We start from the raw sequence: 134,834 nt of genomic DNA, 5'->3' as shown, positions 1-134,834 counted from the left end.
CTGGAATTGAGGGAAAACCCTGGAGTTCTGAGTGGTTCTTAAATCAAGGAGTGGGGGCCTCCAACAACAGCACTGTATTTATTTTTCTCAGGCATCATAACAAAGTACCACAGACTGAGGGTTTAAACTATTTATTTAAAATACATTTATTTAGGGGCACCTGGGTGGCTCAGTCTGTTAAGCGTCTGACTTTGGCTCAGGTCATGATCTCATGGTTTGTGAGTTTGAACCCTGCTTTGGGCTCTGTGCTAACAGCTCAGAGCCTGGAGCCTGCTTCACATTCTGTCTCTGTCTCTCTCTCTGCCCCTCCCCTGCTTGCACCCTGTGTCTCTTTCTCTCCCTCAAATATAAATAAACATTAAAATAAAGAAAATAAATTTATTTATTTTCTAACAGTTCTGGAAGCCAGAAATTCAAGATCAAGTTGTCACCAGGGTTGGTTTCTTCTGAGGCCTCTCTCCTTGTCTTGCAGATGGCTGGCTGCCTTATTCCTCTGTTTCACATGATGTTAACTGTGTGTGAAGATGTCTGTGTCTAAATGCTCTCTTCTTATACGGACACCAGTCATATTGGATTAGAGCCCACCCTAAAGACCTCAATTTAACTTGATTACCTCTTTAATGACCTTATCTCCAAATAAGATTATATCCCGAGGTACTGGGGGTTAGGACATCAGAGTATGAATTTTGGGGGGACAAAATTCACCACATGACAAGCATAAATTACCATATGGCTAAAGCATCTGTAAACAAAGTTAAAAGACAGAGGACAAAGTGACAGAGGAAGAGAAAGAAATATTTGTAACATTTACAACACAAAAAAAATTCTTATTCAGAATATACAAACAGAGTTTATGTGAATCAATTAAAAAGTGTAAGCACTCCAATGGACAAATGGACAAAGAACACGAATAGGAAATTCACAGGAAAGGAATGCAAAATCATCAACATACAGGAAGATTTTCAACTTCACTTATCAGTTTTATGCAAACTAAAACAAAGTGAAGTTTTTTTCAACTATCAGATTGGCACAAATTAAATTAAAAACACTGATAATAAGAAGTCTTGGCAACATGTAAGGAAGTAGGAACTCTCAAATGCTAATGGGAAACATAAATAGGCATGGTGTTACAGAAGGCAGTACCTATTAAAGTGTAGAACATGCATATCTTTTAGCCCAGTGTTAAAACTTCTAGGAATCAATGTTACCAAAAAAGATGCACACATGCTCAGGGATTTATGTAAGAGGGCTTTTATTTCTGTGAGTGTCAAAAACAATGTAAATGTCCATTCAATGGGAGAGAAGTTAAATACAATCATTATACATCCCCTTCAATGAACACAATATACCCATTAAAGTGAATGAGATGGTCTTACACATCCTGAGATTAAAACAAAGATCATCAAGACAAGGGGAAAAAAAGGAGTAAATTGCAGAACTATATTCTCATGGATCCATTTAATGTTTTTGTAAGTGTGTATTTTTAAAGTAGAAGTAGTACACAGGCAATTTTGTAAAAATGTTTACCAAAATGTGGCCATGCATCAAAGCTTCTCAGTCTTCTGAGACTGGCAGCTATCCTCACGGGAGCCTTGATTGCCCCCAAATGTTTGCTTTAATCAGTGTAATTAGCAGAACATCAATTAGGCTGGAAGACCTAGCAGCCCTGACTTCTTCCACAGCAGTGCCTTCTGTTCTGGCTGCACTGCTCAGCCCCTTTGGTGACTTAGCTTCCCTCCATAGTGTGGTTCTCTCTCCCTCCATTGCTGTCTGTTTTCCTCATGAACTCTCAAGACCACTATGGACAAATGGGAGGCTCTGGAGCCCTTTGATTTGCTAGGGCTTTGCTCCTGACTGTTGTTCCAAGTCACACTCCTCTTTTTTAAATGGCTCATTGGTGGCTCCAGCTTGTAAACTTTTCTGTTATGCTCCCCAAACTGTATCTCTTCCTGTTTCTCAGTTTACTGAGAATTTCCATTCCCCCCACCAACTCATTAAAGCCAGAAACCTGTGAGTTATCATTGTCCCCATCACTCATGCTTCGTTAACCCTTAGATCCTACAGAGCTGATTCCTAAATGTCTCTCAAATCTGTATCCCTTTCTCTATTTCTACTGCCCGTGCTTCTCACCTGGATATATTTTCACTCCGACCTTTTACCACTCTATCCTCCCTCCATTTGGTAGAGAAAGCTCTGTAAAAATCAAATCTGACCATCTCCTTCACAGCTTAAAATGTTGCTTGTGTCCCATGGCCTACTGGATAGAATCCAAACCCCTTGAAATGGTGTTCAAGGTCCAGTCCTATTCGCCTAGGCCACCAGTCCCTGCCTACATGTAGGCACTTCCCATTCCCCTAGCCCTTCATACAACTCTGCATTTTAATAAGTACTTTTCTGTTAAAGGTCATAAGTACACATGTGTTGTTTTTTTCCTCCACAGCACTCACTCCTACTTCTTGTTGTACCAGCATCCCAAGAACTATCTGCTTTGCTTCTCAACCCACGTGTGTTTCAGATGAGTGAGTCCAGGCCTCCATCCCCCACTTCAGGACAAGCCAGATCTTTTAGCTTCCCTGTTCCTGGAATTTGAGTTTTGAACATCATAACAGGCTTGATGAGATAGTCCATTTCTGGCTCAGCCCTACTTCCAGAGACTAATTCCTCAGTTTCCCTTTGAATCTATGAGTTGACAGTCTTCCTATCAACTCCTTTTTGACATAACCCCCCCAAGTAATTTTCTAATGCTTTTAATCAAAGAAATTTCAGTGAACCCTGCCTTTCTGCAGCAAACTTCCTTATCCTTAAGGATCCAAATTAAGTGTCCATTTACTCATTCATTTATTCACCCAACAAATATTTACTCAAAGCATACTATAAGTTGGGCATTATGCTAAATGCTGGGGATATAATCGTAAATTGAACATGTATGGTCTTTGACCATACGGACCTTAAAATATCTCCAAATAAGGGTGCTTGGGTAGCTCAGTCAGTTAAACATCTGACTCTTGGTTTCAGCTCAGGTCATGATCTCATGGATTGTGAGTTTGAGCCGCACATTGGGCTCTGTGCTGACAGCAGGGAGCCTGCTTGGGATTCCTCTCTGTCCCTCCCCAGCTCTCTCTCTCTCTCTTTCTCAAAAATGAAATAAATAAACATAATAAAAATATTTCCAAATAAACAACTTTTGGGGGATTTCAGGTATAGACTGTAGAGTTAATCATATTCCTCCATTTATGGCATCTTATCAGGGTTGTCATGGGCAATCAGTTAATTACCTCAGATCTACATCCCACAACAGGAAATTATATTCATTTATTAATAAGTATTTGTGTTCTTGTGAAAAGTATAGCATAGTTTTGTGAGTGTGTGCTTTTAATTAACACAGAGTATTACATCACATATTTTTGTAATTTTCCAATTTTCTTCATTAAGCATGATGGCATGCCTATATAATTGAGGTGACATAATGGGCCTTAGAAGCAAATGTAAGAATTTTTACTTTTCCTTCTAGTAAAATGGGAGGTCATTGAAGGTTTTGAGCAGAGAGCAACATGATTTTAACTGATGTTTTACAAGAAAATCCTGCTGTGTTGAGACTGAAATTCAGGAATGCAAGTGTGGAAGCAAGGAGGCCAGTTCAGGGGCTTTGGCAATAATCTATGGGAGATTTGATGGTGGTGTGCACCACCTACATGACAAACTCCTGTGTATAAACAAGAACAAAACCCAAGAGAAATACAACAGGAAACCCTCAAAACTAACAGACAATGTGAAATGCAAATCATTGATAATCAGAGAAATGCAGATGAAAACAACTATATGACATTGAATCTGTTATTCCAGAAAAAATTGTAAAGCTGCGTGTTGCCAAGTGTTGGCTGGGACAGAGGACTTAAAAGTCCTCTTGCACTGTTAATGAGAATATAGAATTGAACACCAATGTGACACTGCTGAGTTGTTAAGTATACACATACCCATGACCAAGCAATTAAACTTCTGACAGAAACTTTCATACAGGTTTCAAACAGGTTCAAAAGAGAATATGTAGGAAGATGTTCATTGCAGCATTGTTTGTGGCAACAGGGAGTTGAAGGCCATCTAGGTCTCTATCACTGGGTCAATGAAAGGGTAAAATGTGTATCAGGTTTTGTGATAACCACTTTATATGCATTATCTCATCTTTTCTTCAAAACAACCCTAAGACAGTGGTACTTTTTATTTTAAAGTTTTATTTATTTTGAGAGAGAGAGAGAGAGAGAGAGCGCTTGTGAGCACAAGCATGAGTGGGGAGGGGCAGAGAGAGAGGGAGAGAGAATCCCAAGCAGGCTTCTCGCTGTCAGCACAGAGCTCTACTGGGGACTCCATCTCACAAACCGTGAGGTCATGACCTGAGTGGAAACCAAGAGGTGGAGGCTCAACTGACTGAGCTCCCCAAGCTCCCCAAGACAATGTTATATATTTTTTAATTTTTTAAATGTTTATTTATTTTTGGGAGAGAGAGAGTGAGCGAGCTGGGAAGGGGCAGAGAGGGAGACATAGAATCCGAAGTAGGCTCCAGGCTCGGAGCTGCCAGTACAGAGCCGGACATGGGGCTCGAACTCAGAAACTGCGAGATCATGACCTGAGCCAAAGTCGGACACTTAACCGAGAGCATGCAGCTTTACAGGAGATAAAAGGGAAACTATCCTCCCATGCACACAAACGGCTGCCTATTTTCTGGTACATTTTCCTTAGTGTTCATTCAAGGCCACTGGGATTCAGGGACTCAACAGCGTACCAGGTACCCCAGCCATCCGGAGTCGTCTGACCCCCGTGGTCTTCCGGATCTTCGCTTTTCCGGGCCCCGGAGGCTTTGGGTTGGCCTGGGCCGTCAGCACCGCGGACAGCGCCACGGGTGCAGGGGCGGGGCGTACACAGTGACGCCACGACGCGCGGAGTCTCGGGGCGCGCGCTCCCGAGCGGCAGGCGCCACAGCGTCACGTGACCCAGGTAATTGGCTGGGCTCGCTGCTCACCCCCTGCGCGCAGCCCCTGACTTGCAGCTTCCAGGACTGCGCTGCCGCGCGGACCCGACGGCCCGGTGAGCGCGGCTGCCTCGCCACTCCGGGTCCCTGCGCCTCCTCTTCTCCTGCCGTCTTGGGGGGCGGCCCCTCTGCTCCCCTGTCCCGGGGCGCCGCTGCACTGGGTCCTGAGCCAGGCCCCGTCGGGGGTGGTGGGAGAAGGAGTGAGCGTGACCTTGGCTCCGCCCTTATCTGGCCAAGGTCTCTCCAAGGACCCCCAGCCCTTCGCGCACGTTCGACCCTGTGAATGCAGTGTTTTGCGTGAAGGAGCGACTTGCTAACGGTGGGGTTTCAGGCATCAGCGTGGGTTCTTCAGCTCAAAGACTGCATACTGTCCATGCTGCCTTTCGTGGCCTTGTGGGGGGAGGGAGGCGGTGTGAGCTGCTGCTCGTCACCCTCAACAGGCCAGGCTTTGGAGGGCTGTCGAGCTGGGGATGGGGAGGGTCCAGCGTTAGGTGCCTGGCGGGACACACCAGGCAGTTTCCAAGTCTGAGGACCTCGTGGGGGCAGGGCCCTTACAGAAAGCTTTAACCAGGGTCTCTGCTTACAGATGAGGAAACGGAGACCGTGAGAGAGGCCGGGAGGGGAGTGAGGTCGCAGTCAGCCTGGGAAGTGCTTCTCCCGTACCCCGAGAGATGTTGGGGGAGACGGGAAGGTGCAGCGGGGTACAATGGGCATAAACCGGACCTTAAGGGCCCCATTCTGACCCCCTTCCACCATGGGCCCAAGCCCGCCCTTGCGTCCCCTTCCCTGTGACTCCTCCCCACACATACCACAGCCTCTTGGAACAGGTCCTGACTACCTTTGTACTTTTATAACCTCTGGGCTTTAGCTCAGGCCCTTTGTCTCTGCCAGTGAAATAAGCACACCCCTCCCTGCCCTGCTTCCTACCTTGGAGTCTGCCTTCTCTTGGGTTCAGCAAACTAGGGAAAAGCCCACCCAGTTCTTAGAATGTGGGGCCAGAGTAGGCCTGCAGCATTGCCAGTCCAGCCTCCATTGCTGCCTGGCTTCAAGGTCTTGGGGAGGGCCCTTCCCCTCTTTGGATCTCTGTTAACTCATCTTAACAATGGACATACTGCAGGAGGAGTCCTCACCAGCACAGCCCAGACAGGGCCTTGCATGTGGGAGGCTTCCTGGACAGCATGTGTGCAGTTGTTATGGTTGTGGGGTTGGGGGTGGGGATGGTACTGACCTTGTCCCAAGAGTTGCCCCAAGCAACCTACCTGTTATTAGTCCACTGGGGACTGGGCTGGGCAGAGCGTCCACAGCATGCCTGACTGACTCCTTGCTGTCGCCTTCGCCTGGGTAGACAGGACCTGGTAGGGTTGGCTGGGGCTCTGGCTCCAGATACTGAGGTTGGTTCTGTCTCTAGCCCTCCAGGGTTCCTGGGTCCTCAAGCCCTGCTGGGATGGGGGCAGGGGTAGCCAGCTGGCTGCCTTCCTACCAGGCCAGGTGAAGGTCATAGCAGTGTCTAGCAGCCACTCCAGACCATTCAGTGTTTGTGACACAGTATTCCTGTACTAGGCCACGCTGGACACAGCCAGTCTTTGTCACTGCCACCCTGAGCCATCCCATTCCCCCGTGAGGGTGGGGGTGGGTGCTGGCAGAGAGAGCACTTCTGGCTGTTGCTATTGGAAAGGGCATGTCATTCTGAGAAATCTGGGTTTACATCCTGACTCTCTAGTGAGGAGGGTACAAGTTCTGGAACCATACTGAGCCCCATCACTCACCAGTTTCCCTTTTATAACGTGGGGCTAATCTAAGTGCCCACCACATGAGATTGCTGAGAGGGTTAAATAAGCACAGTGCCTACCCCAGAGTCAGTGCTCACAGTCTGTGTGCTTTTATTTTTATTCCCACAATGGATGGTCTTGGTGTCTGGTTTCCTTTGCCTTAGAATGGGGATGATAGAGCTTCTTGGCTTGTTTAGATTCTTCTGATGTTCTAGGCCAGTATGTCCTATGTCTCTCCATCATCGCCCAGAGCCATATGGGCAGGGTCAGCCCTGTATTTGCCTAGGGACAGTCAGTGGCAGAGCAGGGGTTGGGACCCTGGCACTCTGATCCCAGAGCCCATGCCTTGAACCCCAACCCAGCACCTGGAGAGGTGCTGTTCTAGGGAGATCTAGCCCCTAATGGCCCTTGCTCTGGAACCTGGACTCATCAGCTGGTGGGGGTGGGCATGTGGGAAGCTTGGGGCACTTGGGGCTCAGGTTCCAGCTGAACCCACCCCCTTCCTCCCTTCACTGGACTATGTTTTTGCTTTTTAATTTTACTCTGTTTAGAGTTCCTGCTGGTTGCCCTGAGGAGCCTACTTTCCCTCGCTTGAGAAGACCACCCTCTTCTCTTTACCGCAAGTGAGTTTGGAGGGAGAGGGAGGAAGCAGGATGGAAGGGCTTGTAGAAGGGCCAGCCAGATAGTTCTGGAGACTTGCTTGAGCTGATGGGTGGGGGTAGGGTGGGGGAATCCTGTCTAGGGGCATTGGCTCAGGACCAGATAGGACCTGGGAGTCAGTTTTTCCCCAGAAGGCATGTTTTCTGGGACTGAGCTGTGCAAGGGGAAGCAGGCTCCTGCTTGTGTGGCCTCTGGTGGGGTGGCTCTGGTGTTGCACCCCACTTACAGGCTGGGATTCTCTGGGCAGAAGCGTGTTGGTGAGGATTCAGGGGAAGCTGTTCTGTGTCCAGGCAGTACTAGGCTGGAGCAGAGGAGGGGCCTCTGCTCACACTGGTGGAGATGGGGGTAGGGGAATGGAGGTCCTACTTTACAAATCCTGTGTATGGGGAGGTGGCCTTAGTGGACCCTGCCAAGCTCCCATATTGCCTGGAGAGGGAGCCCCAGGGCTTGCCACTGTGACCGCTTCTGGTCACAGGGACCAGAGACCCAGCAGTGCCATGGGCCCCCTGAGATGGTGTAGCTCAGTCAGCCCCCCTTTCTTCAGGCTTTTTCCCGAGCAGCCATGGTACACCCAGCCCATGAAGGACACTCCTGCTCGAGTTCCAGGGTGGCCAACTGCGTGGCTCGCTCCTTCTTGGGTGTACTGCCTGCACATGCCCTGTGACCCACACAGTGGGCTCTAGGACCTTGGCTGAGTGCTCCCTGAGGTAGGACCCTGGTGATAGTTGCTACATCAGGCTTAGGGAGATAGCAGAGAGGGAATGTGGGCTGGGTGGGTGGGCTCAGCAAGACAGGAGCTCAGAATGCTGAATAGCTGTTGGTGAAGTTAATTGAGCTGTGACCTACCACTAGGCAGTGAATCCGGGACTCCTGGCAGACTGTTCCATTTTCTCCTCTGTCTCATCAATGCCTAGCTCAGGGCCCCCTGCCCAGTAGAACCAAAAATACCAGATGAGTGAATGGTGGCTGCCAGAGCCTTTGTTCTGGTCCTGTGGTTTTTACCTCTCCCTCATTGCCTGTGTCCAGAATGAGTCAGCTGAGGCTGCTGCCGTCCCGGCTTGGGGCACAGGCCTCGAGGCTCCTGGCCCCACATGATATCCAGATGTTCAGCCGGCGCAGCAGGTCGTCTGGGCCACCGGCCCCCTTCCCAAGCAGCAAACGTGGAGGCAGCTCCAGTTACATGGAGGAGATGTACTTCGCCTGGTTGGAAAACCCCCAGAGTGTCCACAAGGTCAGCACCCCCTCTCCGCCCGCTGTGGAGGGGGGAAGCTCCTGGAGCTGGGCTGTGGAGGGAGCGGTGACGAGAAGCAGCTTGCATGCTGTCTGATCTTGGACAGGTTTCTTTGCCTCCATCGTCCCGGTTTATAAAAGCCTTGCCCTTGGTGTTGGGTGAGGAGGGTCTGTTGCTTTCCTGTTTCGGAACCAGCCAGTAGGTGGTAGTCTGGCCTGAGAAGCCCTGAGCCTGTCCTGCTCAGCTGTACCTGGTCTGAGATCTGCCCCTGCCCCCTGGTCATGCTGTGCTGTTTCCAGGTGGTTCTTTGTTATGTAGTTAGGGGCCTAAGTGTTTATATATGCACTGAGCTGACAAAATAAATACCTGCTGATGATAAGAAAAAATAAATAAATAAAAAATCAGATGACAGGGCAAAAAGGGAGAAGTGAAGCTGCTCTTCTCTTGACTCATTTTCCTCAGAGGAAAGTGATCACATGATTCAAAAACCAAAAGTGTGAAGTTACGCAGTAAAAAGGCTCCCTCCCCACCCATCCTCTGTCTGCTCAGCTCCCATCTGTCTGTCCCCCAGTTTATTCTTAGTTTCTTCTGTATCCTTTCAGAGAGTTTCTTTAGGTAATTTTTTTGCGAGTATAACTCAATTTCCCTCCCTTCACACAAAAGCAACATGTAACATCCGTGGCTTTGCTCCAGCCTTCTTCTCTTAGCACACAACTCCAAGATTTTCCATGTCACTGCATCAAGAGCCTCATTGTTCTTTTTCCCAGCTGTGTAGTATTCCATTGTATGGATGTGCCACACCTGTCCCCACTGACAGTATCTGGCTCATTTCCACTCCCTGGCTGTCACGACCAGTGCTCCCGCGCATCATTTCATACATTTGTCATCTTGTACATTGCAGCTCTCTGTAGGATAAATTCCCCCAAGTGGAATCATTGGGTCACAGAGGATCTGTGTATATAATTCTGTTGGGCCTTGCCAAATTGCTTTCCAGAGGGCTTGTGCCACTTGTTCTTTTGAAGAAGGGTGTGAAGAAAACACTTGTGTTCTAGAACATGGAGGTGCTTAGGCATATGCATATCTACTTTTGGCTTCTACATGAATAGTACACTTTTTTAAAAATATATACATTTTTTAAGTTTATTTATTTAGAGAGAGTACAAGTGCTAGCAAGAGGGGCAGAGAAAGAGAGAGAGAGAGAGAGAGAGAGAGAGAGAGAGAGAGAATCCCAAATAGGCTCTGCTCTGTCAACACAGAGCCCAATATGGGGCTCAAACTCATGAGCCACCATGAGATCATGACCTGAGCCAAAATCAAGAGCCGGATACTTAACTGACTGAGCCACCCAGGTGGCCTCGGCTTGGTTCACTTTATAGTTACATATCTTGGTGATAGCATGTGACTCTTGATCTTGGGGTTGTAAGTCTGAGCCCCACGTTGGGTATAGAGATTACTTAAAAATGAAAATAAATAAAAATAAAACCTTAAAAAAATCTAAGTGGTGACCAATAGGACACAGGTTAGATAGATGATGGTACATTTAGATTCTGGAAGATAATGCAGTCTTAAAAAAAATAAGGTGCATTTATTATTGTGGAACAGGTAGAATATCACACCTGAAGCCCCTGAGTCACAAGTTAGAGCCTTCCCCCAACAGCCTTCCAAACTGGGGACTGAAGAGATCCAGGCTTTAGGTTGGAGGGTCCTGGGCTGGTTGCAAGGGGTTTTCTCGGCAGGGTTCTGGGAAGGCCCAAAGAGCTATGGTGGTGAGAGAACACCCAGCACCCGCTGAGGACCCCAACCAGGACCACCCCCACTCCTCCCGGACCCTGACATGGCTGTTTTCTTGCCTCTTCCCAGTCCTGGGACAGCTTCTTCCGGAAAGCCAGTGAGGAAGCCGCCTGTGACCCAGCTCAGTCACGGTTCCCTGAGAGCAGGCCATCAGTCTCGAGCCGGACCAAGACCAGCAAGCTGGTGGAGGACCACCTAGCTGTGCAGTCCCTGATCCGGGCCTACCAGGTAAGTGACTGGGAGGACCCAGGTTTCGAGGCTGGATTGGCTTCTGGGATATGGCCAGGTGCTGATGGAAAGGGGACTGGCTCAGCTCCAGAGTCACCTTCCCCAGAGATTCCTTCTCTGAGTCCTCTGTTGGGTGGCTCTCACTCCTCTGGTTACTCGCTGTCCGTTACTGTTTATGTCATTAACCACCCCCTGGTATTTTTTGTGCATACTGGTATTTTGTTTGTTGGTGGTCTTTCTTAATGGAGTGCGGTCTCAGAAACCACTATGCCCCAGGCTTCCAGAGGAGTACTTAGTAAGTAATCAGTTTCAGTAAATGTTGAATGAAAGTTGAGTAGATTGACCCTTGTTAATAATGTCTGTTTTCTCTTCTTTAAAAAAATTTTTTTAAATGTTTACTTACATAAATAAACATTATGTATGAGAGAGAGCAAGAGTGCATAAGCGGGGGAGGGACAGAGAGAGAGAGGGAGACACAGAATCTGAAGCAGGCTCTGACCTGTCAGTGCAAAGCCCGACGAGGGACTCAAACTCAAGAACTGTGAGATCATGACCTGAGCCAAAGTTGGATGCTTAACCGACTGAGCCACCCAGGTGCCCCTTCTGTTTTCTCTTCTTGACTGAGCATTCCAACAGGACTGAGACTGATATACAGCAGGTACCTAATTAGGGTTTACGGAATGAATGGATGGATAGTTCAGTAAACAGCACTTCCTCTATCAGCTGCTCTGTTCTGGAGACTTAGGCTCTTCCCTGCTGGGTCCCCAGCACCCCAGCTCTGACAAAGCATCTTGATGACGTTCCATATTCTTGGTCTTGACTGAACAGGACTAATTGGAGGGCTGCTCTGGGTGTTCCTTCCATAACAAGTGTAATCATTTGGGATCTCTCTGGGAATCTGGCTGAAAGTGTTTCATGAGAGAAACATGTCAGGCAGACATGCTGAAGGAAGGGCAAGGGCGTCCCGGGGCCCTTGGCAGAGACTCCGTGGGAAGGAGCAGCAAGCCACCACAGGAGCCGGGGGAGGAGGAGGCCTTAGCAAATGGAAAAGGTGCCTTGCCTCTGAATGAGGTGCTCTGTGGGGTGGCAGCTGCACTTCCTGTGCACCAGTTATGCTGGGAGGGAAGCGGGAGGTGAGCAGGCCTGAGGACCCATGGATTGTGGGCCACTTGCAAGCAAACAGTAATAATTGTTCTTCTTGACTGGCTGAAAGAGCCAGAAAATGATCTAGCCGTTGACTTTGAAAACCAAGAGGAAAGAATGTAAAACTCCACATAACATACAAGACAGCATTGGTGCTGCTCAAGGGCCTTATTCTCCAACCACCGTTTCCAGCTCTTCAGCTGCTCTGTGTTCTTCAGCCGAGACTAAGCACTGGAGTCCCTCCAGCGGAGTAGTGTCTGGATTCAGGCATGTTACTGTGTATTTGTAGGGTAAAAATCTGCCAAAGGTTATGCCTGATGTGAGCAAGTCCCCACTGGGTGGGCTGCAGCTCCTCACAGCCCTGGAGGAGGCAGAGTTATTGTTTGGCTCATCTACACACAGTACTGAAAAATCCTCAGACTTATTATTAAGGACATTTTCGAACATATAAGAGGTAGAAGAATTGTGTCGCAAACCCCACACCCATAAATACAGGGCCAGTCTTGATTCCTCTGTTAACCACCTCTGGCCCTCACCTGTTGGCCCTTGAGGATTTTGAAGCAAATCCTGGACATACCATTTCATTCACCAGACATTTTAGGATGGATTTCTGTAGGTAAGGCTCTTGAAAAATGTACCATGATAGCACCGTCACACCTAAAAATGTTAACAATCACCCTTAATGTCATCAGATATGCAGTTGGTATTCATGTTTGCCTGTTTGTCTACAGATTCCTCTCTGTTTTTGTGTTTGCCATTTTATTTATTTATTTATTTATTTATTTATTTATTTATTTATTATGTGGAACAAACCAGGTTGTTTGTGCTGTAGAGTTTTCCTGAGTCTGGATTGTGCTGATTGCATCCCCATGGTGTCACTTCATCTGTCCCTTTGTCCCGTGTAATTTCTATAAATTGGTAATTAGATCTAGAAGCTTTATCCAATATAGATTTAATTTTTTTGTTTCAAAATCAGCTTCCTGGTGGTGATGGGTACTTCATCAGTCAGCAGCTTTGGATGATTACTTCCTGGACACATTAATTCATTAGGAGTGGTAAAAATGGTGATGATATTCTAATTCTACTTTTGTTTCTTTGTTTATTACCTGAAGTACTTCTGTCAGGAGAAACTTACCTTTGTCAGCTCCACTTCTCCTGAGGTGCAAATTGTATAGGAAAGGCAAGATCAATGCTTGATTTTCAAAAGTATGACATGGTTCCTTAGTGTACTCCAAAGGTGGCCAATGAAGGTTTTTCTTATTATTTAGTATGATATGAATGCGTGAATTTAAACCTATTTGATGAATTATTTATTTAATTTTAATGTTCATTTATTTCTGAGAGAGAGACAGCATGAGTGAGGGAAGGGCAGAGAGAGAGGGAGACACAGCATCTGAAGTAGTCTCCAGCCTCTGAGCTGTCAGCACAGAGCCCAATGCAGGGCTTGAACCCATGAACCATGAGATAATGACCTGAGCTGAGGTTGGATGCTTAACTGACTGAGCCACCCAGGTGCCCCTATTTGATGAGTTTTAATCTGTTATAGATATCATCCTTCTCATTGTCAAAATGTGTCCTTATTCCCTGCCCCAGCAGTGTTTGAGGACCCCTTTCTTATCTGGTATGACAAGACGCTCTGAGCTTATCTTGTACATTTCTGTCTGGCTCTGGACCAGCCAGTTCTTCAGGGAGTGCTGGGAGGGTCACTGCTATGGTCTGGTCATGACTTCTGGGCCTTTTCAGCGGTTAGAGCCAGGAAATATGTGTTGTTTTTTTTAGATTTTTTTTAAAGTTTATTTATCTATTTTGAGAGAGAAAGAGAGGAGAGAGAAAATCCCAAACAGGCTTTGCACTGTCAGCATGGTGTCCAACAAGGCTCGAATCCACAAACTGTGAGATCATGACCTGAGCTGGAGTCAAGAGTCGGATGCTTAACAGATTGAATCACCCAGGTGCCCCTAACAGACAGCACATTTATGGGTTTATACTGATGTTTCCAGATACTCCAAATGCAGGACTTAAGGTTTGTTCTTGACCTCATCAATCTTAAGTCAGTGTCTTCTTTTAAAGATGCCAGAAATAGGGGCGCCTGGGTGGCTCAATCGGTTAAGCGGCCGACTTTGGCTCAGGTCATGATCTCATGGTCCATGAGTTTGAGCCCCGCGTCGGGCTCTGTGCTGACAGCTCAGAGCCTGGAGCCTGTTTCAGATTCTGTGTTTCCCTCTCTCTGACCCTCCCCCATTCATGCTCTGTCTTTCTCTGTCTCAAAAATAAATAAACGTGGTGGGCCTGGGTGGCTCTGTCGGTTAAGCGTCTGACTTCGGCTCAGGTCATGATCTTACGGTTCGTGAGTTCAGGCCCCGCGTCGGGCTCTGTGCTGATGGCTCGGAGCCTGGAGCCTGTTTCGGATTCTGTGTCTTCCTCTCTCTCTGACCCTCTCCCATTCATGCTCTGTCTCTCTCTGTCTCAAAAATAAATAAACGTTAAAAAAAATAAATAAAAATAAATAAACGTTAAAAAAAATTAAAAAAAAAAAATAAAGATGCCAGAAATAGAGGTCTGAAAGACAACGACTATTTGATTTTCCCACAGCCTGCACACTGTGGTTTTAAAATATAATTCTACTGCTGCCACTATTGATTGGTACTAGAAATGAATTTATAATATTTTTTTCCTGGAGTTCTGTTTGTCTGTTGGGGACATTCTGTTAGTCAGTTGTGTAGTTATGCCACCAATGGATGCATGAATCCATTGGTTTTGTTTTACTTTAATTTTTAAAACTTCATTTTGTTTTATAGCGATATAAACTATTTACAAGATTCCAAAATCAAATTTTCAAAGCCAAATGTATCCTTAAAAGTCTAGTTTCCATCCCTGGCATTCTACTCTATTCCTTTTACCAGAGATCATGGTCCTTCTTACTTTATGGTTTTCTTGTTTTATGATGTATTTTTCTAATACCTATGTTCATTTGTATGTATACAAATACATGCAAATGCATATATTTACTTGAATCTTCTCTTTCTTAGATAACGGGTAGTTTGCCACACATACTTTTCTATAATTTTTTTTTTTTTTGCTTAACAGTATTTTGGGGAGGCTACTTCCTAGTAGCAGATAGGGATTTTTTTTTATTACTCTTAACAGCTCTGTAGTACTCCCCGTGGGGATTTCCCATATCCACACGCCAGTCTTCTATTGATGGACATTTGGAAGCTTCTAGAATTTTGCAATTACTAATAGTACTGTAGTGAACACTTTTGTGTATGCATGCTTTCTTATTTTTGAAAGTGGCATGATGTACTTTTAAGCCGAGTGGAGCTCCTGCCCACCTTAGTGATCATGGTGAAGGCAGCGTGCAGTGGATGGGTGCTGGAGACATGTGGAAAGTTGAAATTCTGAAGTGGGAAATGAGGGGCCAGGGCCCAGAACTTTGCTTTTGGTGAGGGTGTGTCCATCTGGGTCCCAGCCTGGCCCTGACCTTTTTCCCCTTCTCCCAGATTCGAGGCCACCATGTGGCCCAGCTGGACCCCCTGGGCATTCTGGATGCAGACCTGGACTCCTTTGTGCCCTCGGACTTAATCACAACCATCGATAAACTGGGTGAGAGTTCGTATTGCTCTGGCAGTGCCGAGGCCGGCTGGTGGTGCCTGTGGCCCTGTGAGGGGCTCTGAGATAGCTTGCCTCCAGGGCCTGGGGTCCAGCAATCAGCCCCAGAAGCTTTCTTCTGACCTTTGCCCAGCTACCTCATATGATCTTCCCTCATCCCTAGCCCGTGCACTATGTGCAGCAAGCTTGTGTCCCAGCTTACCCTTGTGGTACAGGCTGGGTTCTTTTACCCCTTGGCACCCTGCAGACAGAGTCCTTGAGCTTTAGGCTGGAACTGGTGGGAGAGTGCCGGGGGCACCGTTGGAAGGTCTGGGGATATGGCTGGGCCCCACCTGGCCTGATCTCTCTCTCCTCCCCTCTGCTGCCTGGGCTGTGTGTATCTCCTCAGCGTTCTATGACCTGCGGGAGGCTGACCTAGATAAGGAGTTCCAGCTGCCCACGACCACCTTCATCGGGGGATCTGAGCATACCCTGTCTCTGCGGGAGATCATTCGGCGCCTGGAGGTGAGCACATACAAGTGTGTCAGGCACACCTGCCGGCTGTCTCTGGAGTGTGCTAGAGGGAGGGAGGATGCTGCCTTTTGTATTGCAGATGCTGGGACCGTTGCCCCTCTTCCTGGCTCCTTGTGGAGTCCCCACCTATTCCCCCAGAGCACCTACTGCCAGCACATTGGCCTGGAATTCATGTTCATCAATGACGTGGAGCAGTGCCAGTGGATCCGGCAGAAGTTTGAGACCCCTGGTGTGATGCAGTTCTCCAGTGAGGAGAAGCGGACCCTGCTGGCCCGGCTGGTGCGCTCCATGAGGTCAGGCCCCCGGCACCATGCAGGGTGGCTGCAGTGGTTGGTGGGTCTGCTGCAGGGCCATATGAGATGTCCCGGGCCCTGGCTGAGAAACTAGGATGACTGGTAGGGGAAGTCAGGACTGGATGGGCCTCACCCCTGGCCCAGGGGAGGTCCATAGGAGCATCAGGGGCCAGGTGGCAGGGATGGGCTCCAGGAGAACATGACAGCAGGGACAGAAGTGGCAGAAAGTGGCTGTGGGAGTTCGGGCAGAAAGGTGTCCCTACATGGAGTGAGTGTAGCAGTGCTTCCTTGCAGGTGGGGCACCACCTGGCTGTGCCCACTGGCTGTCCGAAGCTGGGTCCAGGGCTGGCAGGGGCCTAGAAGAGAGCGGGGCTCAGCTGCTGGGTGCAGAGTGGATCTGTGGTGGTGAGGTACAGGATGGAATTTGAGCTGAGTGCTGAGGAGGTCTTTGTGTCATAGAAAGGGCGGAGTGTGTGTGTGTGTGTGTGTGCGTGTGTGTGCGTGTGCGTGCATGTGTGCATGCACAGGACTATGGGCTGGGAGCAGGGGGAGATGGGTTATTGGAACAGCCTGACTGGAAGGGGGAGGGGGGTAACAGCTAGGGATGCGTGCAAGCAGAGGTCTTTATTTAGGCTGGGGGGATGCCCAGTCTCCTTCTGGCCTATGCTCCTGGTTGGTGGATTTTTTTTTTTTAATTTTTTTTTCAACGTTTTTTATTTTTTATTTTTGGGACAGAGAGAGACAGAGCATGAACGGGGGAGGGGCAGAGAGAGAGGGAGACACAGAATCGGAAACAGGCTCCAGGCTCTGAGCCATCAGCCCAGAGCCTGACGCGGGGCTCGAACTCACGGACCGCTAGATCGTGACCTGGCTGAAGTCGGACGCTTAACCGACTGCGCCACCCAGGCGCCCCATGGTTGGTGGGTTTTGATGGCAGGTCCTGACTGCAGAGGAAGGTGATGTTGCTGCTCCCTCTGCCTCGGGCATCCAGCTGTGGCCCTCATCAACAGCCTCTGTGACCCCCAGCCTCTCCATCCTTTCCCTTCTCTCCCCAAGCAGGTTTGAAGACTTCCTGGCCCGGAAATGGTCCTCGGAGAAGCGATTTGGCCTGGAGGGCTGTGAGGTCATGATTCCTGCCCTCAAGACCATCATAGACAAATCCAGTGAGATGGGGATCGAGAATGTCATCCTGGGGATGCCACACAGGTGGGCCCCCTTCCTGCTCCTACACAGCCCATCTCTTCTCCAGGCCCAGCAGAATGAGATGGAAGGGAGGGGATGAAAATCAGAGCAGGGGTTTTGGGGGAACCTGAGGCAGGATGGCCTAGAAAGTTCTCAGAGTCGCTGGGCCCCAGGGCCTGCTCAGCACAGAGTCAGGCCCTTGGCCAAAGCCACATGGAGGCAGGGACTAACCAGGTTTTCTCAGACTCAGTTTTTCTCTCCCCATGTTGCCGCTGTCCCCAGGAGGGTCAGGATTTCAGAAAAGGGGTGTCATACCTCTGGAGGTTCCTGTGGACAAGGAGATGTGGAGGGTTATGTCCCAGGGAAGTGAGGGCAGGGCCTGGGCAGGTGGCCGTGGGTTGGCACCCTCTGGAGGGGGATCTCTGGAGGTGAGCTGAGGGCTTTTTCCCCTGGCTGCAAGCTGACTGCATGTTTCCCTGAGACCTTGATAGACTTGGAAGGCTGGCCTGGCAGCTGGGAGGTTACCTCTGAGCTAGAGCCTATGGACTAGTGAGGAATACAGCCTGGGGACAGAGACCAAGGTGACCAGGGGTCCTGTGGAATGTGGCATAAGAGGACATGCAGAGCAGTCTCAGGGGCAAAGCCCCAGCATTTCCTGCGACTGTCTCCACCTGCTTGTGGGTGGGCCAGTCCTGGGCCGCACTAGCACGAGGGGTGGCTAGGTGTCCAGATGTGGTGTGAGAGGGTCTCCCTCTTGTGGGCTGGCTGCCAGGAGCCTGGGGTTTGTCTGTGATGGCTCCTTGCTCTGAGGGGCCCAGAAATGCCCAGTGTCTCATCAGAGGGTCAGGAAGAGCTGGCTCAGTGGTCTGAGGTCCCCCACACATGGCTTCAGTGGAACTCTTGGGGAGGATGGCACTGAGCAGCCAAGGGCAGATGTGGGACTGTAGAGTGGTGCTGGGGGAGACTCCTGGCCTGAGGAGCGCCCTGGGAGCCAAAGGACTGTTCTACGCCAAGCTTCCATAGTGGGAGTTAAGGGGACTCTGAGGCTACAGGGCTTGTCCGAGAGGGGCTGAGGGTTGTTCATTCAGCTCCTGTGGCCTCATAGCCCTGACCCACAGAACAGGAGAGAGGCCCACCTGGATGATGGCCCTTCTGTGAGGCCAGAGGTCTGTCCAGGGTGTGTGCAGGCCTGAGGCTGATGTCTGCTGGTGGGCTATGGGGGGTGAGTTCTGAGGCCTCCCCAATGTCCCGATCAACCTGGTGCCCACCCCTGAATTAAACCGCTGCCTGATGGGAAGTCCAGGCTGCACTAGAGAGTCCCTGGTCTCTGGCTGCTTTCCTGTCCCCACCACCCTTAGACCTCAGCTTTCCCAAACAGGTCCCCTGATAACTCCTGCCCTTAGGATCAGTCCAGTCCCCTCATCCCCGTCCTGCATCAAGACACTGCTGGCTGGGCTGGGAGTCATGTACGAGCAGCTGTGGGTAGCAGATTGGGGCTGAGGTGCTGGGTTAGGCTCAGCTTTTGGCTGGAGGACAGCAGGGTGGAGGTGCCGGGGGATGGTGCATGTGCATCCTGCCATGAGGCTGAGTAGCTCCTGCTTGAGGACCTCCAGAGTCTTGAGTTGTACAGGGGTGTCTAGGGGAGCTGGCCCACCAGAGCCACTCATGTGCCCTTGTAGATTGAGACAGGACGAGAGGGCCGGGCCTCCCTTGGGCTATACTGGGAGGGCTCCCCTGACCGCCATGCTGGGCTCTGGTAGGCCCAGGTGGGGGGATGCTGGGGCCTGTCGCAGGAGGTGGGCTCTGCAAGATGAAAGTCCTACCACTTCTGGCTGCAGGGGCAGGCTGAATGTGCTGGCCAATGTGATCCGCAAGGACCTGGAGCAGATTTTCTGCCAGTTTGACCCCAAGCTGGAGGCAGCAGATGAGGTAGGTGTCAAGCCCTGGTCCCAGATATCTGGGAGGTAGATTCGGGAGGGGCTGGACCAGAAGCATCCAGGCTCAAACAGATCTGTAGATGGATGGATATGTGGAAGAATGGGGAGAGAATGGGTATGTTGTGAGGCCACCCAGGTGAGTGCTATGATCTCTGAAACTTGGGAGAGTCCTCAGGTAATCTGGACCAACCTCCTTGTTTTTCAGCCAGGGAAACTGAGGCCCAGACACAGAGAGTACACATGGGGGAAAGGCATAGGGAGGGAGAGAGATAGGATCCTAAGGAGGCCCCACATCATCAGTGCAGAGCCTGGACTCGGGGCTCAAACTCATGAACCGTGAGATCATGACCTGAGTTGAAACCAAGAGTTGGATGCTTGGCCAACTAAGCTAACCAGGTGCCCCTGCTCATTTTTCTGTGGGATTTTGGGCTTTGTCTTACTGGTTTGTAAAAGTGCTTTATATATTGAGGGTGTTAGCCTTTGCCTGCATTTGTCTTATAGTTACTTTTCTCAGCTTGATTTTTTTCCCCCTAATACTGCATGGATTTGCTTCCTTCATGGCAGATTTATTAAATTTTAGCCGCCTTATTTTTTATGGCTTCTGAGGTTTGTACGTTGTTTTTGAAGGGTCTTGAAACATATATAATGTTTTTCTCTGCTGTACTGTAGGCTCATCTGTCGTGTGTACATTGTTGGTTGCTTTGGTGCAAGGAGTTAGGTAGGGGTCCAGCTCCAGTATTTGCCACCGGTCTCAACACCCCCTTTATTTCTCTGCTTGCACCGTCATTAATGCTGAGGACAGTAGTTGATCATGTGAAGGGCTTCTGATGAGGGCTGGCCTCTGAGGCCTGGGGGAACCTGCCTGCCTTTCACAAAGAGGGGCAGTATGTGGGGTGGGAGGGCAGGACGAGGGTGTAGGTCGGGAATAGCAGTCTTCCCAGGGAGCAAAATCCAGGGAGCGTCCCACCCCCGCTGTGGGCTTGCATGTCCACGTGTCTGCCTGTGCGGCTGAGAGGGGTGGGTTCATCACGGCCCACCTCAACTTTCAGGGCTCCGGAGACGTCAAGTATCACCTCGGCATGTACCATGAGAGAATCAACCGGGTCACCAACAGAAATATCACTTTGTCCCTTGTGGCCAACCCCTCCCACCTGGAAGCTGTGGACCCTGTGGTGCAGGGAAAAACGAAGGCAGAACAGTTCTACCGAGGGGATGCCCAGGGCAAGAAGGTGAACTCGCCTGGGTCCTAAGGGGTGGGCTCTGAGGGCTGGGCTCAGGAATGGGCTCCGGGGGGCCGGGCTCTGAGGAGTGGCCTTTGAGGGCTGGGCTCTGAGTGAGTAATGGTCCCTGAGGAACAGGCCCTGGATCTTTGCAGTATAGTGCACAGAGATGGGCCGCACAGGCTTGGGCTCCTCTTGGCTCACATCCTGCCCTGCAGGTCATGTCCATCCTGGTTCACGGGGACGCTGCCTTCGCCGGCCAAGGCGTGGTGTATGAGACCTTCCACCTGAGTGACCTGCCCTCTTACACCACCAATGGTACTGTGCACATCGTCGTCAACAACCAGGTGAGTGCCTGGGCTGCTTGCCAGGCCTCGTCAGTGTCCCCCATTCCTGAAATTCAGGTAGCACTTTGGGGGAAGTGTGTGGTGATCCTGGTTTTAATCCCACTGCTCTGCCACTCCCCAGTGTATGACTTCAGGCAGACCAGCCTGGTCTGTGAAATTGTTGTGTGTCTGTATGTATACATATACGTATACGTGTACGTGTACGCGTACACATACACATACACACACATGCATATATACATACACACATACATGTACGTGCACATATACATATGCACATGTGTACACATACACACATACATACACATATACATACATATATACATATACATACACATATACACATACACATATACATATGCATATGTATACGAATCACATATACATATATACATACACATATACATGTATGTGCACATATACATATGCACGTGTGTACACATACACATATACATACACATATACATACACATATACATATATATACACATACACATACACATATACATATGCACATATATACAATACACATACACACATATACATACACATACACATATACATATACATATACATAAATACACACGCACCATGGAGAACGTTGTAAGGACAGGTATACAGGTGTAACTGGCACAGAGGCTGGACATGAAACTAGATGCTGCTTTTAGCTCTATAGGAACCAGTCTCAGAACACAGCTGTCACAGGCCTTTGCTCTTCAGGCAGCTGTGCTTACTAATAGCTCTTCTGAGCCTATAAAGCCCTGAGTTAATTGCCTTATTTGCATTAAGTCATTTAATCTTCACAGAATAACCCTGTGAGGTGGTAGTTAATGAGCCCTTTTCATAGATGAGGAGACTGAGGCTTTGGGAATTTAAGTACCTTGCTCAGAATTGCACACATAGCAACTGATGGGACTGGCAGTTACCCACGCCTGCATTCTTACTACCTCTGTGTAAAATGCAGGAAAAAAAAAGGCATGATTTCCCTGGTGTTGCTGCCATCCCTGTTGGGCCTGCTGCTACTCCTGATTTAGGGGCCATTTACTCTTTAAAAAAATTTTTTTTAATGTTTATTTTTGAGAGAGAGAGAGAGAGAGACAGAGAGAGAGAGACAGAGAGAGACAGCATGAGCGGGGAAGGGGCAGAGAGAGAGGGCGACACAGAATCCGAAGCAGGCTCCAGGCTCTGAGCTGTCAGCACAGAGCCCGATGCAGGGCCTGAACCCACCAACCATGATATCATGACCTGAGCTGAAGTCAGACGCTTAACTGATTGAACCACCCAGGTGCCCCAGGGCCATTGACTCTCAGCCCTTCATGTGCCATGTATCTCCTGGTCACACCTAATGGACCTCAAGGCAAAGACAACTCCTGTTTCCTTGACCCACTGGTCTCCCAGGCAGTTTCCTTGACCCACTGCCTGTCTAGCTCTAAGAATTCAGAGGTGCTGTCATTTCCTCCTGCTTCTGCAGATCGGCTTCACCACAGACCCCCGCATGGCCCGCTCATCACCATACCCCACCGATGTGGCTCGTGTGGTTAACGCGCCTATCTTCCACGTGAACGCAGATGACCCAGAGGCCGTGATATATGTGTGCAGTGTGGCAGCTGAGTGGAGGAACACCTTCAATAAAGATGTTGTGGTGGACTTGGTGGGTTTGGGGCTGTGAGCATGGTGGGCAGTATATAACCTGTCCCTGCTGTGCCACGTGGGCCACGTCTGCCATATCTTTGGCAGTGGGGGCTGGGAGTGCTTCTCGGGTGGAAGGTTTGGTGCCCCCAAGAACAGTCTGTACAAAGGCCAGGAGGTGGGGCATTCGGTGATAGGTGGTAGTGGGGGGCTTTCAGGGGCCTCGAAGGGTGTACCCTGCCAGCTGTGCCCCAGTTGTGCAGTGACTAGGCCTGCACTGCCTGGGGACACGGACTGAGCCCCTCCCCATGCTGTCCTTGCAGGTCTGTTACCGCCGGCGTGGCCACAATGAGATGGATGAGCCCATGTTCACGCAGCCGCTCATGTACAAGCAGATCCACAGACAGGTGCCTGTGCTGAAGAAGTACGCGGACAAGCTCATTGCTGAGGGCACCGTCACCCTGCAAGAGTTCGAGGTGGGCAGGCTAGCATCATGGACACCTGGGATAAGCCTCCAGTAGAGCCGGGACCCAGTTGGTGATGTTGGCAATGATTTAAAGAAGTAGCCAATATAGCTTTTGTCCCTAACATCCCCTAGCTGTCAAGGACAGAGAACCAAAGACATTTACAGCCTGGTGGGGCATAGGGAATGCTGCCATGTGGGGGAAGCTCATCCTCAGGCAGGAGTCCAGAAGACTTCCTACAGGAGGCAGGCCTGAACTGTTTGTCCTCACAGTTATCTGTGGATGCATTGGTCCTCGTGCCTTGAGGGAGCTCTGAGAGGAAGCACTGTGACTCTTTTCTGAGCCGCCTCCAAGTCCCTTGCTAAGCAGGGGGGATCCCCCTTAATTCTGAGACTTTGGCCTCTGGCCACAGGGTCCCTGCAGGCCAGCAGACAAACAGTTCTAGAATGTAGTGAGGAGGACCAGGGTTTACGAGTCTGGGTTGATCCAGCGTCTGGCTGTCTGGGCCATCAATACCTCAATCCCCACATTCCCCCTGATTTCAGGAAGAAATTGCCAAATATGACCGGATCTGTGAGGAGGCATATGGCAGGTCCAAGGATAAAAAGATTCTGCATATAAAGCACTGGCTGGACTCCCCCTGGCCCGGTGAGCGAGTGGTGTGTGGCTGAGAGTGATTCGCCAGGGCCTGGGACCAAGGTTGCAGTGGGTCCTGGTAAGGGCAGTCACTGCCCAGCCCAGAGGCTGCGGGCTCCATCCATGAGACTCCTGAGGCTGTTGGGGGGCTGATTCCTGCAGGTGGGGATGGGCCTGGATATAGGAGAGATGGCATGTGTAACCAGCTATTCTCTGGAAAGGGAGGGCTGAACCAAAGCTGGTGGACGCCAGAGTGGAAAGAGCCTGGGGGAGGGGTGCTCAGAGGGCCTCCGTGGGATAGAACTGGATGGCTGTGACCCTGGGCCCAGGGAGTGGTCCCCACAGGGGCCCAGGGGAAGATAGGAACTGAGCTGCGGCTGTGAGCTGTTGCAGGTCCCGAGGGTGGGTCAGGGTTTGAGTGCAAGTGGGGTTAAGGAAGATGTGGGTCCCTGCGTCCTGGGGAGGCACAATGACCAGGGGGTCTGAGGCCCGATCACCACCCAGAAGCACTCAGACTCTGCTCTCTCAGGCTTCTTCAATGTGGACGGGGAGCCCAAGAGCATGACGTGCCCGGCCACAGGCATTCCCGAGGACGTGCTGACCCACATTGGTGAAGTGGCCAGCTCCGTGCCCCTGAAGGACTTTAAGATCCACACAGGTGAGGTTGCTGTGCAGGATGGTGCTTAGGGGTCGGGGAGGGCTGGCCGTGTCCCCACTTGGTTGTTGGCATGTCGGCTGAGCTCTTGGAACCTCTTGTGAGGTGTCCATGATAATAGCTACTCTTAGGGTGGGCAGATGTAGAAGCCACACTCCCTGCTGGATGCCAGTGACCAAGGCTTACGTTGGGCACCTTGGATTTTCCCAGTACCTTTGCTGGGGGTGTCTGCAGTCAAACAGAAGGAGAGCAGGGAAGCAGGGGCTCCCGTGGAGTGGGTAGTTGGACCTGGAATGTCAGGGGTGGGCAGGGGGGGTGGGCAGGAGTGCTGGGCCTGCTGCTGACCTGGATGGATGAGACAGGGCGACCCTGCCACTCCTGGGTGAGCCTAGCTGTACCTCCTGGCTCTGGCCGTCCTGGTTGGGCAGCCTGGAAGGCCCCCAAGATGTGTGGGGTGCCTGTACACCCTTGGACCAGCCTGTGGGAGTTCCAAGGGGATTCCTCCACAGTGTGCGTGGCAGCCCAGGCGTCTTGGGGTGCCCACTCTGTGCGCGTGTCACATGGGTCCCGTGTGGGTATAGGACCAACAGGAGCCCCGCTTGGGCTGGGTGCCTGGGCTCAGATCCAGTCATCTCTGTAGTGCTGTGGTCATGCATAAGATAATTCCCTCTTCTGAGCCTCAGTCTCCTCATCTGGAGAGCGGCAGGTGACCTGTGGTGAATGTTCCTCAGTGCACACGGCATCTACATGTGGCAGGTGCTCTCCTAGTGATGCCTGCTCCTTCCCAGAGGGAGGGAAGCTGGGGATGGCATGCTCAGTCCTGCTCATGGAGTGGGTTTCCTGCGGCCTGCCAAGGCCCTGCTCTATGGGAGGGATGTCCGTGGAGTACATACACACCTGGGCTGTCCCAGGTGGGGTCGCCAAGTCCCTGAATCCCTCAGGCTGGCTGCTTGTTTCTGCAGGCCTCTCTCGAATCCTGCGGGGCCGTGCAGATATGATCAAGAACCGGACGGTGGACTGGGCACTGGCAGAGTACATGGCCTTTGGCTCCCTGCTCAAGGAGGGTATCCACGTGCGGCTTAGCGGGCAGGATGTGGAGAGGGGCACATTCAGGTGAGGGTGGGGAATATTCTCTGGGTCCTGGGCCCTATGGGCATTAGCCTTGTCCACATTGACCCCACGGGCTTTCTGGGAGCTCGTCTGTGCTGCTCGGAGTCTCCCAGAGTCAGCCCAGGAGCTCCGGAGTGGAGTTGGCTCTTCCTTCTCTTCCTGGACCATGTCTGGGGAGGCCTTATCTGGCTGAGGTAGTCACAGGTAACCCCATCAGCATCCCCAGCCCCTGCTCTTGGGTCAAGCCATCAGAAGGTTGCTGGGCCACCTTTCTGACCCTGTGGGATTACCACTGGGAAGGGAGGCTACCTGGAGGAGAGACCAGATTGCTTTGGCTTCCCAGGATCTTCTTGGTGTGGCCATCCTATGGAATTCTGTCTGATTTCCTGGCACAGTGACAGAGGCTTGCCTGCCTCCTGTTACCTGGTCCACCTGCTGTGGGTGAACAGGTGGTAATCCACCTGCCCTCCATCCCTTCCCCATCTGTCTCTCTCTAGTCACCGGCACCACGTTCTCCATGACCAGGAAGTTGACCGGAGGACGTGTGTCCCCATGAACCACCTTTGGCCTGACCAGGCCCCCTACACTGTGTGCAACAGCTCCCTCTCAGAGTATGGAGTCCTGGGTGGGTCAGAACTCTGCCTGCAGGTCAGATGGGCCCTGAGATGCCTGGGGACCGGACAGGGTCTTGCACCCCAAGCTATCCTAGCCTTATTGTTTTGACCATGACCACCCCTGCACTGCACCCAACAGTTCTATCTCCAGAGCCCCTCTCCAGGCTCTGGGCTCCTGGGACTATGTCCCCTGTACTCTCTCTCCCTTGGCTTGACCTTTAGCTGGCCTGCTTCCTCCCTCACTGTCTCCTTCCAGAGGCAGAAACCCTGAAGAGACCAGCCCCCCACTCCCTCCCTTCCCCTCAGCATCACTGCAAATATTTTGGGGGGTTCCTCTTGGCAGATGGCTCCTGCTGCTTCCCCAAGGTATCTTTGGACTCGGCTCCTTGTCTAGATAATGCTAAACCTGGCCATAGGTGAGGTCAGAGCTGAGGGTAGGCATCTCTGGGCGTATTGTCATCTCCCAGGAAGGAAGATTCTGGCCTTTGGGCCCAAGGAGTCCCCTGGCTCTTGCTGGCCTGCTGGGAAGGATGGGTGGGGGCAGGGAGGGTGTATGAAGAAGAGCTGGGTTTGAATGGAGCCACTGCCACTCGATGGCAGTGTGTGGCAGGCTCTGTGTCTGTGCCTTCTGTTTAGGCTTTGAGCTGGGCTATGCCATGGCAAGCCCCAATGCCCTGGTCCTCTGGGAGGCTCAGTTTGGTGACTTTCACAACACGGCCCAGTGCATCATCGACCAGTTCATCAGCACCGGCCAGGCCAAGTGGGTGCGGCACAATGGCATCGTACTGCTGCTGCCCCATGGCATGGAGGGCATGGTGAGGGCCATTGTGGTGGCTGGGGGCTGGGTGGGCGGTGGCACTCCTGGGAGAAGGTGGGTGGACCCTTGGCCTCCAGCCAGGTTGGGGGGTGTTTTTCTTCCGGGACCCTGGAACACACGGGTCTGCTCAGGTTGGGGCCTGCGTAGGTCTGCGTTGCTGCTGTGCTGACATTGCTGTCACTAGCAGTAAAGTCGCTGATATGTCTGAGGGTTTGCTCTGGGCTGGGTGCTGTTTAAAACCCTCTCTGTGAGCTCTTCCAGTGCTTACAACAAATTAATGAGGGGCGCCTGGGTGGCGCAGTCGGTTAGGCGTCCGACTTCAGCCAGGTCACGATCTCACGGTCCGTGAGTTCGAGCCCCGCGTCGGGCTCTGGGCTGATGGCTCGGAGCCTGGAGCCTGTTTCCGATTCTGTGTCTCCCTCTCTCTCTGCCCCTCCCCCATTCATGCTCTGTCTCTCTCTGTCCCAAAAATAAATAAACGTTGAAAAAAAAAAAAATTAATGAACTAGGTACTGCTCCCGGTTTCCAGATGAGGAAAACTGAGGCACAGAGAAATCGAGTGGCTTGCCCAAGGTCACACAGCTAGAAGCTGAGGTCTGAATGTCACGCTCTGCCGTCCTGCCAGTCCTGTGGTCTTCTCCTGAGTGACCAGTGTGTGTGCCGCCCACAGGGAAGAGGGAGGTTGTGCAGGCCCGTGAGGGAGGGAAGGGGAGGAGCAGAGCCCTCAGCCTGACCAGCTGGGGGGATGGGAGGGCTGCACCGGCTCCAGGGAAGCCTCTGTGACCTCTGCCTGGCTCTGTGACCTGGGGCAGGGCCTCCCCCACCCTGGATGATTGGGCTACAGTGGATGTCCCTTGAGGGCCTGTTCAGCTTGGACTGGTCATCTAGTCAGGGACCGATCACTATTATCATCACCGAATGGCTGTTCAGAGCCAGGACTCCCTGTGCTGAGCATCTTTTTTTTTTTTTTTGAGAGAGAGAGCACCTGCACACTGCATGAGTGGGGGAGGGGCAGAGAGAGGGAGACAGAGGATCCGAAGTGGGCTTTGCACTGACAGCAGAGAGCCTGCTGTAGGGCTGGAACTCACGTACTGTGAGATCATGACCTGAGCCTAAGTCAACAGTTGGCTGCTTAACCAACCGAGCCACCCAGGCGCCCCTGTGCTGAGCGTCTTGAGCACCGTGTGTAGTCCTGTGGGATTCTCACTACTGGACTGGGTGGTCAGTCCTGTGGCCTGTTTCACACTTGAAAGAAGTGGACTGGCCCTGCCCAAGGACATTTAGCTGGAGAGGCACAGGGTGGAGCTTGAGCCAGGCTGGGTGGGGAGGGTTGGGTGGCCTGCCTGTTGCCATGGCGCCGGGTCCTTGGGGCTGTGGGGCAGGTCGCCCTCATCTCATGGGGACCCACCTCCTGGAGGTCAGTGTGGTGTTGTCTTGCTGCTGCCATGGAGCGGAGCAGCCCATGTGGGCGAGAGCAGGAGCAGGAGTCAGGGTTCGAATGTGCCTCCTATGGCTGAGTGACTGTGGGGTTGTTCCTTCATCTCTCTGCCACTCACCTTCATCTGCAAAGCGAGGAAACAAATGTCTTCACCATGGGGCTGCTTTCAAGATTAGTGAGTGATGTGTATTTGGTCCATAGAGCTGTGCCTAGCACCCAGTAAATGGTAACTGCTGTAGGTCAGAACATTCAGGAAAAAGCATCTCACCTTGGCCTTTTTGCCTGTCCTTCCTGCCCTACACATTCACGTGTGCTGGCTCTAGCCAGACCCTCCTCTGAGAATGTCCTCTCTACTCTTCTTCCACATTCCTGGTCCTTTACTGTGGTTTGGGCTCCAGAGAGAGAGGGCATCTCCTCCAAGAAGCCACCCAGACTTTCCCCGGAGCCCTGGGCCTTTGCAGGGCCAGGGGTCTGTCCTGTGTGACACTTAGGCCAGCCTGTGCCATGTAGCACTTGTTTTCAGGGCCCGGAACACTCCTCAGCAAGGCCTGAGAGGTTCCTGCAGATGAGCAACGATGACTCCGATGCCTACCCCGTGAGTAGTGCCCTCCCTCCTCCGGGGCAAGGCCAGGGCGCGGGGGCCACGGGCCGGCCACCTCCCAGCCATACCCCGGCCCCCCAGGTGTTCACCGAGGACTTCGAGGTGAGCCAGCTCTACGATTGCAACTGGATTGTTGTCAATTGCTCCACACCGGCCAACTACTTTCACGTGCTGCGCCGCCAGGTCCTGCTGCCCTTCCGCAAGCCGGTGAGCTGCCTGCCCTACTCACCGCCATAGCAGTGCCGGGCCCAGCTGTGGAAGCCCTGCCCAGGCAGGGCAGCTGGCAGCTGGGCACATGTTTCCCTCTTAGCTGATCATCTTCACACCCAAGTCTCTGCTGAGGCACCCGGAGGCCAAGTCCAGCTTTGACCAAATGGTATCCGGTAAGTGCCCAAGTGTGTTGGGGAGGTGGCTGATGGGGGGCCTGGTGGCCCATGGCCCTCTGCTCTCGGGACTCTTCCGTCCTCACCTCCGTCCATGCCTCTGCAACAGCTCCTGGCTCATTCCTCACTGGGGCCGGGTTGGGAGTTTAGCGTGGTGGCCGCCTGACATGGTCTGGCTTGGGTCACTTGGGCTGAGAAGCAGGGCCAGAGCAGGGCGCTGGGTGCTCCCCCAGCTACAAAGCAGGGCCCACCTGGCTGTGCTGGGGGAGCTGAGATGTGGGAGGCCTGGTGGAGGTCTGATCAGTACAGCAGGGCACGGAGTATCATTCAGTTATTCATTCAGTGTTCTTTCACTCATGAACCAAATAGATACTACTGGCCCTGGGGACCCAGTGCTCCTTCCAGAAGCTTTCAGGCTCCTTTACCCAGGAGTTGAGGGCCAGATAAAGCATCTGAAGGACCAGGTGTTGGAATTGAGATGTGATCCAGGGGAGGACCAGGGAGGGGCAGTTGTGGGGCCCTGACGCTTCGGAGAGCAGAGCCATCTTGGAACACAGTCCTGGGTAGTAGGGAGAATGGCAGGTGCTGGCCAGGAAGGGACTCGGCAGTGTGGACAGGTGTTTGTTTGTCACCTGTGTGTGTTGGGGCATCCCCTCTGGTGTGGGCAGGTGACTGAGCCGGCAGTTCAGAGCTTTGGCCTTGGCACTGCGGACCTCCCAGGCTGAACACCCGGTGCTGGCTTTTCTCTCCTGAGGCCTAGCAGCCAGGTACCCTCTGGGCTTCAGTGTCCTCACTTGAGATTTGGGGACACTATATTGTCTTCCTCAGAGGTTTTTGGAGCATTCTTGGCTTGGTGCCTGGCACGTGGTGTGAGCCCAGGGAGGAAAAATGTTCAGAACTTGGGACATGGTGGCCTGGCTGCAGGCCTGAGGGAGGAAGGGAGAAATGTGCGCAGCCTCCCAGACAGCTCACCTTCTAGCTTGGTGAGCAGGTGGCTGGAGTGCATGCGGAAGGTAAGCGTGACTGGATGGGGAGCAGGTTGGGGGCAGATGTTGATGCTATCAGATGAGGACTTGATGTCACCTTCTCTATCCTCTCCAAGGGCTCTCCCTGTCATACCTGCCCCTCCATCTTGGCTCCAGCCTATTTCTGCCCCTTTCCTGTGACATCTCAGGGTGTCATCTGTCCCCTGCTCTGTGGTTTGGCTCAAGAGGCCACAGACCCAAACCTGGGGGGTTAGTCTCAGTGGCCAGGGAGAGCATGGGGGTGGCTAGAGATGCGGGTCCTATTCTCGAGCTGTTCTGGCCAAGCTGATGCACCTGTGGGAGGTGATGTCCCTGCCATGCCCTGTTGGACCTCCAGGGGCCAGCTTCCAGCGGGTGATTCCTGAGGATGGGGCTGCGGCGCAGACTCCTGAGCAGGTGCGGCGGCTCATCTTCTGCACTGGAAAGGTGTACTACGACCTGGTGAAGGAGCGGAGCAGCCAGGGCCTGGAGGAACAAGTGGCCATCACCCGCCTGGAGCAGGTGCACCCCATGCCCTCACCCAGTCAGAGTGGTGGACAACGTCAAAGCACCGGCCCCCGGGCTTTGGGCAGCATGCCAGGCAGGGCTGGGACTAGGCCCCACGAAGGGAGCTGGGGCTGTGGGCACACCCCCCTTCTTCTGGCTGTACTCTGCTTTCTCCCTGCCTGTCCCAGATCTCTCCATTCCCCTTCGACCTGATCAAGCAAGAGGCAGAGAAGTACCCGGGTGCAGAGCTGGTGTGGTGCCAGGAAGAGCACAAGAACATGGGCTACTATGACTACATCAGCCCGCGCTTCATGACCATCCTGAGTCGGGCACGGCCCATATGGTAACGAGGCTGGGGTACGGGTGCCTGCCACCTACCCCTTGCCTCTGCTGAGCCCAAGGGACTCTGAGGGCCTGAGGCTTCGTCCTGGCTCTGCCCGGCCCATTTGCTGTGTGAGCCAGAACTGGCCACTGCCCTTCTCTGGACCACATTGGAAATCAAGGGGATAGTTTCATAGTCCCTGCTGGCTTTATGGCTGTTGGGGACAGACCAGGGACCCCATCAGTTCCACCTTACAGAGACTAAACCTTTGTCTTCATTCTGCAGCCAGAACTGAACTAGAAGACTTGCTGCATATCTCAGAGCTCCTTTGATAATAGGCCAGTCACTTAGCCTCTTGGGACCTCAGGCTCTTCACCTCTATGGCAGGATGATGATCAGGATTAGACCCGATGCAGTCCTGGGGTAGTGGCCAGGCCAGGCCCAGACCTCCTTTTAACGTGTCTCTTCTCCCCCAGGTACGTTGGCCGTGACCCAGCGGCTGCACCAGCCACAGGAAACAGGAACACTCACCTGGTTTCTCTGAAGAAGTTTCTGGATACTGCCTTTAATCTCCAGGCCTTTGAGGGCAAGACATTTTAGAGCTGGCAAGGCCTGGCTGGGTATTGCTGTGGGACTGGCTGGTGAGGGGAGGGACGGGTGTGCTCCTGCCCAGGAGAGGGGCTGTCCAGAGCCCCAGGATAAAACAATACTCACATAAGTGATTAAGGCCAAAGGTAGGTGCTGCTGGCTTCAGTATTATGCTACCTTGGACCTTGGTGTTTGTTTATGTCAGAATCTGTTAGGACTGAGCAAGCCAGAGGGCTCTGATAGATGGGCTGTAGTTCAGGAGTGTTTCCCCACTTGCCCTGGTCTTCCTGAAATTTTTGTGTGACTTCTCCATCTGTGCTGTTCGTGTCTCTGCAGACAGCCACCCAGGAGCCCATGTCTTTGGCCCCTATCTCCCATCCTGGTAGATCTGGTTGCTGCTTACCCTGTCCTTGTTCATTTGTAGATTCAAGGAATGTTCTGTTTTGTGCTCTTAGAAATAAAGATTTCAGCAATAACAACCAGGTGAAGCAAAACCATGCCAGGTGATTTAAATGTGCTCTGTTTTATGGAGCGTGTCATAATGAGGTATGTCAGCTTCTGTGTGAAATACAGCCGCAGCTCAAGTGTACCAAAGCAGAAAACCAAATAACAGAGAAATAAAAAAGTGCTTAAGAGAGTTTTTTCTGTTTTCATTTCATGTAAAACTGGGGAAGAGGCATATGGTTTAGAGAAGGTAGGGAATGGGGAGGGAGAACAAACTAAACATGTAGAGGATGAAATATCTGCCTCCATTGGACAGATTTTCTCTGGAGCACTAGGCGATGTTTGCAAATCTGTTGGCATGTCCACTCTAGCTTTTGTTGGTTTTGCTTCCCCGCAGAGATGCTGGGAAAGGTGCAACACAGGAGGGATGTTTTGCTTTCTGCAAAGCATTTATTCATTTATCTCTTCTTAGAGTACTTTCTCTGTGCTACACTCTGGGGCCTGGGTGAAAGTTATGTTGGAGGTAACTGTGGAGGGTTGTGGGAGTCAAGGAGGCCTCCCTGGAGGAGGTGGTATTTGAAGGAAGAAGAGTCCTAAAGGAGAACCAGGAGAGATGAACCTCTCATGGAGCAGACCTAGAAATACCACAGGGTTGGGGTGGGGTAGCCTAAAGGAACAATCAACCTGAAGTTGGAGAACAGTCTGTTAAGTTCCATCAGCCTCAAATAGAGCTTATTGGGATATGCTTTGAACCACACCGCAGGAGCAGGAGCATTCTTTTCTTAATGTTTATTTTTGAGAAAGAGAGACAGAGCATGAGCAGGAGACAGGCAGAGAGAGAGGGAAACACAGAATCCGAAGCAGGCTCCAGGCTCTGAGCTGTCAGCACAGAGCCCGACACGGGGCTCGAACTCACAAACTGTGAGATCATGACCTGAGCCAAAGTCGGATGCTTAACCAACTGAGCCACCCAGGCATTCCCATACCACAGGAGCATTCTAAGTGACATAAAGTAAAAATAATTACAGCTGCCTGTATCATGTGTCTGTTGTGTCCTGGACCCACTGCCGGGGTTTTGCATATGTTACTAAATACTGTTTAACCTTCATCTTGGCTTTGCATGCTGGGAATATGCCCATTTTATAGACAAAGAAATTGAGGTTCGCATGAAATTATTTGCCCAGGGTCACTTGCCAAGTGGACTTGACCTCTGCCCATAAGACCGCATTGCTGCCCTTGGGAAATCAGCTCTTCCCGTATCATGTGTTCCTGGCTCCGTGGAGACCCAGTGGTCTGGGCTCTCCCTGCAGTCAGGCCGTGGCCAGCAGGGATGCACCTGGGCTAGGCAGAGTGCCTTCATACTCAGGAGGCGGATAGTTGGGCTGTCCTGCCTATAGCACACATTGCCCCTTCTTCACTCTCAAGTGTAGAAAGGCTACACACAGGCTGGTGAGATCACTGACCTGAGGAAAACCAACCTCATGAAACGAGGGGTCTAAACTCCACAAACAAGAACTAATGCTGGGAAGTGAAACTGAGCTTACAAAACAAAGGCTTCAAATGAACTGAAAAAACTTCCGGGGGGCGAGGAGAATATTGCTACTATGAAACAATAACAGACAATGACTATATAGATATTTAGAAATACCAAATATTGCCCAAATAACCTCAATGGATGGCCTGAATAGCAGAATGCACACAGCTGCAATGCGAAATAATACATTTGGAGATGAGGCCAAGGAACTCTCCAAAAAGTGCAGAACAGTGAACAAAGATGTATTTAAAAGAGTGCTTTAAAGAGTAAGTATAGATCCTGCAGTTCTGACATACATGTAACAGGAATCCCAGGAGGAGAAAGCATAAGGGGATCTTGTGGTGATGGAAACATTCTTTTGACTGTACAAATGTCAGAGTTGCAGTTGTGACATTTTACTGTAGTTTTTCAAGATGTTATCATTGGAGAAATTTGATCAAGGCTACCCGGGATATATTTCTTACAACTGCATGCAGCTGGAGAATTATAAGAAATAAAGGAGTTTCGTTTAAAAATGAATTATTTGCTTCCAGTTATCAAGTTGGGAAAACTTGTATAATTTGGATACAAATCCTTTGTCAGATATATGTTTTACGGATATCATCAGTCTATGGCTGGTAGTTTAATATTTTCTAATAGTTAAAGATTTTTATTTTCATGGAGTCCAATTTATCATTTTTAATGGTTTACAATATTTTTGTATTCTAAGTAAAAAATTGTTTCCTAACCTGATGTCACAAAGATTTTCTCCTAGACAGTTCATAGTTTTATGTATGCACTTATGTATGTTTATTTGTTTTTGAGAGAGACAGAGAGTGTGAGGGGCTGAAAGAGAGGGAGACACAGAATCCAAAGCTGTCAGCACAGAGCCTGACGCAGGGCTTGAACTCACAAACTGCAAGATCATGGCGTGCGCCAAAGTCAGACACTTAACCAACTGAGCCACTGAGGCGTCCCACGTTCATAGTTTTAAATTTAAGTCTATAAACATACATTCTGAGTTGCTTTGCAGGTGGTATGAGGTAAGGGTCAAACTTTAGTATTTTCTATATAATACCCAACTGATCCTCAAACACCTTTAAAAAGACTATCCTTTTTATTCATGGAATTAACTTCACACCTTTGTGAAAGTATAGTTAATTATATAGCATCAAGAATATGAAAACGTAAAAAGACACTATCAATGTATAAAAAATTACTGAGATAATTAAAAAAGATCTAACAAATGGAGAGTTATGCCATGTTCAGAGATGAAAAAATTTAATATTGTTAAACACCAGTGCTCCCCAAATTGATCTATATTCCATACAATCCCCATCTAAATTACATTAAGCTGTTTTGTAGAAATTGACAAGTTGATTCTAAAATTTATATGTAAATATTTAAGAACATAGAAGAACACTATATAGTTTCAAGATTTGTTATAAACTATAACAGAAGTCTGCTGGGATATTGAATGGAATTGTGTTGAATGTATATATCAACTTTAGGAAAAAACCTTCCAATCAATATGTTCTATGTTTATGAATATATTCTATATCTATGTTCCATTTATTTATATCTTTAAATTTTACTCAGCAGTGTTTTGTAGTTTTTCAGTGTACAGGTATATCACATATGTAATTAAGTTTATCTATGAAATATTTTTAGCCATCATAAATGGTAGCAAAATTTTAAATTTATACTCTTTCATTGTTTATATTGGAATGAAATTTATTTTTATATGATGTGATCATGCTTATTAGTTCTAATGGCTTAAAAAAATTTTTTTAACATTTATTTATTATTGAAAGACAGAGAGAGTCAGAGTGTGAGCAGGGGAGGGGTAGAGGGAGAGGGAGACACAGAATATGAAGCAGACTCCAGGCTCCGAGCTGTCACTCACAAACTGCAAGATCATGACCTGAGCCGAAGTCGGACGCTTAACCGACTGAGCCACCCAGGCGCCCCTTTAAAAAAATTTTTTTTAATGTCTAATGGCTTTTTAAAAATAGATCTTGGATTTTCTACAAAAACAATCATATTATCTGCAAAGAAAGTCTTATGTCTTCCTTTGCAATCTTTATATATTTTATTTTTCTAGCCTTCCTGCACTGTCTAGGGCTTCCTGTAATAATGTTGAATACAAGTTGTAAGAAGTTACCTTATTCCTGTTCTTAGAAGGAAAGCATTTAGTCTTTCCTCATACAGCATGATGTTAACCAAAGTATTTTCTTGGGTCCCTTTAACAGGTTAGTAAAATTTCTTCTATTCTGGTTTGCTGAGAGTTTTTCTAAGGGATGGATGTAGGATTTTAGCAATTCTTCCCTCCATTTATTGACATCGTATTTTTCTTTCTTAGTCTGTTAATATGGTAGATTGGCTTAACATTTTTTTTAATGCTTATTTATTTTTGAGAGAGACACACACAGTGCAAGTGGGGGAGGCACAGAGAGAGGGAGACACAGAATCTGAAGCAGGCTCCAGGCTCCAAGCTGTCAGCACAGAGCCTGACGCGGGGCTCAAACCCACGAGATGTGAGATCGTGACCTGAGCCAAAGTTGGCCCCTTAACCAACTGAGCCACCCAAGCACCCCAGATTGGCTTTTGAATATTAAGTCAACTTTGTATTCCTGGAATAAACTCATTGGTTTATGATGTGTTATCAATTTGCTTATTGGTAGACTTGATTTATTAAATTTTGGTTTAGGATTTTTGTTTCTGTGTTTTTGAGGGATATTGTTCCTATAGTTTTCTTTCTTGTAGTGTCTTCGTCAGATTTTTATATCAGTGTTCCATCATCTATTTTCTGGAAGAGATTGTGTAGATATGGCATTTAATTCTTCTTTAAATGTTTTAGAATTAACCAGTGAAGCCACTTGGGCTTGAACTTTCTTTTTGTGGAAAGGTTTTAAACTATGAATTCAATTTCTTTAATAAATTTGGGGCTATTCACATTATCTGTTTTCTCTTGAGTGAGTTTTGATAGTTTGTTATGGGCCGAATTGTGTTGCCCCAAAATTAAAATGTTTAAGTCCTAACCCTCAGTACTCTAGAATGTGACTGTATTTAGAGATCTGGCCCTTGATGTGGCAATTAAGTTAAAAAGAGACATTAGGGTGGGCCCTAATCAAATATATGACAGGTGTCCTTATAAGAAGAGATTGGGACACACACAGAGGAAGAACATGTGAAGATACAGGGGGAAGATGGCCATATACAGACCAAGGAGAGAGGCTTCAGAAGATACCAACCCTGTTGATGCTTTGAATTGGACTTCTAGCTTCCAGAATTTTAAGAAAATAAATTTATATTGTTTAAGGCATCCAGTCTTGGTACTTTGTTATGGCAATCCTAGCAAGTAATACAAGATCTTTCAAAGAATTTTGTCTACTTCACCAAGTTGTTGAATTTATTAGCATAGAATTGTTTATCAAAATGCAAAGAGATACCACCTCACATTCATTATAATGGGTACTATTTTTTTTAATTTTATTTTTTATTTTTAAAAATTTATATCCAAATTAGTTAGCATATAGTGAAACAATGATTTCAGGAGTAGATTCCTTAATGCCCCTTACCCATTTAGCCCATCCCCCCTCCCACAACCCCTCCAATAACCCTCAGTTTGTTCTCCATATTTATGATTCTCTTCTGTTTTGTCCCCCTCCCTGTTTTTATATTATTTTTGTTTCCCTTCCTTTATGTTCATCTATTTTGTCTCTTAAAGTCCTCATATGAGTGAAGTCATATGATTTTTGTCATTCTCTGACTGACTAATTTCACTTAACATAATACTCTCCAGTACCATCCACGTAGTTGCAAATGGCAAGATTTCATTCTTTTTGATTGCCGAGTAATACTCCATTGTATAGATACACCACATCCTCTTCATCCATTCATCTATGATGAACATTTGGGCTCTTTCCATACTTTGGCTATTGTGCATAGTGCTGCTATAAACATGGGGGTGCACGTGTCCCTTCAAAACAGCATACCTGTATCCTGTGGATAAATACCTAGTAGTGCAATTGCTGGGTCACAGGGTAGTTCTATTTTTAGTTTTATGAGGAACCTCTATACTTTTTTCCAGAGTGGCTGCACCAGTTTGCATTCCCACCAACAGTGCAAAAGAGATCCTCTTTCTCCTCATCCTCGCCAACATCTGTTGTTGCCTGAGTTGTTAATGTTGGCCATTCTGACTGGTGTGAGGTGGTATTTCTTTGTGGTATTGATTTGTATTTCTCTGATGATGAGTGATGTTGAGCATTCTTTCATGTGTCGGTTGGCCACCTGGATGTCTTCCTTGGAGAAGTGTCTATTCATGTCTTTTGCCCATTTCTTCACTGGATTATTTGTTTTTTGGGTGTTGAGTTTGATAAGTTCTTTATAGATTTTGGATACTAACCCTTTATCTGATATGTCATTTGAAAATATCTTCTCCCATTCTGTCGGTTGCCTTTTAGTTTTGCTGATTGTTTCCTTCGCTGTTCAGAAGGTTTTTATTTTGATGAGGTCCCAGTAGTTCATTTTTGCTTTTATTTCCCTTGCCTCCAGAGACATGTTGAGTAAGAAGTTGCTGCAGCCAAGATCAAAGAGGTTTTTCCCTGCTTTCTCCTCGAGGATTTTGATGGCTTCCTATCTTACATTGAAGTCTTTCATCCATTTTGAGTTTATTTTTGTGTATGGTGTAAGAGAGTGGTCCAGGTTCATTCTTCTGCATGTTGCTGTCCAGATTTTCAAGCACCACTTGCTGAAGAGACTGTCTTTATTCCATTGGATATTCTTTCCTGCTTTGTCAAAGATTAGTTGGCCATATGTTTGTGGATCCATTGCTGGGTTCTCTATTCTGTTCCATTGATCTGAGTGTCTGTTATTGTGCAGTATCATACTGTCTTGATGATTACAGCTTTATAGTATAGCTTGAAGTCTGGGATTGTGATGTTTCCTGCTTTGGTTTTCTTTTTCAAGATTTCTTTGGCTATTTGGGGTATTTTCTGCTTCCATACAAATTTTAGGATTATTTGTTCTAGCTCTGTGAAGAGTGTTGGTGTTACTTTGATAGGGATTGCATTGAATGTGTAGATTGCTTTGGGTAATATTGACATTTTAACAATATTTGTTCTTTCTATCCAGGAGCATGGAATCTTTTCCCATTTTTTTGTGTCTTCTTCAATTTTCTTTCATAAGCTTTCTATAGTTTTCAGTGTCTAGATTTTTCACCTCTTTGGTTACATTTATTCCTAGGTATTTTATGTTTTTTTGTGCCACTGTAAATGGGATCGATTCCTTGATTTCTCTTTCTGTCACTTCATTGTTGGGTGTATAGGAATGCAACCAATTACTGTGCATTGATTTTATTTTTAAAAAAAAATTTTTTTTTCAACGTTTATTTATTTTTGGGACAGAGAGAGACAGAGCATGAACGGGGGAGGGGCAGAGAGAGAGGGAGACACAGAATCGGAAACAGGCTCCAGGCTCTGAGCCATCAGCCCAGAACCTGACGCGGGGCTCGAACTCACGGACTGCGAGATCGTGACCTGGCTGAAGTCGGACGCTTAACCGACTGCGCCACCCAGGCGCCCCCTGTGCATTGATTTTATATCCTGCAACTTTCCTGATTCATAAATCAGTTCTAGCAGTTTTTTGGTGGAATCTTTTGGGTTTTCCATATAGAGTATCATGTCATTTGCGAAGAATGAAAATTTGACCTCCTCCTGGCCGATTTGGATGCCTTTTATTTCTTTATATTGTCTGATTGCAGAGGCTAAGACTTTCAATACTATGTTGAATAACAGTGGTGAGAGTGGACATCTCTGTCTTGTTCCTGAGCTTAGGGGGAAAGCTCTCAGTTTTTCCCCATTGAGGATGATATTAGCATTGGGTCGTTCATATATGGCTTTTATGATCTTGAGGTATGCTCCTTGTATCCCTACTTTCTTGAGGGTTTTCATCAAGAAAGGATGCTGTATTTTGTCAAATGCTTTCTCTGCATCTGTTGAGAGGACCCTGTGGTTCTTGTCCTTTCTTTTATTGATATGATGAATCACGTTAATTGTTTTGCGGATATAGAACCAGCCCTGCATCCCAGGCATATATCTCGCTTGGTTGTGGTGAATAATTTTTTTAATGTATTGTTGGATCTGGTTGGCTAATATCTTGTTAAGGGTTTTTGCATCCATGTTTATCAGGGAACTTGGCCTATAGTTTTCCTTTTTAGTGTGGTCTCTGTCTGGTTTTGGAATCAAGGTAATGCTGGCTTCAAAGAAAGAATTTGGAAGTTTTCCTTCCATTTCTATTTTTTGGAACAGTGTCAAGAGAATAGGTGTTAACTCTTCCTTAAATGTTTGGTAGAATTCCCCTGGAAAGCCGTCTGGCCCTGGACTCTTGTGTTTTGGCAGATTTTTGATTACTAATTCGATTTCCTTACTGGTGATGGGTCTGTTCAAATTTTCTATTTCTTCCTGTTTCAGTTTTGGTAGTGTAGTGTTTCTAGGAACTTGTCCATTTCTTCCAGATTACCCATTTTACTGGCATATAATTGTTCATAATATTCTCTTATTATTGTTTTTGTTTCTGTTGTGTTGTGTTGATGATCTCTCCTCTTGCATTCTTGATTTTATTTATTTGGGTCCTTTCCTTTTTCTTTTTGATCAAACTGGCTACTGGTTTATCAATTTTGTTAACTCTTTCAAAGAACCAGCTTCTGGTTTCACTGATCTGTTCTACTGTTTTTTTGGTTTCAATAGCATTAATTTCCGCTGTAATCTTTATTATTTCTTGTCTTCTGCTGGTTTTGGGTTTTATTTGCTGTTCTTTTTCCAGCTCCTTAAGGCGTAAGGTTAGGTTGTGTATCTGAGATCTTTCCTCCTTCTTTAGGAAGGCCTGGATTGCTGTATACTTTCCTCTTATGACTGTCTTTGCTGCATCCCAGAGGTTTTGGGTTGTGGTGTTATCATTTTCATTGACTTCCATATACTTTTTAATTTCCTCTTTAACTGTTTGGTTAGCCCATTCATTCTTTAGTAAGATGTTCTTCAGTCTCCAAGTATTTGCTACCTTTCCAAAATTGTTCTTCTGGTTGATTTTGAGTTTTATAGCGTTGTGGTCTGAAAATATGCACAGTATGATCTCAATCTTTTTGTACTTACTTAGGCCTGATTTGTGTCCCAGTATATGGTCTATTCTGGAGAAAGTTCCATGTGCACTGGAGAAGAATGTATATTCTTCTGCTTTAGGATGAAATGTTCTGAATATATCTGTTAAGTCCATCTGGTCCAGTGTGTCATTCAAAGCCATTGTTTCCTTGTTGATTTTTTGATCAGATGATCTGTCCATTGCTGTGAGTGGGGTGTTGAAGTCCCCTAGTATTACGGTATTATTATCGATGAGTTTCTTTATGTTTGTGATTAGTTGATTTACATATTTGGGTGCTCTCACATTTGGAGCATAAATGTTTACAATTGTTAGGCCTTCTTGGTGGACAGACCCCTTAATCATGATATAATGCCCTTCTTCATCTTTATTTTAAAGTCTAGATTGTCTGATATAAGTATGGATACTCAGGCTTTCTTTTGTCAACAATTAGCGTGATAGATGGTTCTCCATCCCCTTACTTACCATCTGAAGGTGTCTATAGGTCTAAAGTGGGTCGCTTGTAAACAGCAAATAGATGGATCTTATTTTCTTATCCATTCTGTTACCCTATGTCTTTTTATTGGAGCATTGAGTCCATTGACGTTTAGAGTGGGTACTGAAAGATATGAATTTATTGCCATTATGTTGCTTGTAGAGTTGGAGTTTCTGGTGGAGTTCTCTGGTCCTTTCTAATCTTTGTTGCTTTTGATATTTATATATACGTACATATATATATATATATTTTTTTTTTTTTCATCTTTTCTCCCCTCAGAAAGTCCCCCTTAAAATTTCTTTCAGGGCTGGTTTAGTGGTCACAAACTCCTTTAATTTTTGTTTGTCTGGGAAACTTTTTATCCATCCTTCTATTTTGAATAAATACAGCCTTGCTTGGTAAAGAATTCTTGGCTGCATATTTTTCTGATTCAGCACACTGAATATATCCTGCCACTCCTTTCTGGCCTGCCAAGTTTCTGTGGATAGGTCTGCTGCAAACCTGATCTGTCTTCCCTTGTATGTTAGGGAATTTTTCCCCTTGCTGCTTTCATGATTCTCTCCTTGCCTGAGTATTTTGTGAATTTGACTGTGATATGCCTTGTTGATGGTCGGTTTTGTTGAATCTAATAGGGGTCCACTATGCTTCCTGTATTTTGATGTCTGTGCCTTTCCCCAGGTTAGGAAAGTTTTCCGCTATGATTTGCTCACATAACCCTTCTACCCCTATTTCTCTTTCTTCCTCTTCTGGGACCCCTATGATTCTGATGTTGTCCCTTTTTAATGAGTCACTGATTTCTCTAATTCTTAAATTGTGCTCTTTTGCCTTAATCTCCCTATTTTTTTTTTTTTTGCTTCATTATTCTCCATAAGTTTGTCCTCTATTATTGCTGATTCTCTGTTCTGCCTCATCCATCCTTGCTGCTGCTGCATCCATCTGTGATTGCAGCTCAGTTATAGCATTTTTAATTTCATTCTGGCTATTTTTTACTTCTTTTATCTCTGCAGGAAGGGATTCTAATCTATTTTCGACTCCAGCTAGTGTTCTTATTATTGTGATTCTAAATTCTGGTTCAGACCATTGCTTGTATCTATGTTGGTTAAATCCCTGGCTATAATTTCTTCCTGCTCTTTCTTTTGGGGTGAATTCCTTTGTTTGGTCATTTTGAAGGGAGAAAAGGAATTAATGAGGTAGAAAAGTTAAAATTAAAAAAATTAAACTAAAAAAATTAAAACTAAAAAATTAAAAACACAAACACACACAAAATCGAATAAATGATGCTAGATTCTAGGTGTGTTTTGTCTGGGTGTTGAAAGTGGTTTGACACATTAGAGAAAAAAAGTCAGGGGGAGAAAAAAATAAAATCATTTGAGAATTTGAAAAAATGAATACACTGAAGTAGACTAAAATGAGATGATGGGGGTAAGACAGAATTTGATAAAATATACACAAAAGTAAAGAATATAGTAGAAAAAAATTAAAAATATTTTTAATAAAAATTAAAAATAAATATGAATTTTTCTTTTTCTGTATTTAAGAAAAAGAAAAGAAATGAAAAGAAAAAAGATGAAAAAAGAAAAAAAATCATTTGAAAATTTGAAGTAGTGAATACACCGTAGTAGACTAAAATAAAATGATGGAGGTAAAATAGAACTTGAAAAAATTTACATAAGAGCAAAAAAATAGTAATAAAAATTAAATAAAAATATTTTTAATAGAAATTGAAAGTAAAAATGAAGTTTTTCTCTTCCTGCATCCAAGAAAAAGGAAAGAAAAAGAGAAAAAAAGAAAAAGAAGGAAAAAAAGAAATTGTTTGAAAATTTGAAAAGGTGAATACCCTGAAGTAGACTAAAATAAAATGATGGAAGTAAAGTAGAACTTGAAAAAATTTACACAAAAGTAAGAAATATAGTAATAAAAATTAAATAAAAATATTTTTAATAAAAATTGAAAATAAAAATGAATTTTTTCTCTTTATGTATTCAAGAAAAAGAATTATAAAAGAGAAAAAGAAAAAAAAAAAGAAAGAAAATTGAATAGATGAACCTGCTAACAGATTGAAGTAGGACTGAAATTGCTTCGTTTTCCCCTAGAAGTCAGTCTACGTAGCTCGTTAGAGTCCATAAATTAAGCTGGCGGTGAGACATGTGTTCTTGAAGAGCGAAGTTGGCCCAGTTGGGCGGGGCTCAGTGTAACAGCTTCACTCCCCAGTAGATGGCGCTACTAGCCTACTGGGGTGTGTATGCACATGCGCGGGAGTGACAAAAATGGCACCACCCAGCTACCCAGTCCATTCTCCCCATCAGCAATCGCGCACCCGTTCTCTGTCTTCAGCTCTGGTCCACTCCCTGCTTTTTCACTCTTCATGACCAAGCCCCAGGCAATACCTCTCTCACGAGTTTTGTCTCAGATGCGGCTGTTTTCCCCAGCCCCTTACTTCCGAAGGACTGCGGCTTTGACCAGTTCTGCCCCTCTGCGGGAGGGTCTCACCGTGCAGTGGCTGAATGAGCAATGGCCGAATATTGGCTGCACTGAGGAACGCCTGCGGGACCCTGCTGCTGCCGGTGCCCGGAGACTGCGGCCAGGTGCCAGCCCGTCCCAGAAAAAGTTCGCGAGACAATGTAGCAGCAGCGTTTCAGGGATTATGGAAAATCACAACACACATCTGGCACCAGGCTTCACCCTTAATGACCTTGCCCCAGCACCAACAAATGCGGCTGCCTTCTGGGGTCTGCTGGGACCAGGTGGCTTCAACAGTCTCTACCACATGTCTTCCAGCAGTGGAACCGCTTTTCCCTGTGTGGCCCGAGAAGCTCCCGGACCCCACTCTGTTCCTGGGGATTCGCTCTTCCCACCAGAGCACCACCAGGTATTGAGCCACGGAGTTGCAGCCTTTGCTCTCCCCTTGTTTACAGTATTAATGGAATTTAAACCCTCTCCTTTCTCCTTTTTCCCTTTTTAGTTTAGTCCCTGCGGCTGTTTGCAGTTTTCCACTTTCTCTCCAGCTGCTTTTGGGGAGGGGTGCTTTTCCCGTATTCTCCTCTCCTCCCTAGTCTCCGTCCTCTCTCTGCCCACTTTCCCTACCTTTTACGGCTTCTTGCTCCCCAAATTCACCTTTCTGCGCTGTGTACCTGCTGAATTCTGTGGTTCAGGTTGCGCAGATTGTTGTGTTAATCCTCCAATCAGTTTTCTAGGTGCGTAGAATGGTTTAGTGTTGGTCTGGCTGTATTTCATGGACACGAGACATATAAAAAACTTCCACGCTGTTCCGCCATCTTGGCTCCTTCCTCATTATAATGGGTACTATTAAGAAAAGAAACAGGGTGCCTGAGTGACTCAGTGGGTGAAGCATCTGACTTCAGCCCACGTCATGACCCTGCACTTTGTGGGTTCGAGCCCTGTGTTGGGCTGAGAGCTCAGAGCGTGGAGCCTACTTTAGATTCTGTGTCTTCCTCTCTCTCTGCCCCTCCGCTGCTCACAGTCTGTCTCTCTGTCTGTCTGTCTCTCTCTTTCTCTCAGAAATAAACTTTAAAAAAAAGAAAGTAGCAAGTGTTGGCAGGGATGCGGGGAAATTAGAACATTGTGCACTTTGGTAGGAATGTGACAGGACCCTGAGTGTTCATTGGTGGATGGATGAATAAGAAAAATGTGGTATGTTGGAAGGATGGATTAAATAGGTGATGGGGATGAAGGAATGCACTTATGATGAGCACTGGGTGATGTGTAGAATTGTTGAATCACTATATTGTACACCTGAAACTAATATAGCACTATATGTTAACTAACTGGAATTAAAAAAGAAACTTGGAGGGGTGCCTGGGTGGCGCAGTCGTTAAGCGTCCAACTTCAGCCAGGTCACGATCTCACGGTCGGTGAGTTCGAGCCCCGCGTCGGGCTCTGGGCTGATGGCTCAGAGCCTGGAGCCTGTTTCCGATTCTGTGTCTCCCTCTCTCTCTGCCCCTCCCCCGTTCATGCTCTGTCTCTCTCTGTCCCAAAAATAAATAAACGTTGAAAAAAAAAATTAAAAAAAAAAAAAAAGAAACTTGGAGCTCCTGAGTGACTCAGTTGGGTAAGTGTCCAACCCGTGCTGTCAGAGTGGAGCCTGCTCTCTCCCTGTCTCTGCCCCTCCCCCCCAAATAAATAAACTTTAAAAAGAGTCGAATTATTTTTAAAAATGTATATATATGTAATGGCATATTCAGCGTTAAAAAGGAAGGAAACTCTAACATACACAACAACATGGATGAACCTTGAGGACATTATGCTAAATGAAATAAGCAAGTCACCAAAAGGCAAGTACTGTATAATTTCACTTATATGAGATACTTAGAGTAGCCCAAATCATAGAGACAGAGGTAAAATGGTGTTTACTAGGAGCTAGAGGGATGGGAAGTGGGAAGTTATTGTTTAATACATATAGAGGTTTTTAAAAAATATTTGTTCTTAAAAAATGTCTATTTTGAGAGACAGCATGAGCAGGGGAGGGACAGAGAGAGGAGAGAATTTTTTTTTAATGTTTATTTATTTGAGAGAGAGAGAGAGAGAAACAGAGCACAAATGGGGGAGGGGCAGAGAAGAAGACACAAAATCCGAAGCAGGCTCCAGCCTCTGAGCTGTCAGCATAGAGCCTGATGGGGGCCTCAAACCCACAAACCATGAGATCATGACCCAAGCTGAAGTCAGACGCCCAGCCAACTGAGCCACTCAGGTGCTCTGAGGAGAAAGAGAACCTTAAGCAGGCTCCCCGCTCAGTGTAGAGATGGACACAGGGCTCTATCCCATGACCATGAGATCATGGCCTGAGCTGAAATCAAGAGTCAGATGCTTAACCAACTGACCCACACAGGCACCCCCAGTTTCAGTTTTATAAGATGAAAAGAGGGGCACCTGGCTGGCTTAGTTGGAGAATGTAACTCTTGTTCTTGGGATTGTGAGTTTCAGCCCATGTTGAGTATAGAGATTACTTTTTAGAGAATCGTTAATTTTTTTTTAATGTTTATTTATTTTTGAGACACAGAGAGACAGAACATGAGTGGGGGAGGGGCAGAGAGAGAAGGAGACACAGAACCTGAAGCAGGGTCCAGGCTCTGAGCTGTCACCCCAGAGCCCGATGAGGGGCTCAAACTCATGGACTGTGAGATCATGACCTGAGCCGAAGTCGGATGTTCAACTGACTGAGCCACCCAGGCGCCCCTTTAAATAATCTTTTAAAAAGTAAGATGAAAAGAATTCTGATGATAGTGATGATAGGATGATAACGATTGTACAATATTATAAATGTATTCAAGTATGACTTAACTGTAGACTTACAAATGATTAAGATATATAGCTTTTATGTATTTTACCACAATTTAAAAAGTTGGAAGAAATGTTCACAGTATTCTTTTAATATTCTTTCTAGACTCTGTTGTGTTTCTTCTTTCATTCCTGATTTTGGGAATATGTGTCTTTTTTCTTTTTTTCTGGAAAGTCTGACTAGAATTGTCCAATTGAAAAAGTACTTTTCAAAAAACCTACTTAGAGTTTTATTGATTTTATTTTTTTTTCATTTTCTGTCATTGATTTCTGCTCTTATTTTTTTAATTTTCTTTTTTTACATTTTATTTATTTTTGAGAGAAAGAGAGAGACAGAGCACAAGTGGAGGAGAGACAGAAAAAGGGAGACACAGAATCCGAAGCAGGCTCCAGGCTCTGAGCTGTCAGCACAGAGCCCAATGCAGAGCTTGAACCCATGAACTGTGAGATCATGACCTGAGCTGAAGTCAGTTGCTTAACCGACGGAGCCACCCAGGCGCCCCTCTGCTCTCCTTTTTAATTTTCTTATTATTTTAATATTAATTTGCTCCTTTTTAAAAACTTCCTTTAGGTACATGTTTAGATCACTGATTTTAAACCTTTATTGTTTCCTAACATAAATAACTAATGTTATGCATTTTCCTCTAAGCAATGCTTTAGTTGCATCCCACAAATTTTAATATATTATATTTTCATTTTGATTCAGTGAAAATTATTTTCTAATTCCTTTGTGTTTTTTTAATTTCACCATTGGTTAATTGGGAATTTATGGTTTAATTTCCAAATGTTGGGGTTGTTTTTTTTTTTTTATAATTTTCTGTTCTTGATATCTAGATTAGTTCTGTTTTGGTCAGAGAATATATCTGTATTATTTCCGTCCTTTTCAGATTTATTGAGACTTGTTTCATGCCCAGAATATAGTTTATTTTGGTCATATTCCATAAAATTTGAAAAGAATGTTTATTCTGTTGTTGGGTAGACTCTTTCAGAAATACCAATTAGGACATGTTCGTTAATAATGTTAAGAGGTTTTTTTGTTTGTTTTGTTTTGTTTTTTTGTCAGTTAATGAATGAGTGTCAAAATATCCAAATACAATTGCGGTTTAGTTTATTTTTCCTTTTAGCTCTATCAATTTATCCTTTATGTTATTAGATGTTATTAGATTCTTTCATATTTGGATTTATTTTTTAATGAACTTATTCCTTTATCATCATAATATCTTTCCTTATTCTTGCTAATATTCCTTCTTATGAATTCTATTTTGGGTATTATTAATATAACTATTCTATTTTTTTTCTTTGTGTTTGAATGTTATCTGTTTTCTCCATGTCCTATTCTTTGGTAATGCTAGAGGAATCCTAGGTCCAGACAAAAGTCAGTAATTAATTCTGTGTTCTTTGTCCAGCATCCTCTTGAGATCCAGAACCTCAAACAAATCAATGCTCCAGGGAGTAGGCCAGAGTTTGTTTCAGGCTTATTTCCCAACCAGGGGATCCACATCTCAACACCTGACTTTAAGCACAGGGATTGGAGCCAGTCCCCCATGTCGCATGAAATATTTTTAGTTGTCTTACTTGCAAAAAAAAAAAAAAAAAGCCAAGCTCCCCGATACCTAGCCTGCTTTGGGCTCCAGTGCTCAGCAGACTTGTACCTTCTGTACTATCTATAGTGTTGCATTCCCGTCTTGTTTTTGGACCCAAACATATATATCTTTTCTTGAGCTGACCATATCTTAGAGTGCTTCTCTTTTAAAGTTTTATCTGTCATTGTTATATATTAGAGTGCTAAAGTTGGAAGAATCTTGAAGGATGTCTTAGAGTTCTTTCCTTGTAAGCTACAGAACTTACCTCTGGAACTTGCACATAGGAAGACTAAGATGGAGCTCGTGGGGTAGAAAGACATGGCCGGAATAGATATGCAGATTTGGGCAGCAGGAACTAACGGAGACCCGGGTCCACGTTGTTCCTAAGATGAATTCCTAGATTTCTAATCATGTGCAGTCATTTTTTCACTATCCTTGAGTCAATTCCAGAAAAGAATATCTGATTGGCATTTCTTGGACCATCCATATCTTTCTTGGAGTAATTTGTTTCACAGCCTATCCAAGACCATGTGCGATGAATAGAGAAGGAACTTCAAAACAAAACTGGACTGCGGTTTCCAGAAGGCAGGAATATAGATGTTGGGCAGCACAAACTAGAGATGCCCATTTTACTTACTCTGCCATGACGTAGGTGTGAGAACAATAACATCTGGTATTTATCAAGTACTTTCACGTACTTACTGTGTGCCAGTCATTGTTGTTGGTCTTTTCCACCTAATAGCACCTCTAAACCGTCACTATACCCCATGAGGCATGTATAACTTTCATGCTACTGATGAAGATGTTGAGGGTCAGAGAGGTTGAGTAACTTTCCTAACGTCACATAGCTCGGATTTGTATCCAGTTGGTTGGGTCTAGTGTTCATATCCTGAGCACTGAGCCACACTGCCTCTGGACTCAACTGCCTCTTCATATGGTTGACTGAGAATTAAGACAATGCAGGGAGAATACCTAGCAGTGCTTGCTCAGTCTAGGGTGACTGTTCAGTGTCCAACCAAGTTGGTCAGTGTGGGTCCAATGGGGCTCACTGGGTTTGCTCCATATGTGAGGAGAGAGAGGAGATAATGTGAGCTGCTTTTATTTTGAATCCCCAGGGCAAGTTTTGTAATAAGAGGGAATTCTCAAAATCGGAGGCCAGAGTTGAACTGTGTTACAAATTATCTGCCTCCCATGCTGTTTGTCACCTTTATTTCCAGCTGAGGTGCAAAATGAAAATACCCTGCAGTCACTTCCTTCTTAGAACCACTGGACCCAAAGGAAAGGCCAAGGAATACAGATGCTGCTGCTTTATTGCAGAGGATATTCAAAACCAAACTTCATCTTTTTCCTCATGGGAAAAGAATATGACCTTTGAATAAAAGGGACATTCAGGATAATAATAAGGAATAATAATTCCTAACATTTATTGATGGCTTAACAGTGTGCCAGGATCTAGGCTCAGCTCCTTATATTCTTTCATTTTTATCCTCATAATAGTCGCATCAGGAAGGTGTTATTACCATTCCCATTTTATTGATGAGAAAACTGAGGATTGTGAGGTTGAGTAGATTTTTGTCTATATAAACCCTAAGAGGGGGCTTCACACCATCTCTGACTCTCCACCCCAAACTGTGCATATGGTATTGCGGACAAAGAAAAGAGCAATCTTTTCTTTTTTCTATGCCTCCAGTCCATAAAATGATACACATGCTTTTCTTTTCTTTTCTTTTCTTTTCTTTTCTTTTCTATTTTCTCTTCTTTCTTTCTTTCTTTCTTTCTTTCTTTCTTTCTTTCTTTCTTTCTTTCTTTCTTTCTTTCTTTCTTTCTTTCTTTTCCTTCCTTCCTTCCTTCCTTCCTTCCTTCCTTCCTTCCTTCCCCTCTCCCTTCCTTCCTTCCTTCCTTCCTTCCTTCCTTCACATGCTTCTATTTGACAAACCTTCAAGGCATTTTCTTAAACACGTGTGCCCAAGGTTGTCTTGTTCAGGAAAGGGATTGGGGGCATGTTTTGTTTTGTTTTTTTGCCAAGGGAGATTTAATTTACACAGCTGCCACCTGGGGCCCAGTCAGAGCTGGGGAGATCTATAACCAAAGACCCCACTACCTCTTCCCTTGAAGACCAGTCCCCATAGACACTTAGATGGGGCTCCTTGGGTTGTGCAGAGAATGCTCCAGTCAAAAGGAGATTTGGAAATAATACTGTCCCCAAAGTTGGGGGAACTCTGTGGCCTGGAGATGGTTGGCAATAGGGGGTTTGGGGGGCACCTTTTGCTGGGATCTTACAGCCTGTTGAAATGTACACTTTAAACAACAAAGGCTCCATCCACGCTGTAAGTCTGCATGCCAGAGCAGGCATAACTCACGTTATGAGTCAACCTGTTTGGAAAATAGCAACAATTGCTGTGACAAACAGAAGAACAAATTGAGAAATATGCAATTTTCCTAAACATATCAACGTTATAATCATTTTTCTCAGAAAAAAACTCCACAACATATATTTGCCATATATGAGACATATATTTCATATATTACCTTTGCCAAAACCCTAACGTGTTTGGACACCTTCACATCCAATGAAGCGGATCCTAATGCTCTCAGCCTCCTCTGTTGCCTCTCTCCCTTATCCATCAGCACATGGCTTGTCCATGCCAGTTACTTAGCTTAATCTGGATTGCAAAGGCAGACTAGGTTTGAGTGCTGACTCTACCCCCAGCCAGCTTTGTGGCCAGGAGCAAGTTGCCTCACTCCATGAAACGCTGTTTTAAAAGTCTGGATAGCATGGCTCGTTAGCTCACAGGTTGCTGAGAGCTCATTAACATACATGATGAGCATGGCATGGTTTCCTAACTCAAAACAGGTACCACGGTGAAGCCTCACAGCCTGTGGTCCATTTTTGCCTGGAATGGAGACAAGGAAGGAGTTTGCTGCCTGACAAAATAAGAAAATGTTTGCTTCTGTCAGCGCGGGGTGGGGGTGGGGGGTGGCTGGTAAGAATGCAGAGCTCCTGGGAGGGAGGGGGAGGAAGAGGAGGATGTGCAGGCCAGGGGAGACAGAGAAGAGCTGTGGGGAGTACAGACAAGTGATGAAGACTTCTAAAGTCATTGTTGTTGGGTATGTGATAGAAGCCCTCCCCTCTCTCCTAGAGAAGCTTCTATAAATTCTACTTTGTACGTGGTCACCTCTGGGTGAGTGAGTTTGTTTGGGGGTGCCCTAAGAGGAAGATAAGGTGAGTGACAAGTCGGCTATTGCATGGGTGGGAAGGTCAAGCCCCACGCTGGAGTGGTGTGTGCCTGGAGCTGCAGGGAGCTGCCCCGGTTCATGTGCGAGAGGTGTCCCAGGCCCCTCCCCAACCCCCCAGTTTCCATTAGCTGCTATAGAAGTGGCTATTTAATTTTTCTGAGCATGCACTGTTGTGTTTGGTGGCTGATCCAGTGAAAACCATTTTGGTTCCAAGTGACAGGAAACCAAACTCACACTAGCCTAAGAAAAGCCAATCACTGTGGCCTTGGACGTGCTGTGCTCTGATTAGCTGGGCATAACATTTCAGCTGCCACAGGGCAAAGAGTGTCATCCCAGTTGGGCCAGATAGACCAAGAGTAGGGGATAGGTGGGTCCCTAAAACAACAGGGCTGTTACTGCAGGAAGCTGGAAGGGAGGCAGCAGAAGTGAAAAGCCACTGTTCACCATGGTCGCCAAACGAGAGAAGTAAGTCTTCTCTGCTCCACAGTTTCAGAGATTTTCCAGCTCCCAAAAAACCTAGGGAGGCAGTTTTCTCCAGCAGGTCAACTGATCCCTAAAGGGAGATGATAAGTTGTCAGCAACAATTTGTACTAAGCACTTTTCTCCAAGGCAAGTGTTTGTTTTTTAAATTTCTACAGAAAACCACTGAGATACTATTAGGTGCTTTGGAAACATTTTTCAAAAGAAGGAAAAATAGAGGTCTCTCCAAGGACGCCTTCCAAGAAGGCACACACTGTTTAAATGCCAGTGTGCTGCCTGGCTTTAGTGCCACTCCACTGCTTGCTTCAGAAAGGACAGGGATCAACAAGCAGTTTCGGATATTTTTCCATTGTGAATTGTGGTGTTTATCTCGTTGAATCCATTTCCCCAGTGATGCTGAATTCCTAATGAATATTTAAATGACTGGAACATTTTAAGGACAAGAATCAGTCAAGCCTTGGAGCCTGATCACCGGCTGCTCTGAGCCTCTTGCTGTTACTTAGGCTCTTGCTTAATTTCGGTGAACTTTGTAATTTGTTCCACAAACGTGGTTGATTTCATATGTGCACTTTGACTGGGTTATTGTTGTCATCCACTGTTGTTGAAGTAGACTCCCAAGAGGTCAGTTTTGGGAATATAACAAAAAAAGCTTGAGTTTCATTCCAGCAAAGAGCGGGTGGAGGTGGAATGCTTGGGCCTGGGGTCCTATCTGTGAGTGCTCTGCTCCCAGGTGTGGCCACCACTCGCCTGTGTAAGAGAGCCTGGCCGAGTCCCTCACCTCAGTGCTGGGACTCAGTCTTCCCACCCAGGAAGAGAGAATGCTTACTGTGTAGGGCTGTGGAAGGGTCTTTTGAAGATTAGATGAAATCAGGTAGACAAGGAGGTCAGAGCCATGTATAGCATGTAGCAGGGGCTCAATAATTAACAGTTGTCTGTAAAGGAGCTCACTTTTTGCCTTTCCTTATTTTTATTGCTTCCTAACAAAATAGCAAGTGCTCATTGTAAAAAACTCAAATAACACAGAAGTGTATAGAGTATGCCTTTCTCAGGTAAACCTGGTCAAGAGTCCTGACATATTTTTACTTGTGCAAATGTATGTACGCACACTATACACACATGGCACAATTGTTCACATGTATATGATGTGAACATCTTTACAAAACCAGCTCCTATAGGTGGATGTAGATAGAATCTCGTTCTTTCTAAAATTGTTCAAATAGTTTGGAGGGATGGGGCAACTGACTTTTTTTTTAATTAAAAAAAAATTTTTTTTAACGTTTATTTATTTTTGAGACAGAGAGAGACAGAGCATGAACGGGGGAGGGTCAGAGAGAGAGGGAGACACAGAATCTGAAACAGGCTCCAGGCCCTGAGCTGTCAGCACATAGCCCGACGTGGGGCTCGAACTCATGAACTGAGAGATCATGACCTGAGCTGAAGCTGGATGCTTAACCAACTGAACCACCCAGGCGCCCCACTTTTGATAACAGTTTTATAGATGTATAATTCACATGTCATACAGTTCACCCATTTAAAGCATACAATTCAGTGGTTTTCAGTGTATACACAGACTTGTGTATAGCCATTACCACAGTCAATTACAGAATATTTTCATTATGTCAAAAAGAAACCCCACGCTCTATCATACCCTCAATCCTCCAGCCTGCAGCCCTATGTAACCACTGATATACTTTCTTTCTATTTCTCTATATTTGCCTACTTGGACATTTCATACGAATGGAATCATATAATATATGGTGTTTTATAATTGGCTTATTTCACTTAGCATAATGTTTTCAAAGTCCATCCATGTTGTAGCATGTATCAGCACTTCATTCCTTTTTATGGCTGAACAATATTCCATTATACAGATATACAAGATTTTTTTTTATCCACTTATCAGTTGATGGACATTTGAGTTATTTCCAGCTTCTGGCCATCATGCATAAATATGCTATGAACATTCACGTACCACTTTTTGTGTCAACATAAGTTTTCATTTCTCTTGGATATATATCTAGTAGTAATATTGCTGGGAAGTCTATGTTTTACTTTTTCAGGAACTGTCAGGTTTTTTTCCAAAGTGGCTGCACCACTTTACATTCCCACCAATGGTGTCTGAGAATTCTGATTTCTCTGTAGCCTCACCAACACTTGTTGACTTTTTGATAATAGCCGTCCTAATGGGTGAGAAGTGGTATCTCGCCGTGGTTTTGATTTGCATTTCCCTGATGACTAATGATGTTGAACATCTTTTCATGGGCTGTCAGCCGTTCGTAATATCTTCTTTGAAAAACCGTCTGCTCAGATTCTCTGCCCATTTAAAAATTGGAGGTTTTTTTTATTATTGAGTTGTAAGAATTCTTTATGTATTCTGGGTACAAATCCTTTAACAGATTTATGATTTAAAAATATGTTCTCCCATTCTGTAGGTCGTCTTTTCACTTTCTTGATGGTGTCCTTTGAAAGACAAAAGTTTTTAATTTTGATGATGTCCAATTTATTTTTTTTCGTCAGTTGCTTGAGCTTTTGATGTCATGTCTAAGAAACCATTGCCATATCCAGAGTAGTGAAGATTTACCCTATGTTTTCTTCCAGGAGTTTTATAGCTTTGGCTCTAACATACAGACCTTTCATCTATTTTGAGTTAATTTTTGTATATGGTTTGAAGTTAGGATCAAATTTAATTCTTTTGCATGTGGTTATCCAGTGTCCCAGCACCATTTCTTAAGGGAACAGAATTTTGGATCTTTCTCCCTATACTGAATTCTGTCTTTAGTCCCAACACTCTTTCAGTTGTTTTTTTTTCCTTCTGGTTATTTCTTGGTTTTCATGCCTCCAATGACCCTCTGCTATGTTAGAATCTGGTTTCTCTGTTGATCTAAACCCAACTGCTTTATTTTTTTTAATGTTTTTTGAATAGGTAATATAATATATGCAAATTTAAATTTAAATACAAAGTTAATAGATAAAAAGGCTGTATAGTGGAAAGGTCTCCCTTTCACTGCTGTCCCTCTGTTACCCCAGGCCTCCCAATGTAAAGGTAGTTACTTCCTGGTTCTTGCTATTTTATGCATACACACACACACACACACACACACACACACACATGCTTATACATACTTTCTCTTTTCTTCACAAATTGTAGTATAGCACATATACTCTTCTGAGTCATGTTTTCATGATTTTTTTACTTAAACAGTATGTGTTGGAGATTCTTCCATTACTGTACTCCAAAGATCTTTTCTAGGACACACAGTACTCCATTGTATGAATGAACCATGACTTATTGAATCAATCCCTTGTTAGTGGACATGGGTCAGCTTGTTTTTATAAGCCATCCTGCAAAGAATTTTTGTACATGTAGAAATTTGTATGTGGGAATGTATGTCTTTAGGATATGAGGAATCTATTAAATGAGGTGAAACATCTTTTCCTATGTTCAAGGACCCTTCATATTTCCTTTTCTGTGAATTGTCTCTTCATGTCCTTTGCCTCTTTTCTGTTGGGTTTCTGGCCTTTTTCTCATGGATTTTTGGAAGCTCTCTGTAGATAAAAGATACAAGTTGAAAAGGCTTTTCCCTATATGCATTTTAACTTCAGTGTTATTTGCATTTTTAAAAAAAACACAAAATCATTTTTATTCTTATGGAGTTGAATTTATCCATTTGTTCTTCTACGTCTTTGGGTTTTGAGTCATACTTAAGAAGTCCTTCTTGATTCCAAGCTTAAAAAATATTTCAAGTTTGTGATTTTATTTACTACATTTAAATATTTGATCCATCTGGAATTTATTCTAGGATAAGGCTAGATAGGAATCCAGCTTTCCTCCAGATGGCTACCCAATTGTCTGCAATAACAATTTTAGAAGAAACACTCTTCTCCACTGATTGGAAAAGCCCTTTGTCATACCCTACATTGCTCTGTTTGTCAATTTCAGATTTCTATTTTTGACTACAGCTTTTTTATATTTCAATATAAACTTTATAATCAGTTTTTCTTGTTTCTAAAAAGGCCTGTTGGCATTTTAATTTAATTTAACATGACATTTATAGATTAACTTAGGGAGAGTTGATGTTTTATGATGAGCCTGCCTGTAGTGTCTAGGACAAGGAGGGAGGTATGAGGAGAGGGGCTTTTGAACTGCCTAGAAATGTTCCTGGATTTACAGCACAGCTTGTCACAAGACCAGGCATGATAATCCTTCAGTGATGACTGAGCCCCCTTTAATGTGTTTAGCAGACATCCTGTGAATGTCTGCTTTGTGCCCATGTGTGGCTGAGGCCTCGAATTAGCTGTTCTTCCCATCTTAGTATTAAGATGTTTTAGTGCCCGCTACTGCTTGGCTAAACATCTCCATTTTCCTGTCCGTTTTGCAACAAGGTTTGTCCATGTGAATGGAGGATCATGTGAGGCTTCTGAGAATTCTTAAAAGGAAGGGGAAAACCCTTTTTCTTGTCCCTTCCTCTGTCTGGCTGCCTGGAACACAAACCTGATGGCTGTGACTCAGAAGCCATTGTGGACCAGGAGACCCAATGCTAAGATGGTGGAGGTAGATGGAGTCAGGGTCTCTGGTGACTGAGGAGCACCCACAGCCTGCACTACTATATTAGGGTTCTCCGGAGACACAGGACCAAGAGGAGATATATATGCATTTGTGTACATATATGGGAGAGAGAAATGTATTATAAGGAATTGGGTCATGTGATTATGGAGGCTGGGAAGTTCCACGATCTGCCACCTGCAAGCTGGAAACCCGGGAGAGCCAGTGGTGTAAGTTCTAGTTGAAGCGCAGCATAAGACTGATGACCCATGTCAGAAAGAGTCAGGCAGAGAGTGTGAATTCTCCTTCACCCCTGCCTTTTGTCCTATTCAGGCCTTTACCAGGTTGGATGAGGTCCACCTATGTTGGGGAGAGCAGTCCATTGTACTCAGTCAACAGATTCAAATGTTAATCTCAGCTAGAAACACCCTCCCAGGCACACCCAAAATGACACGTAAGCAAATATCTGGACACCTTGCATCCCAGCCAAGTTGACGCCTAAAATTAACCACCACAGCTTCCTGCTTCTAACTCCTTTCAACTGCTGTTACTTTGGGTTTTTCTCCCATGTGCCGCTGAACTTGATTCCATTCATCTTGAGCACACAGGCAAGAAAAGAGAGTCTTCGTTGAGGGGCTCTTCCTGCAGAGGAGTGGGGAGACCAGCAGGCATCCTCAGGATAGAGCGTCACGTGACAGGAAGCACCCATGAGGTTGTACTGCTGCTATAGGGGGCAGGGAAGGCTCAGAGCAGGGCTTGATGGCTAAGTGGGACATGAAGGCTAGGCAAGATTTTGTCAGCCGGAGAACACAGCCTGGGCATTCCAGAAGGAGAAAGAAGCACGAAAAAGGCAAAAACAAGAAAGGCGCGGTTTACGTTCAGGAACTGTGAGAAATTTGGGGTAACCAGATTGGGTGTGTATAGGCAAGGTCTAGGTCGGTGGTAGGGCTTAAAAAGCGTGAAAGACCATAATGAATCTGGGGCACAACTTGGGGTACAGTAATTACTGTAGTTCAGAAATACACTTTTAGGTTTAACATAAATGTTAATGGAGAAAGAAGCACTTTATAAAACATTTCTGGCTGGGGTTCTCTAAACCGAGGTGTCCCCATATAGGATACGCTCACATCAATGCGAGAGGTTCACTTGGCTGCAATTTCCCCGCCCCGCCGGGGACACAGCATACTATGTCCGTCTCCACAGAAGGTGTCTGCAGATTGAACAAGGCTGAAGCCTGCTACAGCCTTTGGGAGGTGTGGTCTCTCCCTCACATCCTCCTCTGCCCTCAGAACCTCCTTGACTACCATGCTGGGCTGGAGCCTGCGTACTCCACCAAGTGAGGAGAACCTGGATTGATTTTTTATCCAGAGTAAAAGACCTACTAACGTGAGTGTGGGGTTTTAATAAACAGATATACATAGAGAAGGGCAAGTAATTTTTATTTTTTATTTTATTTTTGTATTCATAACCCAAATGCTGCCTGCCTTTTTTTTGGTTCAAGGGTGCAATTAAACTATTAGCAACAAAAGGCCAAGTTTGCTCCAAAGTGTCTTTCTGTGTGGCTGAAGGACAAGTGCCCTTCAATGTGCCCTCTTCTCTAGACAGGAGTGATGGGGGATGAACCCCAGTGTTCTCCCCCACTGCTCTGAGCCTTTAATAGGCTTTTCTCCATATTCAGTCACCTCCAGAAGGTTCCAGGGCCACTGCCTTCTAAGGCCTCTATTGCTGCTGTATACACCTTGGGGTTATATGCCCTTCCCCCTTAACCCTCCCCGCAGCCCAAGAGTAGACACAGACTGAGAAGAAGAATGGATTCCTCTCCCTATACCACAGCTCAGATGTCAAGGGCTTGCTGATGGCTCTGGGATAATTGGTCACACTCACAGAGTACTGGCCACAGGATGCTTCCCAGCCTAACCCCCAACCTGCTTCCATGCCCTGGAGACCAGCTTCTCTCACACTCCAGGAGTGTGAGACTAGCCCTGCTAGTCTCTTTGGACTCTGTGAGGCTGAGAAGGAAGGAAAATTCCACCTCACCTGCCTTCCTATTCTTGCCCAGCATGACTGAAGGAGGGAAGTTCCATTCCCCTCATGGGGGAGTCCTCACCTCTCCTTACAGTGATGTGGTCTCTCCCTAACACTCCAGTACCGTCTTTCTCAGAGTTGCAGTTGGCTTATGTGCACTGGAATCAATAGACACTTATGTTAAAATGCAGATCCTGGGTCCCATCGCAAACTCATTAAATCAGAGCACAGGAGAGGATCAGAGACTACAACATCAGTGGATTCCTTGAAGGAGACAGAAGGTTTTGGTTCGAAATATTATATGCTGGGGGCCTGACTAACACAGGCTGGAGTGAGCTTCCCCTAACTTGATACTCCCATGCAAAGCAAAGGTTGGGGCTTACCATTCTTCTTTAGTCTTCTGGGTCTCCGTTCTCGACCTCTTTGGAACAGCCGCTCAAACAGGAACACTTACTTTCAAAGAGGTCCATCGTGATGCTGGCAAAAGTAGTCCAATACCTCACTTAGAGGAGTATTTCCCACAGTAAATGTGATCTGGGGTGTGCAGCTCTCCCCACAGCTGGGCCCCCTTGTATGTGACCACAGAGTAAGAGACCCAGCTTCTCAAATGTCTTCATGTCACAGTCTTTGCTTTGCATTTGCGTAATCAAATAGTAGGGTCAAGTGGTTTCACTAGGACGGGAGGGCCATGGGCCTCATCGTTTTGGGGGACAATTACAGCCAGACTGAAGGTGTAAATTGGAGAGTTTCAGGCAACCAGGAACAGATAGATGATCATCCTATGAATGGGCCAGATGCGGTAGTTTCTGTTTTCTTTTTGGTTTTTGGTTGAGACTGTGTTTTTCAAAGAATTAAGCCCACACTTAAAAAACTTTTTTAAGTTAATTTATTTATTTTGAGAGAGACAGAAACAGTGCAATTGGGGGAGGAGCAGAGAGAGAGAGGGAGAGAGAGAGAGAATCCCAAGCAGGCTCCATGCTGCCAGGGCAGAGCCTGAGGTGGGGCTCGAACTCACAAACTGCGAGATCATGACCTGAGCCCAAATCAAAAGCCAGATGCTTAACCAACTGAGCCACCCAGGAGCCCTGAGTTCACACTTTAAAACCAAAAGTTTTAAATAAAAATCTAGATTTCAACTCTTCTGGGCAAATTCAGAGCATTGATACCATGGGGCTTGCCTCGCTGGCTTCATAGCAGGCAGCATGGCCCTGTAAGGCCATCCCAGCCCTTACTCCCCACAGTGTCCCTCACAAGGCCAGCATCCAAGGTTGTCATTATGCTGTTAGCTGTCTTGTTTCTTTTTACCTGCCTAGTGCCACTTAGCCTGTGCTGTCCTCACTCTGTGGCCTCCAGGATGGCGGTGGGGGCTGGGGGTATGTGACCTCTGGCCCACATGGAGGTTAATTCAGGTCTCCCTTCCTTTCAGAACATCCGCTTACAGCCAGGACGGGAGCATCTGGTCACACTGCTATCCAAATAACCACAAATAGGTCATGACCTCATAAGCCATGAGTTCGAGCCCGGGCTCTGTGCTGACAGCATAGTAGCTGTTTGGGATTTTCTCTCTCCCTTTCTCTGCCTTTTCCCCACTCATGTGCTTGCTCTCTCTCTCTCTCTCTCTCTCTCTCTCCCTCTTTCTCTCTCAACATAAATAAGTAAACATTTTTTAAAAAACCCAACCAGCAAAGAAACAACCAACAAAACTAAAACCAACGGAATGGGAAAAGATATTTGCCAATGACATATCGGATCTAGGGCTAGTATCCAAAATCTATAAAGAGCTCACCAAACTCCACACCTGAAAAACAAATAACCCAGTAAATAAATGGGCAGAAAACATGAATAGACACTTCTCTAAAGAAGACATCCGGATGGCCAACAGGCACATGAAAAGATGCTCAACGTTGCTCCTCATCAGGGAAATACAAATCAAAACCACACTCAGATATCACCTCACGCCAGTCAGAGTGGCCAAAATGAACAAATCAGGAGACTACAGATGCTGGAGAGGATGTGGAGAAATGGGAACCCTCTTGCACTGTTGGTGGGAATGCAAATTGGTGCAGCCGCTTTGGAAAACAGTGTGGAGGTTCCTCAAAAAATTAAAAATAGACCTACCCTATGACCCAGCAATAGCACTGCTAGGAATTTACCCAAGGGATACAGGAGTACTTATGCATAGGGGCACTTGTACCCCAATGTTTATAGCAGCACTCTCAACAATAGCCAAATTATGGAAAGAGCCTAAATGTCCATCAACTGATGAATGGATAAAGAAATTGTGGTTTATATACACAATGGAGTACTACGTGACAATGAGAAAGAATGAAATATGGCCCTTTGTGGCAACATGGATGGAACTGGAGAGTGTTATGCTAAGTGAAATAAGCCATACAGAGAAAGACAGATACCATATGGTTTCACCCTTATGTGGATCCTGAGAAACTTAACAGAAACCCATGGGGGAGGGGAAGAAAAAAAAAAAGAGGTTAGAGTGGAAGAGAGCCAAAGCATAAGAGACTCTTAAAAACTGAGAACAAACTGAAGGTTGATGGGGGGTGGGAGGGAGGGGAGGGTGGGTGATGGGTATTGAGGAGGGCACCTTTTGGGATGAGCACTGGGTGTTGTATGGAAACCAATTTGACAGTAAACTTCATATATTGAAAAAAAACAAAAACAAAACAAAACAAAACAAAAAACCCAACCAAATAACCACAAATAGACTCTTTCCCATAAAATGTTCAAACAATCTGGGAAGAAAATTTCTCTATGCTTCATGCCAGCCACCTGGGCTAGCATTTTCTTGTCTTTTACCTGGATTTGGCCAATGGTGTATTTCTCCTAAAAGCACAGCACCCACAGGTGAACATGTGAAACCTGAAATTTTCTCCCCCGTGGTGTCTGCAAAGCACAGGGGGATTTGTGCATCAAGTCTCAGTATTACTTTGCCTGGGATATGTGTCCACACTAGCCTTTGCTAGAGAGGAAATACAGAGGCCTTTGGGGTCCCCCCTCCATATACGACTGCTCAAATGTCCTAGCAGCTTAGTTTGGAAACTAATTTTTAACACAGTTCTCTTATATGTGGACTTTTCACATATTGTCTGTCAATGTTTTTAAGGGTGAAATTACCAAGAGGGCAAATATAGCCAGTGAGGCCCCCAGCAGCAAGCCCAGGGAGGCTCCCAAAAAACCTATTCTTTTTAAATTTTAAACCTAGAAGAAATAAACTTAGAGATTCCAAATTTCACTTAAAAACTAATAAGGTGGAGCTATGCTTCTAATTTTATTAAAAGATTGTAAAGATGTCTTTTACTAAAGAGAATTTCTTTACACATTTTCATGTTATACAATGAAATTGATTTGGCATCTTAATAAAGTTAAAATGTGAGTTAACTAAGTGGCATTTTAAAAGCATTAAAAGGCACCCGAATGTCTAGCTTGTTGAAGCACAGAGGGCTTTTGCCTTCAATCAGGAGCAAGCCATGTTTCCTGTTTCTTTGCAGGGAGACAGATGTTCAAGAAGACATAAGACAGAGGAAGATGGAGGCAGATTCTGGCACATTTCTTTAGACTGAAAAATGATCACATTTCCAAAGAGAAAGCTCTTCTTAATGACAGAGAAGGGCTAGGATATATGGGCAGATGACTTTTATATCAAATTCTTGATTTTATTTTTATTAAAAATTTTTAAAGTATATTTATTTATTTATTGAGGGAGGGAGAGAGAGAGAGAGAGAGAGAGAGAGAGAGAGAGAGACAGACAGACAGACATGGAGGGACAGGGAGAGAGGGAGAGAGAATCCCAATCAGGCTCCGCACTCTCAGTGCAGAGCCTGATGTGGGGCTCAATCTCATGAACTGTGAGATCATGGCCCAAGCTGAAATCAGGAGTTGGATGCTCAACTGACTGAGCCACCCAGGCACCCCAAACTCTTGATTTTATTTTAAATGTTTGTTTTAAAAGTACCCTCAACCCCAACACACACACACACACACACACACACACACACACACACACACAGTAAAAATTCTACCACTGAAAAACATTTCTTCCATACTGGGAAGAAATGAAACTCTTGCAGTCCCACCCCACCAAGCCTACCACACAGAGGTAACCTTGTGATTTGTTCTGGCGATGCTGATTCATACGTCATTTAACTCTGAAACTGGAACACAGCACCTGGGGCATAGGCATCTCCCAGCAGTTTTGCATGCTCGAGTGCGTCTTAGAATCGTGTGCAATCTTGCCTTACTTGCCCTTCTGCTCTGGTCAGGGAGAGAAGGAGAGCAGGTGTAGGTGCTGGTGGGGGGCTCCTCTGAGGGCACAAATACAGGCTGGGGGGGCGTGTCAGAGGAGGGCAAGGCAGCTACCTGGTGGGGCCCTTGCTCAACATGGGGTGGGGGGTGGGCTGCAGAGCCTGAAGAGGGGCCAGAGTCCTTCGAGCTGAAGTTACTGCACTGAATGCTGATGGGAAAGCTTGCCATTTTATTTCTTAGCAGAAAAAGTTATGGTAGTGAAAGTGGGAATCACTATTCAAGGAGGAAGAAATTTCCTGATTCATGACAGAATTCCTGGACAAATGTCTTAGTCACTTGGGAAGAGGGTCAACACAAAAAGCTAAGTTAAAAAATAGATACATAATTGGGTACATACAACGTGGTCTCAACTTAGTGAAATCAATTTCTCTATATATCTATCTCTTAATGAATATTCAGACGTAAATGCAAGAAACTCAAATTGAAATATACCAAAATGTTATCAAATGTGTACCTTATTCCCACTTGTATTTTTCCATTTGACTGTAATGAAAATGTATTTCTCTTATAGTAAAATGTTTATATGAAACCAGAATTCCACATCTTAAACTGGTCTTTAAGACAGAGAAACTGAACCTAGGGTTACTGAAGACATGTGAGAACTGGCACCAGACGCCAGGGGGAAACTTTTTTAGCTTCAGGTTCTCAGTGAGGATGATTAAGTATTTCCAGAATCCTAAAGCAATCGTAATCTCTGAGTGAAATCTGGTAAGTGAAGCTTGGGCTGAAAATGAAAATTATATCCCCCATATCCTCACATGCGAGAAAGAACTTGTGCAGGTGGTTTCATCGCGTCCCAGATGCCTTTGAAGTTCTGGGGTGCAGGAGGTTTGAGGCCACCTGGAGTTATGGGAAGGGTGGCCTCCCCAGGTGCAGTGAAGCCGGGGAGCAGGGTGGTTGCCTCCCCGAGGGGGCTGCGCTGGGAGTCAGCCGGTGGCCTTGTGGAGGCCCTGAAAGCCCTTCTCTTTCACCAGGGTGCCCAGAGTCTTCTGTAAAGGAACTCATCTTTCCCCTACAAGGTGTGATGCATTTTTACCATGACTTCACATTTAACGTCATTAGATCAATATCTGCATGTCTCTATAGCTAAGAAGGGATGCTACAGTTGGTGCACAGGACCTGAAAGTACAAAGAGCATCACTTTGACACAGCTGATTTTACACTGCCCATGACTAACCTTCTTTAACCCTGCAGGGCTGTGTGTTCCTCCAGAGGGACAAGCAGCCACTTTACCCGTCTGCCCTGGGCTCTTTCTGGCCCTCTGCAGAACAGCTTGTTGGGCTGGCTCATGCAAAAGAGGGCAGATACTTTTCTTGTTATGAAGAATAACTGGCGATTTGACTTTAGGGAATTGTATTTGAACACTTAAAATATTATTGCATTGGGAGCAAGAAATCAACCTGTAGAAATAGCCAGGTTTCCAAATACCGACATTAACTCTGGGTTCAGATTTTCAAGGGCCACTCTTCTCCCTCCTGCTCCCCTTTCCCCGCAATCTTTAATTTTACCTGCTCCTAGCTCTTTCCTTACTAGAGAATGGAATCTCAGACGCTCCTGGCAAACTCTGTGTTATTAGTACAGGATGGCTTTCTGTTATTAGATTGCATTTTATTATTTCCTTCAGCTCAGCGCATACCTGATATTGGAGGACTCTCCCTGTGGGTTGAGATTGAAAGATGCTGCAAATGATGATGTGCTTTTATTATTTTGGGGGGGGGGGCTTGTTCCCTCGCAGCCAGGTGAGAGACCTTATGGTGGGCAGGCTGAAGGACAGGCCTGCATTACTTTAGACCGTCAGAGACCAGCATCCTGGAATGACTGCTTTTGTTTGCCAGAGGCAGCTGCTGTGTTGTTGACTTGAGGTGCCTGTCTGGGTGAGGAGATCAGTAGGCGTTTAGGATGGCTATCCTGGCCTCTTCGCACAGTGGGTCTAGTTTACCATCACCTCCTAGGGAAATAGATACAATTTTCCTTTGACCAGCTTTCTGTACAATTTCATGTCATGTAAGACACGTACGATTTCCACTAGAAGACAAGTCTCAAAGTACACAGTCACTTAAATTGTTAACTAGCCTTCGACAGAGTATAATAACAGCAAAAACTTTTACTTCTGAGCAGAGTGTGGTATGTGCGATGCCAGCCTGCCAGGCAGGAAGCTCTCCAGGGCAATGAAATCCCTAGAATGTCACTGATAATGCCATGCACTGAGGGCGTGTCGACTCTAATTGTCTTAGCAAGCCTAGGTAGAATAATCAAATGGAACAAACCTGTTTTGAAGGCAAATGATAATAAAACACATATTGTTAAAATGTGAAAATAAAAAGAAAGAATAAAAGAAAACCCCCAAGCCTATTACCCCTAAGTGCCTGTTATATCATTTGAAATCTGGGGCTAAAACTTCATTTTTCTTTCTGTCCCTCTTTTGTGTCCAGTGTTCTGGGAAGGAACCCAGAGCATCAAGCACTTTGTGTGGTTTAGGATGTGCTTACTCATGTACACAGGGCTTTGAGTAAGAATTTTTTTTTTAATTTTTTTTCAACGTTTATTTATTTTTGGGACAGAGAGAGACAGAGCATGAACGGGGGAGGGGCAGAGAGAGAGGGAGACACAGAATCGGAAACAGTCTCCAGGCTCTGAGCCATCAGCCCAGAGCCTGACGCGGGGCTCGAACTCACAGACTGCGAGATCATGACCTGGCTGAAGTTGGACGCTTAACCGACTGCGCCACCCAGGCGCCCCAAGAATTTAAGACTCAGAAAAAAAGTCCAATTTGAATCTGGTCCTAACCCACTGGCCACTTCAACTAGAAATCGAGCCCACTTCAGAGAAGGCAAAATGCTGCTTGGGAGCAGAGCAGTGCTGAAGGACTTACCAAATTCCAGGTCATTGATGTTGCAGTGAAAGACGACTTCTTCATTCACCATGAGTTCTACCACATTCCAGTCTTCTATCTTTTCTAGGATGATGTTGTGTCCATCTCTGGCCAACACAGCTGGAAAAGATGGAGAGGAGTGTGGGTGGCATGAGGACAGGCTCTAGATTAACCTGCCATGCGGATGTTCTCATGGATGCCAGCAGCTGGCTTGGTTTCCAGTTGCCCGTGGCTATAACTCCAGTTGCCCTGTTGGGTACCTACCTGGTGCTGGCCCGGTGTGCCCTCACCTTTTCTGGAAAGCACAGCCAGAGACCTGAGCAATTCAGGTTTTGGTTGCAATTTGCCCCAGGCCCATAGGATATGTGGAAATAGGATATGTCTCTAGGAAGAGTTTTTGAACTTTTTTTTATAGAGATGATACTCAGTGCTGGAGGGGATGGGGGGAATTAGGTAACTTCTTATCCTGCTGATGGAAATATAAATTGGCCACCTTTCTGGAGTTAATTTGGCAATACAAGCCTCAAAAGCCTCAAAAATGTTTAGAATTACAGAATAAACTCTGGCCAGGGGATATGCGCTTATAAGAAAGATTCCTCAGGAAAACAAAACAAAACAAAACAAAACAAAACAGAAATACAGGCAGACTTTTGTAACGAGAGGTTCCTTTCTGCAGTTTTATAATAGAAAATACTTTGTATAACCTATTGTTCAAATCATAAGAAGATGATAGGTCCATATGATGAGTTTTTTCCTGATCATTTCAGAAAATGTTTATTCATTTTTTTAATAGCAAGAAAAATATTTGCAATATGTGCAAACAATCAGGTTACATGTATAGCATATATGAAAACACATCTTCACTACTAATTAGAGTATGTATATGTAATAGGAAAAGAAAAGAAATACTCAGTGGTTATCTCTCTGGTAAGAGTGTGTGAAACTTCTTTGTCTTTATTCTTCCAGCATTTTCCAGATTTTCTATACTAAGGAGAAATAAAATGCTTTTTATTGTTTGTTTTGTTTTAAAGCTAATGAACTGAACTTTTATTCACACCTTTGGAAGTTGCTTTTTGGTTATCACTTCCCTAGAGATGAGCCATGGAAAAGTTGTTAGATCTATTCTCTAACGTGGAAACGCAAAAGTGTAGGAGTTTAGGAGAAATGATGTGCATGAACAGCATGGGATTCTGTTTTCTTGAAATGTTCACCTTGTAACATTGGTGGTAGAGTCGGTGTGCTCAATCACCATTTTTGGCATTCTTCATGCATCAGTGAGAATTTTGGTTAAGTTGGGATGAGGAATCCGATGAAGGGTGTGGTTTTTTTTTTTTTTTGTTTGAGTCTTAGCATTGCAATCAGTCTTATGTGCAGAAAAGCAGACAATTATGTCAGTTAATTGCACTTAATTACAGAGACAATTGCTGCTTCAAAATGTTGGCGTGTCCACTTCTTCATCTTTCAATCAGCTCAAGAACATCCAGCCCCAACTGTGAACATTTTAATTGCGTGATTTTAATTTCACTTCTGGAAAGGAACTTCAGAGAGTAACTCAGTGAGGATCTCCATCAATGAGATAGCGCTCCTTGGGCACCCAGCGGGAGCCCTAATTGACCCTGCATCAGTTAACGCCTCTCTCTACGAACACCCGCATCTTTTCCTCTGGCATATTTATGTTATTGTATCCTATTTAAGTGTCTTGTATTAAACATCTTTGGAGGAAGGCACTGAGCTTGGACTAATGCCTTGTTGAAATGGAGTGGTCCATGCAATTTGGGATGGCCAGGGGACAGTCTAGGAAGCAGAAAGGCAGTCCATAGGCAGAGATTTCTGGGAAGCAGACACTCTCCCAGCAGCACCCCATCAGGAGATGGGATGTGTAGCCTGAGAGGGAAAAGTTGCAAGTGAGTGGGTAGGGGCAATTTGGCCTCGAGAACCTTGGCTTTGCCTTGCCAGAAGATGTCCCTGGGAAATGTACTTCAATTTGGTAGGAAGAAATCAGGAAAAAAACAGCTTCTCTGTTCCAACCCCATCTCTGGAGGCAAGGTGTTACCTCTATACTGCTAACACACAACAGCGACTCTCTAAGGCCCGGGGGTTCTGGAGAGAAGGAGTCACAGACTGTGTCTGGAGTTGCTCACTGTAATGCAGTGTAAGTGAGGAAGGGCTCTGCATGAGGAGACCTGGGAAGGCGCACACCCTTCGGCAGTCCACAGACCTTTCCTTTCTCAGAGGGCAGAGCCCTGTCTGAGTCTCACATAGTATCTGGGTCTGGGGTTACTTTTATGAGAAAGGCAGCACTCTTTCATGGCAAAGTGAATCTAAGAAACAGGATTTGATGTACCAAATAATCCACCCTGTGGAAGTGGGGGTGCCAAATAATGAGAGTCTGCCTCCTACTTGAGCAAATCAAGCCCTACAGGGAGAGACCCTCTTAAGACAGCATACCACTTCTCACTTCACTTTCTACATGGTTCGCAAAGCATGGGCTCTCGGGGCCTTTAAGGGAGCACATCTCCCTCACTGACCCTAATCCCCCCACCCCAACCCCACCAGATGCTTGGTGTTAATATAGCTTGTTAAATAAACAAACTCAATTCAATGGTGCTGGGAATCTCCAATGACTCTCTTGGATCTTGAGTGACCTAAGTCTGATTCTTATTAAAGCAATGAGCCACCCTAGACCCCACATCATATATTCCCCCACAGGATGCCTGCCCCCTTGTCATCAGTCTGGGGTGTGTTGAGCCCAGCTGTAGGGTGGTCAGTGCGGGCTTAAGGGATCAAACCTGGAGAAGCACCAGAATTCCTGCAGCTCATCCAAATGCCGCCTCTCTACATGGAGGACCCATTCTTTCCTACGAGCTGCTGTGGGGTTGTCTATTCAAAGAAAGGTCAGATAAATACACTCCATGCAACAAAGTCTTTCCAAAGGCAGTAGCTAAACTCCAGCATAAATCAACCAGAAGCTGTAAGGCCACCCGCAGAATGCCTGCCTCTTTGAAGTGGCACCTCATCCTTCAAGGGGGATCTGGGTAAGCTGAAGGGAAACAGAAAATCCTCCCTTTTCTCAGTGCTGGCGGAATTGGGCACCATCTGGGAGGGATTTAAACACTGCTAGTTAGGAAGTCAAGGCAAACAGACAGACAGACATCTCCCCCTTCTCTGCTGGGCACAGATGAAATGCCTATGACCATTGATGTGAGCAGCTAATGCATAGCTAGGGACAGGAGAATGGCACACAGGGTGTTGTCGCTAAATAAGCATAGATCCAATTTTTATGGGTTGGTTTCAATTCCTTTTAGTTCCTTTTAGCAGCTAATTTGGCAGACTTAAGGACAGTAGACAAGGAGCAACCATGGTCAGGAGATTACTTAGGACTTTGGTTAAGCATTACATAGTTTAGTTTCATTAATATTGAGTTCATAATAGAGACATTTTTGCTGAACCATTATAACTTGTGGGTAATAAAAAAAGAACAAAAATTTTCAGATTCCTTAAGGCACAGTAAGTTCAGGAAATATCAGGCATATTTCCAAAGCCAGCAGGACTTCAGGAAATGATAAAGGGCTATGAGTTTTAAAGAAACATACGGAATTCAGATGCAGATTTTACAGATGGGGACCTGTGAATGCACCACTCTGCTTGGTGTGATGTTACTATTGACTCTAAAGTGGTGGTGGGAGTGTGGAGCAGAACGGGGTCACGGGGGTGGGGGGGACCAGATACTCCCTGCTTTGCTTTTGTTAACACCCTGGCATTTGTCACCAGTCCTCAGTGAATGTTGGCTGCTGGTACGATATGAATCATCATTCAGGGATACACAAACTAACTTTAAACATCAGCCACCTGCTGATAGCTTGCAATGTGCTTCTCCAACCATAAAAATTCTCCCCTTGATCTTCTCAAGATACTCCTTCCCCTCCCCTACTGCGGGAAGAACTGCTTGTGCCCTTGGCTTCCTCATCTCTCCCTGCATCTTAACCTCCTGCCAGTGAAGGCTTCAGCCCACCTTCTCTTGATCCTGTGCTCTCAGAGGTGGAGAACCATCAGCACATTCAGTGGCTCACACAGTTCTCCCGCCCCTCTTAGTAAACCGATAGTCTGACTCATCTCCTTTCTTACTTCTTTTTTTAAAAAATGTTTTTATTTATTTTTGAGACAGAGAGAGACAGAGCATGAGCAGGGGAGGGGCAGAGAGAGAGGGAGACACAGAATCCAAAGCAGGCTCCAGGCTCTGAGCTGTCAGCACAGAGGGGCTCAAACTCATGGGCTGTGAGATCATGACCTGAGCTAAAATCAGATGCTTAACCGACTGAGCCACCCAGGCGCCCCTCTTACTTCTTTAAAATACTTCTGCTGGAAAAAAATAAAGAAACTACCCCAAACTATTTTAAACTCTAAAATTTTATCAGATTAATTTTTTTTAATGTTTACTTTTGAGAGAGAGACACACACAGAGCACAAGCGGGGGAGAGGCAGAGAGACAGGGAGACACAGAATCCGAAGCAGGCTCCAGGCTCCACACTGTCAGCACAGAGCCTGATTCAGGGCTCGAACTCATTCGTGAACCATGAGATCATGACCTGAGCCCAAGTTGGAGACTTAACTGACTGAGCCACTGAGGCACCCCATGAATTTTTATCAGATTATAAATGTGATGCAGACCCACGATTTTTAAAAAACCTTACAATTATAGGACAGAACATTTTAAATCACCCATAATTCTTCCTCCTCCCCCCCCCCCCACTTTGTCCTTTTCAGTGGAAGTTGGATCACAGTGTACATGGAATTCAGGAACACACCTCACTCCCTTAACGTCATGTCGTGATGATCCAGTTCTGTCAATATATACATGGACCAGCTGCACTGCATTTCATGTGACAGCTGTACTGCAATGTATTCAAGCTGGTCCTTTCTCCGGTTGTTTTCAATTTTCCACTATCAGCAAGAACATTGCAGGAAACATTCCTGGGCATCCCTCTGTGTACATGTACAAGTTTATGTATACATGGGAGAGACTGAGAAATGGAATAGCTGGGTTCCACAGTATATGGTTAAATTTTAAGACATGGCCAAGTTGGCCTCTAAAGTTCTGTACCATTTTGCCTTCCTATCCCAAGTCTCTGAGAATATTTTTTTCTATGTCCTTCATTAATCATGAATTCACCTTTACTAGAAATGACTCCTATTTAACAGTTTGGTGCCCAGTAGCCATTTTCGTCTTGAAATCATCTCACTTGCTTCTGTCTCTGGGGTCTCTCTTGCCTCTGCGCCCCTCAGAGGGGCCACTGCCAAGGTCCTCCTGTTCGCCGGTTCTGTCTTTCCTTGATTTCTCTCCAAGTCTCACCTCCTGTGGATCCAGTGTTTAGCTCCATTCAGATTAATTTTATTTATTTAATGCTTATTGACCCTTAAGATATACCTGGCACAGTTCTGGACACTGGGACACAGCAGAGAACAGGGCAGACCAGAACCCCTGCTACCCTGAAGCAAACCTCCCGGCAAATAGGTGAAATGTACGTTTCACCTAGAAAAAGATGAAGTCTTGATCGATGAGAGCCTAGAAAAAGAGTGTGCTCAAACTTATGAGCACTAGGAAGAAGTAAAGAAGGAAGGAAGGGAGATAGGGAAGAGGCAGGCAGAGGGAGGTGTTGACGTTTTTGATAGGGATGCTCAAGGAACGGCTGTTGATGAAGGTGACTTTTAAGAAACACCCAGAGGCTGCGAGGGAGTGAAGAGTGAGGACAATGCAGGGATCTGGAGGAAGAGCATTCCAGGTGGAGCAGCTGCCACACCTGGAGGTCAAAGTGCACCAGGGGTGTTCAAGGGCCAATGAGGAGGTCGGCGTGGCTGCAGCTGAGTGACTGAGGGTACAGAGTGTGTAGTGACAGAGGAAACGAGGTCAGGGAGGACACCTATAGGCCACTGCAAGCCTTTGACTTCTCCCTTGAGTGAGCTGGGAGCCACCAGGATGTTCTTGGAGGCACAGGCCATGCTATGACTCAAGTTTAAAGGCATCACCCGGCTTTGGCGCTGAGGACAGACTGCAGGGGACAAGGGTGGTCACAGGGAACTCAGCAGAGAGATAGGGGCACTTATCCAGGCAGGAGATGATGGTGTTTGTGATGAATGTGAAGCAAAGAGAGGACAGAAAGTTGCCTGCAAAGTTTTTGGCCTGAGTAACTAAAAGAACAGAGCTGTGTGAACTGAGAGGGAGAGAATGCAGAGGGGCTGGTTTGGGGTGGGTATTAGGTTTAGAAACTTCGGACATATTAGTCTGAGATGCCTACTAAACACCCCAGTGGCAATGAGAAATCCTGATGGGAGAGAGAAATTTGGGAGCCATCAGCACATAGATGTTATTTAAACTCATAACTGCTTCTGACTCAAATCTGCCTTTGTCTTTCCCCTGAACTTCAGAACGTAATTTCTAACCTCTTAATATCTCTTAATTAATCTTTTCTCACTTCTCCTCCCTAAATCTCTTCCTTGAGAATTGGCCTCTTAAGGCACATCCTTAATCTCATGATTCTTTAGCTCAAGAAACTTTGCTGGCTCCCTGTTGCCAAGGGTAAAACAGTCGTGACTCTCTTGTTACATACCATCCTCCAGCCAGACCCAGCGGCTTGCTGCTCCCCAGCTTGCCCCACGTGGCTCCCTCCTTCCCTTCCTAGTAACCCCGTGCCCTGAAATAATAAGAACGAATGCTTGTTGAACATTTACTATGTGCAGGTATGGTATTCATGACTCTGCATTTTCCCACTGGAATCTCACATCAGCGAGGTAGGGATCTGCTCCCATTTTACCAATAAGTAAACCGAGGCTTGCAAAAGTGAAATAATTTGATCTCGGCTTTGGCCACAGAGCTACTAAATGGTGGAGACCCATTCAAAATTAGATTGGTTGGACTTCAGAGTCCTTGCACTTGACCTCTGCTCATGCCATTTTCTCTGCCAACTGTGCCAAGAGCGCAAGTAGGAGACAGGTGACCAGGTGATCCATGGGATTTGTGTACAGACTAGATGGGAAGTATCCCCCATTTCAATACCTGTAATTTGTAGGTTATAACAAAATGTTTATTTATGCGTTCTCCTTTAATATAATTCTTGGTAGGGAAATGATCTAGTTGGACTCTGTATAGTCATGCTCGCTATGGCAGCAGCAAGAAACATAATTAAAAAGGGTCTGCAGGCATCAGCACAATGGCGGAGTAGGCACTCCAAACTCCCATTCCTCCATAGAGACATTAACGTTCTGTTGTCAAAAAAACAGCAGAAACTGTCAGAACAAACTTTGTCAGAACTCTGGAAAACAAAGTTGGCAAAAGAGTAAACACCGGGTCAAGACAAAGCCAACTTTAAGATGCTAAGAAAGCTTTGTGGCATCTTTACTTGTCCTTGCCTCACCTCCTCCCTCACTTGCTGGCAGCCTTGAAGATAATAGCCCTTGTCCCCAGTGTGGGTCCTCGTCCCCATGTCTAGAGGGAGCAAAGCAAACCATGTTTTGCAAATTCCTGTTTGTCTGTTCCTCCCTGTCTGGGGGCTCCCTAGGGACTGGCACAAGGCCCTTGTCTATGTTTCACCTAATGTGGAACTCACACAAGGTGGAAAAGCTGTGGGCAGCGTGCAGGGAAATGAAAAATGCATAGCTGTCTGGGCAAAAGACTGTTGAGACATACAATAAACCTCATGAAGCCAGGGAGGGAAAGCTGGTGAGAAGTTTCTGATGGGAAATTAGAGCATTTAAAAGCACTGAAGACTGAAGACCCAGGCCTGGGCTCTCTTCTCGTTCTATATGTGATCCCCAAGTCCATGACTCGGACCATTCTATCTCTAGTTCAGACTTTTTGTCTGAGCTCTAGAACTGCAGAGCTAACTCAGTAAGTACCTCCATCTACACAGCTGAAAACACATGAAGTTTAATATGGTCGAAATGGAGCATGTTCCTACAAATTACGGTCCATCTGTGTTGTCATCTTCAGCGTAGAGCACTTCCATCCATCAGCACTTTGATCAAGCCAGACACTGACTGGATCCAGAGGATATCCTCCTGACCCTCGCCCGCCCCCCCCCCCACCTCTTTCCTCTTACTTTTTTTTTTTTCCTTCCTCTTTCTTTAATCCACTGCCCCTCTATGGCTGTCCTAGTCCAAGCTACTCTCATCTCTCCCTTGTACCACCCGAAGTCTCTTGACTTGTCTCTTCACTTCCATTCTTGGCCCCCTCTGCTCTGTTCTCCTTAGACAGCCACAGTTTGACACCCCCCCCCCCCCCCCCCCCCCCCCCCCCCCGCCGCCTGAAACTTGCATAGGGCCGTGCAGGATCTGCCCCTGTCCACCTCTCCAACCTCATCCTTCTTGCAGTTCAACAAATACCTGATTTGTTCATGCTTCCAGCCTTTGTAGTTTCTCTGTCTGGCATGCTCTTTCTTCTCTTTACCTGGTTTTCTCTCCCTACTTTTTATTTTTTTTAAATTTTTTTTTCAACGTTTTATTTATTTTTGGGACAGAGAGAGACAGAGCATGAACGGGGGAGGGGCAGAGAGAGAGGGAGACACAGAATCGGAAACAGGCTCCAGGCTCTGAGCCATCAGCCCAGAGCCCGACGCGGGGCTCGAACTCACGGACCGCGAGATCGTGACCTGGTTGAAGTCGGACACTCAACCGACTGCGCCACCCAGGCGTCCCTCTCCCTACTTTTTAAAGCTCAACTCAAGTATAATTCCAGTGAACAAACCTTTCCAGATCTTCCCCTCTCCCCTCCAATTATAGCCAGTGGCAGGCCCCACTCTGATCACATTCCTCTGTTGGAGGCTCAGCACAACTGTTAACTAGTAGTCAACAATGAGAAGGTCATTTTAAGGACATGTACCTTTGTTTGCAAGTATGTCCCCAGTACCTGGAATAGTGTCCAACACAGATGCTCAGTAAAGGTTTGTTGCATGATTGAATGCTGAAAATGTAGACTCTCCACCATTTTCCAGCCACATGACTTTGGAAAAGTCACTTAATATTCTTGATCTTCTGTTTAAGCAGGATTATGTGATCCTTCCCATTCAAATGATTTGTATAAACTGCCTGGTACCAGTGGGCTCCCAGTACATGTTTGTTTCCACTCCTATTTTGAAGCAGTAGAAGCCAGAGGAAGATGCTAAGTCATCCTGAGGAAGTAGAAGCTCAGGGAAGACTCTCCAGAGGTTATGGTGCTTGGTCTGGGTCAGCGGAAGGAAGGAGGTATAGGGAGAGGGTACCGCCTGCACAGGTGCTCAGAGGTTGGGGTACACCTGGGCACACGCAGTTGGGTGGCCCTCTGGCGCTCGGCTGCCCACCTTGCAGGCCCTCCAGGCGGAAGGTGCGGTACTCCACAGACAGGCCGACTGCACTGTATGGCCCATAGCGCAAGATGACTAACGCGTTCTTCGGCATGGCTGCCGAGCACCCAGCCTGCGCGAAGGCGCAATACAGACTGCTAGGCAACTGCTCTGCAGGCCCTTGGGAGAGGGTGTGGCCATGGGGCAGTGGGCGGGGCCAGGGCGGGTAGGGGTGGAACTTAAGGATCCTCCCCACAAGTCCCTTCCTGAGAGTCTGTGTCAGGGGTGGGGATGAGGGTTCTTCCTTTCTGGGTGTCTGCCCCACCATCACTGGGGTGCAAGAAAGGTGCGGTGGTAGTTTGAGGCGACAGCCAGGTAAATGCGGGATTTCTACTTGGTATGGCAAGTGTTAGTGATAAATAACAAGAGCCAACATTTATAGCTAGTTACAGAAAGTATTGTCAAGTGACATGCTAAGCACTTTCCATGTGTTATCTCATTTAACCTTTTTTACCATCCTTCTGAAGTAGGTTGTATTTTGTATTTACAAAACTAAGGCTCAGAGGGTCCAGGTAGCCTTCCAAGGCAAGTCAGTGGTGTAGGATGGATTGGAACCCCTTGTAAGGTGCCTATATATAGAGTGGTGGTTTTTGTTTTGTTTTGTTTTGTTTTGTTTTGTTTTGTTTTGTTGTTTTGTTGTTTTTTTTATCAATTCTTGAAACTGAATTTAAGTCCTTGATCTGTTTTCTGAAAAATGTGAGTCATTATCTCTTCACATATTGCTTCTGGTCCCATTTTCTCACTTTTTAGGGACTTCAGTTAAATTTATGTTAGACCTTCCAACTGTATTCTTCATGTCTCTTCTCTGCTGTGTTTTTCTCTTTTCAATCTTCTTTTGGACTGTATATGTGTATGTGTGCATTCATTCATTCATTCATTCATTCATTTTTACCTGTAATCCAGTTTACTAATTTTCTCTGTAGCTGTGTCTTAACTGCTATTAGAGCCATCAATATGGTTGGGGTTTTTTTTTTCTTCAGTTATTTGTGTTTTAATTCTGGAATTTTACTTTGGTCCTTTTTGAAATCTGTGACACTTTCTATACTTGTCAGTTTCTTGCCAAGTGTTTTAGGTTTGAGGTTATCTTCTTGATCATAGTAAAGATACTTATTTTATAGTCTGCATTTGAGAATTCCACTATCTGGAGACCCCATGTTTCTGTTTCTGTTTTTATTTCTACTAGTGTCTGGTTATTTTGTCTAGAGCTCTTGGTTTACTTTCAATGTGTACTGGACATTGTATCTGAAAAATTATTTGTAGGAACAATTTGAGGCCAAGGGTGATGTTATCTTCCTCTATAGAAGACTTTTTTTTTCTTCACTGCTTGCCAATTCCCATAACACCAGTAACCCAGGATAATCTTAATATGACTTCAGGGCTTATGGTTATCTGAGTCATCCAGATGGCTTGAAACTGGGAGCAGGCCAGGTGGAGATTTGTTCACTTATATTTTATCCTCATTTCTGCCCTAATGAGGGTAGTTGCTTGCCAGGATTCACCCGTGGTGGTGCTGGGCTCCAGTTTTTATATGCCTAATGCTGCAAAGACAAAAATTGCATCTTACCTTCTAGGTTGCCTATTCAAGATCACTAGACAGCTCCGGAGTAAAAACATCTCCAGTGCTATGCTTACTTACTCTCATCCTCTCCCTGATCTTGATCTAGGTTAGGTCTTTTATGATTTCAAGAAGATTTTTAAAAACATATATGCCAGATTTTTAAAAATGTCTTCTGTAGGAAGCTTTGTCTGAATTAGCTAGTCTACCATTATTACAGGCAGAAGATGCCCCTGTTGAAGTTTTGTTGGAGTTGAATTGAATCTAGAGATCAATTTGGGGAAAACTAACATCTTTCTGAGGCTTTCATATTCATGATCTTGAAATACCTCTCCTTTATTTAGATCTTCTTCAATGTATTTTAGTGCAGTTTATAATTATCTGTGTATAGGTCTTTATGTCTTTTGTTAGATTTATTGCTAGGTTCTATTGTAAATCATGTATTCTGTGTTGTGATTTTATTGTTTGTTGCTGGTATGTAAAACAAAATTGACTTTTATATGTTGATTTTATGTAAGCAGCCTTGATCTTTTTAGTTGATTTCTGTTTATTTATATATAGATTCTTTTGGATTTTCTTATTGGCAATCACTTTGCAGAAAATGGTCTTTTTTTTTCTTTTATTAAGCTTTTGTTTCTTTTTCTTCTTATCTTGTTGCACAGTTTAGAACCTCTAGTTAAATGATGAACAGAAGTGGAAATAGTACATATCCTCTTTTTATTTTGTTTTATATTATTTTATTTGTTTAATTTACATCCAAGTTAGTTAGCATATAGTACAACAGTGATTTCAGGCATAGATTCCTTAATGCCCCTTACCTATTTATCCCATCCCCCCTCCCACAATCCCTCCAGTAACCCTCTGTTCTCCATATTTAAGAGTCTCTTATGTTTTGTCCCCTCCCTGTTTTTATATTATTTTTGCTTCCCTTCCCTTGTGTTCATCTGTTCTGTGTCTTAAAGTCCTCATATGAGCGAAGTCCTGTCATATTTGTCTTTCTCTGACTGACTAATTTCGCTTAGCATAATACCCTCTAGTTCCATCCACGTAGTTGCAAATGGCAAGATTTCATTCTTTTTGATGGCCGAGTAATACTCCATTGTATAGATATATACCACATCTTCTTTATCCATTCATCCATCAATGGACATTTGGGCTCTTTCCATACTTTGGCTATTGTTGATAGTGCTGCTATAAACATTGGGGTGCATGTGTCCCTTTGAAACAGCATACCTGTATCCCTTGGATAAATGCCTAGTAGTGCAATTGCTGGGTCACAGGGTAGTTCTATTTTTAATTTTTTGAGGAAACTCCATAGTGTTTTCCAGAGTGGCTGCACCAGTTTGCATTTCCACCAGCAGTGCAACAGAGACCCTGTTTCTCCACATCCTCAACAACATCTGCTGTTGCCTGAGTTGTTAATGTTGGCCATTCTGACAGGTGTGAGGTGGTATCTCTTTGTGGTTTTGATTTGTATTTCCCTGATGATGAGTGATGTTGAGCCTTTTTTCAAGTGTCGGTTGGCCATCTGGATGTCTTCTTTGGAGAGGTGTCTATTCATGTCTTTTGCCCATTTCTTCACTGGACTATTTGTTTTTTGGGTGTTGAGTTTGATAAGTTCTTTATAGATTTTGGATACTAACCCTTTTTCTGATATGTCATTTGCAAATATCTTCTCCCATTCCGTCGGTTGCCTTTTAGTTTTACTGATTATTTCCTTCGCTGTGCAGAAGCTTTTTATTTTGATGAGGTTCAAGATTGCTTTGGCTATTCGGGGTCTTTTCTGGTTCCATACATATTTTAGGATTGTTTGTTCTAGCTCTGTGAAGAATGCTGGTGTTATCTTGATAGGGATTGCATTGAATATGTAGATTGCTTTGGGTAGTACTGACATGTTAACAATATTTGTTCTTCCTACCCAGGAGCATGGAATATTTTTCCATTTTTTTGTGTCTTTTTCAATTTATTTCATAAGATTTCTATAGTTTTCGGTGTATAGATTTTTCACCTCTTTGGTTAGGTTTATTCCTAGGTATTTTATGGGTTTTGGTGCAATTGTAAATGGGATCAATTCCTTGATTTTTCTTTCTGTTGCTTCATTGTTGGTGTGTAGGAATGCAACCAATTTCTGTGCGTTGACTTTATATCCTGCCACTTAGCTGAATTCATGAATCAGTTATAGCAGTTTTTTGGTGGAATCTTTTGAGGTTTCCGTGTAGAGTATCATGTCATCTGTGAAGAGTGCAAGTTTGACTTCCTCCTGGCCAATTTGGATGCCTTTTATTTCTTTGTGTTGTCTGATTGCTGAGGCTAAGACTTTCAATACTATGTTGAATAACACTGGTGAGAGTGGACATCCCTGTCTTGTTCCTGACCTTAGGGGGAAAGCTCTCAGTTTTTCCCCATTGAGGATGATATTAGCGTTGGGCCTTCATATATGGCTTTTATGATCTTGAGGTATGATCTTTCTATCCCTACTTTCTTGAGAGTTTTTATCAAGAAAGGATGCTGTGTTTTGTCAAATGCTTTCTTTGCATCTATTGAGAGGATCATGTGGCTCTTGTCCTTTCTTTTATTGATATGATGAATCACATTGATTATTTTGAGGATATTGAACCAGCCCTGCATCCCAGGTATAAATCCTGCCTGGTCATGGTGAATAATTATTTTAATGTATTGTTGTATTCAGTTGGCTAATATCTTGTTGAGGATTTTTACATCCATGTTCGTCAGGGAAATTGGTTTATAATTCTCCTTTTTAGTGGGGTCTTTGTCTGGTTTTGGAATCAAGGTAATGCTGGCTTCATAGAACGACTTTGGAAGTTTTCCTTCCATTTCTATTTTTTTGGAACAGTTTCAAGAGAATAGGTGTTAACTCTTCTTAAATGTTTGGTAGAATTTCCCTGGAAAGCCATCTGGCCCTGGACTCTTGTTTTTTGGGAGATTTTCGACTACTAATTGAACTTCTTTACTGATTATGGGTCTGTTCAAATTTTCTATTTCTTCCTGTTTCAGTTTTGGTAGTTTATATGTTTCGAGGAATGTGTCCTTTTCTTCCAGATTGCCCATTTTATTGGTGTATAATTGCTCATAATATTCTCTTATTATTGTTTTTATTTCTGCTGTGTTGGTTGTGATATCTCCTCTTTCATTCTTGATTTTATTTATTTGGGTCCTTTCCTTTTTCTTTTTGATCAAACTGACTAGTGGTTTATCAATTTTGTTAATTCTTTCAAAGAACCAGCTTCTGGTTTCACTGATCTGTTCTACTGTTTTTGTTGTTGTTGTTTGCTTGTTTGTTTCAATAGCATTGATTTCTGCTCTAATCTTTATTATTTCCTGTCTTCTGCTGGTTTTGGGTTTTATTTGCTCTTCTTTTTCAAGCTCTTTAAGATGTAAGCTTAGGTTGTGTATCTGAGACCTTTCTTCCTTTTTTAAGAAGGCCTGGATTACCATATACTTTCCTTTTATAACTGCCTTTGCTGAGTCCCAGAGGTTTTGGGCTGTGGTGTTATCATTTTCATTGGCTTCTATGGACTTTGTAATTTCCTCTTTAACTTCTTGGTTAGACCATTCATTCTTTAGTAGAGTGTTCTTTAGTCTTCAAGTATTTGTTACCTTTCCAAAATTTTTCTTCTGGTTGATTTCGAGTTTCATAGCATTGTGGTCTGAAAATATGCACAGTATGATCTCAATCTTTTTGTACTTACTTAGGGCTGATTTGTGTCCCAGTATGTGGTCTATTCTGGAAGACATTCCATGTGCACTGGAGAAGAATGTATATTCTTCTGCTTTAGGATGAAATGTTCTGAATATATCTGTTAAGTCCATCTGGTCCAGTGTGTCATTCAAAGCCATTGTTTCCTTGTTGATTTTTTGATCAGATTATCTGTCCATTGCTGTGAGTGGGGTGTTGAAGTCTCCTACTATTATGGTATTATTATTGATGAGTTTCTTTATGTTTGTGATTAGTTGATTTATATATTTGGGTGCTCTCACATTTGGAGCATAAATGTTTACATTGTTAGGTCTTCTTGGTGGATAGACTCCTTATTATGATATAATGCCCTTCTTCATCTCTTGTTACAGTCTTTATTTTAAAGTCTAGATTGTCTGATATAAGTATGGATACTCAGGCTTTCTTTTGTCAACAATTAGTATGATAGATGGTTCTCCATCCCCTTACTTACCATCTGAAGGTGTCTGTAGGTCTAAAGTGGGTCACTTGTAAACAGCAAATAGATGGATCTTATTTTCTTATCCATTCTGTTACCCTATGTCTTTTTATTGGAGCATTGAGTCCATTGACATTTAGAGTGGGTACTGAAAGATATGAATTTATTGCCATTATGTTGCTTGTAGAGTTGGAGTTTCTGGTGGAGTTCTCTGGTCCTTTCTAATCTTTGTTGCTTTTGGTATGTATTTATTTATATAAATATATATTTTCATCTTTTCTCCCCTCACAATATCCCCCTTAAAATTTATTGCAGGGCTGGTTTAGTGGTCACAAACTCCTTTAATTTTTGTTTGTCTGGGAAACTTTTTATCCATCCTTCTATTTTGAATGACAGCCTTGCTTGACAAAGAATTCTTGGCTGCATATTTTTCTGATTCAGCACACTGAATATATCCTGCCACTCCTTTCTGGCCTGCCAAGTTTCTGTGGATAGGTCTGCTGCAAACCTGATCTGTCTTCCCTCGTATGTTAGGGACTTTTTTCTCCTTACTGCTTTCATGATTCTCTCCTTGCCTGAGTATTTTGTGAATTTGACTACGATACGCCTTGTTGATGGTCGGTTTTTGTTGAATCTAATGGGGGTCCACTATGCTTCCTGTATTTTGATGTCTGTGTCTTTCCCCAGGTTAGGAAAGTTTTCCGCTATGATTTGCTCACATAACCCTTCTACCCCTATTTCTCTTTCTTCCTCTTCTGGGACCCCTATGATTCTGATGTTGTCCCTTTTTAATGAGTCACTGATTTCTCTAATTCTTAAATTGTGCTCTTTTGCCTTAATCTCCCTCCTTTTTTTTTTTTTTGCTTCATTATTCTCCATAAGTTTGTCCTCTACTATTGCTGATTCTCTGTTCTGCCTCATCCATCCTTGCTGCTGCTGCATCCATCCATGATTGCAGCTAAGTTATAGCATTTTTTTATTTCATCCTGACTAGCTTTTACTTCTTTTATCTCTGCAGAAAGGATTCTAATCTATTTTCAACTCCAGCTAGTATTCTTATTATTGTGATTCTAAATTCTGGTTCAGACATCTTGCTTGTATCTGTGTTGGTTAAGTCCCTGGGTGTCGTTTCTTCCTGGTCTTTCTTTTGGGGTGAATTCCTTTGTTTGGTCATTTTGAAGGGAGAAAAGGAATTAATGAGGTAGAAAAGTTAAAATTAAAAAAATTAAAATTAAAAACAAACACACACACACACACAAAATCGAATAATTGATGCTAGACCCTAGGTGTGTTTTGGTCTGGGTGGTGAAAGGGTCTTGATAGAATAGAGAAAAAATGATGTAAAAAAAGGATATCATTTGAAAATTTGAAAAAATGAATACACTCAAATATAATAAAATGAAATGATGGAAGTAAAATTGAATTTGAAAAATTTACAAAAAAGTAAAAAATATTGTTGAAATAATTAAAAAATATATATTTAAAAAAATAATTGAAAATAAAAAGATTTTTTTCTCTTTCTGTATTCAAGAAAAGAAAAGAAAGAGGGAAAAAAAAAGAAAATTGAATAGATGGACCAGCAAACAGACTGAAATACGATTGAAAGTACTTTGTTTTCTCCTAGAAGTCAAACTATGAAGTGCTTTATAGTCCATAAACTAAGCAGGCAGAGAGATTTGTGTTCCTGAAGAACAAGGTTGGCCCAGTTGGGCGGGGCTTCGTAAAAGTCCATTCTCCACTAGATGGCGCTGCTTAGCCTACGCTTTGGAGGGAGTGTTGTGGTGCTTGTAAGTGTGTATGCGCATGCGCAGGAGTGGTGAAAATGGCGTCATCCAGCTACCAGTCTCTAGTATTGGAACTCTGTTCTCCTCGATCAGCAATCACACACCCATCTTTTGTTGTCCTTTCTGTCTGGCTTCCATCCACTTTCCGCTTTTACACTGCCCATGACCAAGCCCCTGGCAGCACTTCCCTCCTGAGTTTTATCTCAGATGTGGCTATTTTTCCCAATCCCTTACTTCTGAAGCACTGTGGCTTTGACCCATTCTGCCCCTCTGTGGGAGGGTCTTACCAAGCAATGGCCGGGTGTCAGCTGCACCCAGGAACGTTCACAGGACTGTGCTGCTGCAGATGCCTGGAGACTGCAGCTGGGCACCAGCCTGCCTCAGAAAAAGTTCGCGTGATGGTGGCAGCAGCTGTGTTTCAGGGATTATGGAAAATCACGGCACACATCTGGCACATGGCTTCACCCCCAATGACCTTGTTCCAGCCCCAGCAAATGTAGTTGTTCTCCCAGGTCCGCTGGGGCCTTTGTGGGAGCCACACAGCCTCTACCAGGTGTCCTCCCAGCAGGGGAACCACCTTTCCCCATGTGGCCCTGAAGACCTCTGGACTTCATTCTGTTCCTGGGGATTCACCCTTCCCACCAGAGCACCACCAGGTATCAAGCTGCAGGGTTTCAGACTCTGCACTCCCCCTGTTTATAGAGTCTTAATGGAAGTTAAACCCTCTCCTTTCTCCTTTATCCCTTTTAGTTCAGTCCCTGTGGCTGTTTTCGCTTTTCCACTTTCTCTCCAGCTGCTTTTGGTGGGGGGTGTTTTTCCCGTATTCCCCCCCCCCCCCATCTCTGTCCTCTCTCCGCAAGCAAAAACAGCTCCCTGTCCTCTGTGGCTTCTCTCTCCCCCAGTTCACTCTCGGTGCTGTGTACCTCCTGAGTGCTGTGGTTCAGGTTGTGCAGCTTGTTGTGTTAATCCTCAAGTCAGTTTTCTAGATGTGCAGGATGGTTTAGTGTTGGTCTGGCTGTGTTTCATGGAGGCGGGATGCACAAAAAACTTCCATGCCGTTCCTCCATCTTGGCTCCTCCAGTGCATATCCACCTTTATCCTACATTTCCCTACTTAGGATGATGTATATTGTCTGTTTTATGCAGATGTTCTATGTTGCTAAGTTATTTTCTAATTCCTTTTACTATGAGTTTTTTAAAATTATGAATGACTGTTAAATTTTACTGAATGCATTTCAATGATCTATTAGAGTGGTTCTGTAGTTTTATTCTTTAAGCTATTCATGGGTAAATGACATTTAGCTATCTTCTTTTTTTTAAGTTTTAATTTTAATTCTAGTTAGTTAACAGCATCATATTAGTTTCAGGTGTACTATACAGTGATTCAACACGTTTATACATCGCCTGGTGCTCATCATCTTCTAATATTAAACTACCTTGCATTCTCAGATAAACCTGACTTGGCCATGGGTGCAGTACTGTTAGAATTTGTTTGCTATAGTTTCATTTAGATTTCTGGATATTTATGCATGAGGAAAATGGGCCTTTAGTTTTTCTTTATTGGATATCCAAGTCTGGTTTGGATACTAAAGTTATACTAGCCTCAGAGAATAAATAAGGGCGTTTATACAAAGAGGGAATATTCCCTTATTGGTTTTATATATGATTGAAATGATCATTTCTTTGAATGTTTGGTAGGAAATGTCTACAACATTTTACATTCCTCTTCTCCCACCATACTTATTTTTCTGAGTGGGAAGATTTTAAACTACTGCTTCAGTTAATTTAAGATTTATAAGGCTATCCAGAAATCTTATTTATTCTTTTATTAGTTGTAGTAAGTTATATTTTTCTAAGAATTTTTATCTAAGTTTTCAAATTTATTGGAATAAAGTAGTTGATATATTCTCTGGTTACCTTTATAATGTCTACTACAGTTGTATCTACCTATTATTAATTGTATATTTCTGAATTTCTCATTTTTTCATTGTTTTTACCAGAGCCTTGTCTATTTTGTTATTGTTTTCAAAGAACCAAGTTAAAAAATATATATTTATCACGCTGTATTTTAGTTACCAGTTTATCAGTATCCCATTTGACTGGGGGCTCCTTGAAAGCTAGAGAGTGTCACATTCATTTTGCCTTGAAGTAGGTAACAGATTATTTGCTAAATGAATAACAAACAATATTTCTATTCAAATTGTGTGTATTTATCCATGATTACTGAGTGTTAAATCTCCAAATATGTAGGTATGTAGGTATGTATGTATTTATCTATTTATTTATTGTCAACCTAGCTAACATACAGTGTAGTCTTGGCTTCAGGAGTAGATTCCAGTGATTTATCACTTACATACAACACCCTGTACTCAACCCAACAAGTGCCCTCCTCAATGCCCTTCACCCATTTTCCGCACCCTCCCAACCCTCCATGCCCATCAACCCTCAGTTCTCTGTTTTTAAGAATCTCTGTGGTTTGCCCCTCTCTCTTCTTGTATCTTATTTTTCATTCCCTTCCCCTATAGTCATCTGTTAAGTTTCTAAAATTCCACATATGAGTGAAATCATATGGTATCTGTCTTTTTCTGACTGACTTATTTTTCTTAGTATAATACCCTCCAGTTTCATCCACACTGTTGCAAAGATTTCATTCTTTTTCATTTCCAAGTAGTATTCCATTGTGTATATATATATACCACATCTTCTTCTTCTTCTTTTTTTACACTTATTTATTTTTGAGAAACAGAGCACTAGTGGGAGAGGGGCAGAGAAAGACAGACAGACAGACAGAATCCAAAGCAGGCTCCAGGCTCTGAGTTGTCAGCACAGAGCCTGACGTGGGGCTCGAACTCACAAACTGTGAGATCATGACCTGAGCCAAAGTTGGACGCTCAACCAACTGAGCCCCGACATCTTCTTAAAATTTTTTTTTTCGACGTTTATTTATTTTTGGGACAGAGAGAGACAGAGCATGAACGGGGGAGGGGCAGAGAGAGAGGGAGACACAGAATCAGAAACAGGCTCCAGGCTCTGAGCCATCAGCCCAGAGCCCGACGCGGGGCTCGAACTCACGGACCGCGAGATTGTGACCTGGCTGAAGTCGGACGCTTAACCGACTGCGCCACCCAGGCGCCCCCCGACATCTTCTTTATCCATTCATCAGTTGATGAATATTTGGACTCTTTCCATACTTTGGCTATTGTTGATAGTGCTGCTATAAACATTGGGGTGCATGTGCCCCCTTTGAATCAGCACTCCTGTATCCTTTGGATAAATTCCTAGTAGTGCAATTGCGAGGTCTTGGGTAATTCTATTTTTAATTTTTTGAGGAACCTCCACACTGTTTTTCAGAATCCACAAGTATTCTATAATCTGATTTAAAATGCTCAAATTCAAAGAAGAAACTTATACCAAAGCTTTGGCTCAGCTTGTACTGAATCATTTTAAAAATTTGTAACTTTGAGGCATTTTATTATAAGAAGCTGGCACTCATACATAAACTAACAAGAACTTAAAATTCATTACACATTTACTTCATTTTTTTAGCTTGACTGTGTAGTAAATCTTTAGCTTCCTTGATTTTGGCTGCTATATAAGGAGATTCTCCCTTGTCTGGGTGATTTAAAAGGATACTTCATCAACAAGCATCTCTTATTTTTCCTTTATTGGCAGTAGGGCTTGTGCCTAATATTAATGCTGCTTCTCATTTTGTCATTTTGAGTTCAAATGCACCTCTATAATAGCCACCACTGAAAGCAGATTTTTGTAGACTTTGAAAAATTTGTTATGCTTGAGGTTCCATATATTTCATGGCTTGAAGAACATAGCAGCCTGCAAATCCTGCAGCAGCCATGGTCAGTCCAACTGCTGCCCCTATACTGGCCATGATTCTGGCTCAGCTCCCTGACCTCCACTGAGCACAAGCATGTGGTCAAAGAACCAACTTTTGCTTTTTTTTTTAGCTTCTCTGTTATTTTTTGTTTTCTCCTTCCTTGATAGTTGTCTTATCTTGGTTACTTTCTTTGAGTTTACTCTTCAGCTCTTTTTCTACCTTTTTTTTTAAAAGTTTTTTTTATTTTTGAGAGAGAGAGGGAGAGAGGGTGTGTACATGCATGTGCATGGGGGAGGGGCAGAGAAAGAGAGAGAATTCCAGAAGGTTCCACACTGTCAGAACAGAGCTTGACGTGGAGTTCGATCTCACAAACCACAAGTTCATAACCTGAGCCAAAACCAAGAGCCAGATGCTTAACCAACTGAGGTGCCCCACTTTTTCTTACTTTTTAAGAAAAAAGTACACTTAAGTGTATACTTAGCTCATCAATTTTCAGTCTTTCATCTTTTCTGATGTATTTTAAGGTATACATTTTCCTCAAAGTGTCACTTTTTCTGTATCCCAGAGATTTGATATGAAGTGTCTTTATTATCATTCTGATCTAAGTATTTCTAAATTTTCATTATTGTTTTTTCTTTGACCCAAGAATTTTAGAATAATGTAATTCTTTGATTCTGGAATATTCCTAATTATTTTCTCTTTGAATAGTGCTTTCCTCCATTGTCTCTAACCTCTTCTTCCTGAACTTCTACATGTATCTTCTTTGTATTTTTATTTCTTTCTTTATAATATTAAACATATCTATTTTACAGCTTCTGTCTGAGTCATCTTTTCTTTCCAGTCTTTGTGGTATTCACTCTGATGTTTGCTTTATCTGCTGCTTTCCCTCTTGTGAACTATTTCTTGTGCTGTTTGTATTTTTTGACTGTGAGCTCATCTTTAATAGAGTGTTTTCCCTCTCTGGGTGTTTGGTGTTTCCGCATTTGTGGAAGGTGGTTTTGTATTGGACTCTGCTGAGCCCCTTTGGATCTTACTGACCCAGGAAATTAAAAAAAAAATATTGGCTTAGAATTCTTGCCTTGCAAATAAGTTGTATAAACTCAGGCTCCACATCTACACATGACACACATTTATAGTTTAATTTCTCATGGATGTCTTTTTTCCATCATTTATAGCCCTGAGTGAATGGCATGGTTCCTCATTGCTCCCCTAGGATGATGGGAAGAGTTTTTCTAGTCTTTTTATTGTTGTTGTTGTTAGAGCTGGGACACTTCTATGAGGTTCGGATTTTGTGCAGGGAGTTTAGCTGCATCTTCTATCTTGCATGAGCTGAGGTCATGTTCTCTCAACTTGCAGCGGTGGTAAACCCTGCTGTTAGTCACTGGAATTTGTGTCTGGTCTGACACATCTTTAACTCCTGCTCACTGTTCTGTTTTAGGCCTCCTTCTCCTTCTCCTTCTCCTTCTGCTTCTCCTTCTCCTACTCCTTCTCCTTTTCCTCCCCCTCCCCCTCCTCCTTCTTGTAATGTGAGGATTTCTTTTCTTTCTTTTGAATTTGACTATATATTTCAAAGAATTTTCTCTGTGCATATGTTTTTATAGGTAGAAGGGCCCTTCTGGATCAGTTCAATCTCCCGTTTTTTTGCTCTTTAATATAAGAAATAGAGATAGGGGCACCTGGGTGGCTCAGTCGGTTTAGCATCTGACTTTGGCTCAGGTCTTGATCTCATGGTTTGTGGGTTTGAGCCCCACATCAGGCTCTGTGCTGACAACTCAGAGCCTGGAACCTGCTTCAGATTCTGTGTCTCCCTCTCTCTCTGTCCCTCCCCTATTCATGCTCTGTCTCTCAAAAATGAATAAACATTAAAAAAAAAGAAATAGAGATCAAGGACAGAACCCTGGGGTCCAATATCACGTAAGGGACAGAAATAGGAAGTGAAACCCCCAAGGAGATGGAAGAAACAGAAGGAATAGAACAAGGAGAGACCTGGCCCTTAGAAGAAGGAGAGCAGTTTTTAGAAAGGTTCTCTTATTTGATATGAGGCCAGCTTTCCCAGAGATGGCATATTGTTTATCCTGCAGACTCAAAGGGCCTCCTTGGAAGGAAAACTCAGAGAACTATAAAAGGAAGGAGATCAGCTGAATTTATAAAGGGAATGAAGGGCACTAGTTCCTGCCCCCCCACTATCAGGGATTAACTTGGAAAATTCTGGTTCTTCTTGTGAACCTGGGAGGGACTCTTCTCTGCCTTTTTAACTAAATGTACCAACATCCACCCCACAGAGACTCCAGAGACAACAAGGAGGGAGTTGCATTAGTTTGTATGTTGGGGGCTGGCTTGCCTGTTTGTATTCTTCTCTCTCTATTTTCTTCATCTTGTTATTTTAGGGTCACGTGTGATCTGTGTGCTAAATAAGAGCAAGCTGACATTACTCTGACCCTGTTCGCTCCTAACCCCACCATTCCTCCTGGAATATTCTTAGCCATTGTCTTTTTGGATAATGCCTTTTCTGCTTCCCAAGTATACAAATTCAGACATGTTAAGGTTCCTTTTAGGCTCTGATTGGAAAGCATTTGGAAACCCAGTTCTGGTTCTGTGGATTTTTGTGGCTGCAGAGGGGATCTTGCAGCTTGGAATGTATCTTTGGGCTGTGCAGGGCGAAGGAACCTGTGTGCAAGTATCTGTGAGCCTGCAGTGAGCGATTTTTATGTCACTATCTAAGTTTTCAAACAAGGACCATCTGTGTCATCTCACCACCGTCCTGGAAATGGGTGGTTCTGGTGTCAACATCCGCACTTCACAGATGAAGAAACAAGGCTAGAGAGGTGAAGCAACATCCCCAGAGTCCATGGCAAGTTAGAGATAGAATTGGATTTACAGTCTAGGCATCCCATCTCTGAGTCTGGCATTTTCCCCTCCATTCCATTCTGCTACGCAGAGGCTTAAGTGGAGACACTGATCTCTACACCCAGGTTTCTGCCAACGTGATCACAAACAGCCCGTGAAGCCCCTCTGCCCCTCACCCTTTCCCCATGCCACATGGTAGGAGAGACTCAAGTTCCTTCCTCCCTTTCTCTCCTGGTCCCTGTACCTTTCAGACATCCACTGCTGCTGCTGATGGACCTCAGACAATGCCAAATGAATTGTTAACCCAGCTCACAGAATTTACAACAACATTTTTATAGCATTTCTGGGTAGAAACAATGGCTAACACCATCTTTCTTGGCATTACTTTTTATTGAATACAGGCTTACAGTCTTTAAATATTCTGAATATAGTACTTTCAATATACAGTCCTTTAGTCATACATATATTTCTTTAAAGCACAAAACTATAACTTAAAATTGAAAGACTATAAATACACATGTATATATTGCCATAAATCTAGAACAATTTTATAAAAATAGAACTCAAATGTCAACTTTATATATTTTGGCAACTTAGCAGTATTGTAAGGTGGCCACAAGCATTTTTATTATGCATCACTGCCCTGAAATGACTGTCTTCAGATTTCATTCTCCATCTCTCTGGGGACACTTGAAACAGTCTCCATTACCAGGGTCCCCCAGAGAGGCCCATGGCCATGGCTCAGCATTGCCTTTGCATAAAGACTCAGGGCATCCACCTGTTCTTGGAGGGGGAAGACCAGCTTCCAGATTCTTCCTCAGAAAGAGGAGGTATTCCCTCCTGCCAAATGTCCACAATCCTACACTTCTTAAAGCCCTCACAGTGTATGGTTGATATCTGAATATACAGAGTCAGTTTCCTTTCCCTATGCTCAGAGAATGACAGACGTGAGCTTGGTTCTTTCAAACCAGTGTAAAAGTTTGAAATAACTTCACCTGAACAATGCCTGCTGGGGTAACATCATACTGACAGTGGACACCAGAGCCCAACTGCTTGTGCAAGGCCCTTTACAGACATGATCTGCAATCCTCAAAGCATTGCAAAGTTGGGACATTCTTGTCCCCATTTGATGATGGAGGGAATTGAGTCTCTGGGTATTTAGGTCTCTTGGTCAGGTCAGTGGGGTTGCCAGACCCCAAAATCAAATGTCCAGAAATCCATGGAGGGAAATCAGAAGAAAAATCAGATCTGTACTGTGGTCATTTGGTGAGAACAGACAAGTGGTTTTGGGTCAGCTTACATCAGGTGGACAGAAATTCCCCAGACATTCTCAGGACTCTTAGAATGCTACTTCCCAAGGGGAGCAGGAAGGTGGAGGTCTGTAGGAGTATGCACCTACAGACCAGTGACTTTGAAGGGCAGTGCAGAATCTCCTAGATCATCCAATAGAAATCCTCAATCTAAAACCAGGGCTCAAGGAATTTACTGTTCCGGGCGGTTTGTGTTTTCAGAGCTGAACAAAGGTCCCCCATCTCAGCCCTGCCTACTTCAATACTGGTCAAAGTGCAGAAAGCTTGCATGGTTGTCCAAAGGGACATGTGCAGGGTCCCTGGGCTAGAGTGCAGAGCTCAGAATGCCTCAGAGCACAGTGGGAATAGGGCGAGGGGTATTTGCAGGAATCTCCCGCTGGTCACGCAGCAGAAGTTAGTGGTGAGAGCCAAGCTCTGTGCCTCCTCTGGACAGAGACAGGCTGCCTCAGCTGTTTGCAGTGTGGCCTTTCTAGTCCCTTGCCTTTTAGATTTACTATAAAAATAGTCCCCAACAGGAAGTGATTCTCATATCTTCTTGATGATCACAATCTCTCGGGACCACCTTAACTTTGGCTTTGTGCACTCTCTGCCCCTCCATCAGGGTTGTCTCTGGATACAGCCATTCCCTCCTTCTGGCCCACTCCCCACTAGCTGTCTCCTTTCCCCACCCTCCCCTGCTGGGGGCAAGGAGAGTCCTGTTCTGCACTCCTCCTCATGGGGTTTAGTTGGAATCCCTGGGTAACATCCTCCACATAAAGGGGCCCAGCTGTCTGCAGGTGTCCTGCTTGGGTCACTGAGATAATTTTCTGAAATTAATTATACGGTAGTTTTCTTAAAATCCTCTCTTAAAAATAAATAAAACAAGGGGTGCCTGAGTGGTTCAGTCGGTTAAGCATCTGATTTAGATTCAGGTCATGATCTTGGGGCTCATGAGTTCAAGCCCCACGTCGGGCTCTGTGCTGACAGCCCAGAGCATGGAGCCTGCTTCAGATTCTGTGTCTCCCTCTCTATCTGCCCCTCCCCTGCTCACTCTATCTCTCTCTCTTTCTCTCTCTCCCTCTCTCTCTCTCTCAAAAATGAATAAACATTAAAAAAATTTTAAAGATGAATAAAACAAAACAAATGAACAACAAGAGCAGAAAACCCCCAAAGTAACCCTCTCCTCTGTAGAAGGCAGATCACCTATAAGGGCATGATTCCTGTGAAGGGGAGTGGGGAAGGAACGAGAAAAAAAAATGTGAGTGGCAGGATCCTTGGGGACGTAGACTGGTCCTCCTTCCATCCCTGCTGCTTGGTGGGCACTGTGCTGCTTACTCTGCTGGACTGTCCTTAATGCCCCCCCACCCCAGGGAAGCAGAGAGCAATACCACTCTAGCGCAATGGCAGATGGTTCTTTTTCCCCTTTCAAAATAGCAGGACCAGATTTTCCAAACTCAATGGAAGGCTGCCCCTAGGAGATTAGATGAAAACCAGGAGACATGTGGTTTTGGGCCTGGGTCACTACATTTTAAAATAACTTGGGCTGTGTGTGTGTGTGTGTGTGTGTGTGTGTGTAGGGGAGGGGGTGTTTACAGCACTGTCTGGCTCAGTGCAGGCCACCCTGAATGCCATGATCAGACTACTGTGAATCTGAAAACAAAGGCCCCTACTCTTCCCCCCCCAAAAAGAGGTAATGACCTGGAGTTAGCCTCTTTCTTCATGATTCATGTAGGGACACTGCATGTAATAGGTTGACTCATTCTTTTTTGGGGCAAAAATCTCACCTGGACATACTAGGTCCTGCTAGGGTAGCAAACACCAACATTAAGCTTCTGATACCACACAGGGAAGGCAGTGTAGACTTCCCCATCTCACCAAGGCTGCCTCAGAGCCAGGCCAGTCTTATTTCCCAGTACACAGGCTAGAGGTAACCTTGGTAAATGATGACAATTCCCATGAGTAATGAGGGACACTTTCCTCCTAACACTCCTGCTTTGTGTGATGCCTCAGTGTGGTCTCTGTGTTGGGCCCTGAGGATGGGAGCTACTGAAAGCTGGGGAGAGGGTGGGAAGCAGGGGTTTGGCAGGGTCTAGCAGCGGCAGAATGCTGGGTTTGGGGAGGTGAAATCTAGTGGCAGGAGTCAAGGTTGGTGCCCTTGAATGGGCCTTGTTGCTTTTTCTTGTGTTGCCAATGGCTTGCCCACCATAGACTGTGACAGACTACACAGGTCCCGCATTTCAATGAGGCTTTCTTCTACCGCTTTTGCAAACTTGGTAGAAGATGTCTCTTTGCAGCCATGAAAGCTGGAGATGCAGAAAAGGATGCTCTCTGGCTGGGGGTTGTAGCAGGCCCCGTACCCGTCGGGCACCACGGGACCATAGCAGCAAAACATCTCCATGGTTGTGGGCACCTAGAGGAGAGGACAGGTCAGAAGATGCTTGTCCTGAAATGTAACCTGCGAACTTGCTAGAATGCAGGGCTTTTCAACAACCCAGAGGCCTCAACGGGATATTTGCTTCTCTTTTCCACCTGGGCGTTTGACTGAATTAACCAAATGAACCAATTGCTTCAGCATCGTTGGCCACAGGCAGAGTCATAAAAACAAACCTATCTAACCACACGATGTCAGAAGAAGAGGGTCCATAAGCCACTCCCTGGTAGGAAATGTGCTGTACTTGTAGAGTCAAAATCTCCCAGAGTGACCTGTGCTGGGTCTCAGGCTGAGACTCTCCTTCACCGGGAAGGCTGTTTGAGGCACTGAGGCAATCAGGGTAATTAACTCAATGGGACCCTGGTGGTACCCAACAGTTAGATGGCTTCCCAGAGGGAGTAATTTATGAACAGAAGGAAATCTGGCCTGTCTTCTTTGTCGATTTTCCCCACATCCTTAATTACTGTCAGTATTGCCTGGCTGGTCTGATTTTCTCCCCATAGCCCCGCCATGCACAATTACCCAGCATTGGGCATTTCAAAGAGTGCCATCAACTGGAGTTTTAGTTATGCACCTAATACATTTTGAATTCAGAGTGCTGAGATTTTGTAATCGGGATCACAAATCAGGAAAATGTGTCTCTGAAGGCCTTCAAGCCATAAATGTTCATTTCTAGTTGGGAGGGAAAAAACACCAAACCACCACACCCCAAATTAATTTTATTAGCTGGTCTGATGGGGAAAATAAAACACATTCTTGAGTACTTGCAGGATGGGGTTTGTTTTAAACCTGAGGTTTCTGGTGCTCTGTAGTCGGGCCTTCAGAAATGACAGCGGCCATTTTAATGGGGCAGAACAAACCATTAGTCTTGCTAATAGAGTCACCTCATTGTGAGATAAATTTGCCGTGCAACAGCTGAAGGCCGTAAAACCATTCCAAAGCACTTTTTGCCCATGGATGGTTTCCTGAAGAATTTATGTTGTTGCGTCCTGCCCTCGTTTATTCACGTCTGTGAGCTCACTGCCGTAATGACAAAATCAAATTACTGAGTGGGCTTTTATCCTCAAACACAACTTTGTCAGCCCCTTTTATTGCCCATGTCCAGCCTTTGGCAGATGAGGTAGAGTTTTAGTAAGCTGACTTTTGGGGGTTTATTTTCTTTCCTAAACTGCTGCCTTCTCTAGTGGATTTCATTCTTTCCAACAGTGGTCCTCCTACAGAGGGAGGATGTAGCACTAGTGAGGAGATGCTGGGATGGCAGCCAATCACCTGCTGTTGGCCACACAGACCTTTATAATAATTCTGTGACCTGATTAGAGGATCCTGTCCATGCCAGCCACTGGGCTAGGCTTTCTACCCACATCGTCACCTCTTGTTGAGTCAGGACTTCACTCTAGTCCTATTGGGCTTCAGAACCTGTGGCCAGCATGGTGGAACACTACCCCTCTAGTAACAGATTGAAAGGTAATAAGCAGTAATGATTAGGGCACCAGTACCCATCCAATCCACCTCTGCCAAGGTGGCGCCCATGATTACACCCATTTAGGCAGTGGGGAAACCAGCACTCTGAGCATTTAAGTCATTTTGCAAAAGGTCATGCAGCTTGTAAGAAGCAGATCTGGGACTTGCCTGACTCCAACCAGTGGGCTGTAGTCACTTGGTTACACTAAGTGGCTTTTTAGAAAGCGCACTGGTTACACTAAATGGCCCCTTGGGTGACAGCTGCACTAGGGCTGTACCTGGCTGGTTGAGAGGATGAACCGGTTACTCATCAGGTATGTTTCATCCGTGAACATCTCAGGCAACTCCTTGCACATGTCCCGGGCCAGCTCCCGCAGCCCCAGCAAATGATTGTCGATGGCCATCCCTGTTATGGCCTGGGTAGTTAGGGACAAAGAACAGGACATAAGAATGGGCTCCCCTGCCCTCCCCCTTCTCTCTAGTCCACAATGCTAATGGTGACTGCAAGGGTCAAGGCTTGCACTTACCCAGTGCTTGCTGCAGACAGTGGGTGTCGGTGGCCACCCAGGACTGACCACTTTATTACTCAGCCTCTGCTTCTTGGACCCTTCCTATGTGCACAGGGCAAGTCCAGAGCAGGCTGGGTTCTAACATGAGCATGTCTGAGTTAAAGGTCTATGAGTCTGAGTATCCTTCACCTCTCAACCCCAGCATGGTCACCGCTCTAAGTGGAAGAGGTGGGCCAGGCCATCCCCAGTAACTTCATAGGTAGGAGAAGAGTTTGGGGAGAAGGATGGGTTCTGTGCCCTGTGGACGGATGGGGAGGGGTGCCCTGGGATATCACTGGACAGACTCTCACCACAACTAATACTTTATCCTCCAGCAGAAGTCCAATGAATGAGTGATAAAGGACATTAAGGTCTGTTTCTAAATCTTGGTTGCTATTTCATGGGCCCAGAATCAGCTCAACTAAACTGGATTATAATCTAAGAAATCATTTTGAGACAGAAACTAGACATTTTAGCAGAGGCTCAGCTGATGTTTGCAAGAGGAAAGCTTGTTGAATGTAAAAAGATTTTTTTATTTTTATAAGACACTTGAATTCTTATCAAAGGATAAAATATAGCAGTGGGGACTCCAGGATTTCTATGGAAGAGGAACTCAGAAGTGGTGGTGTGGCCGGTAGTGGGGCCAGGGCACTCATTTCATATCCTTCCCGCTTGAGGTGGCGTGTGTAGCATGCACACTGGTTTCACTTGGATTACATGTTTATTTGGGGCAATTATGGGAAGTGATGGAGACTTGGGGGCCACCTCTGGCCTATAGTAGTGACCTCTGGGTCCACATCAGGGTAATTGTAAATCATAGGGGGTTCACAGTTGCATAAGATGCCCAGTTAGTTGTTAGAGCCCCAGCGAGGAGGAAACCTCCATCACAATGAACTCTGTTCAAGTTTACAAGGCACGCTTTGGGATTTGACAACTGTTCTTTCTCAGTACAGAATGAACGTATAAAGATGACCCAGAGGCCCCAGTCTCTTCCAGTGCACCTAATTATAGGTTAAAAGACATGTCACACAACCTCAGCTCACTTTAGATGTGCCCCGTTAGAACAGAGGGGAAGAACTATGAGCCTATCTTTGAAGTGGGCGTACTTCTAATTTCTCTGGTTACCTCTGTGTCATCGCTGATTGGTGGCAGATCTGGAGAAGCAGCCACTCTCTGCAGCAGCCACCCACCCGTCTTCACCACCTCAAGCTCACTGTGGCAACTGGGGTTGATTTAACAGATTGTTTGGATTAAGGCCACAAGTAGTAATGAGTAGAATGATTCATCACTCAGTCTTTCATTCATTCAGAGAATCTTACTTGAGCACCCACTGTGTGCCCAAGCTACTGGGTGCTGGGAGTGTGCGTGCTATGAAGGAAAAGCGTAAGGTGCTGTGAGAGTCTGTGATGGGGCATCTGGCGCACACCTGCTCCTTCACTGGGATGTCCTTTCTCCACAACCATTCCCAAATACACCAGCCAGGGAGCCGGAGCTGCCTTTGCTTCTTTCCCCCATCCCTTACCCCATGTCACCAACCAGGCACCAGATTAACCTTCAAAGCATCCTTATAGCTCTTTCCTTCCCACCCCATCTCTTTTATTTAGCTGTTCCCACAACTTAAAATAGTTAACACAGCAGAAACCTAGGGCAATGCTCTAGAGGATTTTTTTAAAGTTTTTTTGTTATGTTTATTTATTTATTTTGAGAGAGAGAGAGAGAAAGCAAACAGGAGAGGTAGAGAAGGAAAGAGAGAATCCCAAGAAGGCTCTACACTGTCAATGCAGAGCCGGATGTGGGGCTCGAACTCACGAACTGTGAGACCATTGCTTGAGCCAAAATCAAGAATCAGAGGTGAGGCACCTGGGTGGCTCGGTTGGTTAAACATCTGACTTCAGCTCAGTTCGTGATCTCATGGTACGTGAGTTCTAGCCCTGCATTGGGCTTTCTACTGTCAGTGCAGAGCCAGCTTCAGATCTTCTGTGCCTGCCTCTCTCTGCCCCACGTCTGCTCGACTTTATCAAAAACAAATACACATTAAAAAACAAATTAATTAATTAAAAAGGAGTCAGATGCTTAACTAACTGAGCCACCCAGGCACCCCAGAATGATTGTCAGTTAATATATTGATCACCAGTGCAAGTAGTAGTTTATCCTCTGTTGTTTGTGTGCAAATGATGGCTCTGCCATGCTAGAAAATAAACTATTTCTCTAAATAAGGGAACATTTTCCTTAAAATTTTGATTTCACTATTAATTTTCAGCAAAGCCTTTTTATTCATAGGCAATATGAATAAATAGAAAATAAGAAGGCAAAACCAGCCCTTGGTGGGAATAAATACTGCCTCACCTGCGATCACGCGAGGTGTGCAAGCCACCCCAGTTTGCCAGGCTTGGCCACCATCTCTCACATTTGACTTCTCTTGTATAAACTCTAAAGTGCTATAACATATTTGCTATTATTATCATTTTTTTTTTCAAAGACCATTCGTCGTATTCTTGTAAAATCCATGTAAAAACAACTGCTCTGTTGGGGCACCTGGGTGGCTCAGTTGGTTAAGCATCCAACTTCAGCTCAGGTTATGATCTCGCAGTTTCTGAGTTTGAGCCCTGCATTGGGCTCTCTGCTGTCAGCACAGAGCCCACTTCAGATCCTGTGTCTCCATCTCTCTCCCCCTCCCCCACTTGTGCTCCATCCCTCTAAAAAAATAAATAAACATTAAAAAAAAAAAAAGAGTGCCATGTTATCTAGTATCTAAAAATAAGAAAAAGGAGGCTCTGAGAGGCATGGCCTTGGCCAAGGCACTGGGCCCAGCTCCTACCCAGGTCCTGTGCCACGGCCCTACTCTTGAAGGCCCCGCTCTGGGCACAGCCCACAGTCATGAGTTCACCTGAGAGGGGGCGCCACATCACTCACCATGACTGTGTACTCAGTCTGGGCTCGGATGGCATCCTTCAGGAGCAGCAGCTTCTCTGAAGCCTGTCGACAAACCAGAGATGGGGCTTTAAAGGGCTACTCAGTGGCAAGCTAAAGGAGCTGGTTGTCATGGAGCCCAGCCAACAGGCAGCCCACCGCTGCCCCTCTGGCCTCCTGGAGACTCTTTAGACAGAGCAGGACTTACCGGCACAGCAGCCTTGTGGTCAGTGATGGCTCTCACAAAACTCAGCGCCTCTGGAGTTGCCGATCGAATGTTGTCCACGCGGCCCTCCTGGAATCGGCGAATGGACGCGCTCTCATAGGTGGGGACGAGTCTCCTGTGGAGCCTGCATAAGATGCAAGATGAATGGCAAATGGTGATGCAGTCTCAGGAAACCATAAACGTTGAAAGAAAAATAGCCTCAGCAGGCTTTATTTTTACAGTTCTGACTCTACTTGGCATAGTATTTCATTTTAATGTTAATAGAATTCTGGAGGAGATTTCCCAAAGAGTAGTGTCGGGGAGTCACTAATATGACTTTCATACATTTGGTGACACTGTGTGGTTATAAAATAAAGAAGTGACTGGTAACTTTTCAAAAAAACCCCGTCTGGTGGGGAACCTAGAATTTTCTTCAAGATCTGATGAGTGTTTGATTAATAGCACAGAATGGAATAATTGTGCAATTAATCATTCACACCCTTGAGGGAATCCTGTTTTATTTAGAACAATTCAAGCGTGACCTACGGATGGAGGCAGGGAGGGGGCTTCAGTGGTCATGAGTGGAAACTGCAGCACAGGACCGCCTGTCCAGGGGCAGCACCCGTGGGCACCATGGCTGTGCCTCTCCTCCCTGACGTCTGGGACAGGAGCCACTCCCCACACCAGCCAGGGAAAGTCCTTTCATTAGGCATGTGAGCCGTGAGCACTCCTAGGCTTGCATACCTGGCTGGCACACATCTTTCTCACCAGTCAGTAAAGTCTTTGGTGTTGGGGGTGGGGAGGAGAAAGACACAGAATCACAGAGGGGCAGTGACAGCCCAAAGTCACATACAAGTCATGGTCCTGCATCTTGGCCTTGTCAGGGCATGTACCTCCCATGCTGGGTAAGCTCTAGGAGGAGAAAGGCCAAGTCTGATTCAGCACAGTGCTTTGTCCTGTAACTCGGTGAGAAGGTCAATCAACTTCCTGTACACTTATGCCTCATTTCCCCAAGGAGAAAGGACTCTGGCAGGGAGCTCATTTCTTCTATCTCTATGGCCCCAGGAGGCAAACGCCATGCTGAGCACAAAAGTAGATGCCATCACTGGCTAATCACTGATCAACCCCAGTTTAGGCAGCTTCCAGGCTTCTGTAGACTCTAGGGGCAGATTAAAAAAATTTTTTTTGTTATGGCTTAGACTCTTGAAGAATGTTCTCCATGAGAAGCAGAGAAGCCCTATTTGGGCTACTCACAGGAGCCTTTGGCCACATCCACTGCTGGCCACATCCAGTGCAACAAAGATCATTAAGGGTGGAGGAGGCGGAGCTCTGTACAGGGTCCACTAGCCGCCTCCTAGATTTGGGTCCGAAGTGCTCTCTGAACTAACACCTGCCGGCATCTCTGGTTGTGGTTCCAGCAGAAGCTTGACCTCATGGCCCATTTCAGCCATGTGCCAGTATCAGAATGGCGACTGTGGTTCCAGACACCAGGACCTGCCACAGCTCAATGCCAGTGAGGCCTTTGTGTCCCCACGATGAGCACAGACCTCGTGTGGGGTGATATCAGCCTTCCCCAAGGAGTCCCAATGCTCTGAATGGCCATAGCCACTTCCCTTCCCTGTGAGTTACCACCCCTCCAGGGGAAACTGGGATCTGGGTTGCTGTGTCCACGCGAGTGCTGTCAACCCTTGCCCCAGCCTTATCGCAAGGTCACTTTATGCTCCTCCCCCACCCCACCCCCACCCCCCGTATATGGCAAAATGCAGGCAAGTCCTGGTGGGGTAGTGCTATTTATCACCTATGCCTGCTGATGAGTGCTGCTCCAGGAGCACTGGAGCCTGCAGGAGCCGGCCTTGTCTTTAGGATGATCCACTTTGCATTTTAGTTTCAGCCTCCTATCAAAGACTGCTTGGGCTCCCTGCCTTCAACCCTTACTCCCTTACTCCCTACTTTGCTGCCAACACAGGGCTACCACCACAGGGACTTCTCTAAGCTGCAGACCTGACTGTGCCGCCCCCCAGATAAAACTCCTGTCATGTATTCTCACATCTGTGACTCAGCCCCTGATGCCTACTCTGTGCCGGGTGTGTGAGAGATACCCAGAGTGTCAGGCTTAGGAGAGACAGGCTAGAAAACAAAAATCAACAAATCAACAAACAAGGTAGCTCACACAAACAACAACTGCTATGAAAGAAAAAGAGGACACAATGGGATAGGCTAGAGAGCTGGATGGCAAGGGCCTGAGGTGGCTGCTTTAGATAAGGGGGTCAGGGCAGGCCTCTGAGAGCTGACACCAGAGCAGACCCCGGCAGAGGGGAGGAGGTGGCATGTGAAGAGTGGTGATGGCAACGGGTGGGTGGGCGGAGGCACAGCCAGAGCAAAGGGCTTGGGAGGAGGGCCCCAGTAGAGGCCAGTTCACAGGGAGACTTTCTAAGCCTGGACTTTGTTCTAAACATGGTGGAAAACCATTGGGAGGGTTCAAGGTGGTGAGTGATAGGATCTGATTTGCATATTTCAACGTTTTGCAAAGATGGGAGTGGAGGCAGAGACCCTGGGGGAGCATGCTGCAGTTAAGCAGCACCAGATGATGGGGGCGGGGGAGGGGCCGATGGTGATGGAGAGGGAAAATGGGGGATGGGGGGGGAGAGGTTCTGAGAGACATCTGGAGGATGACATGGTGGTGTCACGGGTGGGGAATGAGAGACAGGGACAAATCAAAGATGAGTTCAGATTCTTTGACTTGACCCACAGTGGGCGGGGGTGGGGGGTATGCTGGTTCCATGTCCTTATAAAGAAACAGGGCACAGCCAGAGGCTGGGTGAGGGCAAGAGTAGGAGCGGCCTCCATCACCCGCGTTGTTAGCTCAGTGTTCTGGCGCTTTGAGCTCTGTGCACCTGTGCCATCACTCAGGCAAATTCCTGACTTGATGTCTTTCCTTCTCTTTTCTGAGACTGGATTCACACTCTGATGAAGTAGCACCTTCTTCCATGCAGCCTGCTCTGGTCCTCCCATCTCCTAGGCCCACAGGAAGTCACTCCTCCTTCTAGGATGCTTCTAGACTCTAGAGTCTAGGGCAGCTTGTCAGTCTGCCCACCTGGGCAGCGTCATTCTGCCAGCAGGCTTTGCTCACCTGTAGAAGGCCAGCTGGAGGGCCACCTGAATGAAGGCATCAGGACTGCATTTCTGCTTCTTAATGAATGTTTTTCCGAAGATGTCAAACTTATAAACAGTAAAGTCGAGATTCTTTACTATTCTGTGGCAGAAGAAGAAGAGGTGCTATTACATGTAAAATGGAATGCACACACCACAAAGTCTAACCAAGTTGCTCAAGCTTGGTGTACAACCTAGTGCTCTGGAAGTTGAGGACACAGTCCTTGCCCACCAGGAACATATCGGGTGTCAGAGACAGGCCTTGACATACAGAAGTGGCAGAGGGCATGCCAGACCAGGGATCCCTGAGCTGAAGGTGAGGCTTGGCCAGGCAGGGCAGTGGCCCTGTTCTGGTGGTAGGGGAGGGGCCTGGGAGCACAGGGGCCTGAGAGGCATTTGCATGGGCAGGGAGAGCAGTGTCCTCAAACAAAATCCTAGAAGCCTCTTGCCCACAGAAGCAGGCCTGAAGGAGGCCATTCATTTGACCTGTTTGGGAAGGTGTGTCCCACATTGTCAGACTCTTTTGGCATCCTGGCTATTCTGCCAGACTGGGCATGTCACCTTTGCCCAGGGAAAAGCCTATTTCTGAGATGGCTGTAAGCCATGTCTCTTCACAGAGACTCTTCTCTGTTGTGTTATGAGAGGAAGACCTGGGGCCTCCCTGTTGGTCATGGCCACCCCAGCAAGGGCTGCTCTTCTTGGCTTGGCCGCTGACTATAAACCCCAGGAAATATTACTGAGCCTCTCATGGAATGCCCAGGTCCTTACTGCCCATGAGTCACTGTCAGAGTAACAGGTAGATACCCTGAGTCTACACTGAGACCCTTGAGTACCTGTCATCCCCTATTGACCAGTCTCTTCCTTCATGAGTTAGGGGTCTGGGCTGATTGTCCATTGCAACATGGTCCGGCAGGGTCCACATCATCTGTCCACTGGCCATAAGTGAACACAGAGCCTTGGGCAGGCAACCCCAAGCCTCCATGCACATACTTCCTCAGGTTGCAGATGCTGCCTGCCTGCCCTTCCTTGAGCTATTCCCCCTTCCTCATGGGAGCTCAGCTCTCGGTGGGGCCATGTCAGGTTCTGGGGACCCATGGAGGCCCACCCCTCAGTCCAACCTGTTAGTCAACTGTCTCTAGACAGGCTGAGTTCATGGTCACACAGCCACCTGGAAACCTCTTGCCCAGGCCCTGCCCACACAGACACTGCTCCCTTCCACAGGTGGCCCAGGACCCCCAAGGCTCCTCCTGCTTTCTCAGCTTCAGGCCTCTCCTGGTTCCCCACTTCTGAAAAGAAAACTTCAGGGGCCCCATTCAGATCTCTGAAAATGAGTGGGGGTTTTCTCCACCCAGGACTTGCCAGTCTACCAACTCACTCTCCTAGAGGCCTGCTCATCCCAAGAACAGCCCCGTAAGGTTGTGATATCAGCACCATTTGTAGATGAACACCTGGGGCTTCTCCCACTCTCCTGCCACAGCCAGTCATCCTTCACAGCAGCCTGCAGTGGCCTTGCCCTTTCTACCCTTCAAGCCTGGCCATGATCTGTCCCACTCACCCATGCGCTTCCCATAATCTCCTCACTGGCCCCCTGAACCCCCCTGCTCAAAACCCTCCAGGGGCTTTTCACCACTGAAGGACAGCTTCCAGGTCCCATAACACAAGAACAGCAATGTATTCACAATGTGGCCTCAATGTCCCTTTAGTGCCTCAGTTCTGCCAATTCTCTCAGTTGCTGGTTTCCAGGCCAGCCTGGATCTTCTATGAACCTGTACAAGCTTGAACAAGCTGCCTTTCTGCCTCTTCTCCCCTGCCTGCACCATGAACTCCTATCCATCCTTCAAGGCCCATCGTTGCAAAGCCCTCCCACAATGTCCTGGTAGAATTCCACTCCTGTAGCCTCTGTGAGTTCGGGTCTGTATGCCTTTCCCTGGTTTTGGCATTTTATTGTGTCACACGTTTTGGTCTGAGGGTCTCCCTCCTCCACTGAAGCATGGACAGCAGGCTCCGTGGTATATTCATTTTGGTGTCCTCAGCCTTTCCACAGTCCTGGCACACTTAAAATTCTGTACATGTCTAATGAATGAGTGAATGAGTGAATGAATGAATCATGCTTACTTACCTAATGAGGGAATGAACAACCAAGGTCCGGATCTAGTTGCCAGCCTACAGCTCACTCCACAACTTGCCACCGTTCTAGTGCTGGCCCACCCAGAGATGCCCAGACCCATCCTGGGCCCTCCTGCATGGTCCCGTTAGGGCCTTGACTGCCTCCCTCCTCTTGGGAAAAAAGGCCCCCTTGTCAAGTTGCAGTGTAAATTCAAGCAAATCAAAATAGCTTGGATTCAAATGACCTATGCAAACCAATTGTTTACATCTCCCCCCAAAAGCAAGGGGATGATTTCCCCGTCTTGACTCTGCTCAGTCAGGTGAAACCCACGAAAAAATAGCTCCATGTTTGCATTTTATGGAAATGATGGATACTCCAGCAAGGTTATTTCCCAGAGAGTTGTAACTCCCCTTTAGTTTGAATACATTTCCATGATGGGGGTGGAAGGGAGTAGTGCAGGTGGGCAAGGGGAGGCAAAGAGCTGGGGTCTTTAGAAACTTCCAGGTTGCCTCTAGATATCCAGCCTGGATAGAGGGGGTTGTGGTGAGGTGGTAGCAATCCCCCTAAAAGAGACTTGGACTTTGTACCGTTGAAGTTTTTCTGCTGAGGAGGCTAAGAGGCCTTGAATTTCCGGGGAGCATTTCCAACGCAGCCTCCTGGGGGCCGGGAGCTCGCTGACAGAGTCGGCTCGGACCAGCTTCTGGCTGCTCTTCACCCTGCAGACAGAGAGAGGTGACCTCGTGCGGCCCTTCCACATGCTGCGGGCTGCCGGCAGCATGCGTCTTAGCTATTGGAGTTTCAGTGGGTCTGAGCTGTCCCTGGAAACACAGACTGAGGGTCAGCGGAGCCACTCAAAGGAGCACGTGGCAGAGCCAGGATTCCAGCCAGTTCTGCCTGACTCCAGAGCCCCGTATTTCTTTTCACGCTTTCCCACTCCACCACTTTCCACCACTGACATTTATGAAACACTTGGAAGGAAATTGAAGAAGCAAATTGTGTTGTTTTGTCCATGAGGGCTTTTAGGGATCCTAAAGAGTTCTTAAATCATGGTAGAGATTTAGAACTTAGATTCAGAGAGAAGATTCTAGAAGGAGAGAATGGGTAAACCACAAACAGAGGAAAGGGGTCGGTGTGTTTAAGGGATAGAGAAGCACTCAGTCTGGCCGGCTTGGAAGCTAGGGAGAGAGACGCAGCCCAAGGGGATGGAAGGAGGTGGGACCTGCCCTCCGCTGTGCTGGGTCAAGCCAGCCCAGCCCTGACTCTGAACAGCACTAGATGTTGCTCTGGGCTTCACTGGGCCAAAGCAGGTGTTCCTTTTTGGCTGAGAATTCTTTGCCAAGCTTTTTTCTAACCGCCCAAAACCTGCTGTCCAGTCTGCCCCCCTCTGTCCATGGCAGATAAAGTGTATGATGTCAAGCTGGTTTTCAAACCCATCTTTTGCTAAGACACTTTCCGGACAAGTGTGTCCCACCCCCCCGACGGACACCCAAATTTTTCTTGGCCTAGCTTGGCAGCCCCTTGGCAGTCTGGCTTTGACTTCTATGGCTGTTGCAAAGGGGCCCCGCCCCCAGACTCACATGTGTTTGAGCAGATGCTCTGTGCACTGCACCAGGACGATGCCGTCGAAAGGGGAGTGTTCGCACACCACACCACAGGTGCCGTCTCGGCTCACCACAAACTGCAAGAAGAAGAGGTGAGGCACGTCTGGTAGCGTCTGCATTTCAAACTGGCCCCTTGGCTCCAGGCCAGGCATCCTCAACCTCTCAGGGACCTCTCCTCCAGGGACACCAAAGCACATGATCTCCCCAAAAAGAATGCTTCTGGAAATTCCCAAGACCTGAGAATATGGGGGCCTCAAGGCAGCTCTGTCGTGTGACCTCCTTCCCAGAAATGCTCTGGGCAGTGAGGGTGGAGCCCAAGGTTCCCTGGCTGAGGTAGCCCAGTGATTCCTGAGACTCACACGGAAGCTGTACATACTTTGCTCAGGTCCTGGGCAAGTTCCTTCAGCTTCTGGTAAGCCCTGTTTCCCCATCACAGTGGGCACTGGGGCCACGAGCCTGTACAGCTTTGTGTGGTTATGTGTCTGAGTCCACCCTGTGTGTCTGGCTACCTTGGATTTTATTCCCAGGATCTAAACCAGTGTCTACCCCATAGTAGGTGCTCAGTGATTTTGTTGAATGAGTGACTGAAAGATAATGATTCAATTTGGATGGTGTGCAGATTCCTAGGGAGAAACAAATTGTCTCTTGGTGGGAGTGAAGGAAGGGTGTTCTGAGGATGCTCTGCTCCCTGCTGCCTGGGCTTCGAGTCAGGGACCCGGATTCCAGGTCTGCCATTGCCACCTGCCAGCTGGGAGACCTTTAACCAGACATTTCAGCTCTCTGGCTTCAGTTTGCTCCCCTTTAAAATGAATGCAATAAGGCCCAATTCACAGGATTGCTATGAGGATTAGAAAGAAAGTATAGGAAAGGTCCACAGGCACTGTAAAGATTTTACCAAGGCTGTACTTAGCCGACTTAGAAAAGGAACATACTCAGCATGTACAGAAGTGTTGTCAGAAAATAATGAGATTGAGATTTTATTGTTAAAGCGTACCCCAGATAAAGTGGGGCTGCCTATAGCGGCTCAGCACAGCATCACACTCAAGAGAGTCTGGTCCACCGTCCATAAACAAACAAGCAAACAAACAAGCTATTGACATTTTTACTGATACTCTTCCAGGATGCTGTAACAATCACACGTGAGCTGACTCTCCTTCATGTCTTGCCCAGTCTCTCACATCACGTGCCGGTGACCCGAAGCTTTCCTCCCATTCTTCAATCTTCCCACGTCATCTTTCTCAAAACTCAACCCTCGCAGATTCTTTTCTCTTTTCCCCAACATCCCCTGCTTTCCTGTCCTGAGACTAGCTCTTGATCCTTTCAATTCACGTCCCTGGGAGCCTCTTTGGCTCCTCCAGCTCACCTGATCATCTGTCCTGCCCGTGGAAAGAGCCCAGAGGTGGGCACAGTCACCCATGTGAGGCAGGAGGGGAAGGCTGTGCCCACTCATGCATTAGTGATTTTCTGTCCCTGTCACTAAAAGAAAGGAAGGAAAACGGTGCCTTTTAAAAACCACTCCCAAGGCTTGCTATGTTTCCGGTCCTGTACATCCATTATATCATTTCTCTCCCACAGCTGCTCCATGAAAGATTACAAGCCATTAGCACCACTGGTGGAGGCTGAGACAGCCAGCACAGCAGCAAGAGAACTCATCAGGAATAGCAGAATCAATATGCAAACCAATAAAAAAGGATAACCAGAACGTAGGGGCCAGAGAAAGCGGAAAATGAGATGTTGCCTAGAAATGCTTCTCAGTGTGAGCAATGTTAGCCCAAAGCATAGAGATCGCTGGCTATTTAATATGGTCATTATGAAAGTGATGTCCCTCACCTTATAGTGCGTGAAGGGAGATAGGGAGTGAGCCCCAGGTCTGACCCAGAGGTCCCACATGCCTGGCACAGGCTGCAGGAAGGTTAGGGGTTTGAGTTGGGTTCGGGCACTTGCTCCAGAGAAGCATCCTGGCCAGTCCAGGGGCTGACACCAGCAGCACATTTCCAGTGCCTTCAGCTCCCTTGGCCCCCGATGCAGCATCCTGGGTAGCACAGGCCAGCGAGGCAGCCTGCTGGATGTGAGCATGTGCTGGCTCGGGCCCCTGGCCACGCCACTGGGGAGGCTTACCTGCAGGGACTTGTCGTACCAGCGGTTCGCCCCATTCTTGCTACAGCCTCCGCCGTGAAGGAGCTGAAGTGCCCTGTTGGTGTCGCTGAGCTCCATGCCTCCCGGGGCATCCAGGCATACCAGGCAGATGCAGCGTTCAATCATGTCCAGTGCATCCCGGTTGGTGGAGTCTGAGGGCCAGGCAAACAAGGCCTTATCACCTACCCCCAAACCCTAGGCTTGAGGTCCCCTCCACGGAGTGTCACATATCACAGGCAACACCCAGCCCTTGAGACAGTCCCGACCCCTCTTTGAACCCCAGCGGGTGGGCGGTGAAGTCAGCCAGACTGTCCTGAGCTTCTGTGCGAATCCCAGCAGCCGGCTCACTCTCAGGGTCTCTGCGAGAGTCCCACTCACTCTTCATCTGTGGCCAGTTCTGCCCCTGGATGGGTGGTCACTGGCCCTGCCTTCTAGGATGAGGGGGCTCATGCAGGGCCTTCTCCATGGATGTTAGACCCACTGGCCAGATTTTGCCAGGGGAGGAGCTCCAATTCCCCCATCCAGCCGCACCCCCACCCACCCCACTGTGGCACTTAAGAGCCACATGTGGCACATAGGCATGTTTATTTGTCCTGAACTACAGTTTTTGAACATTAGTTGCTGAAATTTAAAAATCAGTCAGTTTCACATGAAAAGCTGAAGGGAGGGATTCAAGGTGTTGCCCTTCCTGCCCTCTGCCACCTCGGCAGTTATTTCAATGCAGAGGGCAGATGGAAGGGACAGGCTGCCCCAAAGCCATATGCGGGTGAGCCCATTGGGGCCATTTCAGGCATGTCACTAAAAGCCACTGAGTTGTGCAGGAGACATATCACCAAGGCAGCTCAGCTTCTCCATGGGGGACATTGGGCATGGGGTTTCTCTTGGAGTAGAGCTGGCCCGGCCAGATGGGCTGCCCTAGGCAGCCTCCTCCACCTCCACCACCTCCTCTATCCAGCCTTTTGGGCTGGATGCTGTAACAGGATGAAGTGCAGAGTTACCCCTCCCTCCAAGCCCCAGAGTATTCTATGCATGGAAGATGGGGTGCAAGGTATTTGGAGGCAAAGGGGCACTATGTGGCAGAGATTGCTAGCTGCAGATGGCAATATCCATTCTCCCTTTAGTCACAGAGTGCCTGGTTTTTGGTTGGCACAGGGAGAACCAGAACTCAAGCTACATTGCCCACTGCCAACAGCATTTAGAAACACAACGTGACAGCTTCTAAGAGAGCTCCTTAAAGATAACTAGCACATGCTCTTTGCCCCTCTTCCCACCTTCCTCTATCCACTGCTTGGAACACCGGTGTGATGGCTGGACCTCTAGCCTCCATTTGGACTATATGGATGCAGGGCCACATCCTTGCAGTGAGATGGAAGAACCCTAGACGCCATGTATTAGCTTTGGATGGCTTACTTCTGGTGTACGAGAGAGAGAGAGAGAGAGAGAGAGAGAGAGAGAGAGAGAAACCTGTTTTCTTTAAGCCACTATTATTTTGGGCTTTCTGTCACACATGGCCAAATCTAATCCTAACTTATACCATCTGGTGATGTTGGGCTCAGATTCTCACACTGCAAGAATTGGCTGGAGCTGAGAAGCTGCACCCTTGGTTTATCATAGTCCTTTCTCATTCATTCAACCCCCTTGATCCCTGTGGGTATTGAAATTCGAGGTCCCTGTCCAGGAAGCTATTTGTCAGAGAGAAACATTCTGGGGGCCAAGGATCCCTCCAAGATAACAATCAGGACCACCCCCACCCTGCTCCCTCTTGTCCCATTAAGGCAGGCACTTGGGCAGGCCCTGGTCCTGAGTGCTGGCTCTCCTATTTCCTGTAGTCAGCTGGAGTCCAAGCACACAGCCCTCTGCCTGTCCAGCCACACATACCTCTCTGCTCCTGCCCTTCCCCTCCTTATTGGGATCCATTTACTGATAGGTCAGAATTCTCTCTTTCAGAGCCCTTGGCTCTGGAAGCTTCTCTTCTTCCAGAGCCTCAAGCCAAAAATTATGCCCATCATCTCTCACAGCCATCTGGAAACTGCTTTTCTGAAGTCCAGGGAATGTGTGGGAGCAGGTGTGGCTTAGGTTCAGGATCTCCCCACAGCCTCTGTCCACCAGCCAGGTCCTGCCTGTGGGTTGGAGCCAGGCCAACAGCACCTTCCCCAGTCAATAGGAGGCTGAGTCTATATATAGCTTGATGCTGCCAACGGTAGTTTGTCCTTCCTTCTATCCATCTAGGGACCTGGGGTGGCCCTCGATAAGGTTCTGTCAGTTCCTCCTTGCTCTTAGCCTCACCCCAACCTTTCTGGACTGCACCCTCACTGGGGTGTGTGGTGACTCTCCCCCACCCCAGGGGAGTAAGACTTGAGTGGGGCCGTTGTGCTGGGCACACAGATGTCAAGGCCACTTGGGTGTTGTCTGCTCTGCCCACATGATTTCTCCAGTTCATGAGAAGTGTCCACATATAATCTCATGTGAAGAGAGTCTGCAGTCCCCACCCATCCCCTCCCTCCCACTTCTTGCAAATCCCTCTTTGCAAGTCTTCCACTCCAGCGAGTCTTCCACTCTGGGAAGGAGGTTGACAGGCAAGCCAGCCCATCCCTGGGTCATCTGCTCCCCACTGCCTATCTAGATGAGGGCGTGGAGAGTACTGCACTTTCAGCACCGCTCTTGATCCCAATGGTGCCAGGATGACTCATTATCTTCCACATGGCCTCCTGGGATTTCCTGGAATCTGATCAACTTCAAGGCTTTAGGCCATGTCCTGAGGATCTAAAGATTTACCAGCTGAAGCCTTCGGGAATTGCCCTTCCCTCTACTCCTCAGTGTGGTGCTGTCACTGGGTTACCCTCTTCAACCTGAAATGACTTCTATTGCCCATGAAGTTGAATCTAAGTATAGCCCTTTGGGCCCAATGGCTCATCATGTTGCCCCTCTGGGGATCACTTCCCCTGAATCCCTGCATGGACCTCATACCTCCTGCTACTCCCTAGACACCTGGGCTCATTCATCTCTACATCATAGCATGTATGGGGGCTCCTCTCCTCCTCCACCTATCAGAGCTCCACTCATAAACACCTCCCAAGCTCCCCGATCCTCTAACAGGGCTGGTACTGTGCCTGGCATGGGGGGTGTGGCCCAGACAGAGTTCCTGCACTCCAGAACTCCTCATACCCAGAGCATTCTAGCTCAGCTGCTTGCTCGGGGCAGACAAGGAACCTCTGCTCTGTCCACCAGGCTGACCTCATATGGTGCCTGGGTTCAAGGCTGGACTGGTCCCCTCTATACCTGTTGTCTCCTATTGCACTGTGCATAACCCTACAGCAAAAGGCCCTGCTGCTGACCTCAGACCTCCCTATACTTTAAGCAGTCACTGCCAGTCCAGCTCCAGAAACCCTGATCTAGTCCACTCTCCCATGTCTGTGAGCTTGTAGAGGGTGAGGCCTGGGTCCCTAGTCCAGGTGGGCACAGGAAAATGTCCATGGAAGACAGTGGACTTGAGAGTGTATATAGACAGGTGAGGCTGAGATCTGTGTACACAGTGCAGAGTGGGAGCCTGGAGGAGTCCATCTGGCTAACAGGAAAGGTCAATGGCCTCTTGAGGGTGAGAAAACCACTACCCTCAGGGCATAGAGCCTCGTGGGATGGGAGAATGGTGAGAGATTGGGAGGGGATGGAGATTTGGAAGGGATTCCTCACCCTTTGCAAGGCTCCCAGGCCTGCCCTTCTCTGCTCCAATTGGAGTCCCTGCCAATGGCCCTGGTGCCCGGCCCTGCCCTGTGTGCTATTCTGGGGGTTCCTTTTGGCTCCCAGGCTGGCTGGTGACTTCAGAGAATGGAGAAGCCTTGGCCAGGCTGGGATCAGATTGAAACAGGCAGAGAGGAAGGGAAAAACGTGTCAGGAGGGAGATAACAGTGCTGGAAAAGGTTCTAAGGGCTGGGGTATAGACACCCAGGCTTATGGGTGGAGCTTTTGAGTGAGCAGACCACCCCAGGCTGCAGTTCATCTCCAGATTATAGGTAAAGGCATGCAAGATTTAGGTGAGGCTGAAAAAGTGCAGTGAAGTGATGCTATTAGCTAACCTTTGTTGAGCACCTACTATGTGCCAGGCATCTATTGAAGCCCTCATATTGATGAACATGAGATAGGCATTTTTATCATCCCCATTCACAGAGAAGCTAAATGTCTTGTCTAAGGTCACCCAGTAAATGGAGGGAAATAGACCTGATCTCAGGCGTGCAACCACAACGCCCAGGCTGGGAACAGATCATCAAGGGTTGTGAATGGCAGGATCCGGAATGTGGGTTTCATCTAGCAACAACAAGGAACCACCAAAGGATCTTGGGCTGGGGTTGATATGGTCAGAGCAGAGTCTAGGGGATGCCCAGCAGCTTGGGAAGGATGTGGGTCTGGAGGTCAGTTAAAGGGCCATGGGAATCCCCAATGCTGCATACCTTGGCCCTGTTGGTCATGTCTCAGTGAGCTCTGAGACCCCAGGCTGGGTATCTGCCTACACTAAAATTTCCTTGGAAATACCCCAAAGCCAAATTCCTTAGAATAGCCTCGAAGCTATTTCCTTAGAATAGCTCCCAAAGTGGAGCGGGCAGGCTATAGCTCCCCCAGGAAACTCAAAGCAGGCCTGTCCATCCAGGATGCTGGGGAGTAAGCCTAACACATCTGCGCAGGAGAGTGGAGGCTTTGCACACTCCTTCCCAGATGGACAACTTGAAGCAACAGACAAGGACATCTCCCCAGGCATCAGTGCTGTAGCTGCCTCCAGGCAGGAGAGATGGGACCCTGAGGAGGGGCTGAGCATGCGGGTTGTGCAGGGCCCCAGAGCTCAGCGCCAACCAACAGTAACCAGGTCCTGGCTCATTAGACAGGGTGAAATGGGAGCAGGACAGCAGAGCTGGGATGCCAGGTGGCCTTGCAAATGAACTCCTGCATACAAGTAGCTGATCGGTCAAAGGCTGACAAGTTTATCATGTAAGGCAGAAAATGAACTACACCCAAACTCATCCACCATGACTCTGGCCCAAATGTAATGAAAACGGGGGGCTGTGGGCTGGAGGCATGCGGCAGGAGCCGTTTGTCTTGTGACATTCTCATCGAGCACATGGAGGCTCGTTTAATGTGGTAAATCAATCTTCCTCAAGGAGCCCCTGCTTAATAGTGAGAAGTCGGAGTTGAGTAATAGGAGGAGCTTGCTCTGCCACCCACGCCTGGGGAGTTGACAGCTTCGGTGACACGGAAATTCCAGAGGCCACAGGGCCTTGGAGGGCCCTGGAGCTTCTGTTAGAGACTGAAAGCTTACAGACTGTGACTAATGTGAGCAAAAATAAAAGGAACACAGCACCCCTGTTGTGGAGGGCTGCAGAACTCAGGTGCTGCTCCCCAACACCTCCACCTGTGCACATGTGTGCACATATACACAGCTCTATCTCAGACACTTGCCTTCTCTGTTCTACACCCTGGGAAGGTGGCTCAAGTCAGATCCCTACTGTCTTGCTTCACATGGTCCAGGGAGATGGAGACACTGGCTCCTTTTCGGAGGCTTAGAGCTTCTAAACCTTTGTCAGTTCCATCTGAGCAGATTTTCTGCCTAGATAAAGGGGGTGTCTCTCCTTTTGGGATGGAAATTTGCCATCACACATCCCATATTCTTCTCTACTCTATGGCTTATGGAATAATCTTTATGCTCCCAGTTCCCAAAGGCTATGAAGATTCCAACAAAAGTATTTCTTGCCCAATAAGACCTGGCTCTTGCACAGCAGAATTGTTTTGACTTGAGTTCCAAAATCCTCTTGAAAGAGCTCAAAAGGAAGGACTTCTGCTTCCAGGAACATCAAGTTGACTTTTCCCAGTTCCTTCTACTAAAAACCCTGGATATTACATTTAAAACAAACATCAGAAGACTCTGAAAGATGGAGAGAGATGGACAGGCTGAGGTTCTCAGGACCCAAGGAACAATATGATGGTGAATTCCCTGCCTGTTCTGGACTAAATTGTGTTCCATCAGCCCTGAAATTCATATACGGAAGCTTTAACCTTCAATGTGACTGTATTTAAAGATGAGGCTTTATTTAATGAGTTAATTAAGGTTAAATGAGATCATAAGGGTGGGGTCTTAAACGTATATGACCATGTCCTCACGAGAAGAGGAAGAGACACCAGAGATGTGTGTGCACAGATAAAAGACCATTTGAGGATGCAGTGAGATGGTGGTCATCTGCAAGCCACAGAGAAAGGCTTCTGGAGAAACTAATGCTGCCAACACCTTGACCTTGGACTTCTAGCCACCATAATGGTGAGAAATAAATTTGTTGTTTAAGCCACTCAGATGAATACACTGGGTTTTATGTTTTACCTAAAATATGCCAGGCTTGGAGCTCAAATAGCCAATAACATAAAACACAAACAAATGTAGACCAAAAGGAAAAAAAAGCCCAATAAAAGCCTACTTTCTTTAGCCAAAGGACCAGGAAAGGGGCATACTAGCAAGACAGGAAAACTTTTAGATAATAACCTTCCCCCATGCCAACAAAAGCAGAGTGGGGAGCCTAGACTTCTACCATCAGCAGTCTGTACTGAAGCATGTCAGCTTCTGAGGGTATCAGAGAAGGCATGGTCTCAGATAGAAGCTGGGACAATCCATTTCCACTGGGCAATATCCAGCACCTCAGTTGCTCCACACACAGCATTAGTCGAGAATATGTGGGATCTTGAATTCCTACTCCCACCATGAGTAACAAGGAACCTCCCCTGGGGTGTTAATATAGGTCTCATGAGAAACTTGGACTTCTATCTCCACTTGTTTGCCTCAAGGCAGAACCCATTCCCTGCTCCTGCTGGAGTGGTGTCAGAGAAAGCCAGCTAAAACAGAAGGTTTAAATAACATCCAGAGTCTTACAATATAACACCTCCAGGTTTCAATAGAAAATCACTTATACCAAGAACCAGGAAAATCTCAGCTTGAATGAAAAAAGACCATCAGTATATGCCCACTACTGATATGACCAGAATGTTAGAACTATGTGAGAAATATTTTAAAATTAATCATCATAATACTGAAAAATCCGTGGGACAAAAGACCTTAACAATCATGTTATTGGAGTCTCAGAAGGAGAGGAAAAAGAGCAGAGCAAGAAAGCACTCAGAGAAATAATGGCCCCAAACTTCCTAAATTTGGCAAAAGACATAAACTTAATCCCACACAGGATAAATTCAGGGATTCAGTTAATCCCACACAGGATAAATCCAAAAAAATCCACATCAAGACATTATAATAGTCAAAGTTCTGAAAACTAAAGACAAAGAAAAAATCTTGAAAGCAGAGAGAAATGATGCTTTATCTGTAGGGGAAAAACAATTTAAATTACTGTCTATTTCTCATCAGAAACCGTGGAGGCTGGTATGAAGTGACACAACCTTTTTCAAGTACTGAGAGAAAACCATTAATCCAGAATTCTATATCTAGCAAAAATATCCTTCAGGAAGGACGGGGAAATCAAGACATTTTAGATGAGGAAAAACTAAGAAAATTTATTCCCAGAAGACTTGCCCTAAAAGGAAAGCTAAAGGAATTTCCCCCCCAAGAAAGGAAATTATATAAAGAAAGAAACATGGAAACATTAAGAAGGAAGAAAGAATAACAGAAAGAGTAAATATTATAGTAAATAAATTTTCATTCTCTTTTTGAGTTTTTAAAATTATATTTCCCTGCTGAAACAAAATTATAACGCTGCCTGATGTGGTTCTAAATTTGTATTAGAGGAAATGTTTAAGACAATTATATTATAAATGGGGGAGAGGAAAGGGTAATAAACTTTTTACATTTCACTAGAACTCGCAAAATTTCAACACCAGTAGATAGTGATAAGTTTTATATATATATATATATATATATATATATATATACACACACACACACATATGATATACTATAATATATGTCTAATTTATCAATATAATATATAAATACCTATAGAAACCACTAGAGAAAACTATACAGATACACTAAAAACATTACAATAAATCAAAGTGGAATTCTCAAAAATGTTCAAGTAACCTATAGGAAGGAAAAAGAAAGCAAGAATTGAAAAACAGAGGTGATTGGGAATGCAAGCTGGTGCAGCCACTCTGGAAAACAGTATGGAGGTTCCTCAAAAAACTAAAAGTAGAATTACCCTACGACCCAGCAGTTGCACTACTAGGCATTTACCCACGAGATACAGGTGTGCCATTTCAAAGGGACACATGCACCCCCATGTTTATAGCAGCACTATCAACAATAGCTAAAGTATGGAAAGAGCCCAAATGTCCATCAATAGATGAATGGACAAAGATGTGGTATATATATATATATATATATATATATATATATATGTGTGTGTGTGTGTATATATATGTATATATATATGTGTGTATATATATATATACATATATACACACATATATATGTATATATGTACACACATATATATATAGTATATATATATACACACACAATGGAGTATTACTCGTCAATCAAAAGGAATGAAATCTTGCCATTTGCAACTACGTGGATGGAACTGAGGGTATTATGTTAAGTGAAATGAGTCAGAGAAAGACAAAAATCATATGACTTCACTCATATGAGGACTTTAAGAGACAAAACAGATGAACGTAAGGGAAGGGAAACAAAAATAGTGTGAAAACAGGGAGGGGGACAAAACAGAAGAAACTCATAAATATGGAGAACAAACTGAGGGTTATTGGAGGGCTTGTGGGAGGGGGGATGGGCTAAATGGGTAAGGGGCATTAAGGAATCTACTCCTGAAATCATTGTTTCACTCTATGCTAACTAATTTGAATGTAAATTAAAAAAATAAGAAATAAAATTAAAAAAAATTAAAATTAAAAAAAAGAACAACAGAGGTGACGAAAAATAAAATGGCAACATGAAATCCCAGCATATCAATAATTACAGTGATAGAAATTGACAAAGTAGATTTAAAAAGACATCCTGGTTATATTTTATCTATAAGAAACTCACATCAAATATAATGATATAGACTGGCTGAAAGTAAAAGAAAGGAAAAGATATATCAAGCAAACATTAATCAAAAGAAAGCAGGAGTTGCTGCATTGATATCAGATTAAGTAAACTTCAGGGCAACAAAAATTACCAGAGACATTGAGGGGCATTACATAAAACAAAATGGTTAATCTACCAGAGCACCCTGGTGGCTCAGTAGTTAAACATCCAACTCCTGATTTCAGCTCAGGTCATGATCTCACGGTTCATGAGTTTGAGCCCCACATATGGCTCCACACTGATAGTGCAGAGTCTGCCTGGGATTCTCTCCCTCTCTGCCTCTCCCCTGCTAGTGCTGTCTCTCTCAAAACAAACAAACCAACCAACAAACAAACATTTTAGAAAAAACCTAAACATACAGATATCAATTTTATTCCTGGACATTTTTCCTAAAATGAAAATTTATGATCGCACAAAAACCTTTATATATAATATAAATATATATAATTTATATATAATATAAATATAATTATATATCAATTATATATTAATTATAATATATATATAATTTTTGGCTATTCAAATAAAGCTACTATAGTAATAGCTACTATACATTTTACAGCTATTATATACGATAGTAGCTTTATTTGAATAGCCAAAAAGTAAGAACAACTCAGATGTCCTCTAATGGGTGAATGATATCAACTACATACCAAGGAATAAATAAAAAGGAATGAACTATTGAGACATGGGACAGTGTGAATGAATTTCCAGAGAATTATGCCAAGTGAAAACAAGCCAGTCTCAGAAGGTTACGTACTGTATGATTCCATTTGTATAACGTTCTGAAAACAATTACATTCTAGAAATGAAGACAGATTCTGGTTGCCAGGGGTTAAGGAGGGATGGAGTTGGAAGGGAAATGGGCTGTGATATCCTGGTTGTGATATCATACTAGAATTTTACAAGATATTAGCACTGGGGGGAAAGGGTACAAGTGAGATTATTTTTATTTTTCTAGTTTTTTGTTTTTGTTTTTGTTTTTTGTTTTTGTTTTTGTTTTTTTGAGAGAGCAAGCCAGAGAGGGGCAGAGAGAGAGGGAGAGAAAAATCCCAAGCAGGCTCCAAGCTGTCAGTGCAGAGCCCGATGTGGGGCTTTAGCTCACAAACTGTGAGATCATGACCTCACCAGCTGAAACCAAGAGTCAGATGCTTAACTGACTAAGCCACCCAGGTGCCCCCCTGGGGGAGATCATTTTTTACAAGCGTGTGTGCATCTATAATTATTCCCAAATAAGTTTAATTTAATTAAAAAAAAAACCCTCAAGAACCAAGAGCTGCTCTTTCTTCTGGGTTTGAAATACCCTTCCCACAGAGGCCTATTTAAAGAGCTATCACACTTCCAGAATTAAGGGAGAGGTGGTGAGTTGAGAAGGGCAGGAGATTAAAAAAAAAAACAAAACTTTCCACCTGCTTTGTACCCCAAATATCATAAAATGGAAAGTGAGAGCCAGGGAGACAGCATCTGAGAAGAAAGGAAATAACAGAGGTGTCTGAGTGTGAGCACACAGAGTATGTGCCATGTGGGGAGCCCAGGGGAAGCACCTCCAAGGGTATCTTGGAGTTAATAAGGGTTAGAGTTCTGAGGCAAGGAGTACAGGCCATTCAGTCTAAGGCCATGGGTCACTGTCACTGACCAAATGGACATTCAACAGGTATCCATTTGCAGTTCACCAGATTTTTCCATAAAGTGTGTGGGCCTTGGATAAACATCCCCAGAGTGTTTTCCCAAATCTAATAAGAGTTATCATTTAGCAAACAGCCTCTATGCACCAGGCACAAGACCACCTGCTTTGTAGTCCCTCTGCAAACCCTCGGTCCTGTCTGCAGGGCAGGGTGGCTATCCCCATGTCCTGGCCTAGGACACCAGGCTCCAGGGCACAGCAAGGAGAACCAGGTCAAGCCCAGGCCTCTTGCCCCTGAACCTGTGCCTCTCTCTGTCTGGATACCCTCATCCACAGGAGCCTTCGTGCTTCCACTGTGGGAGGACAATGGCCCCTGCAACACCACCCTCCTACCCCCAAGGAAGGAAAACAGCATTCAGCCTTGGGAGCCCAGGAGGTATTTCTGGGCCAATTAAATCAGAAAGGCTGTTATTGCTAATGTGTAATTGGTTTTAAAATCAGCAGACTTGTCTATCTCTGGATGACAATATTTAAATAGCAAAATGCCCATCCCGAGTGGTTCTTGTAAACCATGACTGAGGCCTTCTCCAGACGCAGCCGCCTTCTGTCAGTTCCCTCCTTGAAAGCAATGGCTCAGCTCTAATTGGCTGCTGGGGATAAATATTTACGGCGCTGTGTAAACAGAAGCATCTGCCCAAAGTCTGTTCACAGGATCTCCACGCAGCACCCAGGAAAGCCAGCGGGCTCCAGGGTGGGGGTGTGGGCTCTCTGAGTTGGCTATCCTTTTCCTACAAATTGACAAGTGCTGTAGTCTTCCAGACTCAGGGCAGAATGTCTAATTGAATTTCCAGACCAGGATAACAGTGTTGGACCTCCTGGGTTCAGAAAGGCCAAAGCTTCGAGGCTGTGCAGGGAGGGAGGTCCTGAGAGGTTATGCATGCCCTTCCTGAGGCCCCAAATCCCACCCTGCCTGCCGGGCCCTGAGGATCTCAGGCTTGGGGGACAGATGCCCTGATCCACCACTGACCACCTGTAAGGGTGAACACTACCTCAACATGTTGGAGACACAGCCTCCTATGTTCTGTGGGGATGAAATCCCACCTCACAGGCTATACTGAAGACTGAAAGCAAGGGACAGAAAGGGCCCAAGATAAGGTCAGCATCAAGGTGGACCTCCATACATAGTAGCTGCTAATATCTGCAGAAGTTGGTCCCAACCTGAATTGCATTCAAAGGTATTTTAAAAATATAGATTCCTGGGACACCTGGGTGGCTCAGCTGGTTAAGCATCTGACTCTTGGTTTTGGCTTAGGTCATGATCTCACGGTTCATAAGTTGGAACCCTGTGTCGTGCTCTGCGTGGACAGTGTGGAAACTGCTTGGCATTCTGTCTCTCCCTCTTTTTCTGCCCCTCCCTAGCTTATATGCACTTTCTCTCTCTCTCTCTCTCAAAATAAATAAATACACTTAAAAAAAAAAAAAGAAAGAAAGATGTGGTCCAAGGCCATTTAAAAAATATATATTCAGATTCCTAGGGCACCTGGGTGGTTCAGTTGGTTAAGCATCTGACTCAGTTTCCGATCAGATCATGATCTCACAGTTTTGTGAGTTCAAGCCCCACATCAGGCTCTGCCAGGCTTGGGCTCTGTGCTGGCATTGCAGAACTTGCTTGGGATTCAATCTCTCTCCCTCTCTCTGCCCCTCCCCTGCTTGCACTGTCTCTGTCTCTCTCAAAATAAATAAATAAAACAACAACAACAAATTGCTTGGCCTCACTCCTATCACCCTGCAAAATCCCTGGGACCCCAGAATCTTTTTTAAGGGTCTCCCTAGATGATCCTGATGTTGTTGGCCAGCCCCAGTCACACACACCTCAACCCACCTGGGCTTAGCCTCATGTCCCACTTGGCAAAGGAAGCCCTCCTGAGCTATGACAGGCAGATGGGTAAGGTCCCCAAATTCCCTCTGAACACCTGTTAGAGGCACTCCTTTGGTTTTATCCTGTACACTCTTGTTCTAACAATTCTGCTTATTCCAGTCTCCCAAAAAGACCTCAGGCTTCTGTGGGGCAGTGATGGTCCTGCTGGGTTTCTTAGCTCTTGGACCCCCAGGAGGGCATTCTGTGTTGGCTGTTGATGATTAGGCTGAAGATAGAGATGACAATACACACACTTGTCTTGTAACATATTCTCAGAGATTTCATGTAAGAAGTGCTGGGGGAGTGTCAAGGGGGTGTGGAGACATGGGGTACAGAGAGGGAACATGGGCTTTATAGCAGACAGCTGGCTCCACTGCTCTGTGAGCTCCACCTTCTCAATGTAATAGCAGAGGATTGGGTGGGGGAAACTGTGGGCTGGCAGTGGGAGCTGTCTTCGTTGGGAGGCAGGGTGAAGGATCAGGGTCCCGTTTTCTAAGGAGAGAGTTGATAAAATCAATTGCCCCACTGTGCCTCAGTTGACCCTATGACAATTCAGGGGCCGATTTTGTCTGAGCTCAGGTGCCTCCATCCAGGCCTCCACCATGACAAGAGGAGCTCAGCTTGGCTGAAGCCTTTTGTTAGACAGCACCTGCCTGGGCCCAGTGCCCATGGGCATTGGTCTCTGCCCAGGTCCGAGGAAGGGAGGTGGAGACCTTGGGACTTGGGCTTTCCATTGTGCTAGTTGTGATACTGTTGTGGGCCAGTCAGATGCCCACCCCAGCTCCCACAACCACACTGGAACCAGGAGAGTACCTCCACAGAAGTTGAGGATTTGAGAGTGTTGTTTGCAATGGTCACCACCATCCCTGGGACTCTCAGTAGCACTCCCATGCCATGAGTCCCCTCCATGGTCTCATTTTTCACTCCCCTCCTCTCCCCCTTCCTGAACCCCTTATGACATCTGAGTAGTGATGGCTAGTCCCCTTGCATTGCCAATCTTTTCTGAAAGTGTTCTGTTCACCTTCTGCCTCAACAGGAGGGGGCACCCTCTGAGGGAAACACTTCCCTATGTCCTCTCACGGGAGACTATTTTCCTTCACACTCATGCACGCCAGTGCCAGGTGGGGTAGGTGGCTTTCTTCTCCCTGTTCCTGCTCCTGAACATGTCTTCACTGCTTTTCCTTTGGAGCCATAGCTATTAGACTTCTGCCTTCCAACCCCCATCATTGTCACCCCTCTGTTGCTGTGTTCCCCTGACTCCCTCACAACACCCCCTCATGCAGATATGGGCTCCTGGTTCACCTTCTTCCTCCCCATAACCACTCCAGTCATCTTTCCTACAGCCTGAACACCTGTGCAGAGGACCCGGCCCACAGGGACCCTCCTTTCTCAGTCCCTCAATCTTCCACGTTTAACAGTCCAACCTTGGCATCCACTTCCACAATCACACCTGGGAGCTCATCACTACCAGGAACTGATGCCTTTGAAGTCTCAGTCTCAAGCATCCCACACTCAGACCACACTCTTGACTTTCTGATGCACAAGCTCTGTTATTCCACATTCTGCAACATGTCTTATCTCACTGACCCCTAAAAATCATCAACTCCACCACCTATTTCCACTATCAATCATCCACCTTTGTTTTTTACTTCCCTCCTGTCATGGGCTGAGCTGTGTCCTCTCGAAGTCCCCAAGTTAAAGTCCTAACCCCCCCCCAATATCTCAGAATAGGACTGTATTGGGAGATGGGGTCTTTATTGAGGTAGTAAAAGTAAAATGAGGTCCTAATCCAATATATCTGGTGTCCTCATAAGAAGATATTAGGACTCAGACACATACAGAGGGAAGACCATGGGAAGACACAGGGAGAAGATGGCCATTGACAAGCCAGGGAGAGAGGCCTCAGAAGAAACCAACCATGTCCACACCTTGATCTCAGACTTCTAGCCTTCAGAACTGTAAGAAAATACATTTCTGCTGTTTAAGCTACTCAGGCTGTGGTACTTTGCAAAGGTGGCCCAAGCAGACTACTACACCTCCTTACTCATTTCAGATTCCAATATTGTAACTATTCCCTTGCCCTATCTTCCACCTCTCTCCCTTGGTTATATTCTCCTACCTTAGCTGAATCTGATGACCCGCTTCTCTTTGCCTGAACCTGAGGAGCTGAACATTGTAAGGAAAAAAATTGCAAAACAATACTAATTAGTTTCTCTTAAAATGTATGGCCCCCAAGCCCTCAAATATGAGCTCAACACAGTCCATAAATCTCATCAAGTTTTCCAAGAGGCTATTTCTTGCATTCTCTTTTGCCTTCAGAACCCACCCTGCCTCTCTCAGCTCATGGCCATAGCTCTGCTGATCTGAGACTAGAAGCCACCAGTCAGGTACCTCCTCATATTCCTACCACCACAGCTACAGACCCATGGACCACGGGCCCAGCTTTTGGTTTTCCCGGTACCAACCAAAGCCTCTTATTCTCTGGGTTCCATTTCATTTTGCCTTTGCAAGAATCCCATGCGTCTGTTCATCTCTTCTGTCCTCATTAATGATTTCTCTTACCAAAGTACTTCCATACATGTGTGTACATACAATGATGCATTTGCCTCTCCTACTAAAGACATTTTCCTTGACCCCCATCAACCCCCAGGAACAGCCCCATTTTTCTGCCTTTTTAATACCAAAATGTCTGAAAAGAGTCATCCACACTTAACTGATTCTACTCATTGACAGTGTCATCAACAATTTCTTCCTGCTGTTGGATCGCATTCATCAGCATGCAACCATTTGTTCTTCCTACTCCCCAGCCTGACTTTGGTGAAGGTCACCGATGACTTAGGGTTGCCAAACTCTGACTCCCCTCTTGTCCAGCTCTGCTTGGAGCCATCAGCAGCATTCCAAGTAGTTGGCCACTTCCTCCTTCCATTTGAATCTTCGTGACTCATCTCCTGGTTTTGCTCTTGACTTCATGGGCTGCTCTTTCTCAATCCTCTTTGTATCTTTCCCTACCTGACCTCCGAGGACCCATTCTGCTGTTTCTAGATGATCTCACCCAGGTCCATGACTTTAAATATCACTTATGTGCTGATGGCTCTCAAATTTATGTCTCTGTACTGACCTCTGTCTTGAGCTCCAGACACATAGATCTAATTTGACATCTTCACTTAGATGACTCAAGGCATCTCAAACCTGACACACTTAGAAAGGACTTCATTCTGCAGCCACTTCCCCAAACTGGTTCCCATCTCGGTGAATGGTACCACCATCTACTCAGTTGCTTGAATCAAAAACCTCAGAACCATTCTCTTTTCTTTTCCTCCTTGTTACTTCTACTTTGCAATATATCTGGACCTCACCCATGTCTTTCCATCTTTACTCTCAACCTTAGTCCAAGCTGCCACGATCTTTCACATCTATACTGAAATCATTTCCTAAATGGCTTCCCTTCTGTGGGTAGGGGATGCTCCAGGGAGGGGGTCTCTGTGAAGGACTGGTTTCCTGCTGTGCAGATGACACAGTCAGTGCTAACCAGATTAATTGGATTTCCGAAGGGAAAGCGTGTGGGTTCATCTTTTCTGTCACACTTCCCTCAGAAACAGCACTTCCATTCAGAAAGCCAGATCAAGTGCCATTAACAAATTAATTCCGATTAGCACAGCCCAAGCACTTAAACCTCAAGGCAATCCCGGTCAGTACTGCAGGGAGATAGCTTGGCCTGCTAATAAAGTGGAAACTGTATTGGAAGCAAAGGCGATTGTTTGATGCCTGTCTCTGTCCCTGGAGGGGAGGAGAGTGGGATCTGATTACACTATGGTCTCCTGAGGGAATTAACTCACTTCCCAATGACAAGTTATTAATTCCCCCATTTGGTGGTCAGGTCTGTGAGAATGGGGTCAGCTCTCACACCCTCCTGTGTCCCATGCATCCCCTGATTTAGGACTGAGCATTCCTTGGGTACCCAATAATTGAATGAAAAAGAATTAACTGGTAGGTAGGCAATAGGTCTAGGGCCTAGTATCATTAGTAACCCTTCATTCTTTTAGTTAACAAATATCATTGGGGCCCAACTGTGTTTGGCACAGCAGATTGAAAAGTTAATCCAAACAGATGAGGCCCCTGTTCCCCTAGAACTCATAGACTAGGGGAGGGAGGCAGATAATCATCATGCATCAAACAGATGAGATGCTGGTTTCAGAGAGTTACAAATGCAAACAAGGTAAGAAAATAGGACAAGGTGACAGAGTGTGCTGAGTTGGGGATGCACTAGGAGGGTCTGAACCAGTGACACCTGAGCTGAGCTCTGGATGGTGCAAGGAGCCAGTTAACCCTGGCAAAAGAACTTTATAGGGAGAGGGATCAGAAAATGTAAGTGCCTACTGCCCGAGACCCAGGCCCTACCACCTTTTCATTCTCTCAATACGTCCAGCATGGCCATCTTTGCTGGCTGGTTGGTCTCTATGTGGAACCAGGCAGGGCAGACATGTCCCTGCTGGGCAGTCGGCTTTGCCCACAGCCAGACTGCTATCCCTCCCTCCTGCTCTTCTCACTCATGTCTAAGAGCTTTGCAAAATTCGCACCTCTTCCAATGAAATCTTTCAAAAGCTTCCCAAGTGGAAGGGCTCCCTCTCCTTGCTGAAGTCCCGGAGCACTTATTTGGTACCTGCTGTCTCTATTGCTTTACCTGGGTAGATGCTGCCTTGCTGTGTACCTGAATCTGCTCCCCCATGCCTTCCCTTACCCTGTCCAGTGGGCTGCTTGGGGGCAGTAGCTTCATCCTCTCTGCCTCTTAGACTTTCTAGGCCTAGCCCAGACCCTCAGCTGATAGACACTCAGGGAGTCTGAATGGACATCTGGCCAAATGAGAGCCCAAGGGGCAGATGGAGGTCCACAGAAGCCTTCCTTTTATTCCCCAGTCTCTAATAGAGGCAAAAAAGGAAAGCACTCCATCCAATTCCTGGGAATAAGGCTGGCTTTAGCTTTGAAAATTAGTTTCCGGAGGATGATTTAAAATTATTATGACTATTACCAGCTTTCTTGTGGGAATGCTTGGAAACTTTCATAAAAGCAGCAAGCCAGCCACAAGGATAGGTCAGCTTGAAGATGAAAAGTTCTAGGACTGAGAAATCACATGAAGGAGGCAGCCAACCATGCTCCCAGAGCTGTGCTCCATCCCAGATCTCCAGGTGACAGCTCTCCCAGTGACTCAGACCCCTAAAATGGGTACCATTGCTGCCCACCAGTAAAACACAACTGCTTAATTGTAGCCAGCCTTCCTCCAGCTCAACACTTCCGTCCCTCAATATTCCCAGACATTCCAGGATTCCAGTGCTCATCAGCCTCACCCAGGAAGCTAGAATATTGTCAGATGAAAAATGAGGTGCCTGTAACTTCCAGGTGCCTCAGCTGACTTTCCGTAGGGTCCTGAGTTGGAGGGAGGCCTGAGCTCCCCATGCTATGGCAAATGGGGATGAGGCATGGTGCCCAACCCTGGAGGAAGGAAAGCCAATGGGCATGAGGATGAGATGAGCGTGGAGACGCGCTGGGCACTGCTGCTAACCTTTCACGAGGACCGTCCTGGCCTCAGCCCACTCGCTCCTCCCTTCTGACGTCAGCAGGCCGATTGGAGGCAAGCGTTCATCCTCGTTGGAAGCCATTTTGACTATCTTTCTCAACTGAGTGAACAGATCCCCCTCACTGAGACGGCGGAAATTAATGACAACATCCAAGACAAAGAACTGTGGGGGAAACAGGTCAAACACGTCACTCATGGCAGCCAGCCCAAGGCGAAGGGCCTTCACTGAGCCTTCACATATGCATATAGATAGGGGATACTCAGGCTCAAGGTATGTGATGGTTCCCTGAAAAGTCACATGTTGGGGACCTATCCAAATGCTGTTGACTGGGCTGGACTCTAAGCTTCCCCAAATCAAAGAGGGCCAGATTAACCTTAGCTAAAATAAAACCTGTTTCTATGGTTCCTACTTCATGTAAAACTATTATGTTTGTGGGGAATTAAGTATAAATTGGTACAATTGCTATTGGAGGGCAGTGTCTATCAAAACTGAAAATGTGCATACCTTATGATTCAGCAGTCACTCTTATAAATGCATACTTTAGCCTTAGGCTTGGAGAAACATACACTCTTGTGCCCAGATATGTGAAGCAGTGGGCATATAGGCCTTATTTGCAATAGCAAAATGGTAGAGACAGCCTACGTGTTCTTCAGAAGGGGAACAGCTAAGTTAAATTAGTTTATTTATCTAATGCATGTCTACGCATTGGTAAATAGGAATGAACTAGCTCTAGATACAGCTACAGAGATAGATCTCAAACACACTGGTGAGTGGAGAAAAAAAAGCAAGTCAGCAAATGATAAGCAGAGGAAGATTCAAATGGAAAAATAACACACAAAATGCTCTATCCCTTTGTGTGTCCATAAACAGGTGTACATGCATGTGCTTTGTATGTGAGACCTGTGAGCTATCATTAGTAGCTTTGAAGCCAGAGTCTTGGGCTTTGTGAAAGGTCTTATCTAGCCCCAAGTCAAGATCCCTTTTCTGCTGGTTGACATAAGTACCTGGTCCCATGTCCTGAGAAGCATACATGTGGCCTGGTTCTGAGCAGGAGCCCCAAGAGCATTTCTGAAATGAATGGATACTGCAGCACGTAGGGGCTGGGAAATGAGTTTGACTTTTGAATGAAGACGGAGAAAGTTTCTTGTTTGTGGCTAAACTGTCATGTGGGCTTCCAGTGGGAATGCTAACCTAGGATGGCAGACTTTCACTGAGCTCCTATCCTAGAAAATGTCAGATGAACCCAAGAAGAAAACATTGTGGCACAAATAGCGGGGGAATCCTGGGGGGTAGGTTTTTAGCAAAACCAACCGCACAAACAAAAAAACAAAAAAACCCCACCAAAACTCAAAAACCAAAGCAAACCCAAACAAAACAAAACAAAACCAGAAAAAAACCAAATCCTAAACAAAACTGCTTTTTGTCAGATGAAATCATGAGGTGGAGGCTCAATATACAGACCAAATCACCTAGTGGGCACTGGTAAGGGGTCAGGAGCCCTCATGCTAAGACTATCCCCTGGGGCCCCATGGGTCCTTGTTGGTTCCTGGAACCCAGTATGAAGACCTGAGCTGCAGGAGATGGGGCATTGGCCAGGCCTGGGAGTCCTTCTCAGTCTTGGACAGGCCACTCAACTTGTCTAAGTCCCATTTCCCCTTTTTTCAGATGGAGATTTAAAGGCCCCTCTGCAAGGTTACTATAGAACCAGGTGGGGTGCATACATGTAAGTGCCAAGCCTAAGGCCTGGACATGGAGGTCCCGATGGGCAGTCTGTTAAGCTGTCCATATGTCTGCATGTGGTCTCCAGGAAGGCCACAGCCTGGGTGATTCATGAGGAGTTGCTAAGGCCATGCAGGGTCTCAGTCCATCCAGGAAGTTCTTTTGAGTTGATCTGGCTGGTCAGGGCCCATATAAGAGCCCACATAAGTCATTCTCAATTGATGACTCTCCTTGTTCTTAAAATCTAATTTGTGGAGAGAAATGGGACTGAGTAGGAATCAAGAAACCCCACTTTGGGGTCATGCTGTCCCAGCTCACTGTCTGCCTCTGAGAGCGGGCTGAGCATGCCTGGTGAAATAGGAGTGGGTAAGTACTCATGCACCCTCCCCAAGCCTGAGATGCAGCAGAGAGGGGCGACTGACCTGGTTGCAGCAGGCCACAATGACATGCTCTGGCTCGGGCATGACACTGCTCTTCTGGGCCACCAGTGTATCCTGGATGTGGCCAGGGAGGCGGTAGGAGGAGAAGAGCCCGTAGTATTGCTTCATACAGAGTGGCTGCCCTGACAGCTGGCCCTTGGCACAGTCGGTGGGGATGGAGTGACTGGGGAGGGAGAGCAGGGAGGGAGGCAGGGAATCAGAATTGCTTCTACTTGACTTGATCAGGCAAAGCAGGGCACAAAAACCAGAACTGCGTTAGGATGGTAGTAAGAGAGCTGGATTCCTCACTTTTTAAAGTAGTGGAGTGCCCCATTTCCAAGGTCCATGGACACCCTCAGGGTTTGCTCAAGCCTCTGATTGTTTCCCTCACCCCTGCCTCAGGCAGCCCTGTGCCTTCGCTTCTGCTGATCTTTGCCTGGCATGTCTTCACCCCACCTCTGCACTCAACTAATTTGTTTAGGAAAACTTCCACTCTTGTAAGAGCCTACTCTTCCATCGCCTCTTCCAGAAGCCTTCTCTAAATTCAAGGTAGAAAGTTCTCTTTCTCCTGTGGTCTCAGCGTATCTTGTGTCCTTCTTTACTTCCTCCCTGACCTTTTACTCCTTCTCCTCCTCCTCCTCTTCCTTTCCCTACTCCTCCTCTTTCCTCCATCCCTCTCCCCTCTCCTTCATCTTTGTCTGTCTCCCCTTCCCTCCTTCCTTCTTTCTCTTCCCTTCCTTCCTCCACTTCCTCCCTCTCCTCCTCTCCCTTCTCTGCTTTTATCTCTTTCCTCTGTCCTTCCTTCTTCCGTCCCTCTCTCTTCTTCCTCTTCCTCTTCCTTCTTCTCTCCTCCCTCCCTCCATCTCTACTTCTCCTCCCTCCCTTTCAGGCAACAAATGTTATTGAGCATTCCTCTGTGCCAGGCACAGGGGTAATAGTGGCATCTTTCTGGGATCTGGGATTATAGTGGCAAGCAAAACACGAGTCTCCTGTTCTAATGGGGCACAGGTCCTGGGATATGTAGGTGGAGCATAGGCAATAAGCAGCAAGTTGATAGATGGGAAGGTTTTGGGTAATGAGACAGGGTGATAAGGACCAGATATGTAAGCTGAGCCTTGAGGGGAAGAGGCAGCCCTAAGATTAGCTGGGGCAGAGTGAGGGTAGGGTGTTCCACGGCCTTGCTGCTCAACGTGCAGGTGCCACACTGAACCATAGGAATCAGTGGGAGCTCTCAGAAACTTCTACAGCAATTTTTAGAGGAATTTTATGTCTATTGAATCTATAGTAAACATAAGATATGTGGTTGTGTATTTTGTACCTCTGTACCATTTTTCTGCAACTTCATTTTGGTAGAGTGTGTGAGTAGGGGTGCATTTTAAAGAGATCAAGGAAGGAGAGTGCTTACCCTAGGAAGAGGAACCACTAATGGTTGGGTCAGCTGGGGTAAAGGTTATCCTGATGCTGCAGGAGTTGGGGCGGGGGTGGGGAGGGGGGTTGGTCCACCTGCTCTATGACATGAGCCAGGAACACAGAGCTGAAAAAGACAAGGTCTCTGCCCTCTGGTTGCTCCTTGACTAGTGTAGCAGGGAGACAGATGACTCAACAGGCTGTGCCAAAACAGGGCTCTGCCCTTCCCAGCCTGGGCCCCATCCTACCTGTCCAGCAGGGTCTTGTAGCTGAGCACGCCAGAGATGAGGTTGGCTGTGAACCTGCAGAGACACATGAAGGCTTAAGTTCTCCTCTCAGGGGCTCAGGCCCCTTCCCTTTCTCCAACATTCCTCTCCCTCCCCTCCACCTCCTTTCTCCCAAACTCAAGGACCACCCTCCAGATGTCAGCCCTCAGTGGTACACTAATCTGATGGGATTCCTGCTGCCTGCCCACCCCCCTCCCCCACATCATGCTGTCAGTACTTCACAAGACTTGGATTAAAAATGGTCCTGTGGAGATAACTGGGAGGAGGAGAGGAAAGCAGAAGGTGAATGAGAAGGAGGAGGAGGAGGAGGGAGAGAAAACGAGCAGAGGCCACAGAGCAGGCAGGAGAAGGCTGGATGGTCAGGGGTGGGTTTCGCCCTAGGAAAGGCCAGTGCTGGGGCTGAACTGGACAAGGAACCTGGGTTTGGGGAAATCCAGTCTCCCAGGAAAAGTCAATTTCATTCAGTGCTAATGAAAATGAAAGTAAGTGCCAGGGGGAAAAGAGTCACCAGAGAACTGTGCTACAGGGCCATGTCATCTTAACTGCTCATGGGTGATGGCCCTGGCTTAAGGAGGAAAAATGTCCCCTTGTAAGCAGTTGGAGAACTGTTTTCAGCAGCTGCTCATCCATTTATCTGCATACTACATGCTGGCATGGGAGGTCCAGGCTTGCAGGCTGCCTGACCAGCAGTCAGTTGGGCTAGTCTCAGTGAGGAAGGAGGGGATGGGGGTCTAACTAGCATAGCTGAGCCCTGCCCACAGGCCAAGGTAGGTCCTGCCTCTTTTGTTTGGTTGGTTTTTCCTCTCTGAACTGTCCCGATGCTGTGCCACATTGGATTTGGCTCTAAGAGACTCCTGTAGGGAGACCTTTCCTCCCTGCTACATCCCTGTGTAAACTACCCCCCCCCATCAACATCAGTGGGCCCAGAGGCCATTCCCGTGGCTCAGTGAGCCCTGAAATTGCAGCAGATGGAAAAGGCTCTGGCGGCGGCAGCTGGCAGGAAGGAACAATTTCCACCCCCTTGGAGCCTCTGTTTAGATAGCATGGTGCAGTGCATCCCAGTGACAAACCCAAGACTCAAGTACTGGTAGGGCAGAGATGCATACCTCCTTCCAGGGCCTCAGCCAGGTCAAGAATGCCATGGGGACACCTGGGGGCCCATGACCTCCATTTACTGCCCACTCCACCTCAAATAAATATATTCCGAGGAAGACCCTGTGTTTGTCACTCATATTGTAGCCTCATCTAACCAATTTCCCAAACCCATAGCCTGGACTGCCTCTGTCTCAGAGGCATTTGGTCTCAGAAATCTCAGCCAAGGCACAAGCGTTGACCTTTCTTTCCTGCTACTGGAGCCAGGACCCCAGGCAGGCTCTCAAGCTGTGAATTCAGGAGCATGGTGGCCTCCTCACCTTAGCTGGTCATTTGTATCTTGAAAGTGCTGGCGGGCAAAGATCACAGCTGGACTGGAGTTTACAGGCAGGGCCAGGCGGTTATTGAGATACATGTCATTCAGCCAGTATTCAGACACCTGTTGGGGAAAACGGGAGGGGTGCCATTACCCCGCAAGGTCACACACGCCCCTCTGAACAAAGGCACCTTGCCTCGAGAGCACCCAGTCCCATCCTGGCAGGCCCAAGGGACAACCGAGACACTTTCTTGGACCATGGACTTTGTTCATTCATTCCGCAAATGCACATGGAGCCTTAGTGATGACCTAGGGCCTGTGTGCTCTCCAGCCCACCATGACTATCCTTCATTTTTGCCCCATGCCATCCTTCTCTTCCATCCCAGTTTCCCATTCTGGGTGTTTGGTACTTCATCCCTGTTCCCTGCCCATCTTTATGTGTGTCTTGTTCATGCTTTTCACCCTTCTTTGTTTCCCTGAACTTACCTCTATCTTCTGCCACCCCATCACTATCTGCCATCCCTGTCCCCCATCTGTCTCCATCTCTGTACCTGTCTTTCCCTATTGCCCCATTTCTATCTCCTGCTGCCCCCACCCCTGTTCCCCTTCTTTATCCCCCATCTGTCCTCCATTCTTGTCCCTGTCTGTCCCCCATCCGCAACCCCTAATGTCTTCTACCTGTATATCCTGTCTGTCTCCAGCACTCTATCCCCATCTGTCCCTTTTTGGTCCCCATCCCTATCTCCCATCCCACATCCTGTCTGTCCCTTGCTGTCCCCCTGTTTCTCCTCTCATCCCTATCCCTTCATCTGTCCATCTTTGTTACCTACCTGCCCCTCATCCAAATCCCTGTCTCCGTGTCTGCTCCCTGCCCCCCACCCTGTGGGTCCCTTGTCTGCCCCCACGCCCTAGTCTGCTCCCTCTCAGCAACTCTTACCCAATTGGCTGTCTTCTCCTGTCGTTCCAGGAGCTTCTGCTGCAGGGTCTCACCAAGGCCACCAGGGGCCCCAAACCGCTGCACAATGGCCTGGCTCCTCTTGAACTGTTCTTCAGGTACTAGGTGCTGCATGCACCGCAGGTAAGTGGCCAGGGTCTGCTGCAGTGGGGGCACTGGAAGTTTGGGCAACTCCTGGAAGAGAGAGTTACCAGCACTTGCTATGCTGTTCTTGTGTGGGGTCCATGCCTGTCCGCGAGATGATCCCCACTGTGTGTCTCCATCTGGCCTTATCCTTGTTCTACACTCTGGGTCTTGCCTATTTCCAGGGCTCAGCTCAGCAGAATTATGAACTTAGGAAACTTCTGTTTGTTTTTTTCTGGTACCCCAGTCCTGCCCCCACGAGGGGATAAAGTGTAGAGGAAAATACCTTGATGTTGGCACCAGACAGACCTGGGTTCATGCAGTGATCCTGCTGCTAACCAGCTGTGTAATCTTAAGCAAACCACCTCACCTTTGTGCCTCAGTTTCCCCTCCTGTAAAATGGGGATAATAACCTCCACCTCTCATAGGATCAAACAGATCCTATGTGAAAAGTGCTTTTAAATCACAAGGAATGGGTCTAAGATGAAACAGATCTGTTACTGATATTGGATACTTATCACTCTTAATTTAGGGATTGTTTCCAGCTGGGGCTTCAGAAGTCAGTTGATCTCTGGACCCAAAGGGTATAATACTAATGGAGAGATTTGGACAGGTGAAAGATGGCGGGAGGCATAGTTCAGAATCCTGCAAGTTGTTTCCTAAGAAGGTGACTCATGTCCTGGCTCCTTACTAAGCCCTTCCCAGTTATGAAAGCCGGGAGCCCCATTCTGCTCCATGTGGGTACAGGGCGGGGGAGGGAGAACAGAGAGTGCTGTGGATGTTCTTCCTATCTTAGCCTTTCTGAGCCCCAGCTTCCTAATCCATAGGACATAAATAACAATTCCTACCTGAGTGGAGCACAGACAGAATTAAATGAGAGAAACCACTGGCCCCAGATAAGCACATCATAAAATGTTATGATGTTACTGTCCCCCTCTAAAAGGGATTCCTAAAAGGAAACCCATAACTTCTGGGGACTCCCAAAGTGTGGAGAGAGTCTGAATAGAACTCTCCACCAATGTCTCCCCTTTCTGGATGCCATGCTTCCTAATTTACCAGCTGTGTTCACCCAGGGATCTCATGCTTGTGTTCAACCATGTTACGGCTGACCTGGGCAGGGATTTTCCTTCCATTTTCAGATGAAACTGAAGCCCAAAGAGTGGAGAAACTAGTCCATGGTCACCCAGCAATATGATAGCAGAGTTGGGACCTGAAATCAGTCTTCATCCAACATCCACTCTGCTCCTTCCTCCTAGATTGTTCTCTCCCTTCCTCCTTGGTCCTTTTTCCATTCCTCCTTTTCCTTCTTCCTCACTAAGCTAGTTACAGTCAGAAACCAGGACTTTTCATATTACCGATAAAGTTTACAAAGTTGGCAGTAGGTAGTCACCTTCTTTCAGGGGTTTTTCCCCTTGGGGTGGGGGTGACAGTGAATTTCCACCCCTGGAAGGCTGTGGAGTAAAGGGGCCCATTCAAAGCTTGCCTCTGCTTTGCTCCTGCCGCTGCATGGGCTGAGGCCCTCCCCAAGTGGCCCTTGGCAGACAAGGACCAACCACGGGAGCCTGTGCTGATGAATGAATGAGAATCTTGCCTGCCTCATCCTGTCTTTAGAGCTCACTACTCTAGGGGGAGGGAGGAGGGTGTCAGTGCCAACTATGTGCTATCCTGCCCCAGGGAACTCTCAAGGACCAGGGTGGTCTGGGTAGCATTCCAGGTTCCTCAGCCCACTTCAAGAGAGCCAGGTCCAGACCCCCATCCAGCTGCTCTGGTTCCCCCTCCCCTGTCTTGGGGTCTGGAGGCCTCTCTGGTGGGTGAGTGGGCAAGTACCTGCAGAAAGCCAAGCCCAGCTGGTGGCCTTTCCAAGAGTGCCAGCAGGTCACCCTTCCTCAGGGCTCTGACAGGGTGCTGGGACTCAGAGTTATGGGGAATCAGCGATGGGTAAAATGGAATGAGGCAGAAAATCTCTGCTCACATGTCGTAGCCCCATGGGGCTCCTCCCCAGACTCTCCTAGGTTTCTGGCCCACACCTGGGGCTAGATAGAGGCAGGGAGGTGTACTAATGAGGGTCTTTGGACACTAGGGTCCCAGGTCAGTACACATTTCCTGGGAAGTTCATGTGACCCAGGCCCTAGACTGGACTTAGGGACAATGGAAAGAAAAGGCCTGCTCCCAGGGAAGCCACATTTCAATGGGAGGGACATGCCATGGCAAGACTCAACAACAGAGATGTTTGTGGGCTGCAAAAGTCAGGACAAACAACATGGTGAGCAACTTCATGGGTAGAAGCCTAAAAGTTCTGATTAGGATTTCAAATGAAGCCCTGGGTAAAGAAGTGGCAAGAAGACTAACTTAGCAGAGGGGCCAGCACTGCAACAACTCACAGACTAGATAAGCTGCTCCATCACTTAAGAAGGTAAGGAAGGAGGATGCCTGCCTAAGGAGGGGTGGCATTGTCTTAAACCAGTGGGGAAGAGAGTGCCCAAGGCTCCAGGGCTGAACCAGTAACAGTAGCCAGGACTGGGAGGTGACCTGGCTTAAGGTAGAAATTCAGCCTCACCCTAAGGCAACTCCACTAGGCTCAAAGCCATTGGAAGTGGAACTTGGGGAGGGGAAAAAGCCCTGGGAGAAGAGAGAGTACCTGGCCCAGGTCAAGGGCTCTTCCTGGCTTTGGGGTTAGGAAGTGTGGCTGTCAGAATTCCATCAGCATCCCCTGAAACCACTCCCAGCCCTTCGAGGCGTTCCCAGGCTCCTCAGTGGGCTCAGAGCAGGACTGCAGCCTGGACTTCATGCCCTGGAGAGTGCAGGGTTGGGGGCTAGTCCCACACAGGACTGTTCTGGAAGCAAGAGTATGTGAGTAGGGAGAACAGGGATGAAGGAGAGAGCTCCAAAAGTCACTCACAGACTCCTCCTCACTGCTGGGTGGTTTTGCTGCCATCTTATGGGGAGCTTTTTCCAGTATGGGCATCTTGGTGACTCCTGGCTGGGGAAGCAGAAGTGCAGACCTGGGGACCAAGAAGCAGAAGGGCATCAGCACAATAGCCACATAAAGCTACATGGACCCTTCACCCCCACCCTGTAAAGAGGCTAGAGCTGGACATGGGCCCCAAATACACAGGGCCTCATTGTAGACCTGGTCCCAATCTCCCAATCTCTGGACCAGGCCCCCTGACCACAGTGTCCTTTCTGAGTCCCCAGATGGGATAGAGTGGGGTCTAGAGTGAGCCTTTAGGTGGTCCCTACTCCATAAGACTGCCACCCAGGCTCAACCTACCACCCC

At 46.2% G+C, this 134,834-nt stretch overlaps 3 protein-coding genes and 1 pseudogene across 3 annotated transcripts; 1 reads left to right on the top strand and 3 right to left on the bottom strand.

The window, feature by feature from the left end:
* Positions 1-4,966: 4,966 nt before the first annotated feature.
* On the top strand, positions 4,967-32,351 carry OGDHL (oxoglutarate dehydrogenase L). Its single transcript, XM_043596839.1, has 24 exons — positions 4,967-5,079; positions 7,344-7,415; positions 8,479-8,683; positions 10,544-10,702; positions 15,346-15,448; positions 15,843-15,958; positions 16,106-16,260; positions 17,320-17,466; positions 19,281-19,371; positions 20,429-20,608; positions 20,818-20,946; positions 22,418-22,597; positions 22,899-23,051; positions 23,585-23,687; positions 24,205-24,333; positions 25,293-25,443; positions 25,938-26,065; positions 26,691-26,869; positions 28,833-28,904; positions 28,992-29,117; positions 29,221-29,293; positions 30,656-30,819; positions 30,993-31,147; positions 31,603-32,351. The coding sequence occupies exons 3-24, from the start codon at positions 8,480-8,482 to the stop codon at positions 31,724-31,726; spliced, it is 3,021 nt and encodes a 1,006-aa protein (XP_043452774.1). The 5' UTR covers positions 4,967-5,079; positions 7,344-7,415; position 8,479; the 3' UTR covers positions 31,727-32,351.
* Positions 32,352-64,463: 32,112 nt separating this feature from the next.
* On the bottom strand, positions 64,464-75,084 carry CD2H10orf53 (chromosome D2 C10orf53 homolog). Its single transcript, XM_043598170.1, has 3 exons — positions 74,986-75,084; positions 65,657-65,776; positions 64,464-64,732 (listed from the first exon to the last, which is right to left on the bottom strand). The coding sequence occupies exons 1-3, from the start codon at positions 75,080-75,082 to the stop codon at positions 64,668-64,670; spliced, it is 282 nt and encodes a 93-aa protein (XP_043454105.1). The 5' UTR covers positions 75,083-75,084; the 3' UTR covers positions 64,464-64,667.
* Positions 75,085-86,069: 10,985 nt separating this feature from the next.
* Positions 86,070-86,431, bottom strand: LOC122492620 (annotated as a pseudogene).
* A 5,145-nt stretch (positions 86,432-91,576) lies between these two features.
* CHAT (choline O-acetyltransferase) lies at positions 91,577-134,601 on the bottom strand. Its single transcript, XM_043596838.1, has 14 exons — positions 134,457-134,601; positions 131,417-131,605; positions 130,484-130,602; positions 129,033-129,086; positions 127,381-127,561; positions 125,224-125,401; positions 107,040-107,209; positions 104,898-104,998; positions 103,908-104,036; positions 101,194-101,316; positions 98,067-98,208; positions 97,862-97,924; positions 94,679-94,816; positions 91,577-92,918 (listed from the first exon to the last, which is right to left on the bottom strand). The coding sequence occupies exons 1-14, from the start codon at positions 134,583-134,585 to the stop codon at positions 92,649-92,651; spliced, it is 1,986 nt and encodes a 661-aa protein (XP_043452773.1). The 5' UTR covers positions 134,586-134,601; the 3' UTR covers positions 91,577-92,648.
* Positions 134,602-134,834: the final 233 nt, after the last annotated feature.

Source organism: Prionailurus bengalensis, chromosome D2, assembly GCF_016509475.1.
Source record: "Prionailurus bengalensis isolate Pbe53 chromosome D2, Fcat_Pben_1.1_paternal_pri, whole genome shotgun sequence".
NCBI lineage: Eukaryota > Metazoa > Chordata > Mammalia > Carnivora > Felidae > Prionailurus > Prionailurus bengalensis.
This window is presented reverse-complemented; position numbering and strand designations above follow the sequence as displayed.

What these genes read in the sequence shown, in the direction of transcription:
- CD2H10orf53 (XM_043598170.1), bottom strand. Translation starts at nt 75,082, where the DNA reads ATGCCGAAGAACGCGTTAGTCATCTTGCGCTATGGGCCATACAGTGCA. An exon ending in CCGCCTGGAGGGCCTGCAAG is followed by an intron (nt 65,777 to 74,985) that starts GTGGGCAGCCGA and finishes CATCTTTTCCAG; the next exon opens with CTGTGTTGGCCAGAGATGGA. An exon ending in CATCAATGACCTGGAATTTG is followed by an intron (nt 64,733 to 65,656) that starts GTAAGTCCTTCA and finishes CTATTTCCCTAG; the next exon opens with GAGGTGATGGTAAACTAGAC.
- OGDHL (XM_043596839.1), top strand. Translation starts at nt 8,480, where the DNA reads ATGAGTCAGCTGAGGCTGCTGCCGTCCCGGCTTGGGGCACAGGCCTCG. An exon ending in CTTTGACCAAATGGTATCCG is followed by an intron (nt 29,294 to 30,655) that starts GTAAGTGCCCAA and finishes TTGGACCTCCAG; the next exon opens with GGGCCAGCTTCCAGCGGGTG. An exon ending in AGTCGGGCACGGCCCATATG is followed by an intron (nt 31,148 to 31,602) that starts GTAACGAGGCTG and finishes CTTCTCCCCCAG; the next exon opens with GTACGTTGGCCGTGACCCAG.
- CHAT (XM_043596838.1), bottom strand. Translation starts at nt 134,585, where the DNA reads ATGCCCTTCTGCTTCTTGGTCCCCAGGTCTGCACTTCTGCTTCCCCAG. An exon ending in CCAGCAGTGAGGAGGAGTCT is followed by an intron (nt 131,606 to 134,456) that starts GTGAGTGACTTT and finishes CTCTTCCAGGAG; the next exon opens with TTGCCCAAACTTCCAGTGCC. An exon ending in AGACTGAGTACACAGTCATG is followed by an intron (nt 94,817 to 97,861) that starts GTGAGTGATGTG and finishes CTAACTACCCAG; the next exon opens with GCCATAACAGGGATGGCCAT.